General features: G+C 39.3%; 1 protein-coding gene across 8 annotated transcripts; it reads left to right on the plus strand.

Moving 5' to 3' along the window:
• Positions 1 to 12,074: 12,074 nt before the first annotated feature.
• On the plus strand, positions 12,075 to 101,711 carry PCNX1 (pecanex 1; the record flags this gene model as incomplete). Of its 8 annotated transcripts, none has more annotated exons than XM_083864265.1 (36): positions 12,075 to 12,227; positions 20,137 to 20,345; positions 26,205 to 26,310; positions 28,973 to 29,018; positions 29,871 to 29,960; positions 31,881 to 33,581; positions 43,963 to 44,095; positions 48,607 to 48,791; positions 55,803 to 55,893; positions 57,571 to 57,628; positions 59,756 to 59,973; positions 61,015 to 61,168; positions 61,919 to 61,951; positions 62,996 to 63,167; positions 66,647 to 66,757; positions 67,231 to 67,322; positions 68,624 to 68,733; positions 70,383 to 70,488; positions 72,284 to 72,376; positions 73,915 to 74,065; positions 75,564 to 75,705; positions 77,067 to 77,244; positions 77,631 to 77,739; positions 78,338 to 78,467; positions 79,521 to 79,579; positions 80,368 to 80,583; positions 80,970 to 81,223; positions 82,188 to 82,418; positions 83,784 to 83,884; positions 85,103 to 85,253; positions 86,934 to 87,164; positions 87,552 to 87,826; positions 89,495 to 89,736; positions 90,784 to 91,220; positions 92,597 to 92,737; positions 96,183 to 101,711. In XM_083864265.1, the coding sequence occupies 36 exons, from the start codon at positions 12,075 to 12,077 to the stop codon at positions 96,321 to 96,323; spliced, it is 7,050 nt and encodes a 2,349-aa protein (XP_083720391.1). In that variant the 3' UTR covers positions 96,324 to 101,711. The 8 variants fall into 8 exon arrangements, with proteins under 8 accessions (XP_083720391.1, XP_083720393.1, XP_083720392.1 ...); XM_083864267.1 differs by having other exon boundaries at positions 59,771 to 59,973; XM_083864266.1 differs by having other exon boundaries at positions 43,966 to 44,095.
• Positions 101,712 to 140,551: the final 38,840 nt, after the last annotated feature.

Below are 140,551 nucleotides of genomic sequence, written 5' to 3' on the forward strand. Positions count from 1 at the left end.
GTGGAAGAAAACCTTACTGTGGGAAAAAAGCAAGTTGTGTAATAGTGAAGAAATGAGGTAGTGTGAGTCATCCCGCTCATGAGCACTTCATCTGGCAAAGTTAGCACCATCCAGGAGGGAATTTGCCAGGCCCTGCTTACATCCCACAACCAGTAAGCCTAGCCAGAAGTATAGCACTGAAAATAGAACTGTATCAAGTAGTCCCTTAGCATATATGAGAAACCATATCACAGTTGTCTTCAGTGGAAGCATCAACTCTCCTTACCTTTATTTTATTACGAAGAATACCACCAGCCTCATCTAGGTACACAAAGTAGTCTAGAAGACTTAGGTCCGCAGGCTCCCCTAAACACCCATTCTTGTCCTTGGAAGACCTCTTTTATGGTCCATGCTTCATACTTCTCTCCAGCTTCACTCTCAAACAAGGTCTTTTATGCTCAGAAACTGGGGTTGATTTCAGTTCTTTCCTGTTCTCCAGTTTACCCCTTTTAACTTTTTGTGGATCTTAGGGCTGCCATTACAAATCCTAAGGGTGATGTAAGAGTGAGAGGAAAGAAGGAAACATGTGCATTTTGGATGTAATCTTGTTTCTTTTTCTTAAAAACTCTGCAGGAGGTAAGGCAGGTTAACTAACTTTCACTTGAGCTTTGAATAGTCTTAATTCAATTGTAAATGTACCTACACATCTAGGACTTCTGTCTTTTTCCTCAGTTTTGCTACTGATGGATTCAGAGAATGTGACAGGTGTTCAGGTTTGTACACTCAAAGACTGACTAACTCTCTGTGCACTTTGATCCATTATATTGTATAGAGAGTGTTAGAAGGAAAGATGGGTCACAAATACAATGGCCATTGTTATCTCATTGGTGGGGAAAAGATGAGGTGCTACTATAAAGGACAAGATTTCATAACAAAATCTTTCCTTTTCCTGAAGACTACACAAGGCCCACATGCATACTGTGCAGCCACTTCCGACAGAATTTCCTTGAAGGTCACTGTAGCTAATTGAACTTGATGGATTTTCTGGAGACATCAGTCCCCTTCCTTCTAAACATTTCTAGCCTGGAGCTGATATTCATCCATCACTCCATTAAACTCAGTCCCTCATAATTTCTTTGTTGCATTTATGAACAAATCTGACAATTTAAGCACTTGTCTCAAAGTTTGTGATATGATGAAGTACACAGAACCAGGAGATTAAATTAGCTAGTGAGAATAGCTTCTGACAGAAGCTCCTACAGTCCTGCCAGTCACACAGAAATCTTTTTGAGAAAGTATGTGTTGTTTGGATCAGTTCTAAGAAGTAAGGCAGAAGGGAGGCCAGTGAAAAGCTGGATAATTTTAAGTTCTGAACTGTTTACTTGTAAGATTCAGATCCTAGACACTTTCTGCATTAAAAGAAAAGCAGAGATATGCACAGTTTTCCTGATGTCAGGAGAAGTAATAGTTGTGAATAAAGATACTTTTCAATCTAGAGCTTTCAAAATTACACCTGAAGCTTTGACTTTTAAAAAAATCTAAAATGTTTTGTTTGTTTTCCATCATATGTCATTTAAAGATTTACAAGAAAGCATTTAGTTGTATTGCTACAAGCTAACTGCGAAAAAAATCAAAATGCAGTCCAAGAGTCAAATAACTTTAGCTACCTGTACTTAATTCTGTTGTTGCCACAGTGGAACAGTTTTTCCTATGATTTATGTAGCACTAAATAATTAATTAAATCTTGGGAACACTTGTTCTACTGCAAAATACCTTTTTGTGGTTAAAATATTTTTTGCAAGAAAACTTCCTCTTTTCATGTCACAGCACATGCTGAAACAATGGCAAAAAGGTAAATTACTCCAAAACTAATTTTTGCTGCTGTAAATTTTGTAACAGGATCCCTAATTTCTATAATATTAGACCACTGTACATAACAGTTATAGGCATATGGCTTACAGATTTCTGACATAACCTTCACTGGCATTTCTGGGCTCTGTAAGCAGCACAAAACAGAGAATAAGTCTCTCCAAAAGGGTTGCTTACTCCACCCTTCCTTTGTTTCAAAGTGGTTTCTGATTTTTTTGCCTTTAGGGTTATTTTTAATGTTAGATAATTTCCATTGTTTATCTCCAGAAAAGTGTTTCCAGACCATTTTGCAGTCACCACTGTTCTGGAAAGGCCTATGAAGAACGGAAGGTTATATGTTTCCCTGGCAGATGTGGTCAGAAATATACAACTATCATCAGCATCCTACACCTACAACTAATTCCTTTGCTTTCTAATAGCTTTCTCCCTGATTATTTTTCATTGCTTAGTCCATCAAACATTTCCCAAAGAATTGAATATATCTTTCCATGCTGCAGATCAACAAAGAATGCACCAAGACTAGTGCTATTAATATGGACAGTATTTTGGACTGAAGAGCACAGCAGCTGCACGAGGCACCAATGCATGCAGTCTTGAGAAATACAGGCACCTCTGGATGCCTGAGAATTCCTAAGGATCTGCCATGAGGGATTTACAGGCTATTCCATGATGGGTAAATTCCCTTATTTCTGAGAAAAAGATGAGGAAGAAACTCTTCAAAGGCTTCCATCTTTTCAGAGAGTATCCTGTGGGTTTTTCCACAGAAGGGATGGACAAATGAGCAGTGTTTGTAGAAAACCTTTTACACAGGCTGAGAGCTGGAATTCATGCATCTGCACTTTTCTGACCTGTGAACTTCACCACTTCGGTGCTGGTCATTATCTGCTACTGATAGGAGCTAGGGAACACTCTCAAGGGATTAATAGGTACAGGGGAAAGAATGGCCTTAGTTCCATCCCACTGCCTTGTCTCCAAACCAAGAAAAAACTCACTTGTCTACCACTGACTGCAGAAGCTGTGACAGTTTGTGAAGATGTTATGTTCATGTAAAACCTAGCTCTGGTTAAGTGATCAGGACTTGGGAGATCTAGATGCTAGATCTAGGATTTGCCAATGATTTACATCATGACCCAGAGCAGATCACTCCATTTGTAACAGTATTAACATCCGTACAAAGCAATTAAAGATACCTTCCTTGCAGGTTGCTTTCATCCAGATTAAGAAAATATATCCAACATGCAGTAGTATCAGTGCCACTTAACAGATAACTTTGAATTGCAAAGACTTCATCTAAGTCCACTTTTCTTGGCTGCACATATTTGCCTAATCAGTCTGGTGCTATCGTGACACTGTTCATGATGAGTATCATCAGGCTTTACTTGTGTGGCAAAGAATTCTGATGTCAGACCTCATGGACACAAGGACAAATATAAAAAGTGAAACCCAGTCTTGATGTGAGAAGAAGCTGAAGACTATCAGGTCATGCAACTGAAATAAGATTGGCATGAAAATCATGCAGTCTCAGAACCTATGGTGTATCTATACATGTACATATGCTCTTTGTTCACAGGGATTGCCTTATTGGGGTACAGCTGAGAGCTGACTGAAGGCAGAGGCTGCAAGGAGAGACAAGTCAAATGTGTGCAGGTGTTTCCTTATAGCTGTGAGTTTCTTTTACTCTAAGAGCTCCCTCCCACATCAGTTTAATATGGAAGGAGCTAGGCCAAATTAATATTTTTGGAGCTAGGCCAAAACCAGTTGCCAATTGAATGGCTGTAACAAATCTATTCAGCCAGCACAAGAAGGAGAAGACCCTTGCTGCTGCTGCTGCTGCTGCTGTTTCCTTGATCAATACTTGTGCCATCTCCAGCTGGCTGCCAAAGACCCTTTCTTTAGAGGGCATATGTTCTCTCTAAGAAAGTTCTCATCACACCTCCTTCAGGCTTCTATCATTCTGCTGTACTTATGCTCGATTTCATTTAGTTCACGAAGTGATGCAACTGTAGGATGATGGCTTTATTCAGCTTGTGCTTAGAGAAAACATGACCTAGGGAAAAATAAGCAATTGTCTAGGACAGCAAATGTTACTTACTGGGTAGCTCATATGAGTTTTCTTTCTAAATTTCTTTTTAAAGGGTTGCTGGAACACAAATTATTTTAGATCTGTCTTAAAGTGGCAGTGTTTCAGGGCACCCCCCAATTAATAATTTTCACATTCTGAAATCTGCCAACTATACCTTCAGGCACTGCCAATTCTAGCAAATACAAAAAAAAAGAGTATTCACAACACCTTAGGGCATGATTTCATCTGTTCTTCTACACTAAGCAGGTCTGACCTGCCCAGTGTATTTATCTAGGAGACCTCCAGAGAAAAGAAAGAAGAGTACAGGAATGGGCAGATCTTGTGAGGCAGCTGAGATTTCTTGCTGGTATAAATCATGCAACACCTCTGGGAATTTAAACCTTGGTAGTTTAAAAAATAGCACTGCTTCTTCCGTGACCGACCTATATTGGCACTGAAGCACCGTATCACTAGAGATGTTACCTTCCAAAAGGGATTCAAAACTGAGATTCTGCAGTTCTTTTCTCAAATTCAGGTTGTTAACTATGGCCACATTCCATCTCAAGGCAATGAATTACATACTGTTTCCAATAGTCTTGAATGTCAAAATTATTCTTCACACCTCCTACTAAAGTGCACAGTCACTGCCATGTTCCACTTCAGACAAGGCTGTATTCAGTGAGGAGTCTTACATACACAGTTAGCAAAGGAGTTGAAATCAGACAGAAATATGAAGTTACTTTTCTAATTATTCAGAATGAACTTAAAATCCAGGAAAGTTCTAGGGAAACTGCTAAGACTTGCAGGACCTCTCAACTAATTTTCCCAAGCAAATCCTTGTAAGAAATGCAATTGCATGAAATTGTGACTTATATTCACTTCAACACTCTCACCTTGCAGTGCCACTAGTTATTCCACAGATTTCCACAATTCCCTGTTGCTAAGTCTTAACACTATTGTTCAATCTCTACCCACATTTCCTCCTCAGAGTTCCTAATTTTTGCCTATTTTCAGTACCCTGAAATTGATAGGCATTTAATATATGTTGTAATTCTGCCTCTGGCAATGTACTTTAAACCAGAACTGTTTCCTAGGCAGGGGCTGACCAATTCAAAAGGCTGAACTTTCTTAGAAAAATGGCTATGAAGAGCCGTAAGGTCTCACAATCCTTCAAAATTGAGAAGATTCTCCTGGGGGCTCATTATCATGCTATGGGAGCTTTGTACTTCAGTCAGAGAGTTTAACTGCAAACAAAGATCTTAAAGTGCAATTTATCCCAGTAACATCACAAATCATTGTTTGGTAGAAGTCTCTTATAGAGAGGCACCACTGTGCTGTACTTTAAAGAATGTGGTATAAATGCTGCTAAAATACTGTCAGCTGAGTGTTTGGATATTCTAATTTTAGCCTTGTTTATTATGTTTCATCTCCATGGCATTTTTAGGCAATTCATGTACCAGCAATTCTAGCAAATTCTTCTTTTTCAGAGAGACCTCACGGTCACTGGGACACAGATGACACTTCTCATTGTGATTTCCGTATGGAAACGTTCACACAATTAGGTCTTTAATGTAAAAGTGTATTATGCTCTTAGAAATTTTTTGTAAGAAGCACTGACAGAGCTGTTTTTAGGAGGAAAATCCATGTAAAACTCCACTCTTTCTCCAGCAACGGGACTATTAAGCCATTCTGATTGATTTTTCAACCATGCTGAAGCAGCTGCAGAAAGTCAAGATAGGGACACCGTGGCCTACATAGCTGTTAAAAGTATACAGCAGAAAGATGCATAAATACAAATTCTAACATGAAATAAAAGGAATGGAAGATACTATTATTCTAGTGGCAACTTACAGAAAGCTGCTATCAACACGTTGGTAAGAATTTGTTTTTATTAGCTGTCACGAGACTTCTTTGTCTGTGTGGATCTATTTTAAACAGTTTTCCCCTTTCAGCACTCCCTGATAATAAGAAACTTATGTAAGTGCTCTTATTCGGAAAGACTCTCACTTCAGTCTTCTTGTTTTGTCTTGAGAAAACCAGAGGGCTCAGACAGTGCACAAATAGAGCTTACATACTCAAAAGGTACAGCAGAGATAACCTGCAAGGGCAGGATTAGTGTGACTGTGAACTCCACAGTTCAGCTATTTGCAGATGAGTAATTAGCATCCTCCACCCAGTGAATTATCTCCTCCTCAGTAGCACTGTGAGGTAATATGAAGAGCTGTATTAGTCACAGTAATAGTTGAAAAGAAAAAATCAAAGACCAAACCAAACCAAACCAGACCAGACCAGACCAGACCAAACCAAACCTAAACCTTTTTTCTCCTTTTTTCTATTGTGAAGGTAAAAACTATGCTCTCCCACACTGAAAGGGTCTAGTTGGGCCTTTCCTACAAGGTGCTGGGAAGGGTGTATCCTGAAAGCACAGGTGGATCTGGGAGTGTGATTGGTGGAGTGGCTCTCTGCAATAAAGGTGGGTGTAGAGAGTAGCCTGCTATATAGCTGGGGCTGCTGCATGTGATGTCTGTGGTAAGCCTGCCAGCCCAGCATGGAGAGGATGTCTTCTGTTACAGAACCTTCCTGCTGATAGATTCCCTTTCTTGTCTGTACTAAAACACTAGAGAATAGGCATATTTTTTGTGTTGTTTCTAAAGGCTGTATTCTAGTTGTGAGTCAGGTTAATATGTAGGGCTAGATTTTGTGAAGTAATTTCATAGTAATCCCTTAATGTGTAAGGCTGTATCTTGTGTGGCATCTAGAAATGAATTGGAGTCTGTGAGATGATCTGGTTCATGCTTAGAAGTTTGTTTAAAACCTGTGCAAATAGCAGATAGGCTGCTGTCAGCTGCTGATGTCAGGCAACACGTTAAGTAGAGTCCTGGAGTTGTTAAAAACCACTCTACTGTAATTAAAAGTTAACCTAGAACAGCTTCCTAACAGGCTTTATAAGAAAGCTAGCTATCTTACAGTGAAACTAGGCTAGCAAATATTATTGTAGAATGACTTTTTGCTTTCGCTCACCCTTGGAAATAAGTTTGCTTCTTAATTCTCATATAAGATGAGAGACCAAAACACATCACTGTACTTTATGACAATGTTTCAAATTCAGATAAAACATTTTCTAACTTGGTTGCAGTTACAGGGGGAAAAAAAAGTCAAGCCATAAAATTACTAAAGGTTTAATTCCTTGGTATTAAGTATATATTTTACTATTTTTTCTTTAGAAAAACAAAAAGTAGGTGCACTTTTCTCCTAGGCTGCTCAACTATATACGAAATTTACTTTTGTCTTTTGTTTGTTTGGGGTGGGTTGGGTTTTTTTAGTATGGGGGTTTTTTTTGTTTGGTTTTTTTTCTTGTCTTTGAGCCAATGTTGTTGCTTTGGATACTGCATGCAATTCACATAGAGTAGTCTGTGTCAGCAGGATGCAAAAATGGGTTGAAATGCTGCTGCCTAATGTCTTGGTTTGAATAGACAGGTATCTGCCAAGGAAGATTGGAGTCTCCCTTGGAATGTAAACACCCCTCTCCCCTTTTTCAAATTATTGTAAATTTGCAATTAAAAGGCTGTCAGGCAAAGATTTTGGGGATAGGTATAGCAGTTCTTTACTAGGCATATTAAAAATACAAATGTTGTAGTACAAAAGAATAAACAAACAAAGAAGGAATCCCAGAAAAAAAAAACCAAACCCTGACAGAGCCAGAAATACAATCTGACGCCCTGTTGGTCAGGGTGTTGGAAATAGTCCAAAGTCAGCCCTCCTGGAGTGGCAAATGTGGCTCTGTTGGAAGCAGAAATGATGGCCCTGTGGAGCCAGGGGTCCAGAGGTGGGTCTGGTCTTCCTTTGAGAGTCCCGTGGGAACACCGGAGTGCCTGGTGACACCTGTGGCTCCTTTTCATCTCTGTAGAAATGGTTTGGCTTCTGCTCTCTGGTAGAGCATCTCACAATAGGATGCTGAAATGTGTCATGCCATTGGTGAGCTTTCATGGTGCGTGAACAGAAGATATTCCCATGAGGGTAATGAAAGACTGAGCAGAGATAAGGAACAATACCCCACCTGGTTTTTAACAGCTGGCTTATTATCAGGGAAGCCAGTTACCTCTTCCCTTCTGGAGTTACAACAGATAAGATAAAAACTCCCTAGCCAAGCTTTTGGCAATCTCTTTGTTTTTTGGTCAAGTACTCTTTAAGTATCCAACACTTAGTCTCCTTGGTAACTTATGGGGAAAAAATTCTTTAAAGTAAAAAAGGAGCAGACCTAACCCCCAACACTTAACTACAGATCCCAAGTCAAGGGATCATAGGAAGACATATATGAAAATTGGTAGTGAGCCACCAAGGCCTAGTTTGTCAGTCTTCATCTGAGAATAAATACTTTATCCAGCACAGAGAGAAGTGCTAGCCCTCATAACTGTAAAGTGAGTAAATTGGTGCTTTCCTTGTTTTCTGCTGATTGTTTTATTAGCTGCTCGCAGTTTGGTGTCATACAGTGATGATTTACAGTGACAAAAGTTTCCAAGTCATAAGCTTTTTTCCTGGACCTAAGAAGTTTTGTCCAATTTAGGCAAAATATTCTTTTTAACTTTGTTTCACCTCTTGTCCTAATTATGAGCTATGTTCTCATAAAACTTAGTAATTCTCTTGATAATTATTTTAAAAATTATAATTTTGGGCATCCTGTGAAAGATGTCTGGAGGGAAAGCATAGAACCTCATTCCCCTGAATGAGAAGATGAGACCTAATGTACTTCTAATGGTGCAAAGCATGCTGCAATATTATTCTTAGAAATAGCAATGTGCTGAAGCATTTTTGTGACAAGTTTCAGTGTTTTATTACTGTTTTGATTAACTTCCTCTTCTTGCAATAGCATGCATTGGTTGGTCTCAAGCACTTGATTTAATGCCCACTCTCTTAAATATTTTATCTAATAAATTGTCACGCTCTGTTTTTATAGAGCAAACTATTTTTCCTGTACCCTTCCTGAAGAAAAACTGTAAGGCTAAAGTACAGTGCAGGTGATAAGCTCCTTATTTGCTGACATGTACAGATTGAATCTACTGCTGTTGCTTTCTATCTAGATGTCAGTTGTTTGTTTCCCATGAAAGCTAATAATTTCTTTTTTCTTGCTTTGTAAATGATACCTACAATCAGACTTGTTACCAATTTTACCTTTGGGCGTGGATGGATTCCAAAAATATTATTTCTCCCTCTTGTGTCCTGATGTTTTCAGTCTGCATATAAATAGCTAATTATTGAAATCTTAATTGTCCTATCAAGCATGTGATAATCTCTTCCTTATTTTACTGGATGCAGACTAGATCCTTCTATGATGATGTGCACTTGAACAGGGCCATCTGTGTGGAACTAGGTTATGCTGCTTTGGATCAGGGTTGAGTGTGTAATTTTATGTAAGTATATATATATATATATATATATATGTATTATGTTTTGGTTCCTCTGGTGGGTTTTTTTTGTTTCTGTTTTTGTTTGTTTGTTGTTTTTTTTTAAACCCTGCCCCATGCAACACCCCCAAGCCTTTATAACATAATGGCTGGCTCAGTTGTTCAACAGCTTCTAAGAGTGGGGCTGGGGAAACAGGTAGAAGCTTCCACAGCATTCAGCCTCTTACACAGGGGCACTGTTTAATATGAATCATTACTAGGAAGCTGAAGCTAATCTGTCCAGTTTTAATCAAAGGCTCCTAAACAGGAGCATAAATGTTTCCAAAGCAGTTACTGTAGCCTTCAGACATGTTATTAATGAATGTTATCCCTCTTGTCTCCCTTTTTGAAGGTGAACAGCTTTTATGTAACATTGATACAACAGCTGCTGAAAGAACTAACACTCCATAATCCTGATCACCACAATATCAAAGTATATGTAAAGATAACACAATCTAACAAGTTCATCTTTTAAAAACTGTATTTCTAACTTTAGTTTTTAATTATATTTTGGCAAACATTGCAGTTGAAACAGTTTTATTTTTTTTCTGAGCATACTGGTGAGACTTGTCATGCTTGCCTTTAATGCAAAAGGATAAAGGGAATTCCCCCTCCTCATCCATGATAATCCTCTGTAGTTTTTCACTGCTGGTTTTTTTCCCTTCCCCCATCTTTATTTCCTTTAATATCTCTATCTTATTTGACAGAGTGAAAACATGCTCTTTTGTAAAATACTGCTCCCAGTTTTCTATTTGAAAATGCACTATCTGAAAAAGGTTTACTTTTTTAGTACTGGGGAGAAAGCCATTGTGATTGAGGCTTTGTGTTCATCCCTTCTTCCTACTTTCTCACTGAGGAAACAAAAAAATAGATGAAATACATTTGCTTTGAGTCAGTAATTTCTGTCTTCTGGTTTTCCAATAATAGCCAAATGCTGCCATTGGCTCACTAACTGTCAGGGAGACGGCAGAGACTGAGGAATTAATGCAGCCTCTTGAAAATACCAGCCCAAATGCATGCTCATCATGAGTCATGACTGAGTGCTTGGGTTATACATTCCTGCAGTTTTTCCGCAGTAGAAACCCAGCATCAGAGAATGGGTCAGGGTGGAAGAGGCCCCCACAGTGGGCCATCTGCTCAATCACGGACCTCCTAGAGCCCATGGCAGAGGATTGCATCCAGACATATCCTGAGTATCACCAATCAGTGAGACTCTGCGACCTCTCTGGACAATGTGTTCCAGTGCGTGGTGACCTGCACAGTAAATAAGTTTTTCCTCACGTTCTACTGGAATTTCCTGTGCATTTCTGCCTGTTGCCTCTTGTCCAATGTCTCTTGGCACCTTAGAAAAGACCCTGGTTCCTTTCTCTGAGACTCAACTTCAGGTACTTATGGACAATAACCAAATCCCTTCCCAGATATCTCTTCTCAAGGCTGAACAGGCCCAGTTCCCTCAGCCTTTCCTTGCGGGATGCTCTGGTCCCCTCATCATCTTTGGAGCCCGTATTGTTTGTAGGAAGAGGACTCTTCTCGTCCCTTCTTGAGAGTGCTGTCTAAACTCCTTCCCTAATCTGTCCCTTTCTAAATAACGTGACTTTTGGGATGTGTCTAAAGGGAAAGCTTGAAAAGCCAGCACTTGATGAGAACTGGTGACCTATAAAGACAAGTGAATGTGGAAATTAAAATTTAAATCTGTGAGAGACTTGTGGTGCCCTCATGGCCTGCTGTGTTGTTTTCTCTCTAAAAACACTAATGGTCCTGGCTTTTTAGGTGTTGCAGCCTACAACAAATCCTGTAGTGGGGATAGACATGCCAGGGTTTTGGTAACACCATGTATTCAGAGTAAATGTGGGTGGGGGGATGCTCAAAAAATGGTGAGGTTATTAGCTTGCTGTAAGTTTGGAGCCTTAAAAGTGTATGCTGGACAAATGTCTTCCTGCCCTGCTGCAAGAGAGGATGCAGCACTTTGCTGGGAGTCAGGCCCTGGGCCAGGCAAAGAAAGGAAGTTTGAAGGGGAAATTACTTAGAGGTGAGCCTGGAGGTGCTATGCCTCGGTTAGGGGCAGTGTGGGTAGGCCAGCTGAAGTGCATCTGCACCAATATCTGCCGTGTTTAGGTTTAGATTTGCCATCAGGAAGAATTTCTTCATAGAAAGGGCTATCAGACATTGGAATGGGGTGCCCAGGGCGGCGGTGGAGTCAGCATGCCTGGAGGCCTTCAAGGAAAGACTGGATGTGACAGTGCCATGGTGTGGCTGATACGGGGGGGTTTGGTCATAGTTTGGACTCGACGATCCCAGAGTGTTATATAACCGAACTGATTTCGTAGACCTTCGATGGAAAACCCCCTTTCCGAGGGCGGCTCCCTGCATTCCCCACACGCTCACTGGGCGGGGGGCGGGGCCTCCGCTCGGGGCCGGCGCGGGCCGCTAGGGGGCGCTGCGCTGGAGTTCCGGCCGGGCGGGGGCGGGGCTGCGGGCACGGCGCGCGCATGCGCAGCGCTGCCCCCCGGCGGCGGCGGCGCGCGTCCCTTGCCGCAAGGGCCGCCGGTCCGTCGGCGGCGCGGGGGCGGGCGGGCGGCCCGGGCCCGGACATAAGATGGCGGCGGCGTTGCTGGGGCGGCGGCGGCGGCGGTTGCGGCTGTCGCGGAGCGCGGGCGGTGCGCGGCTCTGCCCGGGCTCGCAGGGCGGATAGAGCGGGGCCGGCGCGGCGGAGCGGGGCCGCCATGGGCTCCCAGGTGCTGCAGATCCTGCGCCAGGGCGTGTGGGCGGCGCTGAGCGGCGGCTGGTACCAGGACCCGCACCAGGGCGCGGGGGTCAACGCGCTGCACCTCTACCTGTGGCTCTTCCTGCTCGGCTTCCCCTTCACCCTGTACATGGTGAGCGCGGCCCCGGCCCGTGCCGGGGGTCGGGCGGGCCCGGCGGGGCCCGGAGCTGGGGGGGAGGGCCGGGAGGGGCCGCCGCGCGCGCGCCCCCTGCCCGCCGCGCGTTCCCGGGAGCGGCCCCGGGATCCCCCCGCGCCGGGAGCGCGCCCGGGCCTTGCACTGGGATCCCCCTGCGCCGGGAGCGCGCCCGGGCCTTGCACCGGGATCCCCCTGCGCCGGGAGCGCGCCCGGGCCTTGCACCGGGATCCCCCCGCGCCGGGAGCGCGCCGGGGCCCGCACCGGGATCCCCCCGCGCCGGGAGCGCGCCCGGGCCCCACCGCGGCTCGGCCTTTCGGGAGCACTACCCGGCGCTGGGGATCTCCGGGTGGGCGATACCGCGGCACGGTGGGGCTGTAGGCGCTGGCGCTTTGCCTTCGTTTTTCTGTTTACTTTCCTTCGAAATTGGAAATACCTCCGGCAGTTTCCGCTGCTGATCTCCTGGTGGGTCAGTAAACAGCAGTTTCTACAGGAGCTGTCAGATTTAGCCAGTGTTTGTGGCTGGCAGCAGTATCAGTTTCTGACTTTCAGGTCTGGTGGAGGAATGTGGTTCCATAACCGAGAAGTTTTATTTGGATGTGGTGTGGTGTGCTGTGCTGGTTGGCAACGTATCTGAATTGTGTGTTAGCGACGAGAAGTTGGTCTGGCTTTTTTGTTTGCGTCCAGATTTCAGTGTACTTGATTTGTGAAAATTCCTGTCCTAAATACCTTTGCAACTGACACTTCAGTCAAAGGTGTTAAAACACTAACCTTTAAACTTAGAAACTTTCTTGACGTTTGGACTTGGGAACACATAGAGAGTGGTGTGATCAGTTGCAAGAAAAGGGGGCGGTTTCCTGTTGGCCACTAGTTTTTTTTCCCTGTGTAAGCTGTGTTTAACTTATGAAATGCTAATTGTTTACTTTGGGTTTTTCAATAAGAAAAGTGTGAGCATAATAGTGTGTTTTGACCAATTTTGTGTATATGAGGTAGAGCATCATTTACAAGGTTGCCAGATGCTGTGACAACCTGAAGTTAAAAGCTTCCTTGTGAAAATTTAGTTATAGTGAATGAAATGTTGGAGATAAAATCATATCCAAGCGCAATTGCAGAAGTTGAGAGCTCTGAAATTAGGCATTTACTTTGTTTAAAAGCAATTTGTAAGGTTGTAGTATGAGACACTACATACTAAGAAATAGCTAATATGGAAAAGGAGCTTACAATTCTATGGTTTTTAATTGCTATTACAGTGTTTTGGAAAAGGCAGCTCTAATGCTTTTTGTTTGAAAACTTCTGAGCTGCTGGCAGGAAAACTGAAGTCAGAGACATTGCTTTTAACACTGAAGTTATGTGAGAACAGCTAGATAAAACTTTTAACTTAGCAGATACTTTGTCTTCGTATGAGAGCTATGAATCTGTGTTTATTGAAAGTTCTGCAGAATATGGGAAGAGGAGACACGTTTTGGTTATATATAGCTTTGGTTATATATAGCTTTACAATTTTTTTTTTAAATAAAAGCACTGCTTTTCTGTTTTGATAGAAAAGTATTTAATTAGTAGTGCCTCGCTGAGAAAGCTGACCACACCTGTAGGAACAGCCATCGCCTGCATGCCCAGGAGACTTTTGAAAGGGGACTGATCTATATTGCACATAGGTCTTTTGACAAATGGTAAATCTGGGCCAGCATTTGAGTCTCCTGCTGCCCTTAAAGCAGTAGGTAAACTTGGGTTACCCGTACAATGGGGTGAACTTCAGCGTTGCTTAAACACTTTTTCCTGTGTAAAGGGAAAAGACAGACAGCAGCAAGCTGCCTTGGGTTTTGTTGAGGTCAGGGAAATTCTCTTGCTTCATAGCTCTGGACAAGTTAAAGATGCAACAAGTGCCAACTTCCCTGAGAATAAGTAGGGAGATTAGTCACAAGTTAAAGGAGATTGAATCATATTTGGCTCTTTTCCCTCTTTCCACCCTCTGCAGTTTTAAGTGTTGTCTAGACATAAACTAAACAGGCAGAACTGTGTTGGTCATCTTAGCTCTTTAGCATGTCTTAAGCTCTTTTTCAGAATAAAAAGCAGTAAGTGTTGCATTGCTGTAGGACATACATAAACAAGCAGAAGACTTGCTTAAAGAGTCTTAGGTAATTGTAATCTGAATTCTGAGCATGGCTCACTGGTGTGTAGGAGGGAGTTTCTAAGCTAGCTTCAAGTGACTTGTTACTGGCAGACAACCCTGTGTGTTTAAAAAATCAAGGTGTATAGGAAGACTTAGACTGCTGACAGGTTTTATGTTACTTATAAGACTTCCCCATGTAAAGAATTACAAGATCATATAGTGTTGCTTTTGTGCACTGCATCAGCAATAACTGTATTTTTTTCCAAGTTGTTTTGTAGCAAAGACAAAAGTATCCCCTAAGAACTTTGCTTGTAGCTGGCTCTCAAGGCTGAATGCATTTAAGAGTAGGCTAATCACTTTTTTCCCCTAAATGTTATTTAACCTCCAACAGGAATAGAACACACCAGGATATGGGAGTTTAGGTGCACTTACTGCTTTAAGACTTGGTTTATTGCACCCAACATTGCTACTCTTTTTTTCTGTGTATTTGTTCTGTTGATCTGGTATTTTCAGAATGGAATCTGTTAATGATTGTAGTCAGCAACTAATGCCATAAATCTGTGTGTTCCTTTGTATGTGTATGTCTGTGCTGTTAGGGTCGATGGACTTAATGTATGGTACAAACCTACTGAAAAAATTAGCATTAGAATTCCATAACCAGCCTTTCTTCCTTGGTGCCTCATGTGCCTTGCAAGTGAGTGTTGTACCCGGTGTGAAGATGATGGATGTATACCTAAACGTACCTATTTTGCCAATCTAGATACTTTTTCTTGTGTATTTATACATTTGAACTGTGCTTGTTGAAAGTGTGGCAAAAGTAAGTGTGTAGATAATGAAGGAACTGGGGTCTAGTGTAAGATATGCCTGCTTTAGGGAAACTGCTTGAATCTGTGTTTTTGGATTTGTGGCTTGGCAGTACACATACAAAAATTCTGCTTTCTAGACTAGTTAAGTCTATCCTGTTTGTGTATTTGTATTCAGTAACAGACTCAACTGTGCTTGTTGATGTGCCTTTCTATTGTAAGAACTGATCTCTGCTTTAATGCAAAATTGAAATTGGGAGAAGAAAATGTGCTTTCTCTATGGGGAAGCTGTCCAATCACTTTGTAAAATCTAGTGGTAGAGTTGAAAAAAATCCCCTGAATGCAGAGGCCGATGTTACGCATCAGTGTTGCAGGGGGAGGGGAAGGAGAGGCGCTGCCAAAGCGCTTCCCCTGGTCGGAATGCGGCTTCAGCCCCACCACGTGCGCATGAGGGGGTGAAGTCTTGGCTCCGGCACTTGTGGAATTTTGCCAATGACTGAAGAGCAGCCAGGACTGTACCTTGCTTGGGGTGATGGGCTCATATGTACCTACAGAACTTGTCTGTCAAAATCGAGCTCGTTCAGACAACAGTTCACTTCACTTCCTGACTTGTGTACATACTGATAGAAGTAGGTCATATGAGTGTAGCTTTACGTGGAAGTTTTTTCCACTGGAGTTTCTGAAATATGTCCTCTTTCTTAAACTAAGACCTTAAATAATTGAAATTTAATCTGTGATGGCAATCCCTGATATGCCATATTGTTCTAAGACACTTGTAGTTTCTTGGCTACTCAAATTTCAGTTGTATGCTTAGAGGTTTCAGTCAAAAACTAGATAACTTGTAACTGAACTTTATTCCTGATAATGGCTGTTCTGATTGTCCATAAACAAGAACTGAGGACAAAATATGTCTGTTGTTTCCTGATATTTCCTCTTTTCCAGTAAAACAATTTCTTTAAAATACTGAGTTCAAAATACTTGCACTTTTAAGTCTCTTTATGAGATGACTTCTTAACGTTTAGCTGATAACACCTTTATGTGGGGGTTTGCAATCTGGTTCGATTTTGAAAATTTAGCTGTTGAAAACACTCATAGCAATGCATTTCTTTTTTTGAAAATAATCTAGAATTTTTGTTACATCTATGTGGCCTAGTGAAAGCTAGGTAATTAGATAATCAGATTAGGTAGGATCCATATAATGTTAGTTTCTTCATAAGGATGTTGTACAGCCTGTGATCATTGAAGTTCCTCTGGTTCCTGGCACATTTATGCTGGAAACATTCATTTGAGATACTGTGACCTTCTGTAGTTTGAGTGGAAATATTTTAGTGCTGTAATGGTGGGAGCTTTCTTTTCTATTTTGACCATTGGAACCTAGGAGTGCCTAAACATTTTTCTACCTATCTTTTAGTACAGGCATGTTGTGATACAAGTGAGCTAATTTAATAGCCAGGAGGTTTCAGAAGAGGTACTCCTTGACTATGCATTCCTGTATTTTGCCTTTGTGCATATGTATGTCTTACATTTGATAAGTTGACTTGACAGATTTAAATTTGGAAGGTAACTGGTGGGAAAGGTGGTAAAAAATCAGTGTCCTTTCCTCTGTCCCTCGTATTTGAGAGTACTACTTTGCTTCCCTTTAAGACTCAGGGAAATAATTTCAGGTTGGAGTTTATCTAATAGTTGGGTTTGTTCAGTCATTAGATAACTGAAGTTTTCAACAGAACATAATTAAAAGCACACAGGTTTTATATGGTTCTGTGTAGATCTTTATAAGAGCTTCAGTTGTGATGACTGCTGTGGAGTATGTTTTCTTTTGGTGCTGATGCGAGTGAGTAGAAAGGTGCAGTAAAAAGGAGTGTTCTCTGAAATGCTGTTGTAGCTGTAGCCTTGTGGCCAACTGGTGTCTACTAACAAGCTCTAGCATGAGGGTTTTAGTGTGCTGGGCTCAATTAAAATGCTTTAGTATTTGAAATTGTTTTGATATTACTAAGATGTAATCTAGTGGGAAAATTTGTATGACTTAGATTTGTATTCTAGTCTTGAAGGTGGATATCAAAACATAGGATGCTGGTGAGAAAAACATCTCTCTCCTCAGATGTGGTAAAATGCTGAGCACGGTTGGAAATGGCCATCTCACTTTAACTTGCTTTGTTTTGTGGGGAGAAGACCCCCATTTTATGTTGAATGCTTGTAAGTTTGGCTAAGAAAAACAGGGAAGTTGCAAGTGGTTTACCTTACCTGCAGTAAGTTTCCTCTTGAGGCTGTACTGCAGACAAACTGCTGATACCATGAGTGGCAGTGCTGCACCAAAGCATGATATTTGATGTCAAGTGTGTTCCTGTGGCAGACTAAGCTAGCTAAAATGCCCTCTATTCCCAGAATATGTGCCCTATTCTGAGGTGAGTAGCTACTACAAATATGAAGAAGGAAAAGCAGTCAGATACCTTAGCTCTTTAAAATTTTTTCTGCAGTCCTGTGAAAACAGGGTGTGAGGAAAAAAATTGAATTCCCTGTTAGGTTTGCTGCAAGTTACATGAGGTGTTTTGCCTTTTTTTTTTTTTTTCATGCTTGCTCTTAAAGCTTTCCTTTGAAAAACCGGATGTGTAGATTTTGCAAGATAAACTGGATATACTGTGACCTCACTGCTGTAGAGGGGAGAAATGGATGAGCTCTCTAGACAGAAAAGTACAGGCATGTCTTTTATGGAGGAACTCTAGTTTTTGTTTTCCAGCTTTAGTCTGATTCTTCTGGTAATGGCTTCAGAACACTGGGTATTGTTGAGGAGAGCAAAGTTGAAGCCATGTGGGATGGCAGACTGACTGGCTGGTACAGGAAGCTCATGCATTTTACCAAAGTTAACGGGCTGGCCTTGCCTGCAGGGAACCCACTCTGAAGATTTTGGAAGTAGAAGCACCTCATTTCTTGAGGAAACCATTCTAGCATGGCTTCAGGAGTTGTAGGGATGCCATATCATTGTGCGTCCTCTTTGCTTATTGATGCCAGCTTTAAGTAGCTTGGTTTCCTCTTTCTTCTTAGCTGGTGCTTAGTGGGTGAATCTCTCTGTTCATCATGATGGTGTCCAGCTCAGCATGCAAAATGAGACTTAGCAAACTTCAGCTTAGTTTGCCTGGCCTACTTCAAATATTATATTCAGTGTTGACTTAACTTGTTTTGGAGGAAAAGGTAGATGGTGGTGGTGGTTGTCAGACTTGACTTGTTTTGGAAGAATACATTGCTAAGTTACAAAAAGTCATCATGGTGATCAAAGTTCCAGGGACATCTTTACGAGTCAGAAGGGAAAATAAGGAGAGGAAAAAGAAAAGGAGGCCTCTCTATTCAGCACATATGACTATGTTGAGTCCTTTATAATTGTTTGCCTGACTACTGTGGTTAGGTTATGCTACTTAAAATCCTTCTAAGATTCAGGGGAATAATTTTATGTTGGAGATTCTTACATTGTGTAATGTTACGATGTGTTGTCAGCCAGTCAATTATAAATGACTCAAAATGTTTCTATGCACTGGTTAGAGAGTGCATAGAAATGCTGTTTTCTACTCTGATCATTTTTTTGACTCTGCAAGATGTTCCTGGGACTTGTTTATCCATGATGACTCTTCCTGTGGACTCTGTAGGGGGGTATGAAAATGAGCTGGAATTGTCCTTCAGCCGTGAGGTCTAAAAAGACAGTTCATCTGTTCTACTCATTTACTACATTAAGATTCAAGCTGGATATCAGATGTTTAATTCTGATTGTCTTATGTCTGTGTGTATTTATATATTTTGGAGGTATATCTCAAACTGCACCATGAGCAGGGTAAAGGATTGTGGTGTGGTGAAATACTTCAGAACCTAAACTTTTGTTGCTTTTGTAAAGGAAATTGTCTATTTTTGGATGAATACTGAGACTTAATATCTCATTTTGTTTAGTCACTGCCTAGAGAAATGGCAAAACTTAAAAACACAAAGCATGTTTCAGAAGCATGAAAGCATCAAAGTGAATTCTGAAGTTTAACCAGTAGTTTCAATACTTCTAAATTGCTGTCAGGCTGGACTCTATCAATACCTATTGCTGAAGTGCTTGATCCATAAAAGCCACATTTACCTCTGCAAGAGTTGCATGGCAACTCTTAAATTTGAGTGGGATTTCAAATGTTGAATTTCAGAACTGAGGCTATTTTTTGTATGTGGCTTCTGGCCACCTTTCATATAGATGAAAAAAATTTCTTCAGAACATGCATTGGCTACCTTTCCATGGGCATACAGTGATCTAGCACATATCTTTGCTGCCTGTGGTCTTGCAGGTTGTGTTCTGCTGTGCAGTGTGTGAGTCACACATGTAAGCAACCTCTTTATGTATGCAAGTAGGAAACATTTTGCTTTTTGTGACTGATCAGTGTCTTGTCATGCAGCTATAGCTGTTGAAAGCTGTCAAGCAAAGTCAAAACACTTGTGTTTGGTATCTGAGCAGGTTTTTCTCCCATCCAGCCATGCTGTCAAACTTGAATCAAGTTTTTCTGAAATGTACTTGGTGCTTTGTACTAGCCCTGAAATAAGATCTCACCCCATGCTTGGTTGGTTTTTCATACGCTTAAAATCTGCTCATATTTTTTTACTCATAACAGTTAATAAAAAGTATTGGGTGTCAAACATGCTAGCTCTAAGTTTCCTAGTCTTAAGTCTTGCACTGCAAAAGTGTGGGAGAAGCAAATGAGAGTTGAGCTTGGTTCTCAAGCTTCAGTCAAATGAGTTTATTTAGCCCAATGCTGTGGGGATTTAGTATCTTTGGTAGTCCAACTGCTTCTTCTTTCTGTTTTGCAAGACTTCTAACATTTTTCACACAAAGACTGGCTGTAGGTGTTGTAACTTTCAGAATGATTGTATTTTCTTATGAAACAAACTGTTAAAATCTAGATAGTCTTCTTATGGATATTGAACCTTGTGTTCATTAACTTTTTCTTACTTTTTTTGAAAGGCTCTTCCTTCTTCCATGATGATAGTAGCTGTCTACTGCCCAGTGATAGCAGCTCTCTTTATCGTTTTGAAGATGGTGAATTACCGTTTGCACAGGGCGTTGGATGAGGGAGAAATTGTGGAGAGGAATGCCAGTGAGCATATGGACAGAGGTGCAAAAACAGAACAAAGCAATGTTTCAGCCAAGAGGAAAGACAGCAATGGGCCCAGGTAAGTTGTCTGCTGATGTTTGCATACTGCTTCAGATGGCTAACAGTCCTGTCTTCACTGGCTGACTGGTGATTGAGATTAAACACTGAGGAATATAGATACAGATGTGTATAGTTCTGAAAGATGGTTTTAGGTCTGGTCTTGAAAACCAGACTTATTTATGTATTAGGTTTGAAATTATGGATTCACAGTAATTTCCTAGTTCCTCCTGCAAAGGAGTTCAAGAACAGTATTGAACGTGCTATAGCATGGAAATTATAGCACGGAAACTATAGCATGGAAAATGTGAGCCGATTAGGTCACTAAATACTTAATGAACATAATTAGTACAAGTAATCTTATTTCAGTAGTAGATGTAGTATTAACAATCTAGCTGTCAAAGAGTACATATTGCATGCTAATTCTTTTATCACCAGAAAGCGTGTCTGATTGGGTTTCAATTTTAGTGTTGTGAAAACAGGAGTCAGATACAATACTTGACTCCAGCCATAGTCTTTTTAAGGAGAATGCTGTCCTGTGAATTTGGAAATTCTGGAATTGCTCTGCTCAGTAATGAAGAAAATGATTCTGAAGTACTGTCAATAGGAGGTGTTTCCTTTCCGGTGATTGCCTTTGTAGCCAGTGTAAAAAAAAAATCAGAGGTTTTCCTCCTCTAACCATACTTTTTGGAGAAACAAGAGCAAAAGATGACTCATCAGCAAGGCCAGCTTAACCAGTTTGATCAGACTCCGGATGTGTTAGGAGCTCTAGTAGTATCAAAGCCTCTGCCTGACTTAGATAATTGAGGCCATCTTAAAAGTTAAACTGTATGAAATAAATCAAACTTGAATTGTTAGCTTTTAGAGATGACCCTTCTGTTGTCTCTGAGTTTCCGGTACTAGTAGCCATGAGTAGTTTTCAAAGTGAGGTGATTTGTATGCTGTCCTGACTCTTAAAAGGTTGTGTGTCTTACTAAGGAAATGTAGTTGAAAGAAGCCTCTTGAGTGTGTTTATTGTGATGCTTTTAAAGAAAGGAAGTGTTAAACTGCTGCTCTTTAAAATGCTAAGCCTAGAAGTAAAAGGACTTTCCCATGTGTATATGGGGTAGCTTTTCATGATCCTTGGTTCTTGTGTCTTCTCTCACCTCAGGTATTGTTGGCAAAACCGGTGTCTTAGATTCCTCTAAAGCTGATATACAGTAACTTCTTGTATCAATCTTTTATAAACCCGGCCTTTTTTCCATGATGTGTTTGGCAACTGAAGCTGCTGATTTTAATTGTGACTCCGTTTAGATCACCCTATACCTTACTAAAACTGTATTGAGGTATTTTGGCTGACTGCTTCCCGAATTGTATCTTAATGCTTACTCTGCTTAATAAAATCCATGGAAGTAAACTAGTGGTCTGTTCTTTCTCATGCAACCTTGGTAATGCATGTTTTAGGTGTGACCTTTAGGCCTTTTGTCTGAGTGGTTTTTGGTGGGGTATTTCTTTTTGTTAGGTGATTTTGCCGTGTAGCTTTTTGCTTCCAAAACAGGGGCCCAAAGCTGGTAAGGGAATTTCTGCTAGTGTTGTGAATTACTTCTGGATATTTCAGTTCTGTTTTGTCTAGGGAGCAGTTGACATGGGACGAGTTACTACATTATAGCATTGTGAGCTCTGAAGTAGAGGTTAGTTTGATGCTGTGTGTCCTGCTTGCCAACTGAAGTTTCATTAACTTTTATATGATCCTTGTTCCCACTTTCAGGTCTCTTAACTAGAACTGGGAACAAGGTCAATGCAGAAATTACGGAGTTACTATTTGGTAAGTGGGATGTACAGTATATACTAATCTTTGCCTGGAAGCTTACAAGAACTCTGGGGTAGCATTCAAACCAGTAGATGGAGATGGGATGTAGAATGAGTCTTTACTATTGAGCTGTAACCTTTTTAGTAAGTTAAATTGGAACACTAATACAAACCCAAACCTGTCTGGTGTATGTAGGGTTTTCTGTTTTTTTTTAAACTCTGCTCCCCTAATACATGGTGGATATAGGGGAGATCTGAGCAGAGGTACTATCCTAAATATTTGCATAATCAGAATATTAGTTTTAATAGCTTAGGCTGCAGCATGTGATACTTGAATAAATATGTGTATAGCTTGCAAAACCATCCTAGAGTTTTTATCCTGCCACATAAACACTCATGGAGACCACTTTAGATACAAATCTTAGTATATTTGTAGGATTAAGCAGTGATTGTGTTCAGGATTCTGTTTAGTTTCTAAGAGCTGCTGTTCTTCTTTTATGAAGATGTTTATCCTCAAAGTGGTGCTTTCAGGTATCTTAACAAATGATGTGCTGTCACTTGTAGGCTTGCTCAAACTGCTCATTTGTCTTCAGTTACCCTTGGTTTGTGGATGGGGGTTTCTTTCCATGAAACTTTGGCATGTTTAAGCAAAGAACAACTTATTGTTCCTTTAGAATGCATTGTTTATTTTTTGCTGTCCTCTTTCTAAAGCTGAAATTCTCTAGTTAATGTTTTTGGAAAAAAAGTCTTAATTTAGAGAAAGGAGTGTGAATGGCTGTTTTCATACTTAGTGTTATACTTGGTGTTAGTATGTTAATGTTTGAAAGCAAGTAGAGGGAATACAGGCTCCTGGTCTCATAGAAATATAGGAGAAGCAGTGCAAGCATGATCTTCATTGGGTATCAGTAGACTCACAAAAAATAATTTAAAACATTAAAGTCAATCCTTCTTTTGGATATATGAATATGGCTTCCTGTCAGTGGCTGTTATGGCTCAAAGTATCATAAAGTGTTCATCTGGTGACACTATTGTTCCTGATCTTTATTAGCATGGGGAACTGTAATAATGATGCTACATAAATTTCATGTGTACTTCTACCAAATAAAGCTACTAGCTGGAGAATGTTACATCTTTGAAGTATTTACAGTCTACTTAAATATGAGCAGGAAAATCAGAATTTTTAAAGGCAATCTCTAAAATTGTTGCCTTGCCTTGCCTTTGCTATTTATTCTCCTTGCAGTTCTCTGTAGCTGGTGGACCTGTTCTTGATTTTGGAGTTAGTTTTTATTTTTGACTATCATAAGTGACTCCAAGCTTGGAAGAAAATTTCTCTTAATACTTGAATCTGTTGTGATCTACCATTTGCAGTACACGCAGTGGTTCTTGGGTATTTTGAGAACAGCCTCCTGACTAGTTACCATACTCTTTTATTGGACATTAAGGAGAGATGATGACTTTCAAAAGAAAATAATAAAAGTCTTCCTCTGCTTTGTCCAGAAATCAAAGTAACTTATTCCAGGTTACCTCTTGAAGCTCTGGTTCGAATGTCAGATGTCTGTAGTCAATCAGCCTGTGTCAGATTTTCAGCTTGAATTCATGTAGACTTATGGCCTCTTCATGCTTTTGCTTAGTCTCTGAGATGCTGATGAGATATACCTGTAGATAGTAATTTCAGTTCAGAGTTACTGGTAATTAGAAATAGTTTTCATTTCCTTTTATCATCTTTGAGTGCCTCTTACGCAGCAATCTCTTTTGCTGGATGTGATTTTTTCAGTCTTCTTGATTGATGTAGTAACTTCACTGCAGTTATTTTATTTACAAACTGAAAAGTGTAACGCTTTAAGGAATGAAGACAGCAAACTGTAAGAAACAGATTGTAGAATTTCATATCAGGAAGGCCTGGCCACAGCACTAGCATCAAGTATCTCCTAAAGAACTCTGGATATTGCTAAAGTCCACTTAGGCATACAGTGGTCAGTCCTAGATATCTGTATTTCCTGCTTCTTCCTGCAGACTTTATTTGTTGATGTTTGTTACTAGCTTTTGTTCATCCATTGATTTGTGTGTGCTATCACAGAATATAGAAGCTGTGAGTAGAGTGGCAGTGATGGATTTTGTTGTTGCTTATGCTGGTATCTGATGGGTCAGTTTTAGTCAAAATTGCCGCCTTCTTTGGCTAAGTACCTGGTTCTATGCATGAAAGCTTATTTGCAATGACTTATTTTTCTACTTCATAGGATGTACTTTAATCACATGCAGTGTTTCTTAATGAATTATTCAAACAGAAAAGGAATTTTTTTGTGAAAGGCATTCTGATCTATCTTCAGTTGTCATTGCAATGTATGCTAAACTTAAACATAGTGAGAATTTTTCTGTTTAGTCTTTAAATTCATGTTATGTCCTTATGTATTCTTAAAATGCTTACAGGAGGAGACTTTGGCTGAAGCTGGTGCTGTATCTTTTAAAATTCATTTTCCATACCTGCCTTAGCATAACTGATAATACTAGATCAGAGAGGGCCCTGTAAATTGCCATCTTCAAGAGTATGCCTGCCTCGTTGCTGAGCTGTAACAAAAGGGTTGCTTCTCACTTCTTTTTTTTATTTGCTGGAGTTGGACCATAGTTGTTCTGCTAACTAATGGCTGGTTGTCTTTTAAGTTATTTTTACTGAAGGAATATATTCCTAATTTCAAACTGTCCTTTTTATGGTCACCTCTGATGTAGGAAAAATTATGTGCCTCTTATCTAGAGTGGTTCCTGGGGTTGTGCCTTTACACCTCTCCAAGATGACAACAGCTTGACATGTCATGCTGTAGGATGAATCGTGTGTCAGGTCCTTTAGTGTACAGACAGTTTGTTTACAATATCCTTGATTGATGTCTATATATTTAAAAATTATTAGACTCCTAGAATATGCTGAGATGGAAGAGGCCCATCAGGATCATCGATTCCAGTTCCTGGCCCTGTGCAGGCCACCCCTATTGAGTGTTGTTTTTAGTGGGTAAGACTTTCCTGTAAGACTAGTTGTCTGCTAAGTAAGCTCTGCAAGTGCTTCTGTCCACTTCTTTCCCCTTCTTCAGAGACCCTTTGTCTTTAGTGTATTTGGTCTGTTGGGAAGCTGTTGTTTATATTTGGGAAGAAGCAGAAAGGATCAGTGTCAAATAACTCTGCAGTTACTTCTGTTTAGAAGTCTCCTGGACCAAGATGCTTGAAGGGTGCTATAGTGGGATAGGAAAAAGATTGCCTCAACGGCTTCCTCTTTGCAATTAACAATCAATGCTAGCTTGGATCCTTGTGTTCTAGTGCTCAACTTACTTCAGACCCCATTGTCCTAATGGACAAATCCAACTGGCTTTTGTTTCACAAAATATCTGCCTTTGACAAACCGAATTCTGTTGAATTACAATTTGATGGTGTTGCTCTAGGAAATGCTTTCAAACCAATGGGTATTAATCCTGAAAGAGTGAAATCACTAGGATGCAATGATATATATGTTGTACCTCAAAATATTTCTTGGTCGGAACTGTAAAGTATCTGAAGGGAAGTTATTTTTGAGTAGAAAGATGTGGTTTGCATCTCTGGGAGAGATACCATGGCCCTGTATGTCTCTGCCTATTGAAAAGTTTTCACATGTGGCTTTCTTCATTAGCCATCCTTGCTTTTGCTTCCAGATTCAGTCTAAGGAAAAGACCAGGAGTCTTTTCCATGCTCTGAGTCCTATTATATTTTTCTATTGCTGAATTTCTCGGTGTTACAGTTGAATAGCTGATGCAGAAGTTACATGTGTGCACATACAGACAGGGAGAGTTTAATATGTCAGCATTTTGGAATGCCTTATAGTGCCCAAGTGTTCAGTTTGTGTTGGCTGGTGACAGCGGCCTTGTGGCGGCAGTTTGTGACAGTGTGTGGTGCTCTGGCTCAGACTGAGCCTCCTGTGTCAGCCAGCCAGTGTCCATCCAAGATATTGGGATGTATTTGAGCCTCTGATTTTTGAGAAGAGAAAATTGTTTTGAATATGTACTCAAATCAACACAGACAGACTTTTGTTTCACTGTTGGGATAATGTGTTGGTTTCTTTTAATGTTTCTCTCAGTGATCCTGGTGGAGGGATTGAGATGTCAGAGTTCATACGAGAAGCAACTCCCCCTGTTGGCTGTAGTTCACGCAATTCTTATGCTGGGATAGATCCAAACAACCAGGTAAGAATTAACACTACTGCAGTTGTTACCTTAGTATTGCTGGGTTTACAGTCTGTAAATAACCTCTTTCTATTATTTTGTGGGGATTTTTTTTGTAATTTATATTAAACAGTTTTCATTTCTGTATGGAACTGCTTTATTAGGAAGGCATTGCATTCTCCCAGGAGCATAGCTTTCATCCCATTTTGTACTTAAATTAGAAATGGCTGGATTTTGAAAAGGAACCTACTGTCCCATCAAAAGGTTCTCCCTTTTGTTCAGTTAGCTTTCTTCTAATTTAAGAAATCAAATGGCTCAGAGTATGGTGAGCTAAGTACTAAGAACTCACTGTGGTGGGATTCTCTTGTCCCTTTGGGTATCTGTGAGCCATTAGATAGCTCAAGCTGTGTCTTCATCTTTGTGTTCTAACTTTGTCTTCCTCCTTTTTTTTTTTGTTTTGTTTTGTTTTGTTTTGTTTTGTTTTGTTTTGTTTTGTTTTGTTCTGCCATTTAAAGCTTAATTGATGAATTTAAATGCTGTATTTAAGGAGGCTTCTGTTATCTTAGACTGTATCCACTGCTGATTATCTCTTGCAATTTTAAATGGCTTTCTGCAGGTTATTACTCCTGATAGTTCAGATTTTGTGGTCAAAGAAGTTAGTTTGCTAAAGTATAAAGAAAGATAAACTGCTAGAAATGGGAAAACTAAAACTGTTTGGGTTTTTTTGCCTGTCCTCTGCAAAATCATCAGTTTCTTGATTCTTCAGCAGGGTTGGGAAGAAAGCAATGAATAGGGACTCCTGCCAGATGGAAGTGCTGAAGAACATGGCTTTATTACATTTTAATGTAACTTCTTTATGCTCTAGTTGCCTTGAATTTCACTGGGGAAGTTGCTGTGTTTCTGTATTATGTCTACTAGGTTTATGTGTTCAAATTCCATAGAGTTGGATGTGCTGTTCCTTCTCTTTAGCTTGTGACATTTAGCTAGTTGTGGCTAGTTTTTATCAACCCTTCATGAGGACAAGTAGATGAACTGGCCAGGCTGTACAGTTATGTTGATAATGAGCAATGCAGCATCATGGTAAAGACACGGAACCTGTCTGCAAATGACATGGAAGTCCTTGGCATGGTATTACAATATCATGTTCTTCTAATTAGCTCTCTGAGCAAGCAGTAGATAATATAAGTGCAGTGGTATGCTAATGTTGGTGTTTATCTGAATCATGCTGAGTTATGCAGCATAGATACCCTTAAGAGATTTTTTTCCTTTAAAAGAGAAGGCATTTGCTGGTGTTCGAAGGAGTAGGAAGCAATGGTCCATGTAGGAAGATAGAAACCTGGTGCCACGACTAGTTCTTTGGCTGGTCTTTGAAACAAAAAAAAAAGTTCCAAACATAACAGTTTTGATATTAGTCCATGTGAAGAAGTTCAAGCTACTGTGAAAGAAAGTATAGCATTTAGAATGTATCTGTCCTAATAAAATTAGTATTCACTGGTCCCCAGTGATTGAATGTGCAGCATCAAAAGGGAACATGAACAGTAAGCATCTGAGCTCTGTTCAGTTTGTGTGTGTGAAATAGCTTTTCTTTTCTTCAGTGACAGCATTCAGCAAGGCATATTATTGAATGGAAAAATGTTGAAACATGACAAAATTAGTAACTTAAAGTGTGTGCGACAATGTTGTGAAGAAAATTTATTAAGTAAGCTCTTAGCTGCTTTTTCACATTACACATAAAGCTATTGTTCTTCTGTGCTACTGCTGAATAGGATCTGCATGCATCTTCAGGTTACCTGAAATTGCTGTGCTTACAGAAAAGAATTAGTAAAATTATGCTCTTTTCCCCAGGGTAATTTTAACTGGGAATTTTTGGAAAACAGCATCCCAATAAGTATATATCTATCAGTTAAATGGCCATCATTTTTATGTATTTTAGGTTCAAATTTTGCCTTTGAGTGCTCTTCTTCCATCTTATTTCTGAGTGATTTAATTATCTGACACATGCATTGTTGTATGCTATTTATAGTTGAGAGGCTGTATTGAAAATGTTATTGAAGGAAAGACCAAATTCTCTTTAGCATCTCTGCAAACTAATCTCCAGTGGATTATAGGAGATACTTAGAAAGGTAGATTGCAAACCTAAATGGTGAAACTTTTTGTATAAGGAGGTACCATGCCTGCTAGTTTGCCACTGAATGTGAAATTAACTGGAAAAATATATCTTTTCACATGAGAGCAGGTTTTGGATTTAGCTTGGTGTTTACTGTGTTGAGCAGATAAGTTTTATACTAAGATTGTTTTAGGCAACCAGGATCACCGCATTAAATGTTCAGTTTTACAACAGCAGTTATCAGTATAGCACTGCACTTGTACTTTGTTGTCGCATTAAGTAAAGAGAATTCCTAGATTAGAAACTTCTTAAAATCAGCATAGTAAAATCTCCATGGACACTGACTTTTGAATGGAGTAGTGCTGTGATGTAGTTGGATGTTTAATTTACATGACTTTTCATCTCTTTGCAGTGGAAACATAGTCAGAATTTTAAAGCACTGTGCTGCTGGATGCTTTTGTGCCTTTAAAAACCTCTCCTGGGTGTCTAGGCAAATGCATATATTGTAGTAATAGGAAATAACAATTGTTTATTTACTGAAAGTGTACTGATTTTTACATGATTACCTGTTTCTAGGTTGGATCTGGATTATCTCGTCTGGGAACAGCAGCAACCATCAAAGGTGAGATTTTTAGCTACTTAAATTACCTTGCAGAAGCACTTCAAATCACTATTGTTTACTGTGTTGTTTCCAAATACTGTCTACCTTAGTCATCTTGATTTTTTTTTTCTTTTTTGAGCAAAATACAGCACTTACTAGTTGGGGGAAGTCTTCTTTGAACATGGAAATTATATGACCAAAACATGAGGAGAGAACATTCTGGGGCCCATATTCTACTTCCTATGTAATGACAGGTTTTCCTTTTGCCTATAAAATGCAGAGCCAAAGGGTTGGTTGGGATGGACTTTTTTCTACTATTTTGAGTTCAGTGCAACTAATTACCCTTCTGGTATTTTGTATATCAGTGACTTGATTACTTCTTGTTGCTTGACATCTGGCTAAAGTATTTTCCAGCCCCTGTGAACTCTTCTTAGATGAAAAGATAACAATTCTGCATATTATGAACGTCTTCGTGTAAATTTATCCAGCCAATAATAAGGCAAAAAAAAAATTGAATGTGGATTTTTGTCACCTTGATTTTTTTTTTTTTTCCCTCCTTGCTTTTCTGACCATTCTGAGTATTTTCTTAGTCTACCCCTTTATTTCTTATGGACAGCCTTGCAAAAAGAAATATTCTAATGAATATACCTTTAGGGGAAAAAAATATTGCCATTGAGTTCTTTGGAAGATGAAAGAAATACAGTAGACAATACATGTATCTAAAAAAAAATCTTGTGTTACTGTAATTATGTAATTATTGTTACTTAGCTATAAATGAAGAAATACAAGCAACAGTTTTTCATGACAAATGAGAAGGTAGATGTATGTGTTAATACTTTGAGCACTAGTACTCTTATTTCTTAAAATTTGCAGGTGATACTGACACTGCCAAGACCTCTGATGATATCAGTTTGAGTCTTGGCCAGAGTTCTAGCCTATGTAAAGAAGGGAGTGAAGAACAAGGTAAAATTTCTTCTTCTCCATATTTAAACATGGTGTTTTGTTACCAAAGACCCTTTGCTTAATATGCTAAATAAATTCATGCAGTTTGTTGATACCCCTTTCTTAGAGTCTATCTTGAAGTTCCCTGTTTCCTTTCTTAATTACTCAAGCTTCTGAGAAGTGTAATTTGAATGCTTATAACTTTATTCTTAGACTGTGTTTCTTGTTCTGATATCTTACAGCTGGTAATAAATATTTATTGTCATCTTACTGCTGAAAAGATAGCTAACTTACATTTCTTTAGACAGTGTCTCTCAGACTGCAGGTGGCCTGGGGTTAACAGACTTTGTTGTAGACTAATTTGCTTTCTTTATGAGTGCAGACAAATGTAAATGTGGTGGGCTTTTCTATAAAGTAAATAACTCCATACAGAGCTCTATGTTTTTAGAGCTGCAGACTGCTTCCAAGATGCAACTTATCAGAGCTTGGTGCTTTTTTTTTTTAAATTCTTTTCTAATGTGTATGGAAACTATTGCTTATGTTCTGAAACAAAACAGAGAAATTTTTCATTTAGCTTCATTGCCAGAAAAAGACCTATTCAGACTAAAACAGAGTATAAAACCAAAGGGAAACCTTTGTTTGCTGATTTTCAAGTACCTGGGGATTAGGAGGAAGTTAAATCTGAGAATACCACCTCTCATTTTGCCAGTTTACTCACTAATGGGTGATTAGAGCCATTTGATGGATGATACAATCATTACTGTGTGATTCAGTGCAGAGAGTGTGTTTGAAATGGAGCATCACAGGTAGGGTTCTGCTACTTTCAGCTGAGTAATCTAACTGTGAAGTCTCCTAAGTTGCATTTGTGTTCAAATATACTCTACAGAAATTTAGCAAGTGTAGAAACTTAACTTGGTCTCCAGATCTTCTATTTTTAGTGACAGTTGCAAAAGGGAAAGTAGCTGGCTTTTAGTACTGCCTGCAGATGGACACTTTCACAGGGGACTACTTGTGATAGGTAACGGGAATGATTGTGTTAATCAAGAGCTGACAGTAAATCCTCATGATTTGCTTAAACAGCAAAAACACTTTTTTTTTTTTTTTTTTTTTTTTTTTTTTTTGAGGTAGTAAAACTCGGTGACGTCATGGGGAGTTTCATTATAGTACAAAAAGACCTGTGACAGTGCTAACTGTGAGCTTGCTTGGTATCCAGTAGGAAGGATGAATTTTGTTGGGTTTTTGGTGACTTCAGAGTTAATGGGGTTTAGTGTGTTTTCATTAATAACTTTAAAGTTTGTTTACTGCATGTAGGAACCACAACAAAAGGCGGGGTACTCTTTTATAACTAAGAAACTTCAGGATATGTAAAAATATAAAGTCAGATGTCACTAGACGGACACAAAAAACCACACTTACCTGTCAAGTTAAAAAGCAAAAAAATAAAAAGAAAGTTTATTTTAGTTGGAAGCTTAAATAAAGTTTAGACTTTGACCAGCAACTGGGAGACAAGGTTGACACCTCTCTCACCCCACTGGTCAAACCAGAAGTCCATCACAAAGAGAAATGTGAAAACAATCTACTTTGTTTATGTTACAATGCATGAAAAACTCCAGTCCAAAAATGAAAACATCAGAAAGCTGAAAAATCAAAGCAACAGTCAGACACATAAGCAATAGAGGAAGCTGAGGACACTTCAGAATTGCCTTATTAGTTGCTAGGGATAAACTGGTATTGATAGGGTTTTTTTTTTTAATTAAAAAAAGCCTGTCAGGTTTGCCTGACAGATGTTATAAAATATTTTTAAATGGTAAATGTGATGAATTCATAGTACTTGCAATTGGATTTTTCAGCTCATTTTCTTTGTTATTAACAGTTTTAAAGCAAATTGTATAATTTACATGAACATTCTACATGAATATTTTTAAATATGTACTTAAACAGATTTGGCAACTGATCGGAAGCTTTTTCGTCTGGTGTCGAACGACTCGTTTGTCTCCATCCAACCTTCATTGTCCTCTGGACAGGATTTGCCAAGGGACAGCAGTGACAAAGTGTGCCTCTCGAACAACCAGCTTGTGGACCAGTCTAAAAACAGTGCATGTGACACAGAAGTAGCTTCGCTGGTAACTCTGCATTCTCATTCCTATAGAAAGGATCATAGACCACGAGGTGTACCAAGGACTTCTAGCTCTGCTGTTGCTTTTCCAGATGCTTCACTAAATGACTTCCCCCTTTATCAGCAAAAACGAGGACTAGATCCTGTCAGTGAGTTAGAAGCTTCCAAGCCCCCTTCTGGATCCCGAGAGTCTTTGGGTGAGAACTCTTGCATTTCAGGAGTTTTTCAATTAGATGACATTCTGAAAAGTAGCAGCCCTCAGCCATTGACTAAGAGTGGGAAGAGCAAATCCTTGAAAGCAGACAAAAGTATGGACAGTCTGAGAAGCCTGAGTACTAGAAGCAGTGGTTCAACAGAAAGCTACTGCAGCGGGACTGATCGTGACACCAACAGTACCATCAGTAGCTATAAAAGTGAACATACTAGCTCAACGCATATAGAAAGTGTGTTGTCAGAGCACGAGGAGGAATCTCCTAGAGAAGAGAAAAAGGATGGTAAGAAAAAAGACTGTGGTGTCGACTCAGAGGATGACAGTAGTTCTACTACTGACAAAAGGACTAGTAGCGAAAGGACTGCTGTGGAAGTGAGTCCTCTGGGTGGTGTTCAAGAGGTAAAGGGTTCTAATGCATCTGATGAGATGCATGGCCAGAAAGGTCTTGGTGCCTCTGCTTCAGAAGAGGCCAATAAGAACCCACACGCCAATGAATTGACTACACAAGCTGACAGGCCCCATGGGAAGGCTGCTGAACAAAGAGATGAGCAGAGTGAGAAACTAGCTGTGTTAGTAGATTCAAGAGCTTCTAAAGAAACTAGTGGAAAACAAAAAGAAGGAGATGTTCGACCAAAATCTTCTAGTTTAATACATCGAACAGCTTCTACCCACAAGTCCAGCCGGAGAAGGACAGGAAAAAAGCGGGCTAGTAGCTTTGATTCCAGTCGGCACAGGGAATACGTTTCCTTCCGAGGTGTATCTGGTACTAAACCTCACAGTGCTGTGTTTTGTCACGATGAGGACTCCAGTGATCAAAGTGACTTGAGCAGGACATCAAGCATGCAGTCAGCTCACCAGTTCAGTAGTGATAGCTCTTCCAGCACCACCTCCCATTCATGCCAGTCTCCTGAGGGAAAATACAGTGCTTTAAAGACCAAATATGTTTCTAAAGACCGTGGGGGCATAGACTCTGAAAATGCTCACAAAACTCATGTAAGCTCTGAAGGAATTAGCAAAAAAAGATCTACACGACGGACTTCTAGCACAAACAGTGCCAAGAATCGTGCCAGAGTGTTAAGCCTGGACAGTGGTACTGTAGCTTGTTTAAATGACCCAAATAGTTTAATGGCACCAGGTAACATAAAACAGTTAACCACTTCAAAATCTGATTTGGAAGCCAAAGAAGGAGAGGTGCTAGATGAGCTATCTCTGTTGGGAAGGGCTTCACACTTAGAGTCAGTCACTCGTTCTAGGAATAGCTTACCAAGCCAGGCTACATTTCCTGAAGGGGAAGACCAAGAATCAGCAAGTGGAGGTAAGTAAATGACCTGCCAGAAGTACCTTGTTGTATTTTGTTAATGAGTCTGGTATCTATTACTTAAATTAAAATTATACTTAAGCATCCTCCCTGTTTCTGGACTCTTGCCCAGTAAAACTGAAAAAGCATTTCCTTCATAATCTCTTGGAAGATCTTCTGAAATGGGTCTTGAATACAAACAGCTTTTACAAAATCTATAAATAGAGGTGTTAGGGGTTTGTTACCAGCAGTCTTTATTAATTAGAGCTGTATCTTAAAATTATTACCTGTGATCAAATCCAACCTGCTCCATTGTACTGAGTAATATGAATGACTGCAGCCTGTCTGGCATGGCTTGAGGTGGTATCAAGAAATAAAACCAATCCCAAACCCTTACCATGCTGCCTTTGATTGTGGATTCTTACAGTGATCTACTTACTAAGCTGAATTCTCCTCGGGATTTGATTTTTGCTTAGCCTTGCCATTGCTGGCTAGACAGTCTTGTTTACTTTGGATTTTTGGGGATTTTTTGTCTTCATTATGTGAACACAATAACCTTCCAGTGCTGGAAAGGAGTGTAGTTTCCTCTTATTTTCCCTAACTATTGTTTTGCTTGGCGTAATGTAAACAATAAGCTACCTGGAGTAGCTGTTATTAATACATATTAGTAGTGGCATTTGAAAAAAATTTGGAGCTTTCTTTTTTTTTTTTCTTGTTATAATGTTTGTTTCTTTTCTTGGTTAACTATATTGACTGCCTTAACTGGAAGGGTTTTTTGTGTCAAGGTAGATAAGTGTCTTTAAAATACATTTTCAGAATAGTATGAGATGGCTAATTAACTCAAATTGACTTCTAGAATTTTCAGAGGCCAATACCTACCAGATAATATGGATCTTTACATCTAGGTGAACAACCCTTCATAAAATTGTATTTTATATCAAGACAGGTATTTTTAACAAACTATAGCAAATTTGACTGTTCCTATTATATAGACTGCCTAAACAAAATACAGTGATTAATCTTAAAAAGACATTTCCAGCCCATAGTGAGATAAGATGTATGAGCAAGAGTGGGGTTTTCTTTTGGTTTTGGTTTTTTGTGGAGTGTTGTTTTTGTGGTGTGTCCCTCAGTATTAACAAAGGAACTATAAAAATCAGTACAATTAATGTCTGGGGAGGAAAAGAAAGTGTGCCACACTGAAGCTCAGCTGTATATTGATTATTGATCAAATCTGACTGGTTTACAATTAGTTTAGACCTATTTATATGCTTTCTTTTTTTTACTTTCTCTATTATTTCTAGTAACAGATTTTTTCAGTAGCTTTAATAAAAGTCAAGGTTGCTCTTTTAGTACTAACTCTACAAGCCAAACACTTCATAGATTCTTCCTAAGGCCTTGTTTTAGTGACAGCTCTTCATGTCTACTGAGAGTAATTTGACTAATAAAAGGTCTCCTTTATGAATTTACCATTTTGACTCTATGCTTTTCTTAGCACAAAATTTGATTTAATTTTGTTTTGTGTTATTGCTGCTTAAGCTGTTAAGATTCTCCCTTTATGTGCAAAGGAGGATTAACATACCTTACCTTTCAGAACATGTCAGACTTTATATGTGCTTACTACTTACCAGTAGTCTGAAAGAATTAATGGAAGACAGATGCTGAATATTATGAAATATTTTGATTGCTCTTCTGAGGAGATTTGTCTTCCCCACCATTTCACTCAACTCATGTCAAAGCAGTCTTAAAGGTACAAATCTGTAGCAGCTCAAGCAAGAAAGGCTTGCTTTTGTTCTTGCTGGCCTGATTCATTTTCAGTTTAAGATTTTACATGCTGGTCATTTTGAAATTGTTAGTATTTTTAATAAGTGGCAAGTACCCAAGTACTTCTCTATGGCTTGCAGGCTGTCTTTAAGAAGCAGTCTGGAATCAAGTTCTCCAGATCTGGTGACATGGTGTGGTTAATAACTCTGGCTGCATACTGTTTCTTCCTACCAAGACAAAAGGAAGTATTTGCTTTATGATTGCAAGAAATTATTGTCATTCTGTCATCCTTTTTTTTTTTTTTGAAAGCAGAACAAAATTATGACTTACTTTTCTTTAGCACTCCTTAAATATTTATTCAGTCTTGTCTAGCACCAAGGCAGTAATTACATTGCATTTATCTGTTCACGATCATTCTGAGTAATTCTTTCGTAGTGTCCTTCTTTACTGGTTTTTCCCTGGTGTAGGTTTGATGAGATTTTTCCCCCAAATTTATAGCTTATATTACAGGTTTTGTAACATCTGTATCTTTAATTGTGGCTTTCTTCTTTAGGCTTACCCATGACTAATAGTAGTGAGAGGAAATGTTGTAACTCTTTAGAATCTAAGTGCTTTATAGCCAGTATTTCTTACTACTGAGATGTCTTCACCTTTTGGGAGGTTTTTCAAGACATATGTGTAATATAAATACATGTTGTGTGTATATATGTATAGCAATTTTTGAACAAAATTAAGAAATTATTATATTTGCTTGTTGCAGGTGAATTACAGAATAAACTTGGTTTGGATTTTCATAAGGTCAGGGGATATTGATTTGATGTGATTTTTATAAATAGTCTGGTCCAACCTCCTGCTGTAGGAATTATTTTATAATTTTTATATATATATTTAAATGTCTGTGATTGCTTATGATAATTTTCTGAAGCAAATAATTAAGAGATGCAAACAGGATAACTAAAATACTGATATTAATGCCACCTCCTCTTTTCCAGTCAGCAGCTTTCAGTTCCTGTTTTTTAAATATTACTTAAATCAGTAATTACAACTTCATTTTATCCTTCAGCCTTTAGAGACTAGAACTACATTCTTGTTTGTGTAACTGCTGAAATGTGTTTTGTAATGGATATGGCCTTCACTGATCTTCCACTAAGCAGGATGTTGTACCAACTTGTACATATTTCACTTCTGCAGATATAACTTAGTATCTTCATTTCTATATTATGATGCCAGGAAGTGGTGGATGACTCACTTGCTGCAAGATCTTATATGCACTTGAATAGAAATTGCAGTTCATTAAAATGGAGAGAAACAGCATCTGAAAATTCTGAAATAAGGTTTATGTGGTGAATGTGTAACAAAAAATGGAAGATTGGAAGTCTTACAGTCGTTATCCTTGTTCAACTGTTCAGACTCCCAAAGCAGCTTGTGAATTTGATGAGTCGTGGGTTAGTTAAAGTTGCTCTTCTGTCTAGTGATATTCTGGAAATACCCCTTTTGCGCTGACCTGTGCCTGGTTTCTCTCAGATGTGTGCTGTTTCTGGATTGCTGTTTGTAAGCATTTAAAGAACCACCATAATGCTGTGTATAACATAGTGATGTCTTGTAAAACTTGAGCTGGCCTGAAAAGTCAAGTGTTTGCTCCAGTTCAATATTAACTGTAAAAGATGTGCCCTTTAAGTTGCTGCTCTGTTTTACAGCTTGCTGCAATTTAAGGTTTATTTACTTTTGGTTCTTGAGAAACATACCCTTTTGTAAATAAAACTGTGTGTAATGTGTTGCATTTTTCCTTCTGTATGTTCCATAGCAATATTGAAGTAACAGCTCATACTGTTTTCTGTCTTTTGAGATCTGCAGTACATCTCTACAGGCAGGGCTTAATGAGTTTGGATTCATCTTGTGTTTCATATGATACATGGAAACCTGTTCACCTTTTCAGTCTGTATGTATTTGTACATATATGCTTGGCATATCTGCCTGCAATTATTACAGTTCAGTTCTCTGTTACTCAGCCAATGGTCATGGCAGCTGCTAGCAATGTATTACCTTTGCCTACTATGCCGATGTTGCACGTGGTCTGTGTCATGACTCAATTTTGCAAAACATTCCTGTTTTGCAGAGCTGTTCCGTGCTTCTGGTGGCTTTAGTTTTTGCTACATTTTCTTGCAGATAGAATGAATATAATTACAAAAGGTGGGGCTTCTGATGTGTCTGCCAGTTCATTCTCAAACTACTAAACCAAACAGTTTTGCATTAGAAATTAGAGTTTAGAAATGGTATAAAGTGAAAAATGTGTAAAGTTCCTGTGCTCAGGTTGTGTGTACATTGGCTGTCTCTATTCATGTATTCAGCAGAACTCTGCTGCAACTGGACCCAGGTAAGCAGATCAGCAGTAGAAAGGGCTCTCTTCTATAAACATTTTACTGTCCTGTCCAAACTTTTGTGTGTGAAGGTTGAGTTTTACAGAATTCCCTCTGATGTTGGATATCTTGTCATCTCAATAGAGGTCAGATTGCTACCTTAAAACACGTAAAGATGTAGACAGTGTTAGTAATGATATATGAGGCTGCTGTGGAATTTCTGCAGTTTTGGAACTTACCAATGAAATAAAACTTGGAGTGAGTCTTGAATCTATTAATTGTTAACCACTTCCTAGTAAGCAAAGTTTTAGTACATTTTTTGGTGACTCAATCCTGTGCTTTGTCCCCTTTATGGTATTTATGGATAATACAGAGGCTTTCATTAGATAACTTTTGCTTGATTTGGGAAGAGTGGTTCTGTTTTGTTGACATGAGTTGATCATGTATTTGCTAAGCATTCATCTCTAACAGGAGTTGAAATAGGAATTTTTGGTATTAGATAAAAAGCTGCATCTTCATGCTGGCTTGTAGATGTTCCTGGGTTTATTGGTATCCTTATAAGCAAGAAGGTTCTAAAAGCTCTATCAGCTGATCAGCTGTGATGGAATTGTTCATATTGCTGCAAAATGTAGCTGTGAGATAAAACTCATACATGTATTGAAGTTGGCTACTAATTAATGTTTGGTGTTCTAGTTAAGGCTATGTAATGCAAACATGACTTTCTATGTATGATATGCTGACCTAGTATGCCACATGCTGGAAATGCTGTGTTCTGAAGATTTACAGCATCTTTTCCTTAAGGTGAAAAAATCTAAACACGAAGTCAGAACTAACTTTATTAAAGGTTAATTTCAATTATGAACGTTTGTCTGCTACATGAACATAGTAAGATAATACCATAATTTCGATACCTGAACCCTGGGATTTAGGGTCTGTATTGGGGAGGGGATCAGATGGGGTTTAGCTTTAATTCTTCTACCCAAAGTACATCAGCATTATGTTCAAGAGGTCTATGTGAGTAGCCTAATGTTTTAAAAAGTGGAATAATTCAAGTAGGGAGCACAATGAAGTAGAATAACTAAAACTCCTAGTTTTATCTTTGGCCTTAGTATAAAAATTTTACTGTCAAGCTGATCTGTAAAAATGTTTGGTTCAGAATTTAAACCAGATGGTTCTATTATTCTGCTTTGTTCCCTCCTTGATAGTATTTTGCTTTTCAGGTTGTTGTAGTGACTGTTTTGACATAATTCTAAATATTTCTTCAGGCTAGTTTCAGACTTACTTTTTTTCTTTTTTGTAAATGCAACTACAACATTGAATTCTTGGGCTTTACTTGGCTTTCCTGAATTGTGTTTTCTTCTGCACTATTTTCTAGCAAAAATTTGTGACTTGGCAATATCACTCTGTTCTTCATTGTTTCTCCTTTGCTGCCCACATCTGTTCTTCAGAAATAGTCATTAGTGATAGTTTTCATTAAATAGCCACAGTAATTTTTAATACACTGAACCAATATTTTGATTTTTTTTAATCACAGAAGTATAAGTGATCCTTGTAGCTGTAGGTTTTATTAGGGTGCATGATAAGATAGTGATTAACAACTACATACTGAAGATATGGACTGAACAGACTACTTCTTTCTACTGGGGTATCTCTCAAATATGGTTTTTAATATAGTGTTAGGGCATGTGAAAATAAACTATAAATGCCTCAACCATGAGGAGAAGGGTAGTGCTAACCCATAAATGCGTGTGAAGTACATCTCTCAGGTTTCAAACACAAATGAGATATAGGTGCTCAATACAGAAAAGCAGCATCTCAGCAGTTTGGTTTAGCAAAGTACATTCTGTCTTTGAAGAATTTCATCGCTTATTTGCAAATTTGATTGCTTATGTGAGTGCATGAGCCATAAACTACTCATTCCAGCTCTTTCTGAGAACATGTAGGCTTAGTAATTAGTCATTGAAAATCAGTTTCCCATTAGATAGTGTGAGAAAGGGCATGTCTAAGCGTCGCTCAGGTTCCCTGCACACCTTTAACCATTCTTAACCTGACTAACGTTCAAAACCATTTTGGTTTTAAGTGATGGGAGGAGGGGTGTTGGGTTCTTTGGCTGTGGTTTATTTCTCCTCTTTTCATGAGAAGAGTGAGGGAGACTTTCTGCTGTGGTAGGTTTTTTCCTGCTTGCTGTCTAGTTATACTGATTGCAGTTTTTATCCTTAGAACTTTATGGTTTTCCACATGGATGCTTCACCTTTGTATTAGTTTCATACCACATCTTCCAGGAATCTTCTTATGAAGAATTTTCCTGTATGTCAGAATTTATCTAAGGCACTGGGTTTAGCATTTGTTTGTAGCAAAATGAAAAGGTCTTATTGATGCAAGAAAATTTTGGCAATTCTGCTTTTTCATGTTGTGCTTCTTAAGCTTCTGTCTTCTAAGTTTTGTTTAAAAGAAGTGTTAAATAGGTGCAGGGAGATGTTGCAAATGTTTTGGCTTGTTTTTATATAAATGTTCCTGTTGAAAGGAATATATTTGTACTTTGTTTCCTAAAGCTAGGTGGCTTATACAACAGTTGCATGGTTCTAGTGTAAAACTGAGTCTTCAGTTTTATTTAAAACTTTGTAAAACTACAGAGGTGAGCATAAAAATCTTCAATGTAAAGTTATCTTTCCGAGTGTCTGATGACAAAATGCTATCATGTTTTGAGCATGTAACTGCTATTTTGGCTCTTTTCCAGTCAGAAGTGTTAAACAAATTAATTTTAATGCAATTGTGCATGCAGACATGTATTCCTTAACAGATACAGGTGTCATTATTTCTTTTTTGAAAATAGTTGTATTATATGTAGGAATAGGCATATGAGGGGTTAAGTTTACTACAAGGTTGTCACTAGGTCTCCACTTCTTACTGATCTCTGGGATGTAGGTCTGTATTTGTAATTTGTGCCCCTTGAACTTCAAACACGGATTTTGTATTCTGGAGAATAGATAATGCTGGGGGCTCACATTCATATGACAAACTGCAGAGGAAATGCTTGAATTTCTTGATATTAAGTGTTGTGATTAAGCATAGAAGTACAGAATAAAAGACAGAGCACCTTTTAATGAACATTCTGTAGGCTGAAAAGCTTGTCTTCCTCTACTGATTAAACTGAAGTAAGCAGGAACTTTAGAAGTATTACCTGTGTTATCTCTTCCTGTTACATCTAGATTTTCCACATGACTGTAGACGTTGGATCTTACATTTCTGGAGACTAGGATAAGTTGTTGTAAGTAGCAGTATTGGAGAAGTGTATGTGACATCATAAATATTAAAGAAAGCTTATTTATATTTAAACATGATATAACTGCTCTCAGATCATGATAGAGGGTAAGTTAGGAATTTTTTCTTACTTTCTACTGGCGAGCTCACAAGCAGTTGCACTGCTTCTTCTCATTAAAGTAGAAACACAAATAATATGAATTACAATAAAGAGCTTTCTGTACTAGTATGTATATATTTTAAATTGTATGTCTTCTGTGAAACGATACTAAAAACAAAAACTCACCAAAAAGTCCTCCTCAAGACCAAGCAAACCCAAAGGGCCAGTACAATAAACAAAACAAAGCCACACCACCTCTGGTTTTCCTTTACAACCAAAAGCAAACTTTGCTCAGTTTGGCTTTCCACACCTTATGCTAGTACTCTCTGCTCAGCTACTGCTTTTTTTTTAAACTTCTTTAGTCGGGTTTTCTACATGTAGCTTCTTGCAATATTGCGTAATGTTAGCAGACTTGGAGCTTGTTTGTCTGAAAAGCCCTGCAGTCTTTTCAAAGGAACTTGCAGACTTATGTAGCACCCCTGAATGTCACCACCTGCATTCAGGAAGAATGTGTATTAAAGATGTGCATTGAACAAAAGTTTCAAGATGATAAATCAAGAATCTTGTGGTAAAACAGGTAGAAAGCTACACCAAAATCTACTTTGACTTTTAAAAGTCAAAATTTAATAATAAAAGGTTAGGAAATGCCAAAGCTGTTTGCCTGTACAGCTTTAAATTGAATCCCCAAGTACAAATTAGTTTTTTTTATTTTTTTTTGTTTCTTATCTTGATAGATGTTTGTATATCTATTTCCCTCACTGCATTGCCTCTGTTAGTTCTTGAGACTTGCTATAGTGATAAATTGGAGGATAAATAGAGAGGACGTATTGTGTTTTCGTAGTCTCTGCTTCAGTTATTGAAGACGTTTGCTAAGGAAAAGCAGATACCTCTCAGTGTTAAATATGCTTGCTACCTTAAAGAATTGCACTGGAATGCTGCTTTTGCTAAGTAGTTGCAAGTGGTAATTAAGATGTAATGTTGATGTTTACCATCTTAATGGTAATTCAGATATTTACATTTCAGTTAAGACTAGTCACTGTTCCTTGTTTCATGGTGCTTAACCATGGTCTGATTACCACAATTGCTTTTGCATCTGAACTCAGTTGAAACTGTGTTGTAAATATGAAATTGTTTATATGCTGATGCGTATCCTAGAAAAAACGAGCTTTAGAAATTGTCGTCCAAAATTCATGTGTGGTTTTGACCTCGTGTGACAGAATTCAGTCTGTCTTGTTTAGTGTGGTTCACTTGCTTTGTACTTCAAGTATGAGAGCTGCAAAGAAATGCTTAAAGAAGTTAGGCGGTGCATTAGAATAAAGCTGTATACTAAACCACAGGAGAAACTTACTGACTTCCTGATGAAATACTCTGAAAAGGTAGTATAATCTGTTGATGCTTAGAATTGTAAAAATACCTGTGGAGGAATGAGGAGAGAATGAGCAAATCTCTGGTTTTCCTGAAAGTACGGAAAGGACTGAATTAGGGTTGCCCTTAAATTCTGTAGTTCTGGTAATGAAATGCACGTAGCTTGAATGTTGGTGTTAAAGTGTATCTCTTTATGTAGCTTCTTTTGTTTTAAAGAAAGCTATAAATTGAATCTTCAGATACAGAATTCATTTGGGGACCTGTGGTTCATGGGTGAATTAAACTCTTGTTTCAGCCTTTATTGCTTGAGCTATGGCAGTAGTACACAACAGCAGTAGGTTGCTATAGGTTGCTGTTCCCTGTAGACCAACATTAGAGTCTCTGCTGCTAAAGTGTTGAAAGTTTAATGGCAGCAGTGTTGTAACTTGAAGTGTGCTGAAGTGCATATGGGCTGCTCTGCCTGCAATTTTCCTGCCATTGCTCTCTGTGGGGTTTTTTTGGTGGGGGGAAGAGGGAGTGTTTGTTTTTTGTTTGTTTGACACAATTCTTGGTGTTCTCAGTCTAGTAGCAGGCTTCTTGGCCACCAAGTTGTGACTTCCCTGTCAAGATTGTGATTCTCCTCTTGCACTGACTTCATGTCATTTTTTTTTCTCCTCCACTTGCCTGCCAAACCCTATTTTCTCTGTGGCCCATTCATTTGAGCTCTTTACTGTTCTGCATTCAAATTGGCTAGGAGCTTCCTTGGCTCAGCAGGAAGACTTCTCAGATTGTAGACACACCATGAAGCAGTCCAAATCTGAACAGTTCAGATTGTAGAGCTTAAGAAGCACAGGTGCATTTCAGGGAATAATGTGTAGATAAATGTTTTAATCCCTTGAGTACATACAAACTGATTTTTATGATGGTTGCCTTATAAATAACCCAAACCTTTTGTTTGGGGAGTTGAAATAACAAAACCACCAGTCCTTAAAAATAAGTTTTTCTCTCACTTATTCTCAACCTCCTGCCTCTGTAAATTGTGTTGTAACTAGTCTAGAAGGACTATCCCTTGATGCTTATGAGAAAAAAAAATGCTACTCTTGTTTTGTGCCCTGAAAGAGTTGTCAACCCTGCCATTTGGAAGAAGTTACAAAATTGAGAACATTATGGTGACAAATGGTAGACAACTTTGCTAGGTTGTCCTTCAGGTTTCTTATTAATGATCTGTTCAATGAGATAAAGGGTGAGATCAGGTGTCTCTTCCTGCGGTGTGTAAACAGAAAATATTTGGGATATTCAACTTCTTTTGCAACCTGGCTTTTTGGATCTGGGGGTGAAAAAAAGTAAGCTGTATATTCAAGAACACTTCCCCAACCACCTAGATTTTTGCTAATAACTGTGTGTTGTGATCCTGTCTTGAGGCAGCTTGTTTGAACAGTTAGGGCATAAGCTACTTTTGTTGTTGAGAGTCGAGTTCATTAACTTGGGGAGGGTCAGAGGGAAGAAAGGAGTCTTAAGTTACTGTGTACGTAACTAGGATGGGTTCTTATTTGACCTAAAGTCTGTCTTGCTGCAGCAGCACAAGCCAGCGAGGAGACTGTCACATTTCGCCGTGAACGCAGCACATTTAGGCGTCAGGCAGTACGACGCCGGCACAATGCAGGGAGTAACCCTACCCCTCCTACATTGCTCATCGGATCACCCCTCAGGTAGGGTATCTAAATGTTCCACCATATTTAGCATGCATGCAGCAGACCACTTCCCACACCCACCAGTGTTGCCAGAAAAGCACTTTTTACTTCCTTCCCCACCATAACCTCCTTGAGCTGTCACTGCATGTCACTGTGGGCTTGTTGAATTGTGCATGTATATGTGGCACTATTTTAAAAATGGTCAGGATAGTCAGTCTCTAACATGTTATAGCTGTTTTCAGATTGATAAAAAAATTAACTAATGCTAACAAACTTAGCCTCAGTGGTTTTTATGAAAAATTTTAGAAACTTACTTCCAATCAACAAGAGAAACCCAAGAAAATAGTATCAGCACTCCCCATTTTGGTTTTCTTTTCTTGAAGAATGTAAGCATTAGGGACTAGTACTGTGGTCACTTTTCACATTTGTAGATTGTGAGGGATAAGCAAAATGACAGAACTTTATAAAGAGCTAAATACATACAGAGACTCCAAATCTAAAATAGAGGTAAACCTTTATGAAGATCTTGCAGCTTTTTACAGCAAAAGAGAAATAATGAAGTGAATAGAATGCCCACTATTGCTTAGTATTGAATCTAATTGTGGCACTTTGCATGCCTTGACAATGTTAAAAATGCACTGTGTATGTGTATCTCAGGAGTCCCTCAACTTTTACTGGCCCCTTTGTTAACAATACTGAGCCTAATGATCTGTTACATACAGCACCTCTGTTTGATCAATCAGCCTGAACAGTAGAAACAGCGGCCACTATATATTTTTGAATTTGTGTTTTAAGTCTTTCAATTTCTTGCTTACTTATGGTATTGGAGAATCTGGTGAGGAGAACATGGCCTGTAGAAGAAGGAACACTCCCCTATCAGTACTGAAGTAATTCTTCCTTCAGTTACATGATCAATATGTAGGGTTAATTGCATATGTTATATATTCTTAATAATTTTCCTTCTTATGTTAAAGTGATTTTGTGTTTTGGGAATATTTTTGTATTTTTTTAACTAGGAAAAAGCTGTAGAAACTGAACAAATAAAAAGAAAATACCTTACAATAGAGGACAGCAGAGGAATTGTCACCTTTGTCACACCACTGAAGTATTTGAGGGCTACATTTGCAGATTTTTCTCAGGCAGGGGGAGTCCAGGAATGATACCTAGAAATCTAACAGATGAGGGATTGACTTCTGTTATATCAAGGACTGAAAACTAGTTAGGTGTGTTTTTAGTGGCTAGTGCAGTATGAAGTAGTGATCATGTAATTTCACATTTTTCTTTTTTAAGCTTTTGGTCTTGCTGAATGGAGGGTTCTAGGTAGTGATTTACTTCATAGTAGAGGGTGATAAAACTTTGTATTCTTTCCGATGACTTGCTTTACCTGGTTGCCTTCACTTGCCTCTGAGTTTTTGTTTTCCTTTTTTTTTAAAAAAAAAAGGACGGTAGTGCAGCTTTGTGTATTGCAGCATAAGAGGCTGTGCAAACTAATGAAAGCTCCATAACTCTGTATTAGTTAGAAAACAGTGTTTTCTTTCTTGTAGGTATAAAGTAAGGAAAAGAAAGGACTCTGTTTTAAACTCTGGTTGACAGCTGCCTCATTTCCACATGCTAATGCAGTCATTAAGGTTCCCATGGCTTAAGCTTGACTTCAGTGAGAGACTATGAAGTAACTTTGTGAACTTTCTGAATCAATAATTTCTCTTTGTGAAGTGGGAGTAACTCTTTAATCAGACAAGATGTTCAAGGGTAAAAAAGCAGATTAAATATTCTAGCCTTGTATTTCCTCCAAGCATCTTTGTTACCTAAATTCGTTTTGTTCTAAATTTAAAAAAAAACCACCCCAAACTTCTCATTGTACTTTCTCTAACATAATGACATACATTATCAAAAATACTTTAAATATAAACATATTCAGAATTGAATACTTAGTTTACTCAAAGTACTTTTTGTGATACTAAATGACTGTCCCTTGGAGTGGAGTTTAATTGCCTTAGTCCAACCAAACACCAAAGAGCTTATTCGTATTTGTTTGACACAAATTCCATTTGAGCTATCAACTGTGGAATGTATCTGAAAAAAATATATGTATTTGTGTTCTAATTTTTAGGTGAACAGTCTAAAAAAACCCCTTTCCTTTACATGGGTGGCTTAATTTTAGTGTAAATTCTATGTTACTGGAGAAAGGAAACCCTTAAAGATTTAAAAGAAATCATGCCTAAGGAGCAAATGTGAAGAAATGTGGAGACATTTTTAGCCAGTTACCACTAAGAAGTGTTCAAAATATTGCTGTAATTTTACTGACATCACTCCTGTATGCTGTTGGTGAGCTGCCCCAGTCTAGTTTCTGATATTGCTAATCTGTGACTTCAGATATTAAACTTCTAAGAGTATTAGATTTAGTAATCTTTAGTTGCCCTGATGTGTTTCTTATTCTTGCCAGCAAAACTTTAAGCTTCTGTCATAAAATTGGATGTTGGGGGAATGTTCCCTAAGACTTGTTGAGTTAAACTTGATTTCTTTTTTAATTTCCTATCCATGGTTGCAATTACTTTTCACTTCCTCTGTGTAATATTTAGTAAAAGAGACAATGGCGTTATATATGTGTGTCTTTGGTGATGGTAGACAAGTCAGACCTGGTCTAGTAAATTCTGCTGGTTTGATGCTAAATTAGACACAAGATTATTTTGCCTGGTAACCTAAAAAAACAAACCTAGAATGCACCATAAAACATCATCCAGTCCTGCTTTTGTCCTGTCTAAGTGTCAACAGTGTTTTGGGCACTTGAAAAATAAGTGTTCATTGGCATCCCATGTAGTCAATGGTGTATGCATGTGTGTAAGTGACTATATGAAGCAGAATTTTATTCTTATAATAATCAGAGAATAAATGTGTTTTTTGCAAATCTGTGTAATTGGTTGACATCGATATTTCGGTGTGATTTTTTAATTGTGACAGATGTGGATAACTATTCAAAGGGCAGCTGTGCATATACCTCTTGAGATGTACCTGCTATTTATGGGAAAGCAGTATTGTTTGGCATTGGTTTGGTGTTGCTTAAAAGGAGGGCAGTGAAGGTTGGCACAGCTGTGGACTTCCTTAGGGCTTTTGTTGCTGCATAGCTCACTGAAAGCCTTGTGTACTGCAGCAAAACACTGAATTTAAATTTCAGATTAAAATGTTAGAACATGATAAATAATGCCTTGCAGTTCTTTTCTTCCTGAGCTGTGTGCATGTCTGGATTATTTTGCATGAGCTTTTCTTAACACCTATTCTTATATCCATATTTTGTTTTCCAGTGATGCTCTAACAAAAGAACTGAAAAGTAGATGATGTAGAAAATACTGTTAAAAGCAAGTACATCAGATATAACCCTTCAACTCTTAGTAAGATCTTTTTTTTTAGTTGCCTCATTTGCCGACTCTAGCATCATGCTGTAAACAGTGAAGTATTGAAAGCAATGGCGGATACATATTGTTTTTCAAAAGAGTGTTTAAGCTATTTTCCAGTTTTTAAAATACAAAAACTTTTATCTAAGATTATGCCTCAGCTAATGACCGTGTAATGTAACTTCTTTAAATCCACAAAATGAAGGATAATAAAACCAGTGTTCTTGCTAAGGTGCACATTGTAATTGTAAACATCATATACTCTGACACTTCATCATACCTAATATTAAACAAGCTATTAAAAAATCTAACTTTGGTAAATAGCTTTATAAAGTAATTTTGCAATGGAAGTCTGAAGAGGAGAATTAACATTTTCAAATATTGTCTGCTCATGGCTATAAATGTACAAATTTCTCTGAAAGCCAGGTAAATGTTTACTTGCTGTGTTTTGGCAAGTAATAAAGTTTTTGCTGTAGCTTTAAAATAACTTCAGAATCAACTTAAATTTCCCAATTAATAAATTTCTATAAAGAGTCTTAATATGTTCAAAATAATTCTAAATCCAGACATATTACTTCAGTTATCCACAAGGTCTGTGGCATCCTGTGGCTATTAACAAAGCTTAAAGATGTTTCCTGGTTAGTGTGGATTAATAATAAGAAAGGTGGTGTCTCTGTGACTAATAAAAAAGCCCTAAACAGCTGATCAGGTCGTACTTGAATAAGCAAAAAGGACCCCAGCTATTGTGAGAAGACTGGAATAGTCAGTGTAAATATAGGTGGTACCTCAGGTTAGTCTGTAGTTATACTAAACGGCAGTAATTTGCTTTTGCACCCACAAATTAGGACTTGGAAGAATATACCTCTTGGGTGATGTGGGGAGATCTTAGAAAGCAATACTACTTCTAAAAAGTTGACAGGAACAGTTTCTCTAGATTACTGAATATAACTAGGATCTAAATTCTTCCTTACACAGAACTTAGGGGTTACTTTAACCCTAACTGTTGGCTGCTTAATGCTACTATGCTCTTTTAAAAAAAACCGGTTTTCCTCTTTAAATAGAAAAATCTTGTTTTGCTTCACTTCTGGCTCTTTTTCACTTCTTCCTGGTAATGTGTCCCCAATGCATGTTTTCTCGTAGCCTTCAAGATGGTCAGCAAGGCCAGCAGTGCTCCTCCCAGGTCAGAGTGCAGCCCCGCCCCCCTTCCCAGGCAGCTGTGCCCGGCGCTAGCGCCTCCTTGCTGGTGAGAAATGGGAGTGTCCACTTAGAAGCCTCACATGCCACTGCATCTGCTGTAGGCGGTAGCAGTTTGCACGATGAACTTGGTATGCAGGCCTTATGTAACCTTGGTGACATGGAAGTTTTAGTGCTGGATTGATTGGTAATGCAGTGACAATCAGCTAACCTAAGCTTTGTTTCTGACTCTTTGTAGGTGTTTCTAGGAAGACCATGTTGGTCATCAATTCTTGCCTTTGTCAATCACCTTTCCAGGCACTTTTTCTAACAAATGCATGATGGGAAATAGGGAGGCATAGATACAAGTAATGATGGTGTGAGAGCTTTCTTGATCTGAACAACATAACACAAGTAATAAATCTTTCCCGTGGTCCTGCAGGCATTTGAGCAGAGATGGAGACTTGGAGGATCTTCTGGTTCCTGAAAAAAGCCAACTTGTTATGGCTCCTAGGAATACTTGATCTTACCTTTTTTAGATGAGTTGTTTAGCTGCTGTTGAAAAAAGAAATACTTACGTAAATGAATGCTTTGTTTTTAGTGTACACCTTAATTTAGGAGCTTGGTATTGAAAATAAATCCTGGACTCTTTCATCTATCAAATGTCACAATTTTATGGAGCTTTATATTACCCTCTTAATTCTTCATGGTCCATTTTATGTAGTATTCTTGATTATTAACTTCTTAATTAACCTCTGTGCAGGTAATAAATTTACTAGAAAGAAGTTAGATGGTCTTAATAAATGACCGATCTGCCATAGGCAGGGGCAGATTTGGGAAAATTCCTGGCAGAGATCTTTGCAGCTATCTATACATGGCCTGAATTACTTATGACTTCATCATTAATATGTAACTCTTTCTTGAATTATTAAAATTGGCATCTTGAGCACTGACAATTATTAGTGATGGAATTTTGAGCAGCTGTCAGCTGTAATAACCTAAAAGTACAGGGTTGATGAAACTGACAAAACATTTGTTTCAGACCTTTCTGTAATCCAGTACTAAAAGATAAGTGAGTTGTCATCTTACCCCACTAGAGGGGAAGACTCCATGAGGTGCCAGTCTGTGGTAACCCTTCAAATGTGAGTTTGACTGAGGCTTTCTTCTTCTGCATCATCTAGCTGCAGTATAAGGAAAAATGGAATATAAGCAAAACTGAAAACCACTTTGATGTACTCTGAGGTGTTTTGTAAAACTAAACTACAGATGTAATAAACACACATGATCTAGTTATCTAACATTTTTTTGCTGTAGATTCTGCTGCTTTATTGTTTTCTAGATAGAAGTGTTATTGTTTGAATCTCAGTTGCTTCTATGTGTTTCGACTATGAAAGCTTGTCACACAAACCCCATTTTCTTTATTTAATTTTGGTTCATTTCTTATTTGAAAAAAAACATGTTTGGAATATAACTCTTAAATTGTTATACTGGTTTTATCTGTCTGAGGTTAACATTGAGCTATATTCTTGAGGCTGCCATTATTTATTTGAAGGATTTGGTTCATCTTACCCAAAATAATGCAGTTAAGTTCTGTAGAATTTGTCATTTAATATTTACCCATTTAATATTTTTACCCATGCTGCGCTTACAATTATATGGGACAACGCATTGTCTTTGGGAGGCACAAAACTTCTGGGATCTGCCAGAAGGAAATCTGATGTATAATAGGGATTTGTTTCTTGTTTGGAAATTGAGCATCTAGTTTAGAATCCTTTGAGAGAAAGGAGCTGTTATAGGCAGGATCTTCTTGTGTTATTTTAGGAAAATAAAATTTTCCAGTTTGTGTAGCGGGTTTTGCGGAACAAGTGCTATCTTTTGTTAGGAGTAAAATAGTTGGCAGAATGGTGCAAGCTTTCACGTGTGTGATTCCTTAATCAGGTTTGACTAGAAAGTATCTTTCCTCATAAGTGGTACTTGGTTAGTTTGTTTGGGGCTTTTTTGGGGGGTTGTTTTTGGTTTGTTTTTTTTTAAACCCTCAGTCAGGGATGAAGAAACATTATTTTTCTCTTTCCATTGAGTCTAATGCTCTTAGTTTTGCTATGTTATCCCAAGATATCTTACAGTGAAAGATAGCCGTGTTACTTTTGATTGTCTGTGGATTGGGTTGGGAGAAGGTGGTAGTTTTTTTCTTTGATCAGCATCAGAGTAAAAATTAAAGCAATGAAGGAGGTATGACCAGTTCTTTGTCACTGTGCAAATCATTGTAACTGCCCATGGGGAAAAAAAAATAAAAATTAGTGGCTAGGGAAATATATGGAAGCAAAACTTGGTTTACACCAACTGGAAATACCAGTGACAAACATAGATGGGGTTATATATCTTTATACAGTGCATGTAAGAGTTGCTTAACCCAAATCCTCTTGGAAAGGCAAGCAGGGCACATATTAATTTGCTTTAAAAGCCCTCACATATAGTGCTCATCTTTTCCTTTACGAGTGCACTATCTGTTTCTGCATTTTTTTCTATTCATGTTGATGTTAAGCTGCAGCACTTAACAAGACACACAGTTTTTGTTTGCTTTAAAGTTTCTTGTCTTGTTAATTTGGTTCTAGTGGCTTATTTTACCTAGGATGAGCTTCACTGTAATATACCTGTCTCACACCCACTGGTGATGATACAGTTATCTTTAACTTGGCATTGCCCTTGAGAGTAAGGCAAGAGAAGCTTTGAGGCATTATCTTTGGTCTTCCAGGTTCAAAGCAGGAAGATTTTTATCAGTTATACTGTTGGAAGGTTGAGGGAGAGGAACTTGAAGGTGGAAAAGGAGCTTGATGTGGAGCATTAAACATGAAGGAAATCATAGAAGGAATGCGGGATGGAAAGGAAAGATGCCAAGCTAAAAGCTGTGATTTTAGGCAGGATTGATAGAATACAAATCTCAAAAGCAACAAAACATGTGCCGTTACTTAAGTGAATGACAGTTTTCAGAGCAGAGTGTGGCAGTACTGATGCTTTTTGTTCTCGCTAACATCTCATTTTTTAGACAGGTAAGTGGGATTTTTCAGCCCTTGCAGTGAAGGTTGATTAAATTCAAATTAGAATTTGTGAAGGAGTTAGGAATCGAAGTACTGAATTAGTAGAACAGATGCCCAGTGTCTAAAGATGGGAAGAAATAACATTCTTGTCTTTGGCTAGATGATTTTTTAAAAATTGCTTTTGTGCTTAAAGAGAACTGCTCATCTAGAGCTTTACAAGACAATTACAGTGTTATGGTGGACTTCTGGTTGTATTGTTTTTATATAACAAGCAATAATCTTTTAAATTTAGGCATTTTAATTTATCAAGGCAGTTGAATGGTTTTGGATACTGAAACTTTTATGTAAAGATAAACTTATATGCTGGTTACTTATATGATTAAAAGCAATTTAGAAGCAGTTACTCAGTACTTTTTGATAATTAAATATATGTAATTTATTTGGGATGGATGCAGGAGCATGATCAAAGATTCACGTAGAAAATAAATATTCACTTCCCATTATTCCTGTGGAAAATATCCATGTTGTAGTCTGGAATTTGGTATAATAAGTTACTGTTTTTTAAGTTATAATTTGGTATAAGTTACTCTTTTGACCAACTTCATATGGGAACAAAAAAATAAACTACTTCAAAGTGTTCTGAGAACATGTACGTCTTTATACCATAGCTAATGGTAAAATATTGACCTTTGGAAATAAAGCTCCTAGCAGTCTACCAAGTTGTCGAGTTCTGATGACTGGTTTTGCTAACTAGGATTTAAAAAATACTGACTGAAGCAGAAGACAAATATGTCTTGATCTAATGATGACATAGTTCCAACATGTCAGTAAGCCTTTGCATGTGAACTTGTCGGAGAGGTTTGAAAAAAAGGAGTATTTATTAGATGTAAAACTGGGAAGCAAACTGAAGATAACTTAGCCGAGGAGACCATCAGAACACCATTTTAGCCAGATCCTGAGCTGCTTCAGTCTTCCAGGTTTTGTCTGTGTAAGCTCATCAGCCTGTTGCTGTTGCCTGTTGATGCCCTTAACTGGGAATATGAATTTGTATAGTGTGGAACTGTTATGTGGCTATTTCTGGATGTGATGATGAGATATTTTGGTCTTTTGGAACAAGGAAGCTTGCTTCAAAGAATACACATTTGTCTTTTCCTCTCCATGTCAGAATGAAGATGTATTTTGCATTTGTGTGCTTGAGTATCACAGTGTCTTGGTTTATTATTGTAACCTGGTCCAAATAGAATATTTTTTGAGTGACTTTAATTTGCTGAGAACTTACAGGTCTCCTTTTTTTGTGTGTCTGTGTGCAGAGAAGTTACAGACATTTATGTTGAGTGGGCAGATGTGCTATTGATGATTTTTCTTGATTTGCAACATAATCTTTGGAGTCTCCCATTTGTTCACAACTTGATAAAACTACAGACTTTAGAAAGAGAAAATACATTCTTAAGCTTATTCAATGTGATGCTGTTCTAAGTATCCCACAGAGAATGTTGTGGGAGATGGGAATAGGAGAGAGTCACTAGAGTAAATAAAAATGCTAGGTATATCCATATGTATTGAATCTTGAGTATTGAAGTTCTTCGTTAGAATTTGTGTACTGTGAGGAAGCTCTTCCTATCTCACAGAGTTTAAAAATTATTAAGGATTTTGGAGCTCAGATGTATTATCACTTTGGAGTTTGTGTCATCAACAGCAATGAACAGTCCTGTCAAGTTTTCTACTGAGTTGAGGCTTTTCTTAAAAATCTTTTTATTTAGACCAACCAACCAAAAAACTCCAACAGAACAACCACAGCAAAACCAAATCAAAAACAGTAAAAGAAGAACAAAAAAAAAGGGTGCAGAAAAAGATTATTTTAATGAGAAAACTGTGCTTTGCTTGCCCGGGAGCTAACTTTCAATAGGAAGCCTGTTTGAATAGGTGGGTGAATTGCAAGCATGACATATCCTGAGTCCATTTTGTAGTTTGTGTATAAACAACAGGAATTAAGTGTTCTGTTCGTTTGCTACCTCTGGTAATCAGGTTTGTTATATCCTTTTGCAGCAGTGCAGTACTTACTGCAGCAATATAAATGCAGTAAATTTTGGTAGATTCAAAGATAAGTTGGGTGACAGGGAACTGCAGATATGAGTGTAATAGTTCAGTAAACTTCTGAAATAAATATCTGATGTATTTTCTCAGCCCAAGGGAAGGTGAAGTTATATGTCCAAGTAGTATATTCTAACTTCTGTGACTGGAATCTCATTAAGTTAAAAATTAAGAGGTTTAATTTCCAGGATCTCTCTTCAGTAATGCAAAAAAACCATGATAGAACCCAAACTTTTTTTTTTTTTAAAGGACTGGTTGCCCAGGAGAGTTTTCCATAATAATTTGTGCACATTTTTGTCCTGAATAGAACCTGAAGTGTATTTGTATTGTGCAGTATCTCCATGTTTGCTCTTGAAACTTTTATTGACACACTTAAGAAATATATCTTTGCCGCCAGGGATCTTTATTAGTTGTGGGAAGATTCCCCATGTTATTTACTAGTTTAAATTTTAAGCTTCATTATCAACTGTATACTACACACTGCATTGAAAAACCAAAAGATAAAGTACTTCATTAAAAAGTTATCCATTGAGGAAAAAGTCCTAACAAGTGAGCTTTGTACTTAACCCTGTGGCAGACGCAATCAAATATCAAGAGAGCGCTGCTGCGTTACTGAGCTCTGGCACACGCCCTTTGTGCCTCCTGAGCTGTGTAGGGGACTCATTTGTCACAGTGGTGCCTCTGAGCACAGCTGTGGGATTGCCTGGTTCATCTGAAGTGCTCCCTCTGAGGGGAGAAAGCTTTATGAAGATATTTTCAATAAACCAGTATTTTTCCTTCGTTTCACTAGTTTTAAGCATCTAGTTTGAGGGATTTAACCTGCTAAGATTTACATGCTTCTGAATCAAATTTAATTGTCTGTGGGTTTGAAGAGAAGCTGGAACAGGATTATACTGTGTTAAAAATCCAATCAAAATCCATAGTGTTAGAAGCAAGTTATGTTCTCACAGAAATGGGAAAGATTGGACCCTCTAATCTTGTTAGGTATTTCTATGGGGACTGCGTGTTATCTTCTATCAGCAGAAGGAAAAGCTGTGAGACCTACAGCTGAGACGCATATACAGTTTTTCTTCACCTGCTCCAAAGTGGGATTTTTTTTCTTTTGTTTATATAAGCTGATCTTGGAATATTGCGTGTTTTGCATCATGACTTAAGAAGGATTTTAAGCTAGAAGAGGTGGAGAAGTTGGCAGATCATTTCATATGAGATCAGTTTCAAAATTAGATTCCCTGCATTCAGAGCTGAAATATATTGAGCCTGACCTTCAGGGAAAATTATTATCTCTCTGATCAGGCCAATGTTGGGAGGAGGGTACTGTGAAAACATCATATTGTGAGTAAGGTAATTTATCATCTGAGTTATAGTCTTTGGCTACTTTTTAAAATTAGGTATTTTGGAAGTAAGTCCAAATGGTTTGTCTAAGAGATTAGTTTGCAGTTCTTTGTTCTTACACTGAAGCATTTGTTTCTAGCTTTTAGAATAAATCTCTGCCTCACATTCCTTTTTTGAGTTTCCTAGGTTAACTTATGAAGCATGCCAATTCTTTCAGTATTTGTGTTTCTTTTCAAATAGATATAGGCTTCTCAAAAGGATTTTATTCAGGATATTTGGGTGTTATCTCTGTTGTAGCTAAATGTTCTCAAACGCTGATAATGAATGATTTACCGATGGTTCTGTTGGGAATGGGAAAAACTGAAGAAGCTGGTCACTGCAAAATTTTCATGTGTTTATTCTCTAAGGGAAAAAAAAAGGCTTACATTGTCCTTCTGTTGTGTTAATGATGGCATCTTGTAAATACAAACTCTTTAATTCAGTACTGCAGTTACAGTATATATGTTACGTAAAATGGTATGAAAGACAACTGTGTAGTTCATGTCGGCACTGGTGACACATTCATGTGTAATCACATTTTATATTTTTACACTGATGTAAATTCAGATGTCTGAATTGATCTCTGTAGCAAGTTAATGAATAGAAGCTGCCAATGGGATGAAACACGAGGAAATATTGACCTGCTTTTGACCTTTTCTTTAATAGGTAAGTTCAGTTCTACGCTCTACGAGACAGGGGGCTGCGACATGTCACTTGTGAACTTTGAGCCAGCTGCAAGAAGAGCATCCAACATCTGGTGTGTGTGAAGGCCAGTCAAGAGTGATGATTCTTGTCTTACACAATATTTTATTTTAATTTTAAAAGGTTATTTAGTAGGGACTACTACCAAAAAAATCAATACAATATATTAACTGTATACTTTTACTTTTGCGACCTAAGTAATTTTACTTAAAGATTACATTAAGTTAAATATTATCTCAGAAAATGAAGACTACTATTGGCTTAAGCAGTACACTTCCGAACTGAGAACTAGACAAATGCATTTTTTGTTGGCTTATAGAAGGTCTTTGTTAAAGAATGTAATGTATTTTTGAGAAAGTAGGTGGCTGTTGACCATAATGGCTATTTAACTTCCAGCTGTGAAGCCATTGTAAACTGATAAATTTATTCCCAAGCTCATAGATGGCATCAGACAGTATATGGAAGTGTTAACATACCTGAGATTAAAATTTGATTTGCAGCTGAAATAGACAGCTACATTCTGGAAAATTCATCTGCTGTTGGAAAGATGCCCCTTCTTTCTCTGAAGGGATAGGAGGCTGAAGAAAGAAAAGCAACCCAAAACCTCCTGTGGCTTCCCACCTGCCCCCAGTCTACCTCACTGTGTAGAATTGCTCTGAAACTATTGCGCCATGCTCAATGCTATAATTCCCACCACTTGTAGGTGGAATAGCTGTTGGAATTGTGGAGTAATGAATATAAAACATTGAATCTTCCTTATAAGAGTATGCAAGTGCCTTTTGTAGAATTGAACGTTGACAAAAAGTTCTACATTCCTTCCACAAAGCTGCCAATCCCTACCTCTGTTGCTTGCATGTTCTAGATGCAATGGTTTTGCCAATGGCTGCTGTTCTGAAGTTGTATGTGCTAATGGAAGGAACAAACTGGCCACTTCAGATAATCAGATCTTGGCTGTAGAGAATACTTGAGTTTCAGTGAAATAAATTTGATAACAAAGAATGTTTTTATCTTAAGGCAAGGAACTGAAGGAAAGTTGCATAAATTTGATACAAGTCTTACAACCATGTGATTTACATGGAATACAAACATCCAAAAGCTATCCAAAATTGGGGAAAAAAGCAATGGTTGGATATGGACTCTCATACAGTAAGAGAAATTTCTCTTCGTCTCTAATGAATGGAAATTGCAAAGTAATTTTGCTCTTCTTATCAGAGGTTTAACTTTAAATAAAGTTGAGTTTTGCAAAAGCAATTTAAGTAGCTCACTTGTTCTATGTATGTACTATTTTTGGCAGTTTTGAGATCTTGATAAAAGTAGTATAGAATTAAGAGAAACTGCATGTGGACACCTAGCGGCCTCTGCACTTCTTTAGAGATGTGATGTATGTTTACAAATCAGTAGCTAACAGCTTATTAAATATTTTTGTTTTTTCAAGTGGAATAATGACTGTCATTGTAGTTCTTTTTAGACAGTTTAGGGACTGGGTGTTGAAAAAACGGTATTAAGGATAAGATTAGAGAGTCTCTTAGCTTACTGTAGATGTGGAATGTACCACAATACATGTGACTAAGTGGTTACTTGCATTTATAATAAATGACTGAAGGAGAAACTTAAAGATATCTAGAAAAAAATTCACGAAGTATCAAAATTAATTTGGGACGCTAGAACATTAGAGTGACCTGTTGAAATAAAATGTAGTTTATAATCTGAAGTATTTTCCCTGTTCTTATAGTGACACGGACTCTCATGTATCGAGTTCTACCTCAGTTCGCTTTTATCCACACGATCTTGTAAGTTTTTCTTTCTTATTTTGAAAGCATGTGAAGAATCAGAAGACTATCATACTTTATAGCACATTAAACATTCTGTGTTCTGTTTAACATTCTGCACTCTGTTCTTATGAAAGAATTGTCTGGATTAATGAAGAGAAAGTATTTAGTATTGTAGTGTCTTCATATGTACATACAAATCCTTTTGTATAGCACTTTAAAAGTTAGTTGGTTTCCTCTGATCTAAAACCTAGTGATTTAAAAACACTCATAGAAATTGGATGTTCTAAGATACCTTGTAAAAATTTCCAGAAACAATGCGTACAATTTGGACAGTTTTCCTTCTGTGTCTTACTGAGGTTAGCAGGCAGCAGAAAGACTAAATACTGTGTTCTGACCAAAAGAAACTTCACTTGAGTAGTTTCCGTGAAAGGAATTTAGAAATCTGTCATTGGAGTCTGCTGTGCAAAATTTAAATTTATGTGCAAGGAGTGACTGGGAAAACAAGGCAGAAGCTTACAGCGTTCCATACTGTAGACAGCTTTATAATTCTCTAGTTTTATAATCTTGAAGCTTTTGTATTATTGTCAAGTCCAGACATACCTGTACTCTTAATTCTCAAGTCATATGTTTATGAAAACAGTGCAAATGGTCATGATTATTAAGCTGGCAGAGTACGGAATACGCTGTTGAAGTACCTAATGACCTAATCAAGAGGAAAAATGAAATACAGCCTTAGGATTTGGCAGAGGAGCAAGAGACCTACATTTGCCTGACCATGCTTTTGATCAAGAATGTGCTTTTTAAACTTGGTGTCTGCTAGAGGAACTTGTTTTGCTTTCCACAGTCCCCGTTGAACATGTAGCCTTTAGAAAAGAGGCTGCATTACCTCTTCTGTGCTTTTGGTTTGCCAGCGTAGTCCCGTTGGAGGGAATGGTTCTGTTTTAAGGCAAATTTGTGATGGTAAAAACTCAGCCAGTGCGCCTAAATGGAAATTTCCACTGCAATTTATTATTAGTGCCATGAATGTTATGCTGGTTCTACCTTTTAAGAAACTAAGTTTTTAAAAAATGGTGAAAAAGGGCCTGTTTTCTGAAACAGCTTACCTTAAATAGTATGGTTTGTATTTTTGAAATGCCTTTAGAAAGGGAGTGTTTCTGCTTGTTTTTTCATTAGTATTTTTCTAGGATAGAAAAGCTGGCTGAAAGCATAGTATGTACACTGATGATTTAAGGTGTGATGAAAAAAATTTTATAAATCAAGAAACTGATTATGAAACTTAGATGATTGTAGGAAAAAAGCCCTTTAGTTTTGACACTTGAGGGTGGCATGAGTATTGAAATTTTACTCTTTGCCTTACACATTTGTGAAGCTTTTTCATTAAAGAACATCTTAACAATTATACTGCCTAAGAATAAAGGTCAGTACATCAAGATGCTTCTTGGCATGTTAATGAAATTTAGAAACTGGATTAGACAATGAACATGTACTATAGTATCTTATTAGCATTGAATACTCTCCTTAAATATCTTTCATTGTTGTTAGTATTACTGTGATTTTCATGAGAACTCTAAACAAACTGCAAAATAAGTAATAGTCATTTGAAAAGAGTACTTGACTGTTTAGGGCAGAGCTTTTTCTTTGGTTCATTTGAGTGTATTCTGGATTCACTGAGTTTGAATTTGACTGCTGGTGCATGAGTATGTTGCTTTGTCATGCAAAAAGAGCCATTCAGCATGGGTTTGCATGCAGATTAGCTGACTATAAGAAACGTGTTGTACATTATTTAAATTAATAATTGGATTATTCTTGTAATGTATGCTGTCCATGCATCAGTTTACTTGTCTTTAAATTTGAAGTTTTCTGAGTAAATGGGATAATGTACTTGGAAGACACATTGATTTGAAATAAGGCATATACTGAAATGCCAGAGTTGTGTTGTATGCAAACTGTTACTGCTACTAGTCCTGTTCATGTGCTGTGATAAGGACAGAAAAAGTAAGTAGAAGCCTGTGTGTGGCAGTGCTTTAACATGTAATTCCTCAAAAGTGAAACTGAAGAGTTCCAGCAGTTTTCTTCAAAGCAATTTTCAGTATAATACAGTGTTCAATATAAATGAGCTTTTGTTATATACTAACTTTGTTTTAGCTTTCTCTTCCTCAGATCAGGTTAAACAGGCTGCTAACAATGGATACAGATCTGCTGGAGCAGCAAGATATTGACCTGAGCCCTGACCTTCAGGACCACATGCAACCTCAAGAGGAAGCAGCTCAAAAAGTCAAGCAGTACTATCGCTTTTGGATCCTGCCTAAACTTTGGATTAGCATCAATTTTGATAGATTAACTCTTCTGGCTTTGTTTGATAGGTGAGATCCTTGTATGCTACCGCACCTCAGAAAGCAAAGATAAAAAAAGTTACTAAACTGTAATATAGATAAAACTATCCTTAGAGAATTATATTACCATACTCTGGAAAATTAAAAAATAATACTGAATGTAGTTTTCTAAAATAATGGAGGCTACCCCTCTTTTTTTTCTAGCAATCAAAAAAGGAAAGCAACCCTCACTTTTCCTGAGTAGGGCAGTAACATATTTGAATTATCAAATAGAAAGATTTGTTGCCAATCTTTAAAGGTAGATTATAGCCGTCTCCAAAAATTAATTGAAGGGGTCTACAACCTGGCATGCACTTAGTGTTTTGGTAAATAGAATTTGCCTGCTGTTTCGAAACATTTTTTCAAAGATTTGTTTAATACTGTGATGACTTGTCCCTGCCACATTTACCTAGAGGAGTAAAATTAAGGTGATCCTTCAGTTACCAGCTTTTGGAATATGTATTTATATTTTGGTTATGAACTTCCTTGAAATGAACAAGATAGTACTGATTTTGTCCAGGGAGGGATCCTCATAATTCTGTTCTGAAGCACTACCAATATCATAGGGAATTATCTGTATTTCACTTGGTATATCTTACTCAAGCAAGAATATTTTTAGTTTCTTCATTAGGAAGTAATGAATGACAGATTATATACACAGGTAAATTATCATGCTTGTTTTTCATAGGCTAATAATCATCTTGGATGGGCTGTGAATACAGATTTATATTGCAGTCTGTGCTTTTGAATTATTTCTAAAATTATTTGCCGAAGTTATTTTCTGCAGTTTGAAGTAAAATTCCATAAGGTACTAACTGCTTTCAGCTATCATTGAAATCCTGGTAGCTCCTAGCTTTGCTGAAGGACAGTGTGCTAGTAGACTATGGAAGTTCAAATCTATTCTTAACTACTTTGTTACTAGTAGCATAACCTTGTTAATTTTTGACCCTAACTTCTCTTTTGCAGTTTTTTCTAGACATAGTTACCTTTAAATTCCATTTTTTAAATTTTTTTTCTCTCCTTTTGAAACAGGAATCGTGAGATCCTTGAAAACGTTTTAGCTGTCATCCTAGCTATTCTAGTTGCATTTCTGGGCTCTGTACTTCTTATAGAGGGCTTTTTCAAGGATATTTGGGTCTTCCAGTTCTGCCTGGTAATAGCCAGTTGCCAGTACTCACTGTTGAAGGTATTTTAATTTCTCTTTACTTTGTACAAACAATAGATATAAATCCAGTTGGGTGTTGTAGATTAGTTAGAGCTTTAAGGGAAAATGTGCATACTTATAATTTATAAAGAAAGAAGTAAGCTTGGCCTTATGGAAAATTTGATAGATGGAAATGCAATATCAGTTCACTAGATGGTTCTACATATGCTTGTTAAACAATATTTTATTTATTGATCTCATGCAGTTTTTGGTTTCATAAAGAGGCATACGTTCTTACTCCTTGAAAACCAACTACAAATTGAACTTGAAGTTTTATCGATTTGGGTTTTAATTTTTTTAGTGTCTACCCTTCAGAGCATTCATATGAGGCAATTAAATCTAAACATATTTTTAATCAGATTATTCAATTTTGTTAGACTTTTGGTGGTTTGTTGTAATCTAAGAACAACTGGTTATTTTTTATGATTTGACTATCAAGATGGAAATTAAATTTAAAATTAAAGTTGCTAATGCTGTTGAAAAACAGTAAAAGTCCTGAAAATAAGGAGGTTGGAGATTTTTTTAGAATTTTGGTTGTAGACTTATACTCTTTAAATGGATTTTATGGCATAGATTTATGAATTGTGCTATTTAAAGACTGTAATGTGGCTTGACAACTGTAAAATTAATTGTAGATATTGTTTAAAGAACTTCAGCCAAGAAGGTGTGTGTAGGAGGTAAACACCCTTATCTGTAGATTGGCTAACTTTCCTCTTTTCATTTTGGTTTCAGAGCGTTCAGCCAGATTCTTCTTCCCCTCGACATGTAAGTCATGAGCATGTGCCACTGCTCTAACCCTGCAGATGCAGAACTCCTGCAGAGAATTGATAATTTTGATTTGACTTTTCTGGCATTTCTCTTTATGTCCCTTCTTAGAGGGCACAGAAGGCTTGTAGTTGTCTTAGTGTGTGAGAAGGGAGCTGATACTATTTCCCCCCTGCTGTACTCTTTATATTTAGCAAATCATGTCCTCCTGTTTGGTGCCTAGCTTTTGCTAGGGAGCCATGTCATAAGCTTTTTGATGAATCTTTATTATTTTAGCAATTATACTGAGAAGTATTCTTAGTGTTGTAATTTGCTCTGCTGGTATGAACTGACACAGCTTTGATGTTCTGTTTTAGTCTTGTAGATCATTCAGTTGTCCTGATGTGCACACTGCTTTATTTTTTCACTCTAATAAGCTGAGTTTGCAATGCTCTAGTGAGTATTAATGTTTGAACATGGAAATGTTAATGTTCTAGTATTGCACAAGATGTTTATATTCTGTTGTGTGTCTACTAGCTTGCCAAGACAAAATATTACCTTTGTCCTAGATAAGACATATAAAAGGATTATTCCTCTGCAGCAAGTCATTAATTTTGTGTAAGAAGTTGTGTTTTGATAAACACCATAGAGATTCTATGCGCCTCCCCTGCCCCCCTTCAGCAGAAGCAGTATCTGAGTAAACTTTAATCCCTTTTTCTCAGCTGCTTATAAAGCCTAGTCAGAGCTTCTCTAGCTTTTAGTACAGCAAGCAACATGGCATAAAATATAGCTGAGACTAAGGGTTATATGTCGCCTAGTCTAACTTAATCTAACTGTCATGTCTTTGTTATATCAAAACCACAAAAAGCAGACTGGTATCCCTGCAAGGCAATGCATTAAGGATTTTATGAAAGTTTTAGGATATGGTGAGGTGACAGTATATTAGTTGATGACCAGTGATTAGTTTTCATTCTGAAGCTATCTGTAGTAGAAGAGTAAAAGTTACTTATGTTAAAAAAAAAAAAGTTACAAATGTTGGTGGTTTTGTGGTTTCTTTTTAAACAGGGTCACAATCGTATCATAGCCTATAGTAGGCCTGTATATTTCTGTTTGTGTTGTGGTCTGATTTGGCTGTTGGATTATGGCAGCAGAAACATATCTACAACAAGATTCAAGTTGTACGGAATGGCTTTCACCAACCCATTGCTGCTGCTGTCAGCCAGGGACTTAGTTATAGGTGAGTGGCTTTTTCATGGATTTGAATTGTTTGCTTTACAATGGTAGAACTTTAGGGGAACATGCTCCCCTTCTGTAGCTTTGCTGTCAAAAGTGGCAGAGATGCCCTCTACTAAAATTTTTCATTATCCAATATGTTAGCCCTTATGCTTTAACTTTCTTATTTAACTTGAACCTGCATACACTACCCTTTGCTTATACTTAGCTGCTCACTAGTTAAAAAGACATTTTGATTTGGACCCTTTCGCACTCTCTGGAGGGACTTGTGGCAAATGTGTAGGAGAACCTACTCAGGTTTTTTGGTATTTAGCAATTTGACAGAACAGTACAGACACAATTTTAAAAAACATTATACACAGGTTAAATCTTATATAATGTGCCTCTTCTCAGAACAGGCCTATCAGCAATACCAAAAATACAATTTTTGAGCTGTACTTCCATTTTGAGGTGATCCCAATTGCTTTCTGAACAGCATGGTGCATTCAGAATAGTGATGACATTTAACTCCATTAACCTCCCTAAACGTAATGCAAAAAACAAACAACACAAACTCCAAAACAGCAGTCCTTTCCCCTGTTATTAAAATAATAACAGCCCTGTAGTCTCAAACAGAGCCCATGGAAAGGAGAGAGACAAACATTTGAAGACCATCTTACCATGGCAGCTTTAATGGAGCTAAGTTATTTGAGTGATCTTCTGTGGATCACTGCTTTGGAAGGGGTAAAAACAAATGTAAGAATTCATCTAAACTGCATGCTGTTGCTCTTCAGTTATGTCAAAATACCTGTATGTGAGAGACTCCAGCAGTTAAGTGTTATGTCTGCATGCCCCCAGACTGTTTTACGTCCAAGAAAAATGAAAAGTTGGTTTCAGTGTGGCTTTTAAAAATTTTTAATTGATTAATAAGATCTACTGACTCAAGCATTTTGGGTATTAGTTTTTATTACTTGATTTTAGGAATATGCTGTATTTTATGCCTCATTTTGCTTCCCCCTTCAACTTTCTGCTAATAATTCTGTATTAAATTTAAATGCCCAGAGGGAAAACGTCTAAGCTGCATATTTATGAACAGAAATTGCCCAGATATTTTCAAAGGTGCTTTTTGGGCAAATTCTTTGGTTCTCTTCATGTGCTGGCATACTTGATTCTGTATGAGTAATAAAAAAAGAAGATAGAAGATACTTTTGACTCATTTACACTAGAGAACTAGCTTCATTTCTCTTTATAATGCTGTCAGTTTTGGAAGTGTTTTCTTCCCTTTTCTACCATGTGGAGTCATTGCCATAAGGTATACCCATATCCCCATAAGATAATACGTAAATGTACATATAGGTGGTGTGTGTAGCTCACTGTGGGAGTGAGGTACTTTTTAAAAGTACTGAAGAGTGACTTTTAAAAGATGTGGTGGCATTTTCACCAGGCCATGTCCATCTTGGGATTAGCTTTTAAAACTACTTAGTTCAAGAGTTCTAAGAGGGTTTTGATCCTTACGTTTTACTGTTCTTCTGAGGAATCTTGCAGCAGCATATGTGGTTTATATTTTGTAGCAGTTCTTCCAATTAAAAAGTCAGATTACCAGAACAACTTACTCTACTTAAAAAAACCAAAACACCCCCCCAATAATAAAATAACCCAAAACAAAACCACAAAAGCAAAAATGATAAAACACCAAACGAAACAAACAAAAAAAGCCCCACCAACCTGCACTGCTCCGGCCACCCCACCTTCCCATGTGATACCCTTGCCCTTGGAGCAACTCTTAATGTTGCTGAAGCAGTGTTTCAAAAAGCTTTGTGTGTAGTGCAGACCAGGCTGGCTGCTAGCAAACATACTTGGTTAGGTAAAAATCTCAGCTGCCTTTTTTCCCCCGTTCCCAGGCAAAGGTACTAGAAGAACACAGGTGCAGGGCAAAACAGAGTTTGTGCTTAGATAGTGTAAATGTTGTCTCCTTGCCAACAGAGCATAACACTTTATTTTGTGTCCCACCTATTGCACTTGATCAATTGCTCTAAATCTACTCCACATTTATAACATTTATTTTATCTTTTCACCTAGTTGGTCACTGTTAGGAAATAATGATGTTACAGACTGTAAAAGCATCATAAATATTGTTTTTTTGCTGGACTGCTCTTTAAAAATTGTGTATTCCCAGAGCTGTGTAGTATTTTTTTTTCCAATGGGCCCAAGATAGTTTGATTTACAGACTTTTGGGAAACAACTTTATAGTCTATGAGTGACAAACACTGTATTTGCCTTCTGTGTGGGCTTCCTTGAGTAACAACTTGACATAGAGATTTGACTTGAGAATTTTGAAAAAGTATTCTCTTTAGGTATTGAAGAGCTGGTCTGTAGTCTTATATTTTCCAATTAGTGTCAGTAAAAAATTCAGAATTCAATGTTTTGCGCAGGCTTGCAACCTGCATGTTTTTAAATTATTTTGTTTTTTAGCATTACTAGGGAGTAGGGGGAAAAAATCAGATTCTCATTATCTCATTGTAGATATTTCTAATGTGATGTCCTTCAGTATCCAACCGTTCTGTGCATATAAAATTAGAAAATTAAATTTGAGACTTGTGGTGCTTTACAAGATACATTAAAGTCTGTTTCTTCTTTTGGACACTGAAGCTACAAGTCAATAAGATGATAAAACAATCCTCCCTAAACTGCCAGATTTTATTTGCTAGGGTTATTTTTGTTATTTGATCCTTCAGAACTTAGAACTTACAATATACTGCTGCGTGTGAATTAGATCTGAGCTACCATACCTGAACATGTCTAGAAGATTATTTCTGCATCTTTTATTCTTTAAGATGGAAAGTAAATGATATATACAGGTTGAGACATACCATTTTCTGTATTGAAATTAGGCAGCATTCATTTATCTTTACATTCTGAAATCCTGTAATTTGCAGATGTTTTCATGATTCATACAGTTGTCTGTTCTTGTAAAAAAAACCCAACCAGAAAACCCAGTCATTTAGGATTAGAACTTTCAGAAGTGGTGCGGGAAAATGACTAAAATTGTCAGATGTTATTAGTAGCAGAAAACCCACAGGTGGAGTGCTTGGCCTCCCTTACATCAGAGTGGCTGCTGTTAGGTTGCTCCTGGAACTCCAGACAGGCACTTTGGCTTGGATAAGCCTCACTTACAGTGAGTGAAAACTTACAAGTCTAATCTGTAAACACTCCTTGCTGATCTTTGCTAAATAAAAATGGAAAGTCTGAATTGACCTGTGTCCATGTCTACAGCAATTAAAAGGAAAGTACTATTGATTTGTATGACCTCTGCATACAATCAGTACTGAGTCATTGAACTAGAACTTTACATAATGTATATTTTCCTTAGAAATTTATAATAGAAATACTTAAGTGATGCTGAGTTAAAATGGGGTGTGTGATACCCTAGAACTTAAACTGAAAAATATCTTACTGTGCTCATATTCACCACTTTTTCAACTCTTTTTTTTTTTTTCTCTGTAGTGTTTACACTATGTTTCCCTATAGTATTCTTCATTGGTCTCCTGCCTCAGGTGAATACATTTGTGATGTATCTCTGTGAACAGCTGGACATTCATGTCTTTGGTGGCAATGGTGAGTGTTGTGTTTTGTGTCAGTGGCAAAAGTATGAGATGTGGAGCAGCCAAGAACAGTATGTTAGTTAAAAAAATTAGTGGTTACACTATTTTTATTCCTATCATCTAAACAGAATATTTCATTGTATTTTTTAAAAGCCTAAAAGTCTTCTGATTGATTATTGAGAAATAGAATTACCGTCCTACTAAGTCTGTCACTTTATTTCTCAACTGGTTTCTATTGCAGGTAATTATTCCCATGGTAAAGCTGTTTAATAACTAAGGAAATTAAAAAAGCCACTTGATAAAATCCTCTTGATAAAAATCACTTGTAGGGGAAAATACACATAGCTACTCTGGTTTGAATTGTCTTCTTTTTTTTTTTTTACATCAGAGGAAACTAGGGGGCTGATACTTTAAACTGAAGAATTTTGTATTCTCACTTAAGAATATAACAATGTATTTTTTTCTTTTCATTTCTATGATCTTCAGCTACCACAAGCCTGCTTGCAGCACTTTACAGTTTTATCTGTAGTATTGTGGCAGTAGCATTGTTGTATGGACTGTGCTATGGTGCCCTGAAGGTGAGAAAAATTTTATGCACAGTAAGCATTAATGTTTTGGGGTTTGTTCTCTGCTTCCTTCTGTAATAAGTAACTAAAGTATGCAACTAAAATAGAAATACTGAATAGAAATACTAGTTTGATTTATTAGGGTTTCATACTCTCTGAGCTGTGATGTCAGTAGAGGAGATGCAATGCAAGAACAAAGCAGCTTTTTTTGCTCTTGAAAGGTGTGTGATTTGTGCCTGTTCTAACAGGCTCTTTTTTTTTTGGTTGAAAACACATGACATTTATCATCTACATTACCATTCTACATCACTTCTTGAAAATATCACACAAGTGACCTGTTTCTAGCAGAGTCTGCATCTACTTGTGTGTTAACCTCTCAAAATGGCTCATGTAGGTATTTTTTTCTGGTGCTGCAAAAGTGAAATAGTATCTTCTGATTAATATTTACTGAGAAGAAACCAAGAAATAGTTTGTAGTGTCAAAGTGAAGATGTGTGCCTATCTGAAGGGGAGAGTTAGAGTTAGCTGGCAAAGGGACACCCCCCCCCCCCACACACACACACACACGCACTCCCTGTTTTCCTTGCTTGAAATGTTGTTTGAAAACAGTATTGAGTGTGATGCTGGTTCTGTTCATTCATTTCAGGTGTGTGTCAATAATCAGATAGACTCAGTTTACAATGAATTGTAGCATGTGTGAGTCCATCTCAGAGTTGAAAGGTTTTTCTCTTTTATCACAGAGTAGAAAGTTCCTAGAGGAGTTACTCCCAGGATGCTATCACCTGCAGGACATCATTAGCTTTCTGTGAATTTGTACACTTGTCTCATTAGCCTTTTGTAAACACATCCATTTAAGACAAACAAGCTTTAGCAAAGAGTAACTGTTTCATCTTTGCAGATCCAGTACAGACCAGGAAATACAAATAAAGCCACTGTTTAGTCTGCATTCAGCGCATGAGAAAAAATGAATCTTGAGTCCAAATACATATAATGTTCAAAATTAAGAAGTGACTACAGCTCTTAAGAGCCTGTGTTCTCGAGGAATGCAGGAAATGCTTCATAAGGGTTATGAGAAATGATGACTGTTTAATGATTAAGATGGTTTAGGCTTGAGGGATGTGCACTGTATTAGACTTTCTGATCTATAGTTAGACAAAGGTAAAGGTGAAACAGTATTTTTGTACAAAGTACCCTTGCTTATTTTTCTAGAATTGTAGTTAATTTCTCCATTCTCTGTGATATGCATAATTCTTGTATATCAGGTAAGTGGTGTGTACTTTCTCCTTTATATTAACATTTTGTTTCTATCTCCAGGATTCCTGGGATGGGCAGCATATTCCAGTTCTCTTCTCCATATTTTGTGGTTTGTTAGTGGCAATATCGTATCATCTCAGCAGACAAAGCAGTGACCCTTCTGTACTTTTGTAAGTGACTCAGTTTGTATCTCTTCCCAAATGAAGATGCAAGTTGCAAGGAAAAGCTATGTATCATGTTACTAGGTAGTACTGTTTGACCTTGTACTCACCAGCATTAATCAAAAATAGTGTATTCCTGGTTAGCTAAAAATTCTCACATTTTGCATCTAGTTCCTTCTCTAACAGTGACCTGTTTTGTGGCTTCTGGTAAATCCACTTACATGGCAAAATCAGATTAAACTGCCTGCAGATGTTCTCCAAAATGTCAGTCAGGTGCCACCTTTCTGCTGGTGGGTTTCTTGGGAATAACATGTACCCTTTCTGTGTTTAAGGAGGTGCTCAGTGCACTGGTTTAAGCTGAAATCCACAGGGGGACTTTAACACTTCATTTGTTGATGTATTCTTATATTGAATGTGTGCTCCAAGCACTTGTTCAAATAATTATGCTAAATTATAAAGATCTTTCTTGGTGATCAATATTCCAATCTAGCATGGAGAAAACAGATACTCATTTTATTCTGAGTTGGAGTAGAGATCTGATGCTGAGGATGTTGGATTCAGTTAATAATGATACATGTAAAACAAAATAGTTCCAGTAGGAGAAGCACCTCCTTCAGAATAGCCGATAAAAGCTCAACCACATACCTAGGTTAGGCAGAGCTTGAACTTGGATTTAAATGTAGCCATTATGTTAGATGAATTTGATAAACAGTGGCCTGGGGTAGATAGTGAAGGACCTCCACTGTGAACAACAAAATTAATGATTCATGAGTGTTTACATCAGAGGAAATTCCTTATCTTTCTTTGGGTTGACCACTAAACCTTGTCCAATTACTCTCAGTTCAGTTGATGAGGTCCTTTTCCCTAGATACTTGTTCTTTTGTTCTTTCCAAAAACTAAAGCCTGAATGTTCATGTTTAACCTGCAATTTTACCTGTTTAGCCAGATGTGGCACAGTTAAGCATTGTAATACATTGCAATATGTAATTTCCTTTGAAGATCTAGGGCTTGTTCTGTAGTGATCTTCCTGTCCATAAAATGAAATTATATTTCTGTACTATGTATAGTGTTGAAAAAAAAGTCACACTGAGAGATTGCCAGACAACTGGTTATGGCTCGTAACATTGCATGTGGGCTTCTAAAAGCTCAAGTGTAAGGTTTTAGGGCTTTAGGATCAGCAAGGCTTCCTAAGAATTTCAAAGTTTGGCCAGTCTGACTAATTCATTAATTAATCAGACTAGAATAGATTTATTTTGTTGTTGCTATTGAATTAAACCAAAGAATTCATGGTTTTTTAAAATCAGATTGAAAAATAGACCACTTCTAAAATTTTCAGGTTTCTGTTCAGTTATTTATGAATTGGAGTTTTGTTTCCTAATTGCTAAATTTCACTTAAAATTCAGTTTTTGTTCAGTTACCTGTGTTGCTACTAGAGAAACTGCAGTTTGAACATCTGGCTGCTGCTCTTTATAGTTGTGTTCTGTACAACAGAGAACTAATTCTTCTATAAAGTTGAGATCTCTGTAAATTTTCTCAGCTATGTGAAAGTGCTGATGTGCCAAAGTTAACTTTTTGTGATCAATATGTAATAAAACTTCTGACTTTATTATTATAAAACAATGCATGCTTTTCAGTGGGATGTTTTTCTTTCTTTTTAGCTCTTTAGTGCAATCAAAATTTTTTCCTAATTCTGAAGACAAAAACCCTGAGGATCCTCTGTCTGAAGTAAAAGATCCTTTACCTGAGAAGCTTAGAAATTCTGTAGTAAGTAGGCTTTTTAATGATTGTATTTTTTTAAATTCCATTTAAGCATTTGCTTTATGTTAGTTTATATAGCATTTGTCTGGATCTTGCTTAGCTCACACTTGTCACTTAGCGTGGTTCTAGTTGGAATGGATATCACAACATTTCCTTTCAATCTGCAGCTGAACTCATGTGCTACACCTGGAGTGTAGTGCTGATACTGCAATTTTAAGTTACTTGAAAGCAGGGAGGTGGAATTCCCTGGTGTGAGATCAGTGAAATATCACTGAGGATCTTCTTTTAGCTCATGGATAATTACAGGATGATGCTTGCTTTTGTGCAGAAGTTAGTGGGAAAGGGTTAATGGTGGCAAAACTATATTAACTCAGTATTTCTAATAATTGTGAGGAAGAGCTTTGTGCTTGCTGTTCCAGAAATGGAAAATAAAAATGATGGGGAAAGTATTTTGGAGCTGTTTGTGGTTTGTTTGGGTGGTCTAAGTTATTCTGTTGTTTGTTTTCTATTGGAAACACGTAACCTGTTCCATTTACTTAAACACTACTGTGATTTTTTTAGTACAAATTCACTCTAAATATTTATGGAAGTAGTAATATTTAAACATTATTCTTTTTCACACAATGTAGCAATAAGTAAGAGACTTAAGAAGCTTAGTATGTTTAGCTTGTACAAAAGAAGGTTGGATATTCATTTAGCTCAGCTGTAGGTTGACCTGTATGGCTGGGTTTTTCATAATACAGCAGTTACAAGCATGATGAGATACAGTGTGTGGAAACTGCAAATAAATATTTAGAGCAGAGAAACTGCAATTCTTCTGACATTTAGCAGGAGAGAGTGACCATAGGAGCTGCAAGCTCCTCTTTAGCTCTCAAACTGGTGATAGTTTCCAAGGGGACAGAGGAGCTGAGGATTTTGATAGTTTTTCTTACAGTGGTTTTTAAACTCAGGACAACTGATTTTAAAAAAAGTGAGTTATTGCCCAAGAAGTTAATGCTTGCAGGAGTAATTGCTGTGTGTAATTATTTGGCCGATTTTGTATCAGATAATCCTTTAATGATTTTCTGGGCTGTAAATATTGATGCTGTTTTTACAGAGTGTGAGAACAAGTCTTAACTTCAGGCTTCGAGTTGCAACGGCCCTAAGCACGTATTGCCCCCTTGTGGCTGAGTCTGGCATTACGCCTTTGGGAGCGAGTGTTGCCCCTTATCAGCGGCTTGTTTTTAATTTTTTAGGAGTAATGGAAAATCCACACTCGTTCCTCGGGGTCATTCCAAAGTTATCTTTACCCTTCTGCAAAGAAAGCAGAAAAGGGTTAAAGAGCCTCGTTGTTGCACCTGGTTGGTAGCTCTGCCCAGGCAGCACTCTTCCAGAGCTCTTAATTGCCCAGTAGTTTAAACAATGCTTAGAACATAAAGGGGAACTTCAATTGTCCCTTCCAGTACTTTCATCAGTGCTTCAAGGGGATCTTTACATCATCTCACAGTCCAGGATTAGAGAATATATTTGCTATATTGACTTGTCCTGTCCCACTATAAGTATGCATTTTTCCCTTTCACTTCAGTTGAACTGATGCTCTTAGCTGTAAGATTTATCTTGTGAAATTTCTAATAACTACAGTGAAAGTAGTTAACACTGGCATAATTAAAAAATCTTTAATTAGTTTCAGTGTTACTGCATTTGTGTATTAAGGAGGTATTGAAAGGTTGGACTCTATGTTGTGGGTATTTTCCACCTTTAATGATTCTAAAAGTCAACCAAAGCTGGTATTTTCTAAAATTATTTTATTTTGACTCTGCAGAGTGAACGATTGCAGTCTGACCTGATTGTATGTATAGTCATTGGTGTCCTCTATTTTGCAATTCATGTCAGCACAGTATTTACAGTTTTACAGGTAAGATGTTACTTCATGTCTTCAATTTGCCTTCTGTATGTGAATGCTCTGGTGTTATATAAAGTGTATTCTGGTAGTTCACTGAGTCTTCTGGCTAATTTTAGATGGTCTTTAGGCATGTAACATGACAAGTACATGACTGAAAGTGTTCACTTTTATGTGCTCAAAAGATCATTTTCCTTAGCTCTTTCCTATTTCCTTTTTATGTTCCAGACTTTTATTTTAGCCTCCAACAGAAAACACTCTCTTTTGAGTCATCTGTCTCAATTAAATAGTGTCAGGATTATTTTGAGATAAGGAAAAATGAAACTTTAAAAAAAAATTTTAAAATGTTTACTGTTTAAAGTTTGAGGAGCTGAATCTGAGCAGTTCCGTGCTGTCATGGCTCTTTGTAAACTACAGTATAGGGCAGTACCCCTTTTACTGGAATGATTATTTACAGGACCTCAAAGTTTCAAATTTTTGACCTGTATGTCTGGTTAGTGTTACTGCTTTGGATACTTTTAATGTCTGTATGTGACTCCTGATGATAATGGCACAGGACTAGATCCTGTGCTTGAACTTAAGTAAAGCATGTCCCTCCAGAGCTGCAATTACTGAGTTTCTTATTTTGGTATTCTTGTTATGGAACCACTGACTAGCTTATGAATAGCCTTATGTAAGGCAAACAAAAATTTCTGGCACATATTTTAGAAGGATTTTACCTTCCTGTTGCTGCCTAAAGTTAATGTAAGTAACTAATTTTAAAAAGCATATATATTTAGGTAACTTCATGTCTTCACCTGAAGTGCATTACTTATGCACATGTATTTGTGTTTTCTGAGGAAAACATCCCTTCTATTATTGTATGTCTGGAGTTTAGCACTCCACCTGACTGGTGCTTTCCCTCACGTTTGAGAGATTTGGCTTTGTGCTCTTCACCAGTTGTATATTTCATGGAATTCACAAAGAGCTTATGACAAGATAATGCAATCCCAGTTTTGCAATTATCTAGACATATATAGAAATTGAGAGAAAATTTTAATGTATGGAAAGCATTATTGTGAAATCTGGCCATCATCCCATGTTAATTTTGCAGTATTTCGTGACTTTTGTGCAAGGGATTGGTCTTCTGGGAGACTTCTTACCTTCCCAAGTGAATGTGAAATTAATGATTTGTTTTTGCTTATGCTTATACCTCCTTTAATACAGCAGATGGAAATGTAAATTGGGTTCAGCCTTTAGAGAAGAATACTTTTATAAAATGACATGCATATGGGTCAGAAGCAGTGGACTGTGAAAGAAGATTGGTGTGCTATTTTTACTTCAAAGTACATTTCAACTTAGTGAAAATTTGTTAGATGCAAAGGGGTTTTTTTCTGTTTTTTTTTCTCACAGGTTTTTTTATTTTATCTTAAAATTGGTAATACAGTTTCTCATGAAGAAATACATTAGGATTGCAGGAGCACCTGCCCGTATGCTGAAAAATACATTAGCAAAGTAATATTTTATTTCATTTATGAAACACAAATCCTAATTTCTTCAATTCTTCTTTTTAGCCTATTTTAAGTTATGTTCTCTATGCATTGGTGGGTACGGTAGGCTTTGTGACCCATTATGTTCTGCCTCAACTCCGAAAGCAGCTTCCTTGGCATTGCTTTTCTCACCCACTGCTGAAAACAAAGGAATACCATCAGTTTGAAGTCCGGAGTAAGTACTGTTTCTGACACTTTCTTGAACTTGCTGTAGTTGCTGACCAACTTATGTTACCTATTGATATACTTAATCTCTTTACTATTCTCACCACTGGAGGATTTCCTTATATCTCATCTATAAGTGTATTAGTTTCTCAGTTCCTCATGCTTTGATTCCGTGACATTTTGTGTATCTCTTAACTGACGGTGCTAATACAAGTGTTAACGTTATCTAAGAGCAGTTCCATTAAAACATAGTCTTCAAAAGCTGAAGTGGTAAAGTTTGTGTTTATGATTGCTTCAAGAATTTTCCATAAAGATCCAGCGTGTTTCACTCTGTATTCTTCAACATAGCGTGTTTTCAGATGTTTTAGAGGATTAGGTATGGTGAAGGCTGGTGGAGACTTCATCCTGGCAATGATTTGGTTTTTTAATAGTATTATTGACATGTTTAATGATAGAAAATACTGCAAGTGGTCAACTGATGGATGGAAGACACCAAAGGACTGGTCTTACAACTTGATCTGCATAGATATGTGCTTGCAGCTTGTGGTGAAGCCTATGTTTTCCTGGAGTCTTCCCCCAGAAATGTAGGAAAGATGAAGTTATGCTGCTTATCAGTTTCCCAGAGAGGATAAATATTGTGGTAGATTGTGAAGACTTCACTGTTGGAATGTTTTTATTGTTAACAGCAGACTTAAGCAATTCTATCTAAACTGCCAGAACTGATTTGCAAACTTTCTACCTTCGTAGCAGTCATTCAGTGTGGTCTTTTCATTGATGTCTAACTTGTGGGATTTTTTTTCCCAGTGATTGCATGTAAAGATGGATAAATATGAATAGCAGTTGTAGTATGATGTCATACTTAATCTGCAAGAAGTGAAAAGTGCAACTGTATGCCTCAATTAAAGGCATACAGTCTGTAAAACTAGAAAAGCTACAATTGGTGCCCTTTATGTGTGCATCAATGTTTACCATAACTTTTGACATTAAATTTTCTAGCCTATATTGTAGAATAAATCTTTTTATTTTAATTTGCATTCATTTGAAACATACCTTACAGTTCTTGTAGAAGTTTAAAAGAAGTTGCTGAAGTGAAAGACATTTGTGTTGGTACGTTACATAGGCTCTTCTGTATTGTGGAGTTGTAAACAGGAGTCTTTCAGATTGAGTAGGATTGAAAAACACCCTTTGGTGTGAGATAAAATGCATCATTTCAAACAGCTTCATCAATAGTAATGTTGAGATTATTGAAGAGGTGGAATTCAGTTTGTTTACTTCTGTGTACAGTACGCAAGTAGCTTGCAAACTGTTCTGCTCTTGTGTGAATAGTGCAAAAACTCTACTGGGGCTGGACAGGAGCTCCCCTTTATTTTGGCTAAATACAACTACAAATATCCATTGTGAGAAAATGGTTAATCCAAATTAATTGGATAAAGAATCTTTATTTTGTAACCAGAGATTTTTGATTTGACAGTGCCATCTGATTTCTTCTTTTTAATACATCCTGACAGATGCTGCACATGTTATGTGGTTTGAGAAACTTCACATTTGGCTCCTTTTTGTAGAGAAGAATGTTATCTATCCACTGATAGTCCTCAATGAGCTCAGTAGCAGCGCTAAGAATATTGCTAGTCCAAAGAAACTGGATACTGAGTAAGTATAAAAGGCTATTAAGTAATCTTGAGTATGTCTGCTGTGGTGGAAAGTAAAATAGTGACTTCTGGCATCAATGGGAAGACAGAACACCTTAATGGCTTGTCTTAGGAGTAAGACAAGGAATAAATCAAGCTTTTCTTTATTTGAAAGGTTGTATAAAGCTGAGTTCAACTGATTGGAGTATTGCACTGTTAAACTAGACACTCCTGCAAAGATAGATCATTTGACTCGTAGCATATACTGTGAAGATGACATGTTGTGGAATTACCTAGTAGTGTGATGAGTTTGCTTGTTGAACTACAGAGTCTATAATATGATTATCTACATGGCTAGTTCAAGATAATGTTGATATGTTCTGGTATTTTATCAGGTGTAAATTTCAGCCTGGTTCCCTGAGTTGGTGTGCCAGTGTGCTGCCCCTCTGTAGCTTTCTTCTCTGATCAAGGAATTCCCCAGGCTTCCTAGCCCCTGAGTATAATCCATATCCAGATGAAATTGCACACTGCTTCTTAAATTGAGTCTTAGTTACAATCCCTTGAGCAGTGTATCTGATGGTCTCAGCAAATGATAGCTCAATAATAGGCCCTGCATTTTTTGCCTCCAAGAACCAGTAACCAGGTGTCTTTTTTGGATTTGAAGTTCTCTTCATTTAGAACAAAAGAGAGTATAAATATTGAAAAGAAACAAAATATTTTGGGGGCAGGTTGTTAGATTTATTTTGTGGGGTGGTGTGTGGCTTTTTTGGCTTTCTTAGCTTTAATCCCTGCATCTAGTAAGTTCTTGCTTTGGGTTCATTATCACAGTCACTATGAGACCTTTGGGAGAAATATTGCTATTATGTTACTTGAACTTCTTTTTTTAATAACCCTTTGATGTGTCAGTTGCTATGTCTGAAAAAACTGCAATTACCTCAATAGAAATTAGAGCAGTATAGTCATGCAGGAAATGATAATCCAGTGTTCATTAACATTCTCTTGATGATTAATCTATCTTTTTTGCATTTTAGTATTCATAAACTAAATTAAAGACCAAGTTTCTCTTCACTCTACAAGGATATTTAATCTCTAATCTTTTTTTATTTCTTTTTTAGTGGCACAATTAGAAATAATGCTAATTCTTGAATATTGATTGGTTGAGAGTACTAATGAAAAGATTTAGATAGTAACATTTTTTAAAATAATCTGAAGTTGTCTTTAAAAAACGAGCAGGTCATTAACATTCCCTCCACCCCAAATTCCAAAAGCAAACCCAAATCAAAGTTGGAAGAGATTGGTATTGCATGACAGTACAACTTAAGTGGTCTTTAAACCCCTTTCAGATAACAGGTAATAACTGTTTTGTATGACTTCCTTACACAGGTTGGGTGCTTTAATGATCACAATAGCTGGCTTGAAGTTACTGCGTTCATCATTCAGTAGCCCAACATGCCAGTATGTCACTGTTATTTTCACAGTGCTCTTCTTTACTTTTGATTACAAAAGTTTTACTGAGACCATGCTGCTAGATCTCTTCTTCATGTCCATACTCTTCAGCAAGGTAACTATTAACTCTATTTTTAAGTGTTTCAGTTCATCCAAAAGGGGAAACAGATGGATAGTCGTATCTGATAGGTAATCTTGCAGATTCTCAGTCTTTTGTACTGTAATAGATATGCTGTAAGGTAACTAAGACTTCTCCTTCCTGAAGCATTTATGTTGGCTCGAGAAACCACACGTAACTTTCTAAACGTCTCCTGAGTTTCTATGTAGAACAATGAAGTGCATCTTATGTTACTTGCTTTTATAATTACATATTTTTTCTAAGTCTCAAAGCTTCTGATAGATCAATAAGAACTCTAGGATGACCAGTAAATTCCTCAGGATGCAGAACATGTTGACTGTTAATCAAAATACTGAATTTTCTTTCTTTTTTCCCCTCTCTAGCTTTGGGAACTCTTTTATAAATTGAGATTTGTATATACCTACATTGCTCCCTGGCAGATCACATGGGGGTCTGCCTTCCATGCTTTTGCCCAGCCCTTTGCTGTGCCACGTATCCTTTGAAAATGCAAAGTTTCTCCTGAAGTCGTGTATTTATAATTTCTGAGTACTGCATTATAATGGATTCTGTGTTACGGGCTAAAACTGCTGAACGAACAGATTTGTCTAGTGAGTATTTACAGAGTAGCTGTGCACACTTCCTGCCTTGTTACAATGCTATGAATTATACAGTAATGGTAGGAATAGCATCCTGACTTAAAAGAAACATGGACCAGAAGTAATTCTGAAAGTCACACAACTGTTCTTTTGATAGTCATTCCCTTTTACAGGAGTCACTAATTATGGTTTTAGTCCTTGAGTTTTGCATTTTAAACTTCTGTAGGCTGGTTTGAATGGAGTGTTGAGTTAGTATGTTCAGCAGAGTTTTTGGGACTGTCATGTTTAGTGCCAAATTTCCATCTATTTCTGTTTTTAAAAACACAAAGAATCCCCTTATTGCTGGAAATACTGCAAACATCTTTGCTGCACAGAAATTCTTAGAGATATTGTTTTGCTCTTCGTTGCTGTTGCTGTCTGTATTGATCACCATTACAGAAGCTAAAAAAAAAAGTAGTTGTTGCTTTGTTTTCCTTAATTCTCTTATCCTAAAGATTCTGCCATGTTGTTTGTACAAGCAGCTGTGTCAGCTTTCTTCTCTACTCCACTGAATCCTTTTCTGGGAAGTGCAATATTCATCACTTCATATGCCAGGCCTGTCAAATTCTGGGAAAGAGACTACAAGTAGGTGAAATAATAAAGTTTTAAAAAATTTTGTTTTTAATAGACAAGATATGTCTGAAATGTTAGTTTGGGGGTTTTGTTTGTTTGGTTTTTTTAACTTGAGAATTTCTGCTATTTTTTCCCTCAGAGAAAACTAGTATAAAGCACTGAAAGTTTTCCCTGAACTTGTTTCTGAAATACTGTAGCAGCTGTTTTTTACACTAGGATCATTTGCTTCAGCTGCTTAAGTAATTTCTGCTTAGAGGTATGCCATCCTGGTGTTTTTAAACATGGAATTTATGATATTGTGAAATGCAATTTTAATCTAAAAGTGAGTTTATGTGTAAAAAGGTTTTGGGGAACAGTTCATAGGTGTATTTTACCTGTGTTGGTTATTGTTTTGCTCACAGCAAAACTGGCTAAACTCGAAACAAAAATCTTTCAAAGGAAGTTTTTTTTTTGTTGAAAGTGGGATCAGTAGTAAAAGAATCTTCAGGTCAGATTATGTTTCTTTTTACTTCTCTTAAGCTCCCTGTTGCTGAAAGTATATCAGACCAATAAAATACTGTATAAACAGCATAGGGCAAGTTGAATGGATATTTCCGGTATTTCTTATTTCCCTTCTAACACTAGAACAATTAAAATGCAATGTTCCAAATCTTAGATTAAAGCATTATGGTTGTAATTTCAGCCAATGGAAAGAACTGTCTGAAAATTAATCTTTCACTAAAGTCTACTGAAATGTTAGCTGTGCTAATTTAATTGGTCTGAATTTTTTCTCACATCTAAACCTTTATGATACCTAAGAAAACATATGCACTTTTATCTAAAGTGCAAGATTATTCTGTGGCTATTTACTGTGAACAAACTTTATTAGGCATGATAATACTATCATATACAAAAAATACTTTTACATATGAGAAGAGCAGCAAATAAGCATCTAAAATTATTTTAGAGTAACCTTTTGAATCTATTTTGCTGGGAATATTTAACACTATATTAGTAGTTTCTTTCCTTACATATTCTTACAGTAATATATTTTGTATTAAATGGGCTTTATTTTATTATTTTCAGCACAAAACGTGTGGATCATTCAAATACTAGACTGGCTTCGCAGCTGGATAGGAATCCAGGTAGCCCTCCTAGCTTGATTTCAGTAGCTGATTTGGAGTTTTTTGGGGGTTGGTTTTTTAAGGGGGAGAGGGGCATTTGGGAAATGGGTTGGTGGGTTTCTTTTTTTTTTTTTTCCTGAAGATGAGTTTTCTTATAATGTTTTTTTTTTTTTTTCAAATGTAAATGGCTTTTATTGAAATTTTATAGTATTCATGATCAATTTGCCCTGTAATTCTTGTCCAACCATGCCCAACATCTGTCACTGTCTCCTCTTAGTTTCTTTCCATCATCTCTCTTGCTTTATTCTTTAGACTCTCCTGTAAGCTTTTTGATTTCACTCTTACATTTGTGCTCCTGCTTTACCTTTTTATTTATAATTGTAGCAGCCATTGAACTGTTTTGCTTTTTATTCTTGAGATATTTAAAAGGGACCAAGTATTATTTGAGAGTGTCTCAATGTCATGATAATGAGACCAGTACAAAAGACACCACTGAGATATATCTGTGTTCATTTGATTTTGCACTTTATTATCTTGAATAGGTTGATGGGAGATGCATGAGTGGAACTGAAGGAATAATTTGGAAAATGGAGGAGTGACTAAGAAAAAGCTTGTTCAAAATACAAGTGTCACTTGCCATTCATTTGGAGTAGTTGTCCTGTAGAAAAGGGGAAGCAGGGGTGTAGAGTATGACCTTGAAACAGGGCTGTGGTTAAGAAAAGATAGGATTCAATGTGGAGTAATAATTGACGTTCTAGCTTGAGGTTTTTCTGCAGTTTCAGGTAACCTAAATCCAATCTTCCTTGTAGGTTCAGATGATAACAACCTGAATTCCATCTTCTATGAGCATTTAACTCGTTCCCTTCAGCACAGCTTATGTGGAGACTTGTTGTTGGGTCGCTGGGGAAACTACAGTACTGGGGACTGCTTCATCCTAGCCTCTGACTACCTCAATGCACTAGTACACCTTATAGAGATAGGAAATGGCTTGGTCACCTTCCAGCTGAGGGGGCTTGAATTCAGAGGTGAGTGTCTTAGATGTCCTTAGCTGTCTGCACTAAAAAGTAGGCTTCTGCTTTGGAAACTGAAGTTATTTTCAGTTCTATCCTGGTAATAAATTCCTTTGACAATGGACTGCAAGGCCTCTTGATGCTCCTGTCACTTGATGCTGAGTCCCTCTTTCCATTTTAGTGCAACACGGCTACTTGTTAGAGAAACCTAACTAAAATGGGATCTTGGAGTGATAACTTAAGCTACATAAATATTTTGTGTTTTTTGGTGGATAGTTCACTTATTGTTAAAAGAATTTAATTGGAAATAGGTTGAATTTTAAAGTCTTCTAAACACAAGTTCACATTAAAGCAATCATAAGGCATTCAACACTTTGTTCTTTCCTCTGTTTTCTCCTAAGGAACTTACTGTCAGCAGCGTGAAGTAGAGGCCATCACTGAAGGGGTAGAGGAAGATGAAGGTTTCTGTTGCTGTGAACCAGGCCACCTTCCTCACATGCTTTCCTTTAATGCTGCCTTTGGGCAGCGTTGGCTGGCTTGGGAAGTGCTTGTAACAAAGTACGTTCTGGAGGGTTACAGCATCACTGACAACAGTGCAGCTTCCATGCTTCAAGTCTTTGATCTCCGGAAAATTCTCACCACTTACTACGTGAAGGTGCGGTTTGGCTCAGTGCTCCTGTGGGGGGAGGCTGGCTGGGCTACACCTGGGACCTGCTCAATGTCTTGAACTCATGTCTGTCACATGGGGATCATAGGATGAGGTGATAATTATAGATGTATGAACACCTTCTGCAAAGGAGGACAGAGTTTGTTGTACTGAGCATGACTCACTAGTCTGGTGCATGAGAAGGACAATGACCCTGTACTCCAGATCAGAGAGAGGACACCTCCTAGCTGAAGCTGGAATAGAAACTTTAAAACTGTTACCCAAATACAATAGCTCTGTTGTAAAAGAAAAGGTGGTTAGTCTGTTTCTTTAGAGAAAGCCAAGCTACTTTGGTCTTCATAAGCTGTCCAAACCTATCTTTGGTTCTTAAAAAAGAAATAAGCCCTCTCCTCCAGTTTTAAGACAGCTGTAGGCCTCAGATCCTTTCAGATAATCAGGGTACTAATTGAGATCTTTCACAAGCTACTCTCTTTGAGAGCTGAAAATGTTCAGGTTAAAAGATTTCCAAGATACTTATTCACACATGCATATAAGCTGTGTTCCCTAGCACAGAGGTATTAAACTGTTTCATGTATTAGGGTTTTTTTATTTATAATTCTTTAAACATCTGGTATCTAAGCCTCCATGTTAATGAAATAAAAAGTTCTATGTGTTGGTTTTCTGCAAAAATTACAGTGAGGATCCTATCCCATCCTTCTTTCCTTTCCGTATTGCTTCGGTTTAGGCTTCAGAAATCTTGACAGTCTTTGAAAAATACTCCTATACACCACCACACCACCTGTATTGTGTTTTCTCTGCAAATCTGTTGTAGCTGTGATATAAATGCTGCTGTGTATCAGTTTTATTCATTTTCACAAAAATAATGCAAATAAGTTGAAACAATTGAGATTGCTGGCTAAGGGTTTTTTTAATTGCAATATTGACTCATATTTTTATATTGCTGCTGTTTCAGGGAATCATCTATTATGTCACAACGTCCCCCAAGCTAGAGGAGTGGTTAGCTAACGAGACAATGCAGGAAGGACTGCGGCTGTGCACAGACCGCAATTACGTGGATGTAGACCCAACATTTAACCCCAATATTGATGAGGATTATGACCACCGTCTGGCAGGGATCTCACGAGAGAGCTTCTGTATGATCTATTTGAACTGGATAGAATATTGCTGCTCTCGAAGAGAAAAGGTAAATATTTGAGAAAAGCCATTCACTGTTCTAGGATGGTGTCACTTTTTTCCTTGTTGGTTTGACTTACAGATACGTTTAATGCTGATTTTTAAAATTAAAGTGTTTTGATTGAAATAGTTTTGATCTTCCAGTTTTGAGATGGGAATTTAATAGATTGTCTATATAATGTATGGTTTAACCAGCTCATTAATGAGTTTTATTTGCCAGCTTAAATCAACCAGTTGAATCTTAGACATTTATCTTCATGCAGAAGGATATGTCTGCAGAATTGATGTTTTGTACTTAAATATCAGTGTTCACAAATCAACCCTGACTTAAACAAAAAAAACACCAAAACAAAAATCCCTAAAACCCAAGATACCTGTTTCCAGCTTATCAGACTCACTCATTCTTTCTCAGTGGTCACATTATACCATTCCTTTGGACCACTGGAATTTTCACTGGCTTGTGAAAACAATCATCCTACATTCAACCTTTTCTTCTTTCCACAATCCTTCCATCTTTTAAATAGGAGTGTTAGTATGTTTGTAGAGGAATGCCTTGACTTTCTACTGTTTACAAAATAACTGTGTCAAATTAGTGTTGCCTTTGAGAATAAGCAGAAATTGATTGAGATTAAAGGGACAGGAATATAATGGGAATTTATGTGTTTAGTGAGGGGTCGGGGACTTAAGGGTTCAGTTTTGCTTTGGATGTTGAAGATCAGATAAGCCTGTTTTAACAGGGGTAAGATTCAGTGTCCTGTGGTCAAAGGACAAACAACAGCCAAAGAAAACTATTTCCCTCCAAGAAATGAACATGAAATATTTTGTGTGTGTATTGAAAGTCAGATTTAATCACTTAATTGAATGATGCCATCTGCTAGGGTGTTATATACCCTGGCTATACTACTGGCTTTGAAATGAGGGCAAGTCTGCCCTAACTAACACCTTGACTAAAGCTGTAGTCCAGGGAAGTTGTCAGGTAAATCAGGCTTAAATATTCCTAACAGTGACAAGCCACTGTATTATATTCACTGAAAATATTATTGTCTAAACCCCATAATTTAGCTAATCAGCAGTTTGCCTGCAAGATACACACCATGGAGAGTGTAGCATGCATCTGTTTAGCTTACAATTTGTCTTATTTCAAATAATAATATATGCGTGTGTACCTTTACAAGTATTCTTAGGTACCTGTAAAACTCTTGCTCACACTTCAAATCAGATTTTTTTTATAAGAGTGGCTGCTGTGATAGGTACATACACACACTTGAGAACTGCTATGTTTGGGTTGTTTAACTCCTTCTGGCAGAACCTTTTTCAGTGGCCATTTCGTTATTCCATTCACCTAACTCATTATTTTTTCTGTTGTTATTACAAGCCGCTGGATTCAAGTAAAGACTCGCCCCTAGTGACTTTGTGTTATGGGCTGTGTGTTCTGGGGCGGAGAGCACTGGGAACAGCTTCACATCATATGTCAAGGTAATAAAATGTTGTTGCTGTAAGCTTCCTATCCTCAAAATCCCTGAGTTCTTACATTAGGTTTTAGACAAATATCTTCTCAAAGAAGAAATAGATAATTGATGTCATCTTTCCTTAAACTGGGCAGATTTGCTGTGTAACTTGTCTTCATTACAACAGACAGTGAAATGTAACTAAAGAAAAGCAAATGAGGGAGAATTTGCAACTAAGCATATTGCTTTATTAATCTAATTCAAGATGGGAGTTCTGATATGGGTAAGGAGTGGTTATAACCAATTTAGAACTGATTGGGTTCTAGAAGTAAGCTCTATTTCCTGCACCAACTAGATGTTCTATGTGGAAGTAAGGGGAAAAGAGGAAAGTTTCTTGAAATGAAAAACTGATATGTCTTGGTGGATGTTAGATGAGACTATTGTGGTAAGTTAAACAGTTTAGCTGGCTCTGGGGCAAGCAGTTGTGTTTCTTCCAATCTTCATCTCAATTCTGTTGTCATATGGCAACTTTCTTGCCGATTGACAGCCTCAATTTTAGAAAGCAAATGTAAAATACAGCTATAAGGTTCAGGAAATCACAAGGTGATGGCTTAAAAAGAAGCACATAATTAGATGTGTAAGTTATTAGTCAGCTGGATGCTGACTATAAAACCTGTTCTACTTCAATTTCGGGGCAACTGTTGATTAATTATTCTAAATACCAGCCAGTTGCCTCTTGAAGGTGTTACATATATGGAGTTGCAAGATTACTCAAAGCATATTTGATTTTTCACTCTTAAGTTGGCTTAGTAATTGAAATCAGTGCCTTCTAAGCATGAAAAGTCGACAAGGTTTTTATTTTGTACTAAAGCATGGACAACTGGAGTTGCTGCATACCCTCTTTAACTGGTCTGTTGTGTTACATACCCTGAGAAGTTTTGCCTTTAAAAGTCTTCAGAATGAAATCAGGCGCTCCTCGTGATATTTATTTGCTTTAGTCCATGTAAATAGTCTGTTGCATGTATGGTTCATTCATTACCTGTTCAGTGCAGGTAGACACCTGATGTACCAAATTTTTTTGCACACACATCTTTTCCCTGTCTTACCTTTCCCCTACCTTACCTTGGTAGGGAAGAATTGTGTGCCTTTCTGTGCAGCTCAGTAGTTTCTTTTCAGTGATGATAACTGTGGATATGTTTGTACTTCTGTTAATATTTGGGTTTTAATTTTTTTCCTCCCTTAATAGTAACCTGGAATCCTTCTTGTATGGTTTGCATGCCCTATTTAAGGGTGACTTCCGGATATCTTCAATTAGAGATGAGTGGATCTTTGCTGACATGGAATTACTGAGGAAAGTAGTGGTTCCTGGAATACGGATGTCACTGAAGCTACATCAAGTGAGAGATTACACAGAAAGATGTGTCCAGTTTTTTATTTCTGTTTATTTGTTCTTTTAAAAATTTGTGGCTAGGAGAAAGGAAAAAGAGGATGAGAATAAAAGGACTATGATAGAAATGGACAATTGTAAAAGATGGAGTATCATCTCTTGTCCTCTGATTTATTACAGCTTTTGTGGAAGGTGATACAGAGGGAATGCTGTTTATGCTCAGAGCTTGAAAATTACATTAACTGTAAATCAGAGAACATGTCAAGCTGTGTTTCATACCAATCTAGAGAGCTCCCTTATGAACACCTTCTCCAATGTTTTCCCTCTCTCTTCCCTCCCTACACATATGTAATTGGTTTAAAAGGTTATGCATTCAAAGTCCTCTCCTCCAGTGGGAGTTGTTTTTCTTGTTCTTCTTACTTTGAAGTGTTGTAATCACAGGTTTCAGGTGAGAATGAGAAGGTTGGTTTTTCATAAGCTGAAATTAGAGTTTGTCTTTGTAGTGAAGTGCAGGTGAAGATGAACAATCTTAAATTCTGTCCAGTGTGTGTTTTAACTCATCAAGTACAAGAAAACATGTACTTAGTGAGAAGCACTCTGAGGGGATAAAAGTGTTGGTACTCAGGAAGAATATATTGCTTGAAAATCATAATAAGTAAACAAATCTTAGTTGCAGTTTAAAAATTATTATTAAAGATCTTTTTTTTTTTGGTCTTCATTGCAGTCTGGAGTTCCCCAAAACTAGCAGTGATTGAATTAATTCATTCATATGACACAAACTTTCTGAATTTAGGAGAATGTGTGTGTTAGAAGTACATGTAGCAAAGCAGAATAATTACCAAATCATTGTTGAAATCTATAGAAGTACCACTTCAGCAACTCTCTAAGTGTTCTCAGAGGATTACTGTGCAGAATGGGTTTGATTGAAGTCAGAGCATGAAAAGTGAGAGAAAACCAGATCACACTAACAATAAAAAAAAAAAATGTTCTGAACATTATTCTGTTAATCTATGAAAGATTATTTTATTCATTTGCAGTGCATGAACATGGCCAGGCTTCAGTCAGTTAGGAAATTTAGCTATTAACTACAGTCCTTTTTTAACTAGAAAGTAATGTTACCCAATACTGAATTGAACTTGTAGTTTTTGTGTTTTTATTTGACTGGCAGTAATGTAAGTTGTCTTGATAGTACCTGATGCTGAAAAACTTTGATACTGTGTCATCAAGTATTAATGTCAACTTTTTAATAGAAAATACTGTTTTTCTTCTTATTGCTATTTTCATATAGTACAGTCTCATTGAATGATCAGTGCTTTACTGAAACGTGTTTTACGGTTGGAAGCTTATGAGTAAGAGAAGCTAAAACTAAAAAGCTTCTGCCAACAGTATAACTAGATATAAATCTAGTGTAAAATTCACCTAGAAATTTACTCGAATCAGTGATAGGCAGGTTCTTCCAATCATGTTGGCTTTTAAGTTAAAAGAGAAGCAAAAACAAGCAAACAGAGCCAATCTGTTGTAAAAGACGTCATCTTAAACAGTGTTCTAAAGTAGGTATTTGATACTTTTGATAGCTAATTTGTGTAATGCACTGATAATTTCAAAAGTTTGAGGTGTGAAATGTTCTATTTTTATGTAGTTCGTCTGAAATGTTAATCATACCTTATTGAACATGTGTTATTGGAAACAGGATCACTTCACTTCTCCAGATGAATATGATGATCCTTCTGTCCTTTATGAAGCTATAACAACCCATGAAGAAAATCTGGTAATAGCACATGAAGGGGACCCTGCCTGGCGGAGCGCAGTTCTCTCCAATTCCCCGTCCCTTCTCGCTCTGCGGCATGTCATGGATGATGGCACCAATGAGTATAAAATCATTATGCTCAATAAACGCTATCTCAGTTTCAGGGTCATTAAGGTAAGTGTTGTGCACATTTCACAAGGTGACAGCAAGTTGGAGTGTATTTTAATAACTACACCAAATGGCTGCTTCTACTGAAATTTGTACTGTTTTGTTATTTATAGGGCTGGTTCTTCTCATACAGTGCAAGTATTGTATCAGAATATCACTTCTTTCTCATTTAAAATGTTATTTCTCATCCCATTCTTAGATTTGTTTATCCTCACTGTTGCAGCCTGTGTCCCTAAGTTCAGTCTGTAAAAACTGCATATGAGTGCTGGCAGTTCTGCAATGCAATACTGGATGTGCACATGAAGGCTTTGGTGTAACACAGCAGTCACTACACGCTCTCCATGCTCTCAGTGCTTCCCTTTGTGACACAGCCTCTCTCCTTGGTTTTTGCAGGTCAATAAGGAGTGTGTACGTGGCCTGTGGGCAGGACAACAACAGGAGCTTGTCTTCCTGCGTAATCGTAATCCAGAAAGAGGAAGCATCCAAAATGCTAAACAAGCTCTGAGGAACATGATCAACTCCTCTTGTGACCAGCCAATTGGCTACCCAATCTATGTCTCACCTTTGACTACTTCCTATTCAGATAGTCATGAACAGCTAAAGGACATTCTTGGGGGAGCCATCAGCTTAGGAAACATCAGAAACTTCATAGTGTCTACATGGCACAGGTGAGCTGAGGAAAGGGATTATCATTAGTATATGTTCATGCTTTCATGTTCCATTAACTAGTCTTGCACAGGCCCAACACAGCATAATTTATAATATTCAGTCACATGAAAATAAATAAATCTTGACTTTTATTTTAGGCACGTCAGTAACATATGGCAACTGGTTTGGTACAGGATTAATCTGCAAGGCTGAGTAATACACCACAAACTATGTAAATGAGAGCTCAGAGAAAAGAGGACAAGGTCTAGATGCAGGAACTGCAACTTCAAATCTAATGTTAGGTCTGATAATGAGAGACAATGCAACTTCTGTATGGTATTTTTCAGTATGATGGCTTTTGCAGTCTATAGTACCATCGTTACAGAACAAGGACTGTTTGGTAGGGCTCCTGTCTGGCAGATATTTAGCATGAAAGTGCCTATATTAATGTTTTAGGGCATGCTCATACATAGTTATGCAAGCTTTAGCTGTTCTAAATCTCACAAGTGCTTATATGTTACATAATGCTGTATGTTAGCTTCAGAACTGGAATGATAAAACTATTTTTCTACATGACCCCTGGGTAATCCAGTACAAACTCTTGCTGTGCTATGTTTTATAGGCTGTGAGAACTTTTACTGCACTTTTGGCCCTCTGATTGTGGCTGCAAAAGCAACAGTGGTAGCTGTGTGGCATTCAGAAATGTGCATCCCAGTTCTTAGTAGTTCCAGGAGTTGGTGCCATGGTCTGAACAGTCCTGTAGCTGTTCTGTTGGTTGTATTTATCTTAGACATCTACAGCGTATCAGAACAGAACATACTGCTTCACCCAGAGTGCCAAAAATGCCACATTTAATGCAGTCTGTGCTTGTCTCCTATTACCATCCACTTGTCCAACTTGATAAAATAGCAGGTGAAAGCATGACACCCAACACTATTTGAATCCAAGGTTTTTTATGCTTCAGGATTCTATGTCTTGGGACAAAAAAAATGGAAAGGAATGCTCAGTCTACTTGACTGTGACAGAAAAGAAAAATAAGAAGTAGGAATTGAAGGGACGAGAAAACGTGGTGTGGTTTTTGCATCCATTTGAAGTTCATTAGTGTAAACAGTGTGATGAAGAAACTGTGTGGTTATGTATATGGGAAAATAGTGGCTAACCTACTGTCTGAATGTTCAGTATGTGCTTCAAACAATTGTGAGTGTATTATTGAAGATAACAGAAACCAAATACATTAAAAATCCAGCAAACATTCTTTTCTTGCTAGTTTGTGTAGACAAAGATTTTGCCCTGTAACAGTTACACATGACTAGTGTGCTAAGTAGCATAAGTTTTACTAAACTGTTCAAAAATAACCAGGATGTTTTATGAGCGTTTGAGTTGGAATTTTATCACTTTATTATACTTCAGAGGTGACATAATTTTTAAAAAAGCTAAATTCTATGAGCATTTGACTTGCTATAAATAACTGTTATTGAATAGCTGTCATGAAGATAATTGCAGTGTCTTAGAAAGCAGTGTTTATATTTGCAAAGCATATTCTGGGAAAATAAAGTCAAGTTTTAATTGATTTTAGGAAGTGCTGTGGATTGTGCTGAGTAAAGCCTTTTGCTTGTCATGAAGCATTTCATAGGAATCCTAATGATTAGGAGTTGTGCCTTAATGTATCATTTGCATTATGTTTCCAGACTAAGGAAAGGCTGTGGAGCTGGCTGCAATAGTGGTGGAAATATTGAAGATTCAGATGCTGGAGGTGGAACTTCTTGCACAAGTAACAATGCAACTATCAACGAGTCACAGAGCAGCATGTCACAAGGAGGAGGGAATGCACCTACAGGGCAGGGACCTGGAGCAGTACAGCACCCTCCTGTTGCAGCTCATCCCACAACTTTTCCTGCAGCTCATCCACCAACTCATCCCTCCACTCTGGGTAAAGTTAAAACAAAGAAACAACTTCATACAAGTTCAGTCTTATAGCCAGAACAGGCCTTTCAGCTCTTTGGCCTGAGTTAAAAGAAAAAGCAAACAAAAGTGATGTGATTTTATGTTGTGTTAAGAGCTGCTGGAGTAATCTCAAACTACTATTGTTTTATGCAATACAAGGTTCCCAAACAGATCTCATAAATAGCAGTATAGTTGTGCTGACAAAATAGATGAAATAACTTTTTATAACAGGTTTCTACAGACTGAATCTTTTCACTTCTGTTGTGTTGCTTGCAAATGCTGAACTCATCATTTTTGGGGAATGTTTATATTTCTTATTTATACAGTGAAACAAGTTCTCTTATTTGCACAGTATTCTAGCTGAATCTATCCAAGGGTCCGTAGTGATCTGTAGCTAAGGAGGCAACAAACACTAAAGCTGAGAAAGTCTTTCAAACATTGCCATTACTCACAAAGAAACTATAGCTATATGTAGTTGAATGAACATAAGTAGATCTATCAGCTGAGGAGAGGTATCGGCAAATATTTAGTATAGGAAAAGCAATTACACCAATGCTCATGAACTGCAATTTCTGTTTTGAACTTTAAACGTATTAAATTTGAACTTGTTTTAAAATAGCTTTTGTTCTAACAAATTTTCTGACCCAAACTTTGAATATGTAATCAAGCATATTAAGAAAGAATGTCAGTATTTTGAAACATGGACATTTGTACATCTCTTATTGCCTTAAGTACAGTAAACTGAAGTGCTAGTATTAAGAAAGAAATTTTTGTTAATGCATAAAGTGCAAGGTACTTGTCTGATAGGGATTGTGAATTGAACAGAATGTGAAATTGTGGGATAAGATGAATGGAATGTATTGAAATGTTCTGCTATGTGAGATGCAGCAGAGATCTTCTGCAATACATTTGCTTCCAATGATGTTGGTTAGACCAATCAATTTTGTATATCTGTGCACGTTTGTGTGTTGGCGTTCTATTGCGTGTGGGAGGCTTTATCAAACTTTCCTGATTCTGTATCTTTTACTTTTAGGCACCAGTCACAGCTCTCACTCTGTGCAGTCCAGCCTTGTCAGACATTCCCCTGCCCGTGCCTCAGTAGCTAGCCATTCATCCTATTGCTACGGCAGCCGTCATTCATCTCTCCGCACATCCGCGACAGGCTTTGTGCCTTGCCGGCGCTCTTCCACCAGTCAGATCTCCCTTCGTAACCTCCCATCATCCATCCAGTCCCGCCTATCTATGGTCAACCAAATGGAACCTACTGGCCAGACTGGGGTCAGCGTGCAGCATGGACTGCCCTCTTCTAGCAGCTCCAGCCAAAGCATCCCAGCCTGTAAACAGCATGCCCTTGTGGGCTTTCTAGGGACAGAAGGAGGGAGTAATGCAGCTGAAACTCAGTCAGGTGGCAATGCAAGCCCTGCAAATCAAATGCAAGCCAAAAAGGATGACGTTATTTACAGAATCCAGGTGAATAGTCTAGAAGAACAAGCTAACTTATGTTTCCATGTGCTTTTATTAGTTGTTCCTTTCTGTGTTGTTGAAATCGCTGCTTACAAATACACATTCTGGAATATCTGGTATACAGTTTTTGTGCAGTTATGTTTGGAGAATTAATGTAACGAAAAGATTTTCTGAACAAGCAGCCTTCCTGTGTGTTCCTTGTTTACATTATTTATGTTTTGCTGTAGTGCAGCTCTGAGAATGTCAGTGGAACTCAGTTCCACTTTGTATTTAGTTTACCTTTTATACATTACAGCATGTAAAGCTAAACAGCTTCATTTGCAGAGTAGAAAGATTTTTTTCTTTGAAGCCAAGTAGATTTTCCACAAAAGTAAGTGTAACAATACTTGCTTTCACTTTCATACGTATTTATTCTTTGATTATATCTACTTCGGGGCTTACTGAACAGCAAACATTTCACGAATGTGAATTATTGACGAAGTTAATCATGGCAGCCTTACTTGTTTTGTAAATCCAGGAATGTGTATTCTTGCTTTCTTAGCTTTTATTGGCCCTACATACATGTCTTTGGCATTATACTTGTGGGAAACCTCAAGAAGTGTTTTTAAGACAATAGACTATAAAAAACATGATTTCATTGCTGATACCACCTCAGTTTAGAGTAATCCTTAGTAAATTGCATCATAATGGGCAAAGTTAAATTAATTTTTCAGGTCTGTGCTTAGTAGCTTTTGTTTGCAGGCAAGGGCCCTTTTATAAAGCTGCTTACTAATTCCTCTGTCTAAGGAGGATAAAGTGGATATGTGCCCTTGGATAGTGAACATTATGGAGTTCTCTCTGTCCTTAAAATAAGAAGAATTTTTCAGGAGTTTTCTCCTGTTTGCCCTGAGGAAAGGCCAGTTTACTTCAAAACACAAGGTGGATCTCAACTAACCATGCTAGTAGATAAATACTTCTGCCTAACTATGAATTCTCCAAGTTGTTTTAGATATTCTGTGAGAAGTAATGAGCCGATTTTAACAGCTCATCATCTCTTAACGTTTCCCTGCTACTAGACTGTGCCTGCCAATGCTTTTGTTGTGCCAGCTCCGCAACCCTGCCATGAGCTAGTAGAACTGAAAGAAGTGGGGAAGGGAAGCAGAGCTGTTGCTTCAATGAACTGGCATATTGTTAGCTGTGTCTGATACCACAGCATCATTTCCAAATTCAGTGCTGTTTGGGCTTGGAGAGCCTGGAGCTCAAGTTTCCAACCTTGAAATTGGTCAGAAATCGATTTCAGTGGGTTAAAGTCAGTTATCTGGAATTACACAAAAGATTACAGTTTATCTGTTTCTTTTAAATTTTGGCTGAACTAACAGTCAAAACTCAATTCCTACTTATAGTTAATGGATCCCAGTCAAGTACTGGAAGGGATCAACGTGTCAAAAAGGAAAGAGCTGCAGTGGCCAGATGAGGTGATACGGCTAAAAGCTGGAAGAAACAGCTGGAAAGACTGGAGTCCTCAGGAAGGCATGGAAGGCCATGTAAGTTTTGCTTGGAAGTTGGCAAGCTAACCTTAAAAAAGGCAGTGTCTTGATTCTGTGGCAGTCTGCCTGTATGTCAATGCAAAGATCGATGTAGTAGGTAAATTAGATCAGCAGCTGTCCTCAAAGTAACTATTGCTGGAAAAGCAGGTCTAGAATCCTAATTTGAGGTAAAGATATTTCTGCAACTCTGTGCAAAAGATGCAGGATGATTTTTCAAATGTTGTCAGCCACCACTCCTTTCTTGCCTTCTTTCAGCTTGTCATGATCTCTCAGGCATTGCTCTCATTCATCTAACATTCATTTTCCTTTCTTTAAACTGTCAATCCCTGAACAAATAAAGAAGATCAATTTACTAACAAGTTCTTAACTGAAAAATTAACAGTAGCTGGTTTTAAGTTATTCTGATCAAAATAGAGCCAAATAAGTTTGTCTTTAGATGTCTCTTTATTATGTAATAGATACATGATAGGTGTTTACTTTCCTTTAAGAAGGAAGTCTGTTCTAACTAAAACTTGTGAAAGCCCATGACTTGAAATTCCATCTCTTTTCCCTAGGGATGTTACATCTGCAGTTTACAAAAATTCACTGAATTGGCTAGAAAACTTATTTCCCAATTAGTCTCCTTTTATAAGCAAAAAACCCAGTGTGGTCTTCGAAGCTTTTTGATTTTTACGGAGATGTACTTTTTTAAGATCTTGATGTCTGTACAGATGCTCCAGTATTCTTTCCGTGATAGAGGGAAGAGTCACTGACACTGTGTCTGCATTTGTTCATCAATACAGCTATATTTTCATTTGGAATAGAGCAGTTTTGAAGAAAATTCTTTGACTGTTTACCTCTGTTAGAGGTGTTGTTTATAAATTGCTTTTAGGGATAGATTTTGCCATTTGAAAGTCCACATCACTGTGGATATATGTGCAAACTTGAGGTAAGAAATGGAGATATGCCAGTAACACAGTGTACACTGTATCTGCCTTGCTGTTGCATCTACATGAAGAAAAAGGCTTTGAAACACAATTATTCATGGAAGGAATCTACCAGAGTTGACAGTCAACTCTTAGGACAGTAAGATTATGTTGTAGGTAGCACCTGTAAGTAGAATGCTGTTGTAAACATTCGCAGTTATGTTGGATTTAGACATACTGTTGCAGATCAAGAATGTGGTAAAGATGGTGAATGTAAAGGGTTATACTGAAACATGTCCTCTTGCTTGGTATCACTGGACAATTTTTTTTCAGGAGTTTGTGAGTGCATTTTGTGAACTGCAGTATGCTGACATGTACAGTGATTGATGGTATTAGGAAGATTAAAACAAGAGGATTTAAAAGTCAGAGTAAGCTGTTGTTCTGAATGCTTCTTGTCTATTTTTTGGTACAGCATATAGGCAGTTGTGTTTTTTTAGAAGAGCATCTTTTAACCTAACAAGAAAGGGGGGAAGCACCAGATTATCCTGTGTGTGATTAGGAGGAAAGGATTTAGCTTGATGACATCGTTTCCACTGCCAGCTTCAGCTGCCTGTGGTTAAGCATACTAGTAGCAGTAAAGCTCTTAGGACAGTCTTCCCTTTCTGATCCTGTGGCTCTGGTCCTTTCTGCAGATAGGCAGAAATGATTCTTACCTGCTGAGTTGCTGCTTATTAAGCAGTTTACCTTATGTCTGCTCTCAGTATGGACTTCAGCACTCAGTAGTTTAAAACTTTGCAGTTATTTAGAAAAAAGCATTTTTCTTAACTTAGCTTTTTATCTTGCTAAGTATGTAGTGCAATGTGTATATAAGACAGAAAGACATTATAATGTTTCTTCAGGGAAATTACATTTAGCAGTCCTCTTTGGAATGTAGCTACTTTTTCTAGGTTTTGAGAGGGTATGCCCAGCATTATCTTTCTATGATACATGATACTGGGGCATAGAAGAACCCTTTTCCTCCAAGAGATTCTTACCACCTCCTGACTATCTAGTGACAACATTTTGCATGTACCAAATAAATGCCAGTCGTGATAGAAGAGATGGTAAAACTGAGTGTGGGGATACGGCAGTGACGAGTTTCAATCTGTGTACAACTCTTTGCATATACAGTTTTTAAAGAGCCGTGATATTGACGCCTGTAGCTATCTCGAAGGCACCAGTCTGAAATTGAACAACAAGGATGTAGTACTTGGAAGTTCATTGGAAAACTTTTTATTGTGTCTGGGGACAAGATGTTCCTGGTCTCATTTCATATAGGAGCTTAAATTTATATGGACACACTTTGAAGTCAGACTTGAACAGACACTTAAATATCATACTGTTGCATCAAAGAGGAACTAAAGATGCTGTACTTTCCCTGGCTGAAATGCTCTCCCTGTATCTATGCAATATAGATCTCATGCAATGGACAAAGCTAAATGTCCTTCACCAGTGTTAAGAGAAATTGCCAGCTGTTTATTATGAAGATTGAGTCTCTTGGATTTGATCTTGGAATATTGTGGTTTTCTGACTTTTTTTTCCCTTTATATCTTTAGGACTCTTGAAAACTTTACTGCTGTGGAATTTGTAAAAATTAGCTATACTTGCTTTTTGACTTACTTTGTCTTGAATTAAGGGTTCTTTTACCACAGTTAGAAAAAGTTAGAAAATTTTAGATAATTCTATTACTATGAAGCTGATGATAATTATACCCATGTTAATGGAGCATCCTTATGGTTCCTTTGGGGTACCCAGAAGTTAAGGGTGTGTTTTTAAGGAGGCAGATGAACGAAGACAGACAAGGTATGAAAAGGGATCGCCTGGTAGGCAGTATCAGTCAGGATCCTTGGAAGTAGTGGATCAAAGTACTTGAATTTTGTAAATCCAAGAGAGTATGGTACAAGAATTTGTAGCACTGTTTCTAAACTCCTTCTTCTTTGTAATATTTTAAATTTAAAATTGTCTTTGAATAACTTGATTTAGAAGATCAACTTGAATTCACAGTGCATAGGTAACAAAATCAGGGCAAGAGCTTTAACTTGCAAGAGACAGTAGTTTACACCTGACTCCTTGTAAACTGTGGTCTGTGCTGTACAACACTGAGGTATTTTGAGATTACTACAAATCAAACATCAAAATATCCCAGATCTCTATGTGGGCACTTTTTTCAGTTGCTACTCACTTTGGTTGAACTGTTTGATTCTGATTTGGGTCAAGTTGTTTGTTTCTACTCAAATCTAGAGCAGACTGGCTGCTCCCATGCTTGTAAAAGACCTAAATATGATTTTAAGCTGCAGATCTTCAGCAAGACTTCAATGTGCCACTTACCTGTGGGGATGCTGTCATTGAAAAATGGGCAACTAAGTCAGTATAGCACCTGTATTTTTGCTCCTTTGGCCCTGTGAGGGTCTTGAGTTATCAGCCATAACTTTGATATGATGGTTCTCCCTGTGGAGCTTACATTTTATTATACTTTGGTGTGTTTTTTTTCCCTCCAGGTGATTCACCGCTGGGTGCCTTGCAGCAGAGATCCAAGTAGTCGGTCACATATAGACAAAACAATCCTGCTGGTTCAAATTGAAGATAAATATGTTGCTGTTGTTGAAACTGGAGTCCTTGAACTTGGGGCTGAAGTGTAAATCTCTTTGAGACTGAAACTTCCCCTTCTCCAATGGTTCAGAAGAGAGAAGGGTCCAGAAGAAGCAGCTCCCAGGACATGAAACTTTGGTCCGGTTGTAGGAAAGGACTTGAAACACAGATTTGTCTAAGTCCCTTTCCCCAAATAAACAAGTGTAAGAAATTTTTTAAGTTGTTAGCTGCTGAAGAAACACTTGCATGAAGGATAGATTTGTTGAGACATATCTTTTGTTTATAAATTTTGTTATGCATTGCGTAATGCTTTAAATCAACAAACTTTTCGGTTCTAAGATCAGAGCACCTCATATTTTTCTAATTGTTTTGCCAAAAATTGCCATGTCTTGTCACAGAGTGTGTGGAATTCATCCACCTTATTTTAATGAAATTGACTACAAACCTTCAGTTTGGTGAAACAGTGTAAGGGTTTCAGGTGTGGCAAGAAGAGACTGAACAGATGTATAGATTCTTATTCCTTATGAGCTAAACATTAATGAGAACTGCACTAATTTTTTTACAGCAATGCACTAAAAACAACCCTGAGATTGCTGAGAACATTTATTTATATATATAAATATAAGTATATAAAATACCATTATTTAAATTGCCTTTGGGATTAATCCCCTCCCTCTCCATATACATGTTGATGGTAAGGGCTGTGCCATGGGTTTGGTTCTATGTTCTGTATTTCGTACAAGTGCATTTGCTGCATCCTCTTCACAATAAATGGTAAAATAACAAATGTGTAGAAAAGCACCTGAGTATCCCTGTACTACATCAGACTGTACTGTGGTAGCAGTGGTACCTCAAGCCTGTACAACACGTCTAGCTTTAAAGTGGGCCTCAATATGACTTTCTATCTGTCTTCCCTTCACTAGCCATGGGTTCTTTGCTTCTTTACACCCAGAGCTGGCTGTGTTGTTTCACTGGCTCTTCTCTGGCAAACACGGTGGTTTTAGTTTTGTAGTGGGAGGTGCAGGTCCATGATTACTTAATCGATGCTTGAAGGTTTTTTTAATTCTATCCAATTATAAAAGAAGAAACAGCAACAACTCCCCAAACAAAATGAGAAAAGAATCCAACAAAACTTGACTTCTGCTTTTAGTGATCTTTTATAGAAGGCACAGCCCTAAACTTGTATCACTTTTACCACCTTGCCTTTTCTTTCCCTTTAGTCTTCATTCTTTTCTATGACTTGAATTTTATTTTCTGTGATTATATATTCTATGTAAGTGTAATTTGAGTATTTATAACTGTGAAGTTGAATTATTCATGTGTTACATATCCTAGGTTTTATTGTATTTTTTTAAAAGTGTGTATTCAGGGAAACAAGTAACTCAGAACTATCATGGGAGTGTGAGAGGGAAACTGGTTTGTTCTTGACTTGCAGTTCCTATGACTCACTTTTCTTAATCCGTAAGAAAGAAATGTACCTGTTGTGATTGTTTCCTGTTTCTACCTGTAATTATATAGGACTCTGTGGGGAATTTGCATACAGTTCTAGCTTTTGGGAGCAGCCATCTTCTTCCGAGTCACCTCCACTTCTTTATATGTGTTGTAACTAGGAGAGACTTCTGATATACCACAGAGGTTATTATAATCAATTCTCTGACATCAGAGAAACATTGTCCATTATGTACCTAATGTAAGAGTGAAATTACACGGGATAAGAAAAAAGGAAGAAACAGCTACCTAAGAAACACTGGTATTCCAGCTCAAGTCACTGTATGCCATCTAGCCATGAAAGGGTGAGTCTGTGTGCCTGGTAGCTACTCAGTTCCAGTTACTGTTCCCAGTAAATGATACTGGGACCTTGCTTGCATCATAGACTATGCAAACTTGTCCTCAAAATGCTGTGCATCTAAAAGTTGTATATTACTATTCACTTTATTCATACACAGTCCCATTTAATCATGGTATAAATGCACAGATCTGCCAGCCTTGAAACTGTGGAACAGCAAAATTATTTATCATATGTATCACATTATAGACTAGTTGAATTAATCTCCTGCATATGTGAAAATGTATTACAGTAGATGAAATTTCTGTAGCGGTCTGGTAATGCTGCTATCAGGAATGAAGAAAATGTGTAAGTTTTGAATCAAAGGCCTTTTAATTAAGGTTTTATTCTATGTCCTTCCCTTTAGGTAAATACTCCTTTAATTAATTAACCTTGAAGGTTTTATATATTGCTAGGAAAATTGCTTCATTTGAAAGGGAGAAGCTTGCCCCTATTTGACATTAATTGCACCAGCTTGGGTTTTTTTTTTTCCTTGTACTGAAGCCTTGAGGTAAACAAATGACTGAAAACCAAAATATACAGCTTAGGGGTTTTTTCCCCTTTTTTTTTTAAAGCTGACTGAAACAAGTTTCAGTATGTTAACCCTAGCTGAACAATCTCTCTCTCTTCAGGGCAAGGTAGGGACAATGTCCATTGCTGGTAAAAGACATGATAGGAGTTAATTGCTTGTTAATATGGAAATTTTAGCACATATGTGTATCTGCCTAGAATTAGATTGGAAAACAGCAGAGAGGGGAAGAGAGACTTTTTTTAAGGGCAGAGAGGATTGGTGAATATTTTTATTTTTTATAAAACATAAGGCTTTTGGTGTGCTGCCTTAAAGAGATGGATTTTAATGTGGACAGCTAACAGGTTAACACTTCCTTTCAGATACTCTGCTAACATCTGTTGTGAAGCCATTCACATAGTGCTTATACCTATTCCAGATCTGCTCAACAGAAGCCACCTAGCTGAAATTTCGTTCTTCTATAAGGCTTTGGAAAATTAACTCTTTAACATTTTTCCTGAACTCATTAAGATTCATATGATTGTATATTGGTTTGTAGTTTGTCTTTGGTTTCCAGCATGCAAGTGACAAAAATGTTTTTCTTCTAACTCAGAATCACACAGAATTAACTAGGTTAAAAAAGACCTTTGAGATCATAAAGTCCAACCTATGGCTGAACATCACCTTTTCAACTACTAGACTATGGTACGAAGTGCCACATCCAGTCTTTTCTTAAATACCTCCAGGGATGGTGACTCCACCACCTCCCTGGGCAGCCCATTCCAGTGCCCAGTCACTCTTTCTGTGAATAATTTCTTCCTAATGTCCAGCCTAAACTTCCCCTGGCACAGCTGAAGACTGGGTCCTCTTGTCCTGGTGCTGGTTACCTGGGAGAAGAGACCAATCCCCACCTGGCTACACCCTCCCTTCAGGGAGTTGTGGAGAGTGATAAGGTTTCCCCTGAACCTCCTCCAGGCTGCACAACCCCAGCTCCCTCAGCCTCGTCATAGGATTTGTGCTCCAGACCCTTCACCAGCCTTGTTGTCCTTGTCTGGATTCATCCAGACATCTCAGTGTCCTTCCTAAACTGAGAGTTCCAGCAGAGGACACAGCACTCAAAGTGGGGCTTCACCAGTGCCCAGTACAGGGGGACAGTCACTGCCCTGGTCCTGCTGGCTACACAGGCCAGGATGCCTTTGGCCTTCTTGGCCATGTGGGCACACTTCCCCACAGGGTAGACCTGTCTGTGGAAACCTCTGTTCTAGATGGAAATTATTCCATCTTTTGTTTTATTTTCTTGGGCTTTGTCTTGGTGTGTAATATTTTTCTCCTGTTATAAGGGTGGGAAAGATGGGTATTTTCATATTAGTCCTGTCAGTCTAAATTGAACCTTACCATAGAGCAGATTTTTTTAGATCTTTGTAGACTTTCTTGAAAAGAACACTTACAGATGTTTGCTTTTACTCTGTCCCCCTTCCATTGTGATGTTCTTTTGCCATAAGAACATTCCAGTTAAGTCCTACTGTTGTAGCTTCCAGGTAGGTCCCAATCTATTTTTCCTCTGATTTCTTTGGAGGTGGTATCTATGTGTACATATGGTAAGGAGTTCTCCCTAAAACACTCACTTGCAGAAAAGGGCTTGAAAACCCCATTAATCAGATAATGTTCATTAGTAAAAATGGCTATTACATGATATTTTAAAACTTTTTCCCATTTCACTTCACCATGAAATCTTTTAAAATGTTCTGATTAAAAAACCCAAAAATCTAGAACTGTGTATATGACACCACTGATGACACCTAGACTTCTGTGCTACTTCAGGTGGATGATACTAGTGCTGGATTTTGGGGATCTCTCTCATGGTCCAGCAGGTGTGAAGTGGTTTCAGAGTTTGGGGAAGATGATGGTGGTGATGATGATTTCTTGAGATAATTCCATGTAGGCTGAATGGTCTTACAGCCACTTTGCCTGGGACATTTGGCATGTTTCAGAGTGGTGATGCCAGCTTTCTGGTCCAGAGTGCAGTTGTCACCAGTCGTTCCTCATCCCATGGTCACAATGCCTTTGGGAACTGAAGAACTCTTTGAGAAGCCTGGATGACTGGTGAGATGACAGATGAAGACTTGTGTGACACAGGTCCATAAAGGTTTGAATTTGGGCAACGGGGGGGAAGAGATGCCTTATGATTGATTCAGCTTTGTCTGATAATGCACACACCATCGTGCAATCTAGGAGCATAGATAACAAAGACACTGCTTTAAAGACCTTTCTCAATTACAGAACTCTCCATTCACAAAATGGAGCTGGATAAATTGCATTTCTTACCATTAACAATATTATTCAACTTATATTGGATTTGGGGTTGTACCACCACAGGTTTTATGTACTTAATTTTATTAAGGAATTTTATACCTATTATATAGGCATCTATTATTTTCTTGTCTGGCTTGCTATTTGATATTCTAATGCAGTACATACAGTGGCACTGGACTCTTTCAGAAATTATACTGGTAATTCCTGGTGCCTTAGTAAAAAAGTGGGTACATAACACCTTGGTGGAAGGCAAAGTAAAGCATGTGACTTGTTTCATCCCAGCATGATACGCATATTTCTAAAAAGGTGATTAAGATGGCTGCCCCAAAAGATCTTGGGAGTATACCTACATCACTTGGTCATGAACATTTGAATATGAGCAATTTTTATGACTTCTGGTATGTACAGTTTGAATAGATAAGCCCAGTGCACTTAGGCCACAACTTTGAAAGATGGCAATCAAATAGCTGGATATGTAACTTACACAGATGCCCCTGAAAGCTGGACAGTAGCTGCTGGTTAGGGAGAGAGGGGAGTAGAGCATAAACAAGAGGATGGCTTTGGTTTTTAATGGACAATGAAAATATATATTGCCTCTACCAGCAAACGGTTACCTTGCCAGGGATAGGGATATATGTACCTGCGTGTCTGTGAGTGTGTATGTGTCTGCGTGTGTTATTGGAAACAGCCTGTAAATATTGTAGCTGTTTAAAATGGAAAAGGCAGAGAGTTTTTTTGCAACGTGTTGCAGCAAAAGGACAGTATTGACAGTGGAGAAACACTGAGAAATAAAAAAACCTTTTTTCACTTGTTGTCATTTATTGCACAATTACATTCTCTTAAGATATCATTCTCCCAGATTCCCTATAAAGGCTGTTTTAAGTTTACTCAAATCATCCTTTAATGAAGAATTCTCTTGTTTAAAACTTGTCTTTCGTAGCTATGCAAAGAATAACCTCAGCTATTCCTATTTTACTGCCAGCATCATCCCTGTTTTCATGCTTTTGTATAAGTAAGTGCCACATGCCCTCTCTTCTTAAAATGTTTTGTCTTTGTTGCAGGATTATCTGTATCAGTGATTTCCCTCTCTTGAATGTTTTTCAAAGCCCAGAACAGTCTTGTACTGTCTTCTTTGTGCTTATTAATTTTTCATTCATTATACTTTGCTGGGAAATAGCTTACCTAGCATGGTTTAATCAGTAATTTTTAATTTTCTGCCATCCTTGATCTGATAACCAAGAGCAACATGGGTGCAGTCCTCATAATGACTGTGCTTACATGGAACACTTTGATACAGTGATACTAGTTTAAAAATACTCAGCTGCTGTCTGTCCATTCTCTCAAATACTTCACATTTGTATAGAGGCAGCATTATCTTGCCTCTTAGAGTTTGAAAAAATCACTTCTAACATAAACAATGGTGATTGGACAGCTGTGTCTTAAAAGATTGGATGTTTCCTCTATCTAAAACCTAAACAAAGCCTTTGCAGCTTTTCTTCTGCTTACCTGTGACACTTGACCCATAGCTGCTTCAGGCCTTAATTTAAGAATAAGAGAGAACACAAATAGAGCAAGTGTTCCTAAGGGAAAACAGCTCCTTTTATTTTTTAATATGAGCAAGGGATCTCAGTGAAAAAATTAAAAAGTTCTGTAACTGTTGTGTTTGTAAAAAGCAGCTGAGCTTTCAGCTGACAATATCAAAAAAAGAGGAGCAGCACTTCAGGCTGCTTTAGTGGGGGCAAAGGGTAAGGCTGTTGCTGTAGTCCCCTGTTTCTTGCCAAAGGCCTGCAACTGGTAAAAATTGGAGAACCAGAGCCCTGGTTAGTGGTTTGGCCTGCAAGAAATCCAGTTCACTTACTCCAAGGCAATGTATCCCTGTGACCGTATCTAGGACCTGGGAGCAGTGTCTCTCCTTTTACAATACACACCTGGTCCGGCTGAGTGGAATGCCTATTGCACGGCTTCCTTACATTGCCGAAGATGGTCCTCTATCCTATTTTTAGCCGGACTTCCTGTGACCCATAATTCTTGTGTAGAAAGATGATACTTGGGTATTGGCACTTTTTAGATCTCCTTGATTGAGTAAGTTTATGTTTAGGATTTTCCTCTGTTGATCAGAAAGCGTTCTGGGTTTCTCTGGGCGCTCCCGTGGCAGAAACGCCTTGTCCTGCTGTGGTGCTGGAACCTGTGTGGCCCCGTGTCCTTCCCTCAGCACAGGAGGGAATGATGCATGAATGAATTTGATTTATTTCCTCCCTCGCTATTTCATGTTGTCTATTAAGGTGTCACAAAGAAAGGAAGACACCCACCTCCCTAATGATTTTCTGTCACGTCAGTGATCCCGTGGCCAGGGGTGTAAGAAGAGGGGAACAAATAACAAGAAAGAGGGAGACAAAGATATTGGGGGAAAGATACATGAGGAAAGAGAAAGGCCACTTTTGTCTTTCCAGAAGCTGAAGGAGATGGAGTAGGCAGCCCCCAATATAATTTTTCAGCCTCTTTGTAGTAATCCCCCTATGTTAAAGTGAACCAGAGAGAATTCCTGAAAAGTGCAAATTAATTTGTAATTTATTCTGATTTAGCAGACATCAGTCTTAGAAATTATGAAAAAAAGTCATGATGGGCACTTTTCTTTTACACAGTGTATTGCATATATTATGGTGCTTTGTCACACTGAGGTAAAATTGCAAATTAAACCTTGGTTAAAGGGCACAGTGTTCTTGCCCCTTTGTGATGCTGGGAATGAAATGGCTGTTGTTTCCACATGTGGTTCTTAGGAATGCATGTCTAACTTCTGCAACCCAAATAAGTATCCATGCTGCAACTGCAGTAGAAACATCAGCTGATGAGAATCTGAGTAGCCTCTCCTTGCTTGTTTGGACCCCACATCCATTCTGCTGTAGCAGGCATTAATACAGGGTAGCTCAGAGCAGTGTACCGTGACCTTGCACAGGATTCAGTATCTCTTTTTCACTTCAGCTGTGGAAATAAATGCTTGGGACCTGTGTATTTGTGAAGCTCTCCTGCAAGCTTAGCTGTGCCATCTGATGCACGTGCCAGAAAAGGCAGGCAGGAGATTGTTACCAGGAAGTCAATGCTGTCTTCATAGAAAACATTTTTTACCTTGCTAGTGGAGCACATTTTACATGTGCCAGCAGTGGCTGACAGGGACAGAGAGACCTTAGCAATGTTCCCCAGCAACAGGAACAGTTCCAATCCTCCTCCTTTTTCACTGTGGGAGTATCAGAGGTTTGGAACAGACCAGCTCCCCCTCCCCTGCACTGTCATTGCTCTGGTACATTAACTTTTTCTCACTTGTACTGTTTGCATTTATCAGCACCTGGAGCAGTCAGCTCTCTGTGCTCCCTGACTTCCTCTGAGGGAGAAAGCAAGTGCCCTTTGCATCATCTGTCCTTGCTGGCACATTTGCAAGCTCTGCCCATCATTCAGAGGTGCAGAAAGCAAAACTGGTAGCAGCTTGTCCTTCTGCAGGCAAAAAGACAGCAGCTGACTCTGGAGGAAGCAGTGCTCAGATATTTTCAGGGCAATTACATACCACAGCTTCACGCTTCTTGTCATTCTTGTTGTTTGCTACTAATGGAGAGTTTTGGTCCATCAGTGTTGTGTACGTGTACAGTGAGACTAGGCTTGTTTCCTCCCCTAGAGCTGCAAAGGCCTCCTTCCCAAGCTTGCTTTCCCAGCTGTGGTAGAGCCCAGAGCTTCTGTTTCTTACCTCCTCAGGACCTTTCCTATGAATAACAAGATAACCTCCTTGCTGCACCCTGGTTTTAGTGCTCTTCACTTACCTTTGCCTAAGGCTTGGAAACCTCTGGGCAGTAGCTTCCTCCAGCAATCTTGTCTTTTGTCACTGAATTTATGAAAATGATCCCTGAAAATGATTCTTAACTGTGGCCTGGCTGATCTGCTTTCCTGGTACTTACATGAGTTTAAAAAAAAAAAAAAAAACAAAAAAAAAAAAACAAAAAAAAAACACCAAAAAAGTATTTGGAAAATGCCTCATACTTCGAGGTTGGTTAGTTGCGCTCAGGGAAGTACCTGGGTAAGGTACAGCTCACTGCCACCCAGGGATCCTGCTGCTGTCCCACCCCACAGCTGCCCATGCTGTATCCACCTCCCCCAGACCTCCACCTCTGCTTGTCCTGCCCACAGCACACTTGACCACAGTGCCTGCCAGCCCATTTGCCTGCTGCCATCTCACAGGGAGCTACGTCTGTGGTCTGAGACATCCTTTGTTTTTCAGTTTGGTGTGATGCAGAGTACATTAGGATCAAGGAAGCCAGCACATGTGAGAAGAGACAGCCCTAACATCATGTGAAAGTGCCTCTACTGGTGATACTGAGTCAAGTGAGCACCCTGTGCATGGGCAAGTCTTCCATCTGTTGTGTGGACCCTCCAGCCCAGGTAAAGATTAGATGCCGCCTGGGAGCTTGCACCTGGATAACTTGAACTGGTTGAGTGCCTGCATGGGGTAGCATCATAGGATGGCTTGGGTTGGAAAGGACCTTCAAAGATTATCTAATCCAACATCTCTTGCACAAGACCAGGTTGCTCAGAGCTCTGTCCAGCCTGGCACTGAGCAGTGCCAGGGATGGGGCATCTGCAGCTTCTCTCGGCAACCTGTTCCAGTGTCTCACCACCCTCGTAGTAAAGAATTTCTTCCTAATATCTAATCTAAACCTATCATCCTTTAGCTTAAAATTGCTGTTCTTCCTCCTTTCACTACAGGCCTTGGTAAAATGTCTCTGTCTTTCTCATAAGCCCCCTTAATACAATAAAAGATGACACCTGCTGGGTGTCAGAAATCGGGGGCCCTAGACATCAGAAAGAGCAAAGCTGATCATCAACCAAGACGGATTTCAAACAGCCGGGCGGGACCTGCCTGAGGGGTGATTTGGTGAAAGCCCTGTCCATCTCTGCCTGAGCCTCAGCAGCCCTTCAGCCTTGCTGTTGTAGCCCTTGGAGCCCTCAGTGTGTGCTGGGCCATCCCTGTGAGCCCCTCCATGGCCTCGCCTGGCACGGTGCAGCCCCTGGTGCGTAACAAGAGCTGCAAGTGACCCGTGCAGGGAGTAATTGGCTGGAGCGCGGCGCTGGCCGCGATGGCGAGTTCATTTGTACGTGATGTTACACTGCACAGCTCCTGAACTGTTTTCAACACAATTGATTTCCATTATGGAAAATGCATTCCCCGAAGGAGACGGCTGTGGTGATGCGTGGTGACACAGCAGAGCTGGGCTTCATCCTGGGCACAAAACACACCATGTAAATACGTATCAGTGTCGAGTCTAGGGGCAGTGGTGCTTTTTCCACTGCTGTTCCAAGCCCAAAAACCCATGGTCACCCTTCTCTGGAGCCAAGGAACTGTCAGCACCTGCGGAAAAAGAGGGGAGGGGAACAGCGCCTTGCTTCTCTCATCCCTAGTTACTACAGCTCCTCAGGGGTGGGAACAGAAGGGTCCTCCTGAGCTCATTGTCACTCTTTTCCATGCTGGTATCCTCACTGCAGGAATGGGGTTGAACGCAGTGGTGCTGCCCATGTGAGCCCTTGGCATGGCTGTATCTGGAAAACTGTATAGGGATCATTTGCCAGCTGCCAGCTAAGGTTTTGGAGGCACACCATGACTTACTGCTAAAGTATTCTCTTTTTTATTAAGTATTTAGCAATGGCTGTTCTAGAAATTCATGGAGAATGACAGGGAAAGAAAACCCAAACCCCACAGATGACTTTTACAGTCAGGTTTGGTGTACCAGTACTCCTACGCCCACGTTTCTCTCCCAACAGGAGCCAAATTGCACAGCCTTATGTAACCAGCTATATAAAGAGTGCCTTGAAGGAAGCCGAAAATGCTGCCTAGCCCCCACCCCTGGCACCCTCACCCCCAGCACCTCCTGCCCTCCTCCAGGTGTGTGGGCTGCCCACAGCCCAGCTGAGCCCCCAAAGGGACCTGCAGCCTGAGTGCTGCTGCTTAAAGATGCCCAAGTGCCATCTCGATGTGTGATGTGCCCAAGGTGCATCTGTCCCTGTCTGTGCCTCAAGAAACTGCCTCCAGCTCTAGTGTGTCACGGGCTGAGGTGTTTCTGTAGTCAGGGGTGGGGGGATGGAGGACAAGGCGAGGGAGTTTACACACACCATGCAAAGCATGAACTGGGCAGTGTGTTCAAGCTGAGAGCCTTTGCTTGCCCAGCTGCAGAAGCCATTTGGGGCAGGGGGAACAATCATTAAGCCTTGTGGTTTGTCTCTTGGACCTTCCAGATTAGTGCAGGGACAGTCCCAGGTTTGCTAAAGTGTTCCCAGGACTTACTGTTCTGCATAAGTGTGTGCATATGTACCTATACAGACACTCCTGAAATGAAGACTGCCTTACAGAGCTGTGACCTGGGATGTCTGCAGCAAACAAGGCAGCACACAGAGATTTAGGCACAAAGCATGTGTGTTGTATGAACAGGAAGCTGGAGGAAAAATGTAGCTGTAACTCAGTGTTCCTGCCTGAGCCCAGCTTGAGGATTTGCTACAGGGCACTCACACCTGCACTACAACTGCCTTTTCATTTTCATCCTGAAAATGTTTTGCAAACAATGCCTGGGGACAAGCATGGCTTTACCAGGTCTCTCTCTCTCTTTCATAAACATGCAGATGGCTCACCTTTCCTAAGCTGTGCTCTAAATGTTTTCCTCGCAGCTCTAAATGACACTTGGGAGGATGTGAATGGCAGCACTGAAGGGAGCTGTGCCTTCATTGTGCAGATAATTCCAAAACAGTCAAGTAAAACACATAATTGCTTGAGCAAGAACTGCTTAAAACATGAATTCTAACTCAGCTGGCAGCTGCTGTAGCAGGGGCCAAGGATGATGTGGGAGAAGGGGTCTGTGCAGAGGTTAAAGCTGAGCAGCAAGGCATGGGGTGCAGGATTGTTGTCAAAACTCTGCTGCTATGATGACTTTTGGTTAATTTTAATTGTTTCCACCTCCCTTTTTATGCCTTCTCGTAGATGAAAACAGTTTTATCCACCTCATGAGAAAGAAGTGTTGTGGGAGGCAATTCACATATATATATATATATGTCGTGCTATAAGATTTTTCTAATACTGATATGGATGGAGTCTTCAGATTTTTCTCATTTTTGGGGGGAGGCAGGATTTATGAATTAACTCAGTCAACACTGAGCTAGAAGCCAGCCAAAAGAGCAGCCCAGCTCCATAAGCACTGTCATGCCCAAGGAAAATCCAAACTGTAGATGTAGCACCTTTCCCTACAGTAGCAGAGCCACACCTCTGAGTTGGTGGCCTCTTTGCAGCCCGTGCACTTCGCAGGAGTCAGGAGAAAAGCCTTTGTAGTGATATAATCATCCCATTTGCCAACATCAGTCAGGTTGCCTGTGACAAGGCTGGAGAAAGGGAAAGGGTTTTCTATGAGATATACTTGCCCAGGGGAAGGGGAGATGCTTAGGCTGTTTTCACCGCAGGAGCACTGCCTCATGAACTCCTTGCTCTGAACCTCCTTCCCTGTTTCACTGCTTCTCATTTTTTCCTTTGCCTCCCTTGTTGTACTTTGCCATAGGCTACATTCAGCACACAAATCTGGTTTTTTATGTTTGTACAGCTCCTTAGACAATATGGCCTTTGATCACTTACGGTAACGTGATTATTTTAGGGCATTGACAGCTGTTCAGGTTTCCTTTATAGTATTGTTTAGATCCTTTTTCTTCAAATGTGAAAGTATTGCTAATGCAGGCTGTGCTGGTAATGCAGACTCAAGTTAGTTTATTTCAGTATGTATGAGGTTTCTTCCAATGCAGTATGGGAACCTTCCTGAAGTAGAAATGAGTCATTACTCCCTCATAAACCCACTGCAGACAGTCCCCTTTGCTGGCAGCAGCTCAGAGCCGTGTTATGCCACTTGCAAAGGAATGGCTCTGTGTGTGTGTGTCTCTCTGTTTTTCTTCCTCTCCCCCTGCTGCCCCTGGCTTTCCACAGTAATTGCCATTTTCCTCCATTCCCATAAGTACAGGGAGAGCTACAGGAAATTATATTGCTAATTAAGCTATAGAAGAGAATACAAAAGCCCTAAACTATAAATACTCCATCTGTGTTAAAAACTAGTGACATGTATTGTCCTTGCTGGTTGGAAGGCAGTGCAGCCAAAGAGCCAGGCAGACTTTGGGAGCAGGCAGTGCAGGCAGCACCATCTCAGAGAGCCTCTGCCTGCTGCCCCCAGACTCAAGTCACAGCATCACTGCAGCAAGAAATCAGGATCGATTCCATGTTATCTGGCTTTTCTAAATACAAGCTGCACCAAAGCACAGGTGATGCCTGTCAGGACTTTTATATAGCACCAGTCTTAAAGCAGCAGCTTTCTAGCAGCAGTGCAGTCCGTGGTGATGGGATGAAGCTGAAAGGCTGCTCGCAGCCTCAGCAGCAGAACCCCCAGTGAAGGTGTGTGTTCATTAGTGCACCCCAGGCCCCTCTGCACCCCTGCACATCTGGGCCTGCTGCAATTGCCTGGAGCATCGCCCAGGGCACAGCCTGCTGCTGCCTGTAGCAGCTGTCTGGTGCCCAGCTCATCCACACCCAGTGCCTGCAGCTCCTGCCCGGCTGGTGGGGCTGTGGGGCCTTCCAGAAGGATAATTCCTCAGGGCAAGGCTGTGGGGCAGGTGCCTTGCTGGATGCCATTCATTGCCTCTGAACACCCACTTTCTTCCTGGCACTGCCATGCACGAATCTGTACTTCCTGTCATCGGCTGAGTTCCTGCCTCTAAATTCTGGATTTGTGCAGAGGTGTTAAAACCACTTTGTGTTATTTGGTACAGAGGCAAGTGGCTGAATAGGAAGAGAGGGCACTGGGAGTTGTGCCTTCTGCTACCACACCCACAGGCTGCACCCTGGCTATGAGTTTTTCTTTACATCCAAACCAAGTTATGTTTGGCAAAATCCACATTTTTTGGTTTTGATGGAATTTAAGATATTTCCATTTTTCACAGGCAGGCGATTTAAGAAAAATATCAAATATTCAGGAAAAAAAATGAACCTTGATACTCGGTGATGCTGTATGTGCACAAAACTCATGCTTTCTAGGTCACAGACATAGGAATAGGAGCAGAAATGTGATCTACAAAAGTATTTACGTGATACTACTGGTCACAACAAGTGTTTCAGTTTAGTCTCAGGCCTCAAGACCTGTGCCAAGATGCTGCATTAGCACATGTGAAGAAGTTTGTACCCATTAACCAGAGCTACAGCAGGTGCTGGCAGCACTCCTTGGCCCTAAAGTGGTGCAGGCAGCATGAGATCAATTAGCTAAAACACCTGACTGTTTATCAGACAGAGGAGGCTATGGTGATGCACCCTCATATAAACTTGTGCCCAACTGGGCATTGGTTTGATTTCATAAATAATTCTGTTTGAGGCAATTTCTCATAGTAAAACCAAAATTACACTAAGAGCTACATGCAAAATGATGTATTTCCTAGTGAAGTGCTCTGAATTCAAGCACTTATAGAAATAAAATTGTGCTTTCCTCCTTAACTTAGACAGTCGGTGCCTATTTGTTACAATGGTGGTTCATTACTTAATTATATGTCTCTTTGGCCCATGTTTCTTGCTTAACATGCTTCATGTGCAGTGAATGAAACAGAGTTTTGGACAGCCCATTCTGCCTAGAGAATGAAGCAGGTGTCCTGCAGGACAATAATGCCATAAACAGCTTTATTGTTTTTTGTGTGGGCCAAGAAGCCAGATCAGTGTTTCAAGCAGGTTTCATCTCACCTCTGTTTACCACCAAAAGGAAATTTGCACCTTGGAGCCAATGTGATCTAACAGCCCTCTTCTCCCTTCCTTCTGCCACAGCTCCCAGTCAAGGGGTCCTCTTACTCCCAGTTTCTGCTCCCCTGGGATTTAAGGAGGTTGCCTCTGCCAGCTCAGGGAGCAGAGCCAGCTCAGAGGGCTGCCAGGGCTAGTGTTAATGCAGGGAGGAAAAAGTAGGACTTCTCTCCTTGGCAGCAAGCTGTTGGATCAATGCAAGCCATAAATAATATCAACCACCCTTTCTAAGGAACGAGCAAATTGCCCCAGGAAAAGTGCTCTCAGTTCTTAATTAACTGCCCAAGCTACAACACACAAACTCTCTTCTGCACAAAATGAAGTGCCTGCAGAATGAACTTCCCTGCTTACTGTGGCCTGTTTTGGGTGAGAGAATCATTTGCCCACAGGGCTTCTGTGTGCAGTCCTGGTGCAGCAGGATAGACACTCTCCAGGCACTGATGAAAGCAGACAAACCTGCTCACCAGGAGCCTGTTTCTACCTGAATGCCCCCTCCCTCCCCAAGTAAGGGACAGCTACAGAAGGTTTTCAAAACCCAAACCTTCTGGAGAAAATCCTGTAACTGCACTGAATAGTGCAGGCTCTTCCCCAGTGACATTAGCGGGACCCTCTTCCCCTACACACCACAGGCACCAACATGTTTTTTCTGGGTAGAAGTAGCTGGTTATCTGGTTACCCAGTGAAGGTCAAAGCCCAGCATGAGCCACTAGATTGCTGCAGTGAGCAGTGATCTGTAGTTCTGTAGAGTTCCTCTACAGTCAGTGGTGGAGACAAGCAGAGCAAAGTCATAGAATCACAGAATAGTTTGGGTTAGAAGAGACCTTTAAGGGTCATTTAGTCCTGTCCCCCTGCAATAAGCAGGAACATCAACTAAATCAGATTGCTCAGAGACTTGTTCAACCTGACTGAGTATTTCCCAGGACAGGACATCTACCATGTCTCTGGCCAACCTCTTCCAGTGTCTTACCACCCTCAGTGTGAAAAAACTTCTTTGTTGCATCTAGCCTAAATCTACCCTCCTTTGGTTTAAAACCATTAGTTCTTCCTACTGATACAGGCTTTAGTATAAAGTGTGTCTCTATCTTTTTCATAAACTCTGTTGAAGCACTGAAAGGCCACAATGATGTCTCCCTAGAGCCTTCTCTTCTCCAGGCTTTCCTCACAGGAGAAGTGTTCCACCTCTTTGATAATTTTTGTGGTCCTCTTCTGAAACTATTCCAACAGGCCCATGTCCTTCCTGTGCTGGGAACCCCAGAGCTGGATGCAGCACTGCAGGTCAGGTCTTCAGCACACTGCAGCACCTCAATGTCTTCCTTGTTGGGAGGGGCCCAGAACTGAGCACAGGATTTGAGATGCAGCCTCACCAGTGCTGAGTACAGGAGGATGATCATTGCCCTGGTCCTACTGGATGCACTATTGTCAGTTATGTCCAGCTTTTCTTCCACCAGCACCCCAAAGTCCTCCTCCACTGGGCAGCTCTCAAACCCTTTACCCCAGCCTGTATTGATACTGGGGGTCACCCCAGTCCAAGTGCAGGACTTTGCACTTAACCTTATTATTCAGCCTCATTGAACCTCATGATGTTGACATAGGCCCACCTTGAGCTTATCCAGGTCCCTCTGGATGGCATCCTGCCCCTCAGGCATCATCCTCTTTACCTTCCCACAGATGCAATTTAGTTGAATATGTGTTTACTGAGCCCTGTGTTCTTTGCTGCCATGACCCTTTAGCACTTTTGGAATACAACCAGTATTTCCTTAGTGTAATGCTGTAACATATTTTTCCATTTTTTATTTGATGGCTTGTAAATGAGTTTTAACAAAGCTGAATAGAAGGATGGGTGTTCAGTCTCATGACAGCCTCCATGCTCAGGGTGCCTTCACTTTCAGTACAAATCATTCTTGTGATTTCTCTCTTTGAGAAGCTCCCAGCTGTGCTGTGGAAGTATGAACATGCCCTCACCTGCCCCATGCAGTTCTACTTTGGTAGACTGAGCTTGTTAACTACTTCCTTGCTTTTCTTTGCATATCTTAGAAAAATTATGGTCTCCTACAAAACCAAATGTACTTTCTGAGGGTAGGGAAACATCCTCTCTAAAGCAAATGCTGTACATGCTGGAGGGAAAACTAGGGGTCCCCTAAAGCAATTGTTAAAGCTTTCTCTCTCTGGAGCAGCAGAGCACCAGCAGCTCAAACCTCAACCCACCATGAGCTCAATGCTGCACAGAAAGCACATCAACATGAGCAACTTTATCAGTCAGAGCCTTGCCCAGCAGTTCACTGCAATCGAGTTTGAGGGACCCACCCAAATCCTGACAGCCACTGGCAGGTAGGGAGATGAGAATGGTTCCCATGACCATCTTTGAACTCTTATTCTCTTAGAGAAGGGGCTTTTGGCTACTGGGTAACACAGCTGGTCTTGCAAGGCACATGGTGTTAGTCCAGGCTCAGCTGTCAGGACTGGATCCTACATGTTGTCTGCGCACCAAGACATCACATTTTTAATCATACAGTTAGAGACATTTTGGGGTTTTTTTTCCCCATTAGATCTTTGCTTCATTATGAGTCCCACGAGATACACACTAGGAGAAAGGATTATGGCACTACAGAAAGCTATCAGTTCCTCTGCAATTTTTGGATGCATGTACATCTGTTAACTAACCTATGTCAGCAATGCTGCATCTGCAAATAGATCTGCATACGTACCTTTATGTGCATACATTTTGCAGAAAGTGCTTATATCACAAGGCAAAGGTTGGAAAAAAGATGTTTCTTGTGCATGAGGATGCTTATACTGTTCTGCTAGTGGAGAAAGATTTGCATGAGCTTGGACATGTAGTTGTATTAGGATTTGTAAATAATTTATATGCATTTTGTCAATTTAAACTAAATAATATATCTAATACCTTATAGGCAAAGTAATTTGGCTTTATAAGGCTAACTCAAACATGATGTAAGCATAATGCAAGCTGTTCATTGAAAGAATAAGGACTCTTCCCTCAGACTGGACCGTAAATGAGACACATGCAAGTAGGCATTTGTTTCATTTGATGGGAAGATTCAAACCTATTCAAATATCCAGGGTCTTTCAAATGGTCTTTTATCCTTGTTGTCATGTTTTGTACTAAAACAAAATGCCAACGAGTAAGAAAAGCAGAGGCCATGTGGACATGTCAGGTATGAGCACCTCCCATGAGTAAGTCTGTATGTCTGTCAGTTTGGATGTGAGAGGTTTTTCTTTCCCTTGCTCCAGGGTGACAGCTTATTTGGAAAGCTGGGCTAATGTCTTCCATGTGGATAAGTACTGAAGGTGTCATTTCACAGCTGTCCTCTCCTGAGAGCTGAAAGGGGGGTTGGAAAGGGGTGATTTATTTCCACGTGTAAAATTCCTGGGTTTGAGATTGTGCTTCTTCTCACTGGTGACTGAAATACTTATGCCACTTTTGGGTGATATAATGAGGTAACCACACTTACCTGTGTGATTCATGTCTCAAATCATACAAAAATCCTTTCAAAAACCCCAAAGTGTAACTTGTCAGGCTGATACTCAGTGCAGGTCTCTTAGAGAGACACTGGTGCCAAGGGCTGGATCAAATGCTGGTGACAGTTTCTGATAAATTGATGTTTACAGCATCTTAATACCAAGAAAAAAGAAAAGCATTTGGCACAACTAGATAGGAAGAGGGTGGTATCATGCTGCCATGATTTATGCCACAATGTGCAGTGAGAAGTGCAAGACTGGAGCTCATATATTTATTACTCCACACAGACAACCCACTGGAGCTGCAGAGGTGAGCTGGAGCTGCACTGGCACAGCCCAGGATGAGGGGCAGCAGGTGAAAGGAGCAGTGCAGGGTTGCTGTGCTGCAGGGCCAGCGTCACCCCATGCTTTCTTTTGTGTAGGAATAGCAGGAAATGCTCTGCTCTCCTTGCAAAGAGCAATGAAGATTGGGTCTAGTGAGTTTTCATCATAAGCTTATCATCAAACCTCTCATACAGTTTAAGGTTCTCCCATAAAATGACAATTTTGTCAATGGATGGGAATCCTGTCCTGAGATTTTACAAAGCAATTACTGAAATTTGGAAACTGTTTGTTCTCTGGATGACATTATTAAAATGCATTGACCTTCATGACAATCTTGCTGATGAACTAAAATGGGCAGGAAGCAGCAGAAGTGCAACATTCCAGTGTTGCTGGCCACTTTTTGTGTCAGATGTACTTCCTTTATTGCTCTAAAGTGGTGCAAGGAAATAGATACTTTTTTCTTTTTTACTGCTTTAGATATCCATCCATCACCTGAATTTTTCTTGATATCATTGCACTGCCCTGGGGGGCATCTGGCATCTGTTTATTTGTGTGCTGAGAGCTTGCTTCAGTGAACTGCTGATGGAAGAGTTCAGCATTTCTCTGCTCATCAGAGCTGGTTTATTCATTTAATCAGCAACTCTGTGCTCTTGGTTGTCTATACCCTGTGAAGCTGGGACTGTGCTTCCACATCAGTATTAGAGAAGGATTACATTGCAATTCAGCTTGATCTTTCCATTCAACATGCAGCTATGCTTACTTTTTCATTTGTGTTAGGCCAGACCATCACATTGCAACAGAGCTACATCAGTTTATGCTGGGTGAGGGGCCCTGCAAATAATGTGTGTTTCAAAGTGCTGCCAAAATAAGCCCCTGATTGATTAATTGGTCACAGCTCTCAATGATCAACACAATCACTCTCAGGTGAGGCTGTGAAGAGAAAGAGGGGGAAGACATCCTAACCATACCATTGCTCATAAAAATAATGTGTGCTTCTTCCTTTGCCTCGTTGTCTCTTTGAGGTAAGCAGTCATGCCTGGGAACTTGTTTTTGTAATGGCAGAAAATTGGATAGGGAGTGTAAAAAGATTTACTGCCTACCCTGCATTGCTTACTTGCTGTATTTTTCAGAAGTCATAGAAGGAGGTGATGGTGAAGAGTGTTAAGACAGGATGAAGAAAGAGATCTGTTACTACCAGTGAGGGTGCATTTTAATGGATCTTGTAGCAGACATATTAAAATAGATACATTAATAAAAGGCAGTACCTGCTGTTTTGTCTTCGTAGGAGGAACAGGAAGAAAATTACCTTCAAGAAGCCATTGAATGCAGAATTTTTAAAGGTCCAGAAAGGTTGTGTCAGACAGGACTGGTAATGCCATGCAACCATAATGGATGCACCCTTCTAGATGAAAATAAATAGGTCAGGCCACTTGGAGTGAATATAGAAAGGTTGGCAGAATAAGTAGAAATAAGACAAAGAAGCTGAGGTCCATCTGGAATTAATTGTGGCCATGGGTGTCAAGGACAACAGGAAAGACATCAATAACAAGAGGAAGATTAAGGATAACATAGGCCTGTTGGCAAGTGAAGGGCCCTGATAACACAGGCACTGAATGCCTTCTTTGTTTTGGTCTTCACTGACAAGACCAGCCATCAGGAAACCCTGACCTGGCAGCCCAGGGTAAGGGAATGTTGGAAGACTTTCTCTTGGCTGAAGAGGACACCCACAAGTCCATGGCTCAGACAGGATGCATCCATGAGTGCTGAGAGAGCTGGTAGATACTATACCAGGCCATTCACCATCATCTTTGTGACAATCAGGAGAGGTGCCTGAAGGACTGGAAGAAAATGAATGTCACCTCAGCTTTTAGAAATGGCAAGAAGGAGAACCCAAGGAACTACTGGCCATTCAGCTTCACCTTAGTCCCTGGAAAGGGAAAGAGTACCTTATCTGGAGTCCTGCTGGAAAGCAGCTCTGTAGAGAAGTACTCGGGAGCCCTGGTGGATAACAAGATGTCCATGAGCCAGCAGTGTGTCCTTGTGACCAAGAGGGACAATGGGATCCTGAGCTGCATTAGGAAGAGCATTGGCAGCAGGTCGAGGGAGGGGATCCTGCCCCTCTGCTCATCCCTGGTGAGGCCTGACCTGGAGTGCTGTGTCAGTTCTGGGCTCCTCAGGGCAAGAGAGACAGGGAGCTCCTGGAGTAGGCCCAGCAAAGGGCTATGAAGATGAAGAAGGGATTGAAACATCTCTCTTACAAGGAAAGGCTGAGGGAACTGGGCCTGCTCAGCCCCAAGAAGAGACAACTGAGAGGGGACCTCATCAATGTATTTAAGTATCTGAAGGGAGGATACCAAGAGGATGGAGCCAGGCTCTTCTCTGGGGTGCCAAAGCAATAGGACAAGAGGCAGTGGGCTGAAACTGATGCACAGCAAGTTCCAGCAGAACAAAAGGAAAAAACTTCTTTACTCTGTGGGGGGATATGCACTGTACCAGTTGTCAGAGAGGTTGTGGAATCTCCCTCACTGGAGATATTTAAGAAGCACTTGGATGCATCCTGTGCCATGTGCTCTAGGATGACTCTGCTTGAGCATTAAGGTTGGACCAAATGGTCCACTGTGGTCCCTTGCAACCTGACCCATTCTGTGACTCTGAAATTGTTCATGTGTCATTAATAATTCTCACATAGATATTTGATATCTGATCATTTTACTTTCTGATATTTTACTGATTCATTTTGTTCCTAATTGAGGCTTTCTGTTATCCTAGAGGAAGGCTAGGGGACATGGCATAAGTAACAGACTGATCCACTGGGTTTTCTGTATTCATGACCCTCCACTTCCATGAAGAAGAACTGGAAATCGTTTTCACCAGGGGTTAATGTACGAGGCTCAGCGTGGATGAAGTTTGTGTGCTCTTTTTAATAAGCACTGCTTTTCTTTGCATAGACACTCAAACTGCCTGAATTAGAGTGCTGCCTGAAGGGACAGGTATTATGAAAAGAGCTGCCAAAGCCTCTGTGTGTCAGTGGGAAGCCCCTGATTATCACAAGAGGATCTAAATGAAAAGGTGACATTCAAAAGACCATTAAGATAAAAGCCAGGATAGATTTCCTTACAACCTTACTTAATATAAACTTTAGTTTAAAATCCCCTTTCCTGAGAGAACATGTGATTTCATATACACAGCATATTCCTTAATTGGGTACAGTCAGCTGCTTCAGAAAGCAGTTTCTTAGCTAGAGTGAGATTAATTGGAGAGGTAATAAGAATGCCAAAATATATGACAAATATGTATTTCTAATCTTTCAGCCATGAAAGCCAAATGGAAAACAAAGTACCAGCTACTTCCAGATAGTTTTCCAGGAGAACAAGCACAGATATGGTATGGACAAAACTGCCTTTACTGTTTAAACCAGGTTTTTCTTCATGCATGGTTTTGTGGAACTTTAGGAAATTGAAATGAAAGGTGCATACAGTGAATTTTTGTTGTTCTATTTGCTTTTCCTCTGAACTCCCTTCAAGACTGTTGCCTACAGTGTGCTCTCCAAGGCTCTGTGTGACCTAGTTTTGAATGAAGCATGAAACTGGGATCTGTCCTTTCTGCATGAAAATTGGCCCATAATTTCACCATTCTCCCTGCTTGGCTAGGGCTTGTAGCTGAGAAATATTCCAGTTCTGTCCCATTTTTCCTGTTACAACTGTGTGACTTTTCCTAGAAAAATACACAGGAGTGTGTGTGCGTGTGAGTGGTTCTCCCTTGTGAGCATTAACCAGATTGCAATGTGAGCCTGAGACTTGGAAGTGTGGATTGAGGAAAAAGTGATGACAATCACTGTTAGTGGTTACAATTTGTCAAGCATAAAATATACTTCCATTTTGTCAGTCCTTTCCCTGTAAAGCCAGTGATGCTGTCAGTCTGGCTGGTCCTGGGAGCTACTGCTGATCAAAGTTTTCCTGCAGCTTTGGAATGGCTCTGACTAAGATCTCAAGACCCACACTAGTATCTAAACAATGCACCGCCTGTGATAACAGTCATTGGCAGCAGCAGAAATCCAACTTGCTGTGTCTTTTCCCTCCTATCATGTACTACCCATGTGCAAGTCCCAGTATTAGCAGTAATAGTAAATAGATTAGTAAATGGATTAGTATTAGTAAATGGATTGCTCAATTTGCTGAAGTCCAATCTCTAAGTATCACTAGGCTGTATGATGGTGTGTGGTGGTGCTGCACAGCTGGGCCTTGCTGTTCTCAGCTATTGTCGAAGGAAATGCATGAAATGGGTTGGTCACTTTTGTTCTGTGTGAGTTCAAAGCTGCCTGCTGTCTTCAGGAGTTATGGCCGGCTTTTAAACAACAATTTACTTTTTTTTCCTGAGGGTTGTCTCTGTCTTGCAATGCAGGATCAGAGATCCACCAAACCTGCAACAGATACAGAGCCAGACCCACAGTGCATCACATCATGCCTTCATTTGGATTCTGCTGAGAGTGGTTGTGAGTGGTTGCAGTGAGCTGCCCTCAAGCCTGCCTCCCACCCAACTTCTTGGCTCACCACCATGTTAAGGATGCCTAAAACTCAGCACCTGGCTGAGAAGCTTTGCAAAGGAGCTGTTTTGGCCTTCAGGAGTTTAAATACTTATATTAAATTCTCACTAGAGTGGGTTTTGATTTTGCTGACCACGCTTCAGTGAAGTCCCTGTTTCTGTGCATGACTAATATTTAGCCCAGATGGGAGAGGTTTGTCTTCAGAGGGATTTGAGCAAGAAGCATAAGGTGAAACAAACTTGGCAAACAGTCCCATCCACTATCGTGTTATCAGGGCTGCTCTGGGGAAGGTAGAGGAGGTGGCTTTGAGTTTTGCAGGAAATCAGTGGTAGAACTCATCACAGCTCAGCCCTGACTCTTCAACTGCCATAAGAGTGCAGCTTTTTTTCATCATCTCCTGTAATAAATTGCCTTATTTAGTCTGGCTCCAGAAAATATTGATGACACATCTCTTTTACAAGGCAAAGTGAAAAAGTACTTTTAAATTTCTCTCTCACACACTCTATTTCAGAATTTTGCTTTGTGTTTGATATTTCTGGATTTAGCATTGGGTTCAAAAGCAGTCTCAGTCCTCATGTTTTTTCCTGTTCTTTATAGATCTGTCTGGCAAACTGTCCTAAAATTGCCAGAGCTGGTAGTAGATACAAGTATAGCTCTCTGCTACCTGCTATTCTGTGAAGACTTTTAGTTTCCTGCTTGGAAACAATCATGCTAACAGCCAGCTCCAAGGAGTTGAGGATGAAAATAGCCTGAGTCTGCCTTCCTGCTGGACCAGAACTGTTATCTCTCATTCACTCACTATCGCTTTGTCCAATTTAATTTTAAATGTACCAAGCAGTAGAGCTTCTGTCACATTACTTTGGAGAGATAATTTTGTATACCTCACTGCCAAGAAGTCCTTCCTCAAACTCCATGTTATTTTCCCTTCCCATCTTTACCCTTGAATGCTATTTCTATCCTGATGCATTTTGCTAATTGTGTCCTTGCTCTTCACACTAGATAGACCTCGTCAGGTTTTTCCTATCATCACTTGACTGTGCTACAAGCATTAACCCCTTGAGCCTTAGTCTTGTGTTGGTAAGTGATTCAAGTTTTGCCAACAGTTTAGGAGACAACACCACAAATCTTAAAAAACCTGCCTCATAGGCAGAGTGGTGGAAATTATTCTTTGAACCACCCCAGTAAAAAAAAAGGGAGAAAAATGTCAGCACAAACAAATTTGCTTCCTTTGGAGCAATAACATATGTGATCAATATTATTTTTGATGAGAAATTGCAAATTAAAGCTGCTTTGTTTTTAGCAGTCCACATTGACCATTTTTGCAGTCATTCATTGCATTCAGTTTAGTTTGTTCATCTACCTCCACTAACTTCCAGCTACATTAGCTAATGAAAGGTTGCTTAGCCAGGCAGATCTTTAAATGCTTGCAGCATCCAAAAGTAGGAAGGTTAATAGTCCAAATGCTCTAGCTTTTGAGGATGATTACAACGTGAATGCTTTCCTTTGCATTTTTGTTGCTTTAGAAGCCACAGTAGATGATTGCAAATACTTTGAGGACATGCTTTAGGCATGTGTTGAAAGACATCCCTGAAGTGGTGCATGTGCTGTGCTTCTTGGGGCAGGAGTGAAGGGCACCAGGGGCCTCAGGATCCAGGAGTTCCTGTTAAACACTCACTGCAGTAGCTGGTTTAGAGAGTTGATCTTTAGCTATCAATCTGCTTATTCAAACAGAATCCCCTGAATTGCTGTAGAGGAAGAACTTGGGGCTCTTTAAAAGGTCATCTTTCATGACTGTGGTACATTACCAGTTGCTGTCTGCAGGGACTGGGTGTGAACTAAACCATTTTGGACTTTGGTCTTCAGACTTCCCAGCAGCAGAAGTTTGCCTAAAAGGCAGTTTCCTCAGAATGTAGAATAAGCAGTCTAGCAAATGTACATATGCCTCAGCAAAATGAATTTTAAATGAATCTACCATGTAGAATTGCAAGATTAGTAGTTTCAAGGAGCATGTGATAAGGTGGAATATATTTGGGTCTTAGTAAAGCATTTAAAAAGAGTTCATCAAAGATGATTCAGATTGCCTTGCTTCTGACATAGACTTAGCCATTTTTAAAACTGCCCAAGGTTCCACTAATGTAGGATAGCTGGCAGCAAATATCAGTTGAGAGCACAAGGGAATCAGGGAGTGATGATATACAATGTTAAATAGTCTGCAATTTGTATTCCGAAAAATCCCCATTCATGACCCAAATGAGGGAACAGGCATTACCTGGAAGCTGTTCCTGGAGAGTGCTGGATGGTGAGGAGCTGTAGGCTCAGGGAAAGAAAAGATGGTTAGAAACAACATTATGGTGAAATCTGTGGAAAGTGCAAAATGGTCCCAAAATATGTCAACTTACTTGGTCAAGTCTTGGGGGAGAGACCCCAAAAGAGTTTTAATCTTGGCAACAGTAAATGATACATAAAGCTGCAGTGCAGCAGGCTCACTATGATATTATTCTTTACTAATTTCCATGGTATCTAAGCACTGCAGAGATTATCAAAATAGATGCTTTCTGAAGAAACTCTTCTCCCTGCTAGGATACACTGGGAATTTTATTTACCAGCTTTTGTATTTTGCAGTGATGGAATGGGGTATATTGAGAAGAGGGGCTTGAATTCACGTTTGGTTACAGCAAGATTATCCCATTCCTGCAAGAGAAAAAAGAAGCTGTACTTGTAATATTACTGGTGACACTCCTGTGTCCTGATCTCCTGCAGGGTTTGCCCTGATGCAAAAAGGACCTCTACCCCTGATAAATGTTGTTGGTTTGAGTGCCTCTCTCTGCAGCACACTTGTGCTCAGGAGCTGGAGCTTGAATCTAATCTGCTCCCAAAGGAACAGCCCGAGGACTGCCCAAAGCACTGATATGGTACCTTCATAGCAGCATGTGTGGGAGAACATGTGGGCTGCTGAATCTTCAGGCAGATGACATGATATTTTATTTCACTCTATTTCTAGAAACGCCAAACCTTCATTCCTATGTGGTGCATGGTGCATTAGTGATGGTGGGAGGTGGCAAATGCATGATTCAGCAGTGCCTGGATCTTTATCCTTCAGTAGAGGCCCATCATAAGCAGTGGGAAGAGCTGCTAGCTGAGGGCTGGAATAGGCTATTTGGCTGTGAGGATGGTCCTGAAGGATGCCCCTGAGAGAGGGGCATGCTCAGTCTCTGTAAACCTGCTCTGCTTCCTAACACATCACAGTCCACCTAAGTTTAGGTATGTTTTAGACCTGTTTCTTATGGAACTTTCATGGGATCTTGTGGACTACCCTCTTTGTCACCCTTATGATTAAACTTGTTAGCCAATTGCAGCCAGAAAGGGGCTTCAAAAATAGCACTGGTTCTCTAAGTTTCACCAAAAAAAGTTGCATGCAGGAGAAAAGAGGAATTGTTCCCAGGATTTCCTCTGAGAGTCACCAGTGCTGCAGCATATGCCAGCTTGCATGCTGTCACCAAAGTATGCTTCTGGGGGAGAGCTGTAAGGCAGAAAAAGATGAAGGGTTAGGGGGGAAGAGAAAATTGTACTGTGATTCACTTAGAAAGCCACTTAACCCCAGGGCACAAACCCAGAGAGAGCAGGGCTGGTCACTTCTGTTATTCACTGGCTGCTCCATCCTTGCTCCGGACTTGGCCCAGCCCCAGGCAGCTGGACAGTGCTGGCCATGTAGGGTCAGGGGCTGAGGTTAGGGACAGCTGAACAAACCCTGTGTTTCTGCACAAAGAAATCTTAATACAGGGAGGAGAAGGCATCAGCTGTGTCCAGGATGTCCCCAGACAGTACACTAATGTCCATGAATCATAAGTTCTCTGCAATCACAAGGCTGAGTCCTGTCCTTTTCCCCCAGTATAATCCTATTAAAGATCACAGGGTTACAGCTCATCGTACAAAAAGAATTTGACCTGTGCTTCCCCCCAAGCTGCCAAATGAGGGCTAGTCCATGGTGGGGATTGTTGCTAGATGAGGGAAAGGCAAATGAGGCAGGTGTTTGGGCAAGACATTGTGTTTTCTTAGTTTTTAACTGCTAATAAGCCAGCAGAGAAGAACAGCACATTGATTGATTCAGTGTGTCTTGGGACTGGAAACACCCTCATTTGCAGCTGCAGGAGCTGCTCAGCTCTGTTTGCTGGAAAAAAAACAGGACATCAGCTGGAGAAGTGCAGCTTCTGCATGTTTCCTTTCACACAAAATTAGAGTGGTCGGCTTACTCCGTGCTCCCTTAGTCTAGCTACAGCTTAAGTGCCTTAGATCCCCACCCTGGAAGAGGCTGAACTGGAGCTGAGACACAAATATTTAGTGGCACAGCAATAAAATTACACTCTAAGGTGTGATGGCCCTGCCACAGGCACAGGTTCCTGTCCAAAGCAGCACAGTCTGCAAGGTGAGATCCCAGCAGAGGGAGTTTTTGTCAGAGAGAACTGTGCAAATTACATCAGTCCAGGAACATTAGAGGTCAAATAGTACTGAGGGGCATTTTATCCCCAAAGGTCCTCAAGATTCCAGCCTCACAGTCAGATGCCTGCAAGGGCGTCATGCTTCATGGACACTGCCATCTGTGGAGCAGGAAAAAAGAGAGAAATCTGCCAAATGATTTGTAACCACAATAATCTAGAGATGATAAATGATGAGCAACAGCAGTGTCATCAGCTCTATCCAAACCACGCATTAACTATTCCTGCGAGTGTCAATAAAGGAAAAAAATAATATTTTATACTGCCCAGGGACATTCTGTTGCTCTTTATAAACATTGAATTTCACCTGACTTCCGTGTGTGAGGCAGCTTGTGCTATTTCTAATTCACTGCCCAAGAGCCTGTCAGGCAACACTATGGTGCTTTGGCTAGGGTTGTGCAACAAGCCCCCAGAAGGAGGTTCTTCTGAACAGGGCCTGTGCCCTGGCCCTGTAGCAGCCACTGGTCCTCTCCGGGACACTTGGGAAGGCCACCAATTTGTGGCATTCTCCAGGGATTTCTACAAGGATGAAGCCCTTTAAAGAACACCTCAAACTCTTAGAGCAGCACAATTCATGGCTACTGGGAAAACAATGCTGGGCTCACAGAAAGATGTAGCTGAGTTAGTTCTAATACATTTGTCTTAGATGCACTAAAAAGTCATTAAAAATATTTTGCTCTTACCCCTTTCTGTATAGCTCCCACGCCTCTGGAGAAGTGCTAGTGGTTAAGCTGGATGGAGAAGATCCCTCTCCAGCCTGGCTAGGTGGGTGGCATCAAACATGGCAGGGAACATGTGTGTGCATGTGCAAAGGGCTTCTTGAAACTTGGGGATTACTGTTTGTATTAAGCCCTTATTCTTGTTTGGTGGTTTTTGTTTTTTTTTTTTTTTTCTTTCCAATGCATAAATTAAGATATTCTTTCCAGAATTCCACAGGAACCAGAAATAACTGGAAACATGATGGCAGACATAGCTACATTTTGCATTCCCTTTGGTGAGCCACGATTCACAGACCTGGGGTAGCTGCTGTTTTGAAATGATGGGATCTCTGCTGTTACAGTAGAGAGGTCTGAGTGCACATATTCAGCTTCAGAGAGTGATAGAGATGACAAGGACCATGCCAGTTTTAGTCGAGGGCTGTTGTTGCAGTTGTCAAGGGCTTCCTGAGTCCATATCTCCCAGGAAACAAATTATCAGGGAGCATAAAAGCCCTGCATTCCCAGCTATCACATCTCTTTCAGTGAAGGGCTGGGGAAGTATGGTAAATTCTGGTGGGTTCCTGAGGAGCCAGGAAATTTGTGGAGAAAATCCGTGTGTGCTACTGATGCAATGCTGCTTGCCAAGCACCTTTGGAAATCTTCCTTCATGTTTGAAATTCCATGAAAAATAAGGTTTGAAAGTTTTTAGCAACTTAGTATTTTTCTACTGGAAAACATTTTCTTGCAAAATTTACTGCTGTTTCCTCTTATGTCTGTAGGGCCTTTATTTGGCGGAAAATGCATCTTGCCCAGTGTTATTTTCAAGTGGAGACAAACAGCACATAGGTGTCTTCTTAACATAACCTAAGGTTGAAACCCTAGGTCACTGTTGGTGCAGAAAATTCCTGTTTAGGACAGACCCTTGCACATGGCAGCATTTGCAGACAAAGGAATTGTAGGCTCTCAAACCAGTCACCAGCACAGAGGTGAGAGTTGTCCTTCTGCTTTTGTACTCAACTTGCTGTCTTAGTGAATAACTTGGCTGCAGCTAAACTTGGCTCTGCTATCCAGACTTCTTTTAATAAACTTAAGTCTGTCAGAGTGCTCAGGGAAGTTTGATACGACATCACTGCTGAATCAACAGAAACCAGTGTTGAGTGGATTTGCTTGCAAATGCATTCAAGACCTCAGCTATAATGCCAAGGTTTGGAGTCATTCAAAACACTACAGATCCCTTGTGATTTATAACCGTCTAATTAGTGCTTTAAAGCAGTTATGGGCAGAGAAAGCAAGGGTGACATCCCACAAGTATTACTTCCTCATGAGAATAGAAAGAAACTAGAATGAGATCACACCAGTTCTGGAAGCAATTTAAAGCCTTGATGTGTCTCTAGATACCATTCTGAAAAGAGATGCCCCATAGCCCCAGACTTATGGGAATATTTCTATTAATTTTGATGGAATGGGCTCCAAAGCAAACACTCTCCTGTGTAACCCTTCCTGCAGCACTGAACCTTGGCCAGAACCAAGATAAGTCATTAGTATTTAACTGCACCACTCTTTCTCCCCTTCACTGCCACCATGTACCAGCCTCTGCTCCTCCTCCAGCTCCAGATGCTGAGGGCAACACAAGGCAGTTGTTGTTTAAATTGTTCTGGGCTGTCCACAGGGGGAAAAGTTAATTGTCATCTGAAAGAGGAAGCTGTATTTTGTGGTTGAAACAGTATTTCCCAACATTGTGGTTACCAAAGTAGTCCCAGAGGGCCTACAGACCAGAGGAAAAGTGCATGGCAAGTGCAAATGGGTAGGGAAAGCTGTATCTGATGAATATATGCTTCTGCTGCTTGGATGATTAAAGGATCTTTCTTCTTTCTCTGCCTCTTAACACATGTAGATACAGGGTTACCACAGCAGGCTGCTGCCAAGCAGCTCCCTAGGACAGCATCATAGGTCTTCCAAGCTGCCTTCAGATGGAGTATGTAGGAGAAGACACTACTGGAGGAAGAAAAAGTAAGAAGCTGGGGTGGGGAGGACCAAAAAATAAAGGAAAAAGTGCTGGAAGGTAAAGGAAAATAGAGGGGAGGTTAACAGGAAACTGTTAACCTCCTCCTCAGGAGGAGGAAAGAGATGCCAATGAACACAAGACATAGGCCAGTGATGAGGTGCTTCAGAAGGGAGCAAAAATGGAATGGCACTATAGCACTAAGGTGGATGCCTGGGAGATGCTCCCAGCTTACATTTGGTCTCTAGGGGCAGAGTGTGTTGGGGCAGTACACAGAGAGGAGCTCTAACATGATCACCATCACCTGGCCATATGGTCACTGTCTGGGAAGTTCCCCGAGCAGGCTGTAAAAGCAGCAGAGCAGGTCAGCAGCCAGATGTCCAGTCCTGCTGTGTCCTCTGCTGACACAGCTGCCACATGCGGCAGCTCTGCTGGCAGCTCTGACAATAGCAGGGACTTTCAGTGGCTCAGGCTCTGACCAGGTGCCCTTGTTGTGTTGCCTCTCCTAGCACCAGTAACTGGCTTCAGTCCCAGAGCACCTAAACACTGCATGACTTCTTGCTCCAGTGAAGCAGAAAAGAGTTAACTCCCCCTCAGTTCTCGTCCAGAAGAGAGAAGATGGAAATGTTTCATACTGTGCTATTTTTAAATCGTTCAAGAAACATATTACTAACAGAAGAAGAGCATAAGTGACATTTCCCAGAATCAGCTGATGAAAGTGCACAGCACAGCTCCTCTTGGGCAGTCCAGGGAAGGTAGAATAACTTAAAATAGCTTCCAAATAGAAGAAAAATGCAGGAAACCATTATAGAGCTCTGTAGGCAACACCCTGAAGTCCACTTTAGCTGTTAGCCATTGTACTTAAAGCAATAGAGAGAAATTAAGCAATGAGACCACTGGAAGGTTTGTTTCCCCATTGAATCTTAAAATAGCTTCAACTGATTGCTAGTGAAAGGCATCACAGTGACAGGGCCAAAGACAAGAGGCATCTAGCCAGTTGTCACATAAACCTCTGTAACAAGGGTCTCATTTAAAGGAGGGGTCCCCAGACCTTTACACTGTGGGATGAACACTTGAGAGTGAACTGTGACATTGACATCTCTCCACTGTGGCCTGATCTGAGACCCACAACTAGCTTCAGATGATTTGCCAAATGACTCACATTTTCCTTATGGAAGCTCACTCAGAAACAGGGACAGGTAGGACAACTCATAACAGCTACATATGCGAGGATCTGAAATGTCCCCTGTGATCAAATAATTACTGCTACACTGAGACAGCAGAACAGTGTCTTTTTGAAGGCTTTTTATTTCTGAGGGCAGTTAAAGATAAAATTTGGAGTGGTTAGTCCAGACTAATTTTCATGTATAATAAATTCAGGTATGAAAGAACTTGAGCTCTTGTGTGGTCTGCAGGGTGCAGGAGGTCAGACAAAGAGATTACTCTGGCCTCTTCTGAGTTTCTAGTGTCAGAAGGAACACAGTTCTTTGTCAAAACACACCAGTGAGCAATAGTGGCAGCACTGCTGGGAGGTGTGCTGCAGTGAAAAGCAGGTGTCCTAAAGAGCCTGTGAGAAAATGCTCTTCCTGTTGGAGTGGATACTAAAATGGTGACCCAGGTAATAAATGTGGTTTCCCCACTTCCCCTTTGTTTTCATTATAGGTTACAAAAAGCTGCAAGCCTTTCTTCCTTTGTTTTAAGGAAGGAAAAATGAAATGCAGTTTTTATGCTGCAGCTGGTTGTGCTCTCATCCTGAGGAGTAAACAGACTCTAAGGTGAGCATCTCCTCCCAGCTAAGGAACACAATCCTTTGACAGTGCAGGATGCCCCAAAATGCTTTTGGTGCTACCTTCAAACCTGACATATGCAGCAGCCACCAGAGCAGTGCTGTGCTTGTAATGTCTCGAGCCCAAGCTGGGCTTGCATCATCTCTGTGCTGTGTTGCTGCTGCAGTGTGTGAAAAACGAGGTTCACTTTTTAGTAAATTTTAAGGAATATGTTTAATAAAATAATTAAGACAATTAGGAGATAAGAAAAAACCAAAAACGGCCGGCCGGGTGACTTGGCACTCAGCCAAGTCCACACCTTGCCTTCTCAGGGATACTCGTTAAATACCCTTCTCGTTATATCGATATATGAAATTCCATAAACTAGTTTCCATATTCCAGGAACTGCTTTGCTTGGTCCCTCCTTGGGTCCGCCTTTTTAGAGCATGCGTGTTTCGTGGCTGTGTCCTTGTTATCGCGTCCAGCTTGGGCCTTGGTCCGTGCCTTCTGCGGGTGGTAGATGCTGATAGTTGGTGTTATCAGTAGCAGAGTCTTCTTTACATGTTCACTGGATGTTATCCCAACCAAACAGACAGTTTAAGCAAACTTACACCAACTACTCCCTTTATATCTAGTCTTACCAATAGCAGAAATAAACTTATATCCTTAATATCCTTACTATGTTATTAATCATATAGCATACATCTTGCGAAAAGCCAATTTTATAATACACACATATAACAAACCTCACCTCTTCTTTTTTATAATTCATTTGGCTTTGAGCCATATTCCTTGTTTTCTAGCTTCCATTATTTCCTCTTATAGACACTTACTTTCCAACCAGTCACCACTGGTCCTTAAGTTTTCCACAATTTAATATTTTCCCAATTATCTAATTTGGATGGGTTATAACAGTGACTGTCGATACGGGTATGTGCAATAAGAAAGGAACCTCAGTGTCTTTTCATATAGAACTTTCAATAGTATCTGTAGCATGATTTTGCCAATATCCTATAAGGCAAAAGACAAAGAATGAGTGAAGTGACAGAAAAAGGAATAACAGAGGTCTGGTATGGCTTATACCTCCACCCTCCATGCCTATGGGGTTGCTACCCACAGCAGGAGTAGATGATCTTCTTGGTGGCAAGTACAGCGGCCAACCCAGTCTTGCCCTCTATTTCCTTGTCAATTCTCTTTGTTTGTTTGTTTGTTTGTTAGTTTTCAGACAAATTGCCTTTGACTTTTTTTTTTTTTTTTTTTTTTTTTTTTTTTTTTTTTTTTTTTTTTTTTTTTAAACCGTAATTCTCTCCACTGTTCCTCAGGTATTTCCCACTCAACAGGCACTGGTAATCCCCATTTACTGGGATATATGTACACATGCATCACTAAAAGGCAGTAAAGTCTTTTAATCCAAAGGCCAGCTGCAAAGCCTTTTAGAACTGACAATTAATTATGCTGGCCATAGCTGCACTCCGAGTAAAACTGCATCTTTAGTTCAACTATTCCATGTCACTTCTGATACCATTTAATTTTTGAAAGCTTCCACCTTTTTAACTGTAACTAGGATTGAGGGACAGGTTAAAAAGAAATTGAAAGAGAGAAAAAAAATTTACTCAACAAAAAAATAACTTAAACTACAGAGTGAAAAGAAGAGAAAAAAACCAACAAAAAACAACAGAAACTTCTTTTACCCCTTCTGATGTTTGAGTTTTATCATGTTGAAGGTTTCTGTTGGGCCAATCCTCTGCTCAGCCTATTCTTAGGGCAGGAAGACAATGAATTCTTGCTATTCTAGAAGATTTTCCTTCACTATTTAGGAGAACTCAGAAAGATACATACACTATAAGATTTATTTCTATCTAAGGCAAACACACTCACTCAATTTGACATGCATTGATTTGAAAGATTAGATACTCCTTAGAAACTTCGATAAGAACCCCCTTTGACAATCAACACCACCAGTTTTGTGAGCTAGGTCTTATCTGCAGCCAGCTGGAAAACTAAGAAAAAAACCTTCCAAAACAGTTTCTGCAAAATTCATAGTAACTTATCAAGCAGGGAAATAAATGAAACTACTAGAAAAATTGTGCATATACCACAATAATATTTCCAAGCAACAAGTATCTTGTCATTCATACTATCTCTCCTTATATTCCACAAGAAAATCTGACATCTTCTTATATAAAAAAAGAAAACCAAAACACCTTCAAAAGTTTCTTAACAAAGACACACAAAGAACTGCCCACAGAAAAAGAAAAAAAAACAAACAAACAACAACAACAACAAAAAAAAACTTCTCAACCAATATCTACATCTCAACCTCTGTCTAAGAGGCGAATGACAAAGTTTTTCCACCTTATAAAGTTATATAATTAGTACCTTAAATTATTTTTGATCCACCCATTTGAAGAACAAATCTTTATATCCCTTCTCATGACTTCTAAATAGTAGAAGAAAAATTTGCTCTTGAGAATAAACTTGACAGAACTAGATTTCTATCAGTAATTATCTGTACCTTTTTGTGGGGACAACGCTGCCAGCGTAACTGAAGAATGTCCTGTATTGGTTACAAATGTTGTGTGTGTACACAAAGGAATCACAGCTCCTGTATTAACTTTGACACAGTACCAGTTTAGTTGAAAGCTCTTTCCTTAGTTCCCACTCTGTCGGGTAGTAGTTCACCCTATATTTTGTGAGCACTAACATATCCTCTTGGTATTTCACATAGGCGCTCTTCTCTGCCCTCCTTCTTTAAACAAAACAGATTAATAAGTAATAAAATGTCTTTAAGTTAGTATGAAAGAAGTACCTTAAACACACACAAAAATAGAAAAAATAAAAGAGGCAAAAACATATTCTTTGTTCTGTAAGATATAAAACCTAAAATAAATTAGCCAAAATGTTAGGGATATGGAGCCCGTCTTCTTCTTGTGATTTTCATGTACCTGCAATATTATACAGTGGAGTGATATAAACACTTTCAAAAAACAATATTACATATTTCAATTTCAACTCCCCACACTAGAATTACTTGAAAGTCCATTTCCTTTGTAGCTGTGAAGAAACAGAGGTAGTATTTGACAGACCGGACTGATTTTTAGGTGTTATGCAGAGAAGTAAAACAGAGAAAGTCCTTTGTCCATAACTTCCAAATTTACTTGAGTCTTTTCCAGTTCATGACCACTCAGCTCTGTTTAAAATTCAACTTTGTATCACCTGGTTTAGATGCTACAGTTCATTCTTGGGTTCTCACACCGGTCTCTTGATTTTGCTGACGTTGATTTAAAACTTGCAGCTTTAGTTTTTCAGCCATACCGCAGCTTCAGTTGCCTGCAATACCTGAAAAAGCATCTTCCAACTGTGGGGTTAAAGAACTTCCTCTCTCATTTTTGCAACTGTAAAGCTATACCCTCTTAACATTAATTTCTCTTTATTTCATAATTTAAACATTATCTCATAGGGTGTTACTTTCAGGTTCCAATCTGGGTTGCATCTGGACTCCCAACATACATTTTACTCATGGCATTTGAGCATTAATTTTGTTAAAAAAATTCCCAATAACAAAAAATCTAATTTCATCCATAATTCCTTCTTCTTCTAATTCCTTCTTATCGAACACCAGAACTCTCACAACTCTTTTGACTCCAATCTCCTGTTCCATTAAAACTATTCCTTCCTATTTCTGAGGTCACCCCCCAGCATTTGATGTCTTATAGCTATCTCTTTAGGCAATTTCAATGCACTCCAAAAAAAAAGCCAAAAACCAAACCAAACAAAAACAACTTCTAAGACCTCTAAGAATTTCCAAAATTCTCAAAAAACCTTTCAAGACCTCTAACATAAGACTCTCCAAGCTTCTGTCCCACCTTCAGGATTCCATCCAGTCACTGCCTGGTCTCCTCTCTGCCATCCAACAGCCCGAACATCACCCCCTCCTTTTTTCCCCCGAGGCACAGAAAACTCATCAGCTCAGCAGCACAGCACCATGTGCTGCATAGACCATCTTTCAAAACAAAAACTCCTATTTTACTTCAGCAGTCTATATTACACATACATTCACTCAAGAACAACAATAACAACAACAATAAAAACTCTTCAAAATGAATTTCCCCATTAATCTGCAAAACTGCACCAATCCTCTTTTTAGACAGCCCTCTTGAACCTGAATTCTTCATTAATTCCCTTGCAGTTCCCCCTTTTCCATTCAGACATTTTAACCGTTTCAACAATTCACTTCCTTAACACAAATAAACTCCACAACAAGCACACCTCTTCAGCTGCACTTACTTCCACTTACACAAAGACAACACAAAAAGATTGGTACCCTTTTTAAAAAAAAAATTGTTAGTTTTTACTCATAGGTATTTGACTAACCCCCAGATGTTCTTAGATTATCACACTTTTCAAGCCTTTAGTATTCCTCAACCTGGCAGCCTTTTCCAAAGCCCAGGTGTCTTGGACCTTACACCTGCAAGGCTTTTTTGTGTTTCTATCCTCAATCTGGCAAAAACCCAAAAATACCTATATTTGGCCAAACCCTAAATGCTCTTGGGTCTTACGTAACCCTTTTAATTCAACAGCAAGTCTAGGTGTCCTTTGCTTTCTTCCTTTAAGGGGTTGAACCCCTTTTCCTGGGACCCCGTCCCAGACCAGGGGGTTCAAACGTTTCCCCCCCCCCAGTATCCCGTTTTCCCAGTGGGTTGTATAGGAAAACTATCGGCTCCCTTTCTGAGGGTCCAACCTCTCCCTGGGACCATCCCAGCCACCCGGGGTTTTTTACAACCCCTCTTTCCTCTGGGATCCCGTCCCAATCACCCGGGGTCACATTCACACTTTTTATCTTTTGCTTCACCTCTGTGCTGGCCGTTTCCCTAGTGAGATAACGAACAGCGTGAGAAGCCACACCACACTCACTTCACCAGTCTGGAGTGCCCAGCCAGTGTCCCATTCACACAGCACACAGACCCCCCTTTTAACCCGCTCCCCTGAGAATTACTCACAACCATTTTCTTCCTCAGGTTCTTCGTGCACGAGGTTTTTACGGAGCAAAAAATACTGCAGTTTTAGGGAGCCTTTTCCCTTTTCCTTACTTGCTTTTTTCTTTCTCCTTGCTTGTCTCTTTGGATGTTTACCTGCAATCCCCAATTCTCACCAGGAAAAACAAAGTTTTGGGCCGCCAAAAACCAGGCGGGGCGCCTCCCTCGCTCTGCTTTTCATGGGGTTTCAGGGTCGAGGTATATCCCGGCAAGAGCCCCCAAATTGTGAAAAACGAGGTTCACTTTTTAGTAAATTTTAAGGAATATGTTTAATAAAATAATTAAGACAATTAGGAGATAAGAAAAAACCAAAAACGGCCGGCCGGGTGACTTGGCACTCAGCCAAGTCCACACCTTGCCTTCTCAGGGATACTCGTTAAATACCCTTCTCGTTATATCGATATATGAAATTCCATAAACTAGTTTCCATATTCCAGGAACTGCTTTGCTTGGTCCCTCCTTGGGTCCGCCTTTTTAGAGCATGCGTGTTTCGTGGCTGTGTCCTTGTTATCGCGTCCAGCTTGGGCCTTGGTCCGTGCCTTCTGCGGGTGGTAGATGCTGATAGTTGGTGTTATCAGTAGCAGAGTCTTCTTTACATGTTCACTGGATGTTATCCCAACCAAACAGACAGTTTAAGCAAACTTACACCAACTACTCCCTTTATATCTAGTCTTACCAATAGCAGAAATAAACTTATATCCTTAATATCCTTACTATGTTATTAATCATATAGCATACATCTTGCGAAAAGCCAATTTTATAATACACACATATAACAAGTGGATGCTGGAGATAGCATCTCCCAGCCTTTGAAGAGTTTGCAGAGGAGAGCAAGCTAACAAGCCTGGGAGCAGTACAAGCATATCTAATGTGTGACAGTTGTGCCTGCCTCACTTACAAGCCATCATTTGTAAATATTTGTGGGACTGCCTAGCAGGAGGCAGGTGAAACGCACAAAGACAAGGAATTTTTTTCTGTCATAAAGAAGATATATTAGCAGCTACCAGTGGTAACATAGACATGCCCTTGGACGAAATACAGGCACTAGGAACTGCCTGGGGACCTGGTACGTGTTATTCTCTGAACAGCTACTGTTCACAAAGTCACAGTTGTGTTTTGATTCAATCTTTTCACTGCAGGGCACCTTTTAGATACAAGGAGCTTATCTTACTGCAGAGCTAGCACTGCAAGTTAGTTACAGTTGTTAAAAGATCACTAACATGCTTTATTCTCTGGTAGAAAGGTTGCATTCATCTCATGAAAGAGATCCAGAAGCCCAGTGGTGACATTTTCAGTCTGGCTGTGACAGTACTGCATGTGGAGAAAAAAAGTACTTTTGCAACAGGGTTTAAGATTTGATCCTCTCCTTTCAGGAGGCTTCTCTGGGCGAACCCCAAGTTTTCTTTCATGGTAAGATGCTCTAAAGTATCAGGCAAATTTGCCCAAAAGCACTGGGTCTGTTTTCCTGTGGTCTCCTGTCCTTCTGCACGGACTCTGCCAATGTAAGTCACCAGCGGCTCCCTGGTATGGTCCTACACCTTCGATCAGGTGGCCGAGTCATGCTGTTTGCAGTTCCCCTAAGGCAAGGGTTTCAGAGCTATGCTTTCCAGGGAACAGACCAGCAGTGCTCTGGCCTGAACAAACTCTTAGTCCTTTTCTATCTCACATCTCCTACTAAAGGAGGTTTAAACTGCTCAATGAACACTTACCAGTGAGAAGAGTGATGGGGTGGAAGGACACTGCTGTCCCCTTGGCCATATAGATGCAGAAGCTTCTCAAGGAGGGTTAAGATATTTATCTAGGGCTGCAAAACAAGTAGGCAGTAAAGCTAGGAGCTGACTGACACTTCTCTGACCCAGTCACTTGAGTAATCTTCCTTCCTGGTAAAAAAAACTCTAGGAAGGAGAGCTCAGAAGAAGGGAGGGTGAAACTCTGTGTGCAGGGTAAAAATGAGCATATCCACTGTTATTCTATGTTTTGTGTGTGCAAAGGGGGGAAGAGGTGATGCAATTTGCCTAGAGGGTTGTCTCCACAACTGGAAATATTTAATTAAGTGAATTACTTTCCTAGTAGTACTTTAAAAGGCATTAGACCTAGCCTGAGCCTCATTTTGATAAGCTTAGTGGACTGTGAGGAATTTACTGTCAGATTAAGAGAGACAAAAATGGTAGAAGTCAAACTGGTGGCAAAATGCAGTTTCTGGCTCCTTGTCAAAGCACCCACATGCCTCATTACCTTGGTTTAAAGCCAACAGACTAGCTTAACAGGGCTGTTTATTACTCCCTCCCCTTCCATCTATACCAAAAATGGGGTTTCAGCTACAAATCCTCCCTTTGCTAAGTTGCATTTTGCTTTTATGTTTTTTGGATATACACCCTTTCTTAGAGCGCCTCACGGAAGCGCGGCGTTTGCACGCTGCTGATAAATGCCACCTGCTGAGGACGCCTCTCGGGCCATTTCAAACAATATCCCGTCTCCATACCAGCTGTTTCTGCTGGGAACATTAGTGTACTCTGCTGCCAGTCTTGGAGCCAAATGATCCTGGGGAGGAGGGGAGAGAGTGTTAATGAGATAATGAAAGTATACGCTCACTATTTTCTACTGTAGCGTCAATGTGGCTTTTTCTTGCCTTTAAAGCCTGTTTAGCCTTTGGAACATGGCTCTGTCAAAAAGAAATGTTGATTCCTCTTTTTATTGCAGCCATCACAGCACTGAACCACATGAATTGCCAGCCTTTTCTTTCCCTTTTTTACCAGAAAGCATCTGTCCTGTTTTCCTTCATGTCCCATGTAGCACAGACACCCAAGTGTGGTGCTCAATTCCTTTGCACCAACCAACTTGCCATAAAGACACCCCTAGGAGATGGATATAAATGAGGGACATAAATGCTTCTCTACAGCAGTGTCCTTTATTGCTGAGGGGATGGGACCAGATGAGAGTCTCCTGAGAAAAACATAGCTTCAGGAAAGGAATTAGCTGTAACCTGTCTTAAAATTGTCAACCCATATTAGGTACAGTTCAATGGGGAAAACAAAATCCCAAAGCACAAATGGCACAGCTGGTGCTGGAGATGCTCGACCACAGCCCTTCTCCCATCCCTTTCTATACTGCAAGGAGAGTTCCACACAAGGGAAGGGGTCAGAAAATGGGAACAGGCATACAAGTGGCCTTTTTTTCCTGCTCATCACTCACTGACTGAGAGCTGGACTTGCACCTCCAAACTGCCCACAGAGCCATTAGCCCTTGACCTCTGGATTTATATCCAGCTAAGTGGTTTCTCCTGTAAGGTTGTGCCAGGTTCCCATGGCCAAAGCTTTTCCCTTCTCTTTCTGCAGGCTCTGCTGAGGAACATGTTACTTAGCCTGTATCTGCACCCTACTACACAGTGTTTCACAGTGATTCAGCTCCTGGTGTGCTGAGACCACTGCCTGCTGTACAGACAGTACAGTCTCAGCAGTTTGTTGCAGCCTCATTCATATCTGTATCTTTCTCTTCTTCCTATCTTATACCCAGTGTGTCAGCTGTTTGCAGCAGGAACCTTCCATGCAGGTGTAAGCCACCTCTATCATCAGTGGCTTCTTAATCACAAAATACTTAAAAGTTAGCAATAACAGGGATAGCCATCTTAGGGCAGCAGTGTTTAAAAAGTCAGGGGGTAAATAAGCACATGATTTTGCATTCAGTTATCCTAAATTTTAACGAAGCTTTAGTCTGACCAGTCAGGCTGTTCCTAGTCTTTCCTATGCAGAATGATCCTCCTTTGTACAAATGCAAGCAGAGAACCAGCCTGTGAACTTAGCTAATTAGTCAGCTTGCTTGGGGGAAACACAGATTAACACCTGGCTTCATCTCTGCTGATGAGCTGTCTTCAAAAACCTGTTTAGGAGGCAGGGGAGCCCTTCAGCTGAAAGGAGGTTTTAATGAGGTCTCTGCATGCTCACCCAGAGCATAGAAGTGAGGATTTTGCTCAGCACAGCACCTGTACTGCCGACCATATTGAAGCAGGGATGTGCGGAGTGGGATGGGGTGATGGGTTCCAGCATCCTGGTCCATTGTTGCCTGGCAGAGCAAGCAGCACACAGAGGTTGCTTTTCCATCCTCACCTACTTCCCTTTGGTTTTAATAGCGATTTGTTGCAGCTGTAAGCACTACTCCAGTTCTTCTGTAGCGTTGTGAAAGAATGTGATGATGTAGCTTTATTATTTTTAGCCTATGTTCCAAAGTGAATTATGCTTACACAACTACGTCTCTGCAGCCCTACCCTCCCTGCCCCTCACACGCAAAAGCACTCGTAGCTTTTACATTCATATGCTAATTTTAAACAAATTTGAGAGGGAGCAGAGGTCTCAGAGCTGTGAAGGATAACTCCCAGCGCTGGCATGTGGGCAGGAGAGAGGCGAAAACACACAAATACACACACACAAACACATAAATACACACACACACACGACTTTGCTGCTAGGCTGGAGTAGGTTGGCCCTGGACTGTGTCACAGGCGGTAACAGGAGGGTGGGGAAAAGAGCGGGAGGGGTCAGGCATAGGACACAGGGGAAAATGCAGGGAAGGCTAGAGGATATAGGATGTAAATCTATGACAGATCTACAGTGTTGGCACTGGGGAGCTTCCTGCTTTGTCCGAGAGCGATTGGTGCCCTCTAAATTGGCACAGGTCTAAAGAAGTTTCTCTGCAGTATTCCTTAGTAGGACTGAACTCTGCTTGAATGGAAGGAAGCGGTGGTAGAACCTGCCTCGACATGTTTGGTGATTCTGGTTCTAGCCTAGGACAAAAACCAGCCTGAGCTGAGGGGGAAATGACTGGAGGTGGGGGTTTGTGTAATTCAGACTTCCTATGAAGAGTAGTCTGAAAATGTAAAAGGAAATCTAAAGTTTAGAGTCCCAGGCTTTGTCCTTCTGGGCGAAGAACAGTCTCCCTTAATGTGCAAGGGCTACCAAAGCTCTGAGATGTTTGTTAAAACCCCTACAAAGCCCCATCCAGGTGAGAAATAATTTGCACAGTAATTGTAAAAGCGGTTGTGTGAGTGTGCATGGGACTGCTGCCTTTCTGGGTAGGGACTCCTAAGCCCTCCATGATACTAGGCCAGCCTGCAAAAGACAAGATGTTGCTGTATGTGAAGTACCTCCCAGGGATGTCAACAGCCTGTCTCTGGTTTCTGGGGCTTCACAAGCTGGAGTGAATGGGTGATGGGACTTACTAGGTAGAAATGCAGGGTATGTGGGGCCTGTGTCCCCATTCAACACATCCTAGGTATTTGATACTCAACATCCACCTGAAAAGTGATAGTCATTAGATGTAAGATTTATTGTGTACAAAGGATGAGGCAACAACTAAATTCAAAGGGCTTATGATGAGTACATGAGGCATTTTGGCCTTTTATTTCTATCCGAGCATCGTTCTCCAACATTTCCCCAGCAGAGTAGTCCTGCTGGAGAACTGGGTTCTCTCAAAGGGGTATTTCTTTGATGGTGCTGGGTACAGGCTAATATTTAAAGGCAGAGTGAGAGCTAACGCTGTCTGGTGGCACTAAAGTCAGCCTGAGTATAAACTTCTTTTTTCTATTTTAGAATTCAGACTCTTTAATTTTTTTATAGTTACTATGGCCAGTAGCCAATCTTTCAACAATTAGGACATCCTTTCGCTCTATCAAGCATAAAGCTTAGAGGAAACTCAATTCCATTTGAAGTACTGTAGTGCAAGAGAAAGAACCTCTTACTTTGAAACTGGAGTGCTGCTGACTGTCAGGAGACCTGAGCTGCCTGAGGGGTCAACCTGCCTATGCCCTGGAGAAAAGTACTGGGATCAAGCTCTTTTCTGAGTAACCTTTCATTTTGAAAGTCTCTATTTGCATGCCTCTCCTGAAGACTCTGATTTCTATTGTAGAGGTTGCTGACAGTTTTCAGCTTCCATTAATCGTGGTTGCTTCCAGAAATAGAGCATGTGCATAATTCTTTTATTTTAAAAATTTTATTTCTTTATAATTTTTGGATACACCAGATTTGTATAATTGCGGTCCCATTACTATATTACTGTTGACTTTTATAATCACAAGAAGCTTGTAATTGAAAAGAAATGTAAAATTACTAAAATATCAGCTTAGTTCTTACTTTTAAAGTAAGGTAAGCACTTAAATGAGACACATAATTGAAAACAGTCAACTTACTCTGACAATGTGATTTCACAGTAGTTCAAATCCAAACCTTATTACAAAACTATAGAAGATCATGCCTTGGCCACATAAATCAGAAGTGCCATTTCACAGGAGATAAGTGGAGTTCAAAAGAAGCTCTTTCTGCATTTGAAATGCCAAAATCTGATATGATAATATTTAGACCATTCATCAAAATAAAACAAATCCATTTTCTCCACCATGACTGAAAGATATAACAACTCTTTTATATTTAGCCCATTTAGATGGTAAACTGCCTAACGCTGGGCAATGCCATTCCAAGGAACACAAAATAAAAGCTACTAAAATTAAGCCAGTCAGGTCATCAATGACTCAGGCAGCTAAAATCAAAGAATTAACTGAAAGCACAATAGCTTTTAAAGCCACAAAGCACTACAAGGATCAGTTTCTACCTGTTGTTGAGTATGGTAAAGGTCAATGGTGTCTTCTGCTATCATTCCTTTGCAAAAGGGAACATTCACAAACAGCCTAGGTAAGGTTGACCCATCTAAATGGGACATTCAGGGATCTCTTCAGTTATTGAGGGGAGCAGTGAAAGGTGAGGGGAGCTGCAGAGGAACAGATACTTGGCCAAAGCTTGATCCTGCTCTATCCTGTCCATAGTGGTTGGACCATTAGAAGCCAGCCATGCTAGCTGAGTAGTTTCCAGACATGAAGAAAAGGCAACCTATTACTGCTGGAATTGGAGCATTTCTGAGCTCTGTATCTGAAATCTTTGCCTTTTAATGTCCAGGGAAAACATAATAGAAAAAGCGTGTTCCTCTTGCCCTGATCAGTTCACTTCTTCCCACGCTTTGTTGAGGCTGCATGGCCAGATCCAGAGACACCACTTCATGTCAGTGAAACATCACCTCTGATAGACCCTGTGGCAAGTCCTTTGAACCAGAGTTTAGCTTCCCCATGGTGAGAAAAGGGACATATTTCTTACTAATGGGGATAACTTCACTGGAATGATATGTACTCAGACTGTGTTTGAATGAAAAATGAGAAAACTCCCCTGTGGACCTTTCCCCCTGTGACCCATATAACAAGTTTGTCTCACTGTCCTCTTGCAATTATAACTCCACCAGTAAAGGAGCTCTAGGCTCATTACCTAGCTGCATAATGAAGCACATTAGCAGGACAGATGGATAGTTGGCAGTAGAAACTGAAACAGGCTAAAATCCAAAGTGCTCTCAAATATGCCCTTGGGCTTTCTCTGAAGCCTATTTTCTTTTATAAGAGGGTTTTAACATTCAGGACTTCATAAGAAG

Source organism: Zosterops lateralis (genome assembly GCF_965231275.1).
Source record: "Zosterops lateralis genome assembly, chromosome: 6".
NCBI lineage: Eukaryota > Metazoa > Chordata > Aves > Passeriformes > Zosteropidae > Zosterops > Zosterops lateralis.